The sequence below is a fragment of the Archocentrus centrarchus genome, chromosome 16 (assembly GCF_007364275.1).
Source record: "Archocentrus centrarchus isolate MPI-CPG fArcCen1 chromosome 16, fArcCen1, whole genome shotgun sequence".
In the NCBI taxonomy this organism is placed as follows: domain Eukaryota; kingdom Metazoa; phylum Chordata; class Actinopteri; order Cichliformes; family Cichlidae; genus Archocentrus; species Archocentrus centrarchus.
In genome coordinates, this window is record NC_044361.1 from 28598187 (window position 1) to 28729597 (window position 131411).

General features: G+C 39.0%; 11 protein-coding genes across 24 annotated transcripts; 8 read left to right on the forward strand and 3 right to left on the reverse strand.

Annotated features, from left to right (window-relative positions):
* The first annotated feature begins 5771 nt into the window (after window positions 1-5771).
* LOC115794207 (trypsin-like) lies at window positions 5772-14872 on the forward strand. Its single transcript, XM_030749584.1, has 12 exons — window positions 5772-5930; window positions 6249-6399; window positions 6500-6750; window positions 6860-6996; window positions 7160-7261; window positions 7394-7439; window positions 13368-13412; window positions 13535-13691; window positions 13922-14020; window positions 14154-14317; window positions 14412-14548; window positions 14631-14872. Exons 1-12 carry the CDS (start codon window positions 5891-5893, stop codon window positions 14781-14783), a joined length of 1482 nt encoding a protein of 493 aa, XP_030605444.1. The 5' UTR covers window positions 5772-5890; the 3' UTR covers window positions 14784-14872.
* On the reverse strand, window positions 10556-12200 carry LOC115794103 (trypsin-2-like). Its single transcript, XM_030749384.1, has 5 exons — window positions 12073-12200; window positions 11828-11981; window positions 11483-11742; window positions 10992-11128; window positions 10556-10892 (listed from the first exon to the last, which is right to left on the reverse strand). Exons 1-5 carry the CDS (start codon window positions 12110-12112, stop codon window positions 10740-10742), a joined length of 744 nt encoding a protein of 247 aa, XP_030605244.1. The 5' UTR covers window positions 12113-12200; the 3' UTR covers window positions 10556-10739.
* Window positions 14550-31080, reverse strand: cblc (Cbl proto-oncogene C, E3 ubiquitin protein ligase). 2 transcript variants are annotated; one of them, XM_030749381.1, is made up of 13 exons: window positions 29851-31080; window positions 23076-23222; window positions 22813-22969; window positions 22332-22453; window positions 21803-21940; window positions 21629-21716; window positions 21353-21484; window positions 18488-18670; window positions 17706-17858; window positions 17467-17513; window positions 16735-16809; window positions 16514-16569; window positions 14550-16149 (listed from the first exon to the last, which is right to left on the reverse strand). In XM_030749381.1, exons 1-13 carry the CDS (start codon window positions 30222-30224, stop codon window positions 16043-16045), a joined length of 1779 nt encoding a protein of 592 aa, XP_030605241.1. In that variant the 5' UTR covers window positions 30225-31080; the 3' UTR covers window positions 14550-16042. The 2 variants fall into 2 exon arrangements, with proteins under 2 accessions (XP_030605241.1, XP_030605240.1); XM_030749380.1 differs by having other exon boundaries at window positions 18488-18673.
* Window positions 31081-38350: 7270 nt separating this feature from the next.
* bcl3 (BCL3 transcription coactivator) lies at window positions 38351-56092 on the forward strand. Its single transcript, XM_030749382.1, has 9 exons — window positions 38351-38891; window positions 39685-39805; window positions 48916-49024; window positions 52924-53125; window positions 53879-53967; window positions 54094-54171; window positions 54488-54655; window positions 55123-55222; window positions 55311-56092. The coding sequence occupies exons 1-9, from the start codon at window positions 38438-38440 to the stop codon at window positions 55541-55543; spliced, it is 1554 nt and encodes a 517-aa protein (XP_030605242.1). The 5' UTR covers window positions 38351-38437; the 3' UTR covers window positions 55544-56092.
* Window positions 56093-57793: 1701 nt separating this feature from the next.
* Window positions 57794-73893, forward strand: tomm40 (translocase of outer mitochondrial membrane 40 homolog (yeast)). 12 transcript variants are annotated; one of them, XM_030750743.1, is made up of 13 exons: window positions 57794-57920; window positions 61494-61578; window positions 61697-61792; window positions 62248-62418; window positions 62732-62875; window positions 65959-66197; window positions 66334-66494; window positions 68377-68478; window positions 68598-68703; window positions 70997-71119; window positions 71267-71343; window positions 73169-73271; window positions 73393-73893. In XM_030750743.1, the coding sequence occupies exons 5-13, from the start codon at window positions 62865-62867 to the stop codon at window positions 73530-73532; spliced, it is 1062 nt and encodes a 353-aa protein (XP_030606603.1). In that variant the 5' UTR covers window positions 57794-57920; window positions 61494-61578; window positions 61697-61792; window positions 62248-62418; window positions 62732-62864; the 3' UTR covers window positions 73533-73893. The 12 variants fall into 12 exon arrangements, with proteins under 12 accessions (XP_030606603.1, XP_030606608.1, XP_030606604.1 ...); XM_030750748.1 differs by having other exon boundaries at window positions 65962-66197; XM_030750744.1 differs by lacking the exon at window positions 57794-57920 and adding an exon at window positions 57997-58174.
* Window positions 73894-82013: 8120 nt separating this feature from the next.
* LOC115794333 (apolipoprotein A-IV-like) lies at window positions 82014-83424 on the reverse strand. 2 transcript variants are annotated; one of them, XM_030749774.1, is made up of 5 exons: window positions 83367-83424; window positions 83230-83280; window positions 82972-83122; window positions 82266-82874; window positions 82014-82139 (listed from the first exon to the last, which is right to left on the reverse strand). In XM_030749774.1, the coding sequence occupies exons 2-4, from the start codon at window positions 83267-83269 to the stop codon at window positions 82298-82300; spliced, it is 768 nt and encodes a 255-aa protein (XP_030605634.1). In that variant the 5' UTR covers window positions 83270-83280; window positions 83367-83424; the 3' UTR covers window positions 82014-82139; window positions 82266-82297. The 2 variants fall into 2 exon arrangements, with proteins under 2 accessions (XP_030605634.1, XP_030605633.1); XM_030749773.1 differs by lacking the exon at window positions 82014-82139 and having other exon boundaries at window positions 82164-82874.
* Window positions 83425-85630: 2206 nt separating this feature from the next.
* LOC115794332 (apolipoprotein A-I-like) lies at window positions 85631-87061 on the forward strand. The gene is made up of 4 exons (XM_030749772.1): window positions 85631-85720; window positions 85806-85857; window positions 86052-86202; window positions 86350-87061. Exons 2-4 carry the CDS (start codon window positions 85818-85820, stop codon window positions 86924-86926), a joined length of 768 nt encoding a protein of 255 aa, XP_030605632.1. The 5' UTR covers window positions 85631-85720; window positions 85806-85817; the 3' UTR covers window positions 86927-87061.
* Window positions 87062-91974: 4913 nt separating this feature from the next.
* On the forward strand, window positions 91975-93824 carry apoeb (apolipoprotein Eb). Its single transcript, XM_030749497.1, has 5 exons — window positions 91975-92062; window positions 92320-92385; window positions 92479-92632; window positions 92755-93042; window positions 93125-93824. Exons 2-5 carry the CDS (start codon window positions 92343-92345, stop codon window positions 93468-93470), a joined length of 831 nt encoding a protein of 276 aa, XP_030605357.1. The 5' UTR covers window positions 91975-92062; window positions 92320-92342; the 3' UTR covers window positions 93471-93824.
* Window positions 93825-98436: 4612 nt separating this feature from the next.
* Window positions 98437-99649, forward strand: apoc1 (apolipoprotein C-I). Its single transcript, XM_030750185.1, has 4 exons — window positions 98437-98527; window positions 98985-99054; window positions 99156-99291; window positions 99383-99649. Exons 2-4 carry the CDS (start codon window positions 99000-99002, stop codon window positions 99441-99443), a joined length of 252 nt encoding a protein of 83 aa, XP_030606045.1. The 5' UTR covers window positions 98437-98527; window positions 98985-98999; the 3' UTR covers window positions 99444-99649.
* Window positions 99650-107956: 8307 nt separating this feature from the next.
* apoc2 (apolipoprotein C-II) lies at window positions 107957-109525 on the forward strand. Its single transcript, XM_030750479.1, has 4 exons — window positions 107957-108057; window positions 108413-108473; window positions 108722-108881; window positions 108980-109525. The coding sequence occupies exons 2-4, from the start codon at window positions 108425-108427 to the stop codon at window positions 109062-109064; spliced, it is 294 nt and encodes a 97-aa protein (XP_030606339.1). The 5' UTR covers window positions 107957-108057; window positions 108413-108424; the 3' UTR covers window positions 109065-109525.
* A 1725-nt stretch (window positions 109526-111250) lies between these two features.
* LOC115794208 (trypsinogen-like protein 3) lies at window positions 111251-113872 on the forward strand. The gene is given in 4 exon segments (XM_030749585.1): window positions 111251-111372; window positions 111802-112022; window positions 113337-113476; window positions 113681-113872. Coding segments are annotated over 4 exon segments (675 nt in total).
* Window positions 113873-131411: the final 17539 nt, after the last annotated feature.

The following is a 131411-nucleotide window of genomic DNA, read 5'->3' on the forward strand; positions in this document are numbered from 1 at the left end:
TCAACCCACAGTCGCGCACAGCAGGCATTGCAACCACATATTTGTGTGCAGGAGCATTGTCCTGGTGAAACAGGACCCCTTTTGTCAGTTTTCTGGGCTGTTTTGATTTGATTGCCTTTTGCAGCTGCCTCATCAAGTTGGCATAGTATTCTCCATTGATAGTATGGCCTTTTTGAAGGTAGTCAATAAACACAATGCCCTTTGCATCCTGGAAGACAGAGACCATCACCTTCCCTGCCGATGCCACCAGCTTGGCCTTCTTTGGTGGGGGAGAAGACGGGTGTTTCCACTTCACAAACTGCTGTTTGGTCTCTGGCTCAAAGTGATGAATCCAACATTCATCTTGGGTGAGGAAACATTCAATAAAACCATCTGGATTCACAAAGTGCCAGGTTCACCTGCGCTTTTGATCAGGCGTCAAAAGTCGTGGCACCCACCGAGTGGAAACCTTTGACATGCCAAGTTTGTTATGCAGAATGTTCTCAAATCGTTCAGGGGAGATGCCTACAGCATTAGCTATCTGATTAACAGTTAAACGTCTGTCATCCATCACCATGTGGTGAACACGGTCAGTGTTTTCTTGGGTGGTGGCTGTGGCAGGATGTCCGGAATTTGGGTCATCTTCAAGGCTCTCCCTACTTATCTTTAATTCTGCTGCCCACTTTTGCACAGTTGATAAAACTGGAGCATCATCCCCTAATGTAGCAACCACGTCAGCATGAATGTCCTCGGGGGCTGATCCCTTTTTCTGCAGATATCTGATAACACCACGGTGCCAAATTTTATCCATTTTCACAAAATGTATCTATTAGTACTGTTCCAAGTCCTCAATTCTGTATCCACTGTGGGTTTATCTGGAAATAAAAGATGCAGTTGGCACCAGTAAAAGTTGAATATAAGGCATGCCAAATTTAATTACTGTATGATAACTCCTTCAGACCACCCTCATAGCATAAGCATAATCACAATATCTGAGGAACCAAAATCTGGATATCATGACAAGATGACACAACTGTCCTTGAAACCCACAAAGAAAAAACCCACGAATGTTTTTTTTTTGTTTTGTTTTATTTGGGTGGGGGGTAATACATAAAAGTAATTAAACATACATGTACTGACGTGTAATAAAATGACTTGGTGTAAAAGGTAACTTCAAACTGAATGAGAATCAACAAGAATAAAAATGACAAAAATTTATTGACTCACATTATTTAATCAAACAGTAACTTTCAGTTGTAGCTTGAAAGTTGCTCTTCCTGTTGCAATTTTTTCTCTACTGGGTCACCTGTTGCAGAATATTTTTTTTAGAATTGTGATATTGCTATCATCACACCTTTATACATTTTATACACTTTATACATTCATATTTATTGTAAGAAACCGTACCTTATTTTAATTTGCTGCTCAGTGCAGCTTCAGTGTTTATATTTGAATAGTTTTCAGGTAACAGGTACTGTGAAACGCACAGGTGTGTGATAGTGTGTTCACAAATATCTAAATATAGAAGTATTATTTACATTTGTAGTCTGACCAAAGAGACACACACTAATTTCAGGAAATAGGGGCTGAGTTATTATTTAATTGTTTGACCAAAATATAAGTCTGTAAGTGTATTTTTGCACAGTGGTTACGCATGAAAATGACCTTGTATACAAAGTGATCATTTAATGTAGTTTTTGTTAGAGAAATTAAATGTTAAAACCACTTATTGTGATTATTATAACAAATCCCATTGCTGGTACATAATAACCCTTAGAAAACTGGCCCTAACCTCTATGTTGATGAAATGATAGCTTGTATTGATATCACAGAAAACAGCAGCATAGATTTTACTGGTAACCAAAATATAAAAAGACAATTTAGGAAACAAATGTATCTTTTTCAAAATGTTCCTTCAAGATTTTCCTTACTTGCTAAAAAAGAAATACATCACTCCTGACGTAAAAGAGTAGAAGTGAACAGTTTGATAACACTTATGTTTTCAGTTGCTCTGAATGACAACAGTATCGTCAGAGGGTTTGAGTGCACACCTCACGCTGAGCCCCATCACGTGTCTCTGAACGCTGGCTACCACTTCTGTGGTGGCTCCCTGGTCAATGAGAACTGGGTTGTGCCTGCTGCTCACTGATACCAGTTGTAAGTATATTTCTGCAATGTTTTAAGTCTGATTTACATACCAGAGTGATACTTAAATTAAATTAAATTCAATCAAATTAAATATTTGTTGGTACATCTGTGTGTTTCATACCGTCTCCTGTTTTTTAAAAAGTAAGACAAAGACTTTAGAACCATATAATGCAATTTAGGAAGTAGGAGAAAGGCAGTCACTTAGTACATAAATCATCCAAACTGCTGAACTCTTAAAATTTATTTCTCTGCTTTAATTTGCAGCTGCTGCTGCTGCTGCATGTGAAACTTTAGAAAGACATTAATATATGCCCAGTAACTTGGAACTGGCAAGAAGAGAAATCTATTTGTTTTTCTAACCAATTATACAACAATTTATGTGTTCTTAAATATCATTTTGATCCCTCTAATAAATCAAGGACTGTCTCTGTGTGTGTGTTTTTTTTATTTGGTAACTTTTTATCTAATCTGCTTGAAACTTTACACAAGTACTGCTGGGGACCTAAGTAAGTACAACTGAATCTGAGGTCATCTGGATATGGGGTGGGATCATTTGGGGTCTTTTCACTCTGGTAATAGCTGGGCAGAGCTTGTCACCACTGTTGTGAGGCATCATCGTCAGTGGCTCTGTTGCTGGGGCTTTACAGGTGCTGGTCATAAAATTAGAATATCATAAAAAAGTTGATTTATTTCAGTAATTCCATTCAAAAAGTGAAACTTGTATATTATATTCATTCATTACACACAGACTGATATATTTCAAATGTTTGCTTCTTTTAATTTTGAATGGAATTACTGAAAAAAATCAACTTTTGTAAACCATAATCCCGAACCCTATACTATCAGGATGCTGCTTCTTTTTTTTGGCTTTTAAAAGAGTGTTTTTTGGAATAGGAAAAAAACTGACACACATGTTTTGATCCTTTGCATTATAATGATTTATTTTATTAATATTTTTTTTAATAAGAACTGCCTAAAGACATAAAACTATGTTTGAAAGCAGTCCATTAACTTGTAGAAGAACCTCAGTTTATTTATGGAGCAAATAACATGTTCCCGGAGAAGTCACAAAGATAAAATGTGTAGAGAAAGCATTCATGGTGTTGATAATTCAAAGAAAAAGGGGGGAGACAAAAAAAGTAATTGAAGTCATCTAAAGCTTGAGACAGGCCTGATAAATATACCAACAAAGTCACCAAAATCTGGATGCTAACATAAGATCACACCATCTGTCCTATAAAGAATGAGGTGTTCTTTCTTTTAAAACTAAGCAATTTATTGATTATAATGAATAACAAAGAAACATATGAATTTAATCTGGTAACATGCACTATACTGCCAAAAGTATTCACTCATCTGCCTTCACATGCATTTGAGCTTGAGTGACATCCCATTCCAACCATAGTGTTTAATATGATGTCGGCCCACCCTTTGCAGTTACAGCAGCTTCAGCTCTTCTGGGAAGGCTTTCCACAATGTTTAGGAGTGTTTATGGGAATTTTTGACCATTCTTCCAGAAGCGCATTTGTGAGGTCAGACACTGATGTTGGATGAGAAGGCCTGGCTCACAGTCTCTGCTCTAATTCATCCCAAAGGTGTTCCACTGAGTTGCGGTCAGGACTCTGTGCAGGCCAGTCAAGTTCTTTCACACCAAACTTGCTCATCCATGCCTTTATGGACCTGCTTTGTGCACTGGTGTGCAGCCATGTTGGAACAGGAAGTGGCCATCCCCAAACTGTGCAAAATGCCTTGGTGTGCTTAAGCATTAAGAGTTCCTTTCACTGGATCTAAGAGGCCAAGTCCTGAAAAACAACCCCCACACCATAATCCCCCCTCCACCAAACTTTACACTTGGCACAATGCAGTCAGACAAGTACCAGCAACCACCAAACCCAGACTTGTCCATCAGATTGCCAAACAGAGAAGGGTGATATTTCACTCCAGAGAACATGTCTCCACTGCTTTAGAGTCCAGTGGTGGCATGTTTTACACATGCATTGTGCTTGGTGATGTAAGGCTTGGATGCAGCTGCTTGGCCATGGAAACCCATCCAATGAAGCTCTCTGTGCACAGTTCTTCAGCTAATCTGAAGGCCACATGAAGTTTGGAGGTCTGTAGGGAGTGACTGTAGAAAGTTGGTGGCTACTGCGCACTATGCACCTCAGCATCTGCAGACCCAGCTCTGTCATTTTACTTGGCCTACCACTTTGTGGCTTACTTGCTGTCATTCCCAATTTCTTCCACTTTGTTATAATACCACTAACAGTCGGCTGAAATATTTAGTAGTGAGGACATTTCACAACTGGACTTGTTGCACAGATGGCATCTTATCATGTGCCATGCTGGAATTCACTGAGCTCCTGAGGACGACCCATTCTTTCACAAATGTTTGTAGAAGCGGTCTGCGTGTCTAGGTGCATAGTTACCTGCCTAGGCACCTGTGGCAACGGAAATGATTCAAACACCTGAATTCAATGATTTGGTTGCGTGAGTATTTAGTGCACTTTCTGTCTTGGTGTAAAAAAAATCTTCAAAGTGAGCGAGAAGGTCACCCTCTAAAATTGGCAGATATTATTGACTTGCTGTGGTTTTCATAATCCACTCTAAATTGCTCTTGTTATTTTTTTTTTTATCTGGTCACCATCCAAATACATTTACACATATATATTTTTTAAATTGCAGCATTGCTATTTTTCTTAAATAATCTATGTAAATGATTCATCACTTATTTACACCTACTATAGAGCAAGTCACTACTTCTGTAATTTTTTTTTTCATTATCAGGTCACCTGCATCTTAATGTTTTGATATTATTCAAACTGCAGTGTTCCTTCATTTACTTTATGGTGAAGTGTCTCACAACTACAAAGATTACTTTATATGTATAATATTCACTGGAAGAAGCTTTACACAAATTATTTTGTGCTCTAGGCAGCCTCATCTTTCATATCAGTTCCTTTTCCAGGTCATAGGTGCTGAGAAACACACAGCTGTGAGATACCATGTTCCAGCCATCCATTTTCTTTTGCTTATCCAAACTCAAATATCTAAATATAGAAGAGATTATTTATTTATTTATTATTATTATTTTACCTCTGTAGACTTAACACAGAGACACGCAGTAATTTCAGAAAATACAGACTGAATTTTTTATTATTTTTTTTTAAACAAATGATAGGTTTATAAATGTGTTTTAGTACAGTACTTGCTCATCAAAAAGTCAGACAATTACAATATCTACATTCTTAGTTTTTTATTTTTTTTAATGTTAAAGTCCAAATAGTTCTTCCAATTATTTGTCAAATTTACTATTCACATATCATTATTATATATTCACTAGATTGGAACAAGTTACAGAAATAAAAAGTTACAGAAGTGTATTAATGTATGAAAATTAATCATTATCCTTTAATAGATATAAAATAAAAGCTTGTTCTGATATTACAGAAAAAAACCACAGGATAGTTTCCCATTAATTAAAACTTGAATTAATATAACCACACAAAACACACATGTATCTATATTTATTACAAGATAATCCATACCCCCCCCCCCCCCCACCCCCACCCACCCCCCGCCAAAAAGAAAAAAAAGAAACAAAAAACCCATCTCTATGCAAATAAACCGCCAACCCAACAACCTACCCGAGAGATTGGCTCCTCGTTGACCTATAGGAGTACTCAGAGAGCTGGGCAGCTATCACTGTGGATATAAATCTGAGCTCCAGGTGAAGTCCTCTCATCAACAGGATCACTCAGCAACCATGAGGTCTCTGGTCTTCGTTCTGCTCATTGGGGCTGCTTGTGAGTGTGAAGTTTTATCATGTTTTGACATAAAAGTAGTTTAACTTACTAAAGTATAACACTACTAATACTATGACTATCTTGGTGTGAAATATAACTTCAAACTCAATCATTTTGAAGATACATCAGGCAGATGCTTTTCTTATTAGATTCTAACTTCATCCAGCATAACTTCAGCATCTTGTGGTTGCAGCTTCATAGTGATATTAATCAAAAAAATTCTACTTTGGTATTTGGCTTTAAATCAAACTGCAAAGATGTTTCATTCTTAATGCAAAAGAGCAGAAGTAAACAGTTTGATAACACTTCTGTTTTTAGTCGCCCTGGATGACGACAAGATTGTCGGAGGGTTTGAGTGCACACCTCACTCTGAGCCCCATCAGGTGTCTCTGAACGCTGGCTACCACTTCTGTGGTGGCTCCCTGGTCAATGAGAACTGGGTTGTGTCTGCTGCTCACTGCTACCAGTCGTACGTATAGTTCTGTGAAATTGCAGGTCTGATTTACATACGTGAGTGGTGCAAAATTTATTGTGAGATTATATATTTAATCTTTTTCACATTTTTTTAGTCGTCTGCAGGTGCGCCTGGGAGAGCACAACATCGTGGTCAACGAGGGAACTGAGCAGTTCATCGACTCCTCCCGTGTCATCCCAAATCCTGGGTACGACTCCTGGACCATTGACAATGACATCATGCTGATCAAGCTGAGCCAGCCTGCCACCCTCAACAGTTATGTGCAGCCTGTGCCTCTGCCCAGGAGCTGTGCTCCCGCTGGCACCATGTGCACGGTCTCTGGATGGGGCAACACCATGAGCTCCAGTGAGTAACTTCTGCATCTTAGCAGTTTAAAGTTACAGAATACTTCACAGACATTTGGTTCCTCTTGCATTAATCCTTTTTTCTCCATACTTTGTTTTACACATTATAGCTGCTGATAGGAACAAGCTGCAGTGCCTGAACATCCCCATCCTGTCTGACAGTGACTGTAGGAACGCCTATCCTGGCATGATCACTGACTCCATGTTCTGTGCTGGATACCTGGAGGGAGGCAAGGACTCTTGCCAGGTATGTAGTAAGTCAAATCTGCAGAGGTCCCTGTCTCAACCAGTACACCTCAAGTGTAAATCCTGAATATTGGAAATATTGCCACAACATACAGTAATACAGTAATATTACAATTGAAAAGTTCTTGATATTTATCTTTGTTCTTCTATCTACTTTTTTTCAGGGTGACTCTGGTGGCCCTGTTGTGTGCAATAATGAGCTGCAGGGTATTGTGTCCTGGGGCTATGGCTGTGCTGAGAAGGACCACCCTGGTGTCTACACCAAGGTAAAACTAGATAATTTCTCTAATGTAAACAGCTATTGGAAATTGAATTTTCACATTGTGCCTCTTTAGTTAAATGTCACCATCCTACTTACTTGCCTATAATAACAAACCTTGTTCTGTCTCCATTCACAGGTCTGCATCTTCATTGACTGGCTGGAGCAAACTATGGCCAGCAATTAAGCCTGATCCTTCAATAAAAATCCCTTCTCTGCCACAATTCTTCTATCATTCTTACTCCACTGTTGTCAGAGAGTTCTGAACAATGTGCAGTCAGTTTTCATCTAAACCAATAAAGCAAAAGACTGAGTTCTTTTTTTTGTCCTTTTTGTAATTATTTATTGATGCTTTATGATGTTTGGAGATTTGGACTCAAATGCAGCAGTCAAGGTAGAATAAACAAAAATCCATAACAAATCCACAATAAGCACAAAATGGAAATCCAAAAGCTTGCAGGTAAATCAAGGGAAACCAGAGAGCACACTGGGGAAAATACGCAGATGTTTCAAAGGAGGATAAAGGGAAAACATGGCTATACAATAAACATCAACTGGAGGTCAAGTGGAGAAATGAAGACAGACAAACAGGAAATCAAAGTCAAAACAATACATCACAGACAATTAACTATGGAAAACAACCCAAAAAACACTTACAAAACACAGAAAGCTCACTCGAACAGACGACCACTGGGGAGGCAAGAATAATAATGTAACGATGTCACACAACTGAAATCAGTCATAAGAAATATTAAATGCAAGGAAGGAACTCAAAACTAAATAACAGCAAAAAATTCAAACTTGTACAGGAAACCTAAGCAGATGTGGTGAAGATCAGAATGGGGAAGAAAGGTGGTTAAGTTACATGTATGTGAACATTTGAACGTGGAATGGTTGTTGGTGCCAGGTGGGCTGGTATGAATTCCTCAGAAACTGCTGATATATTGGGATTTTCCCACAAAAATCATCTCTCGTGTTTACAGAGGATGCCCTGGAAAAGAGAAAATATCTAGTGAGCAGCAGTTCTCTGGATGAAAATGCCTTGTTGATGGCGGAGGTCAGAGGAGAATCAGCAGACTACTTTCAGCTGATAGGAGGGCAACAGAAACTCAAATAACCATCCATTACAACCAAGGTATGCAGAAGAGCATCTGTGCAAGTTGAAGTAAATGGGCTACAGCTGCAGAAAATCACACTGGGTGCCACACCAGTTAGCTAAAAACAGGAAATTGAGGCTAAATTTGCACAGGCTCACCAAAACTGGACACTAGATGATTGGGAAAATGTCGCCTGGGTTGATGAATCTAGAGTTCTGTGGCAACATTCAGAAGGTAGGGTCAGAATTTGGGATGAACAACATGAAAGCATGGATCCGTCCTGCACTGTATCAGAAGTTCAACTTGGTGGTGACACACACACAGTCTCATAAACTTTATGTTTGTATGCAGTTAAAAGGTTTCTTGCTTTTCTTCTCTAATGCACATTGTCCTCGACTGTTGTTGACAGCAACAACAGCATTTAAACACTGATTCCACACTTTCCTCAGCTCTTGTTTTTTCCCAAAACCCACTTTGGCCAGTAATTTAATAAATTTGCCAAGACCGACATCTGCATTATAGAGTAAAAGCCTCACACATAATTAAAACATGGATGTTTGCTTTGGTTGTTGCAAATTAATAATTCCATTTCATTTTCTTGCATTTTAAACATGAATAAATTAATTATGAATGAATATTCAAAATGATTTTTTTAAAAGTACTTTGAATTTTACATTCTGCCATTAATTTACAAATCAGTCTTCCTCTCATATTCCATTTAATCATCTCATCTCTTTCTGTGATGATTCACAATCCTGAAAAGAGCAGTAGTTTCTGTGAGCACATCAGAACTATTTCTATACAACTGTCAGCTGATTCAGGAAGTGATGATGTGTCAGAGCAGACACATCATCACTTCAGCAGGAGTGAATAATGGCAGACAAAAACATAGAGGAATGATGGCAAACAAAACCATTTAACAAGCAGAGGTAAATTTCTGAATGTTTTTAAATGATTAATCAAAATCAAAACTTAATCAAAACAAATCAAGACAGTATAGTTCCTTATAAATTTTAAAAAATTTAAAAAAAAGAAAAAAAAAAAACATAAAACACCTTTCTCACACACTAAATTTTAGAGCCATCATAGCTATCAAATCCATCTGTTTGATTTCTTCTGAATGCAAAAAAGTCAGGAATGGCCTGCTTTGACTAAATAGTGACTGAGAGAGAATCTGTTGATGTGGTCAACCCCCCCCCCCCCCCCCCCAAAAAAAAAAAAAAAAAAAAAAACTATACAAGCAGTCCAAAATCCCCATTTTATGCCTTTACCTCCTGAGACCCCGTGTCCTCATATGGGAACGTGACATTTGGACTTTTCTGCACCTTACACCTCGTTCTGCTCATTGGTTGTTAAGCTTTGTTGACTTTATTGTGTTGTGTTGTAAAATAAACCCACTGCCCTGCATGTACATGTGAACATGCTTTAAAAAAATAGTATATAACAACCATGTGATGATATTTATCAGGTCCAACTGATCACAAATAACTAGGAGAAATTTAAAATACGTTTCCAAAATAAGAGCTCTGGTCCCAGGAGGTTAAGGTTGTCCAGGTGTCTGCACACTTTGACATTAGCTATTACTTTTAAAGAGATGAAAGATCCGCGTTTTTGCAAAAAAGAAGAACGTCTTTTATCCTCAACTACAGGACTTTTGATTCCCAAAATCTGTGTCAGATTACAAAGGATGCTCTTTTATGGAGTCTCCTTGAGTATCTCTGCCACCAGGTGTTCTGCTGAAGAAAGTACTTTCATCCAAGATTACTAAAAATAAAAATTCTTATAAAATTTTTAACTCCTGACTCCTTTTTGGATATTTGTAGTGTACTCATACTGACAAATGAGGTGTTGCAACATCTGTGAAACACCTTTTCCATGTGCCTTATCACACTGAAGACAGAAAATCAAACCTCAAGATGCTGCAATAAATGTAAAATGTCTGAAAAACTATATCAAAACCATACATGAATTAGTTTAGTATTAAAAATGGAAACCTCATTTACACACAGTAATTTGTTGTAAAGCTGACACGTGTTGTGGATTTTTACTGCTCACCCAGTTGTGATCATCTGACTGTGGGTTATGTTTGCTTTGATGAAAATCCCTGATCCTGATTTTGAGCTGAACATGAGATTTAGAAATATCTTATATTAACATGACTGCCAAAGTGGCAGGAACAGTAAGAAGAAATATAAACACATTGATGCATCACAAAAAAGTCGATTTTATTCCCCTCGCATCAGTTTCTCCTTGTGACTCTCTTTTGGCCACCCTCCTGCTGCTCTTCTTTCTGACACTACACACAACCACCTCCGGTCTCTGTCTCCTTCAATTTCAGTCTCTCTGGTTCCCCCTCTCTCATGTAGTTCTGTGATGGGAGATCACAGTCTAGCTGTATCTGGAAAGAATGTCATTGATCCAGGACATCAGAGAACAGACTTTGGTGTAAACACCTGGACGGTCAGGCTCAGCACAGCCCCAGCCCCAAGAGACAATTCCCTGCAGCTCCGCATTACACACCAGTGGGCCACCAGAGTCACCCTGAGCAGGGGAGAGGAAGAGTAAGAATAGAGGAAGGTTTATTCATCATCTCGTCCCATTAAAGTTTCACAGAGCATTCAAGTAACTGAGTCAGAATACCTGACAAGCATCCTTGCCCCCCTCCAGGTATCCGGCACACACCATGCGGTCAGTAATCCTGCCAGGGTAGGAGTTTTCACAGTCCTTATCAGACAGAATGGGGACTTCTACGCACTGTAGCTGAAATGGGTTGAACACTGCAGTTGAGGGCAAAAAGGATAAAAGAGCTGAAAAGTGGAGTCATTATTTTTATCTTTACTAAACTATTCAGAGCATCTCTGTGCATCACAACCACATCATGTTCGCATGGCAGCAAAAACTGGCTTCTGAAACTGGTGTAAAATAGATGCTCTGGATGATCTAAGAGGGGTTTAGATTAATCAAACATAAGCTGTAGACAATCTTTCTGCACAGACAAAATAGTGTTGATATCCATGAAAGGCCATGAGTGTGTTTTTATGTGCCAAGGTTTGTGACAAAATGTTTAATATGTTGTCAAAATCAAAGTTGATTTTTCAAGACTTCTGCGGTCAACATTAGGTGCTCCTCACCTTCATCAGAGTAGATGTTCCCCCATCCAGACACTGTGCACATATCCCCAGCTGTGGGACAGGCTTTGGGCAGAGCAATAGGCTTGACATACTGGTTCACAGTGACAGGGTGTGCCAGTTTCATCAGCATGATGTCATAGTCTAGGGTCTGGTAATCATAACTCTCATGCCAGTAGATGGCGTCAACTGACATGAACTGCTCTGTGCCCTCATGATTCCAGATGTGATGGTCACCCAAAATGACAATCTGAGAATAGGGGCTGAAAAACAGGCAACAGGGAAATTACTTTGGCTCTCTCAACCACACATTACAAGAAATTTTAGACACAAGAAATCAGTACAAACTTTTGCCAGCAGTGGGCAGCAGAAACGATCCACTGGTCGTTAATAAGGGAGCCGCCACAAAAGTGGTAGCCGATATTGAGGGAAGCTTGCCAGGGTTGAGAGTGAGCTGGACACTCGTAGCCTCCCACAATCTTATCATCCATAGGGGCTGCAGCTGTGACACAAAGGAACGCAAAGTTCTACTCATCAAAGTTAAAATTCTGTGTTCTCCCAAAATCTTTGAGCATGGTGAAAATGGTTTTTACCTGCAGCGCCCAGGATCATGAAAACAATCAGGCCAATCATCTTTTGGCTGGCTCAGGCCTTCCTAGGACCAGACTGGATGTGAGTGACCTGTTATTCACTGCATTTATATCTTACCTTCTATGTGACCTTCCTAGCACCCCTCCCCCTGGACACCTTCACACTTCCACCCACCTAAAAAAACTTGCCCACTCCAGCCCCAACACCTCCCTTGAAAAATAATTGTGTCTTGTTTTTGACATTGTTATTTGCATACCCTGTATTTGCTTTGGTGATAGGTGCAGAAACGCCCTGTCAAATATGACAGCCCATTTCACAGCAGCGCCCTGCCTCTTTTTTTTTCTATTTTTTTTTTTTTAGCAGCAACCAAAATGACTTGAAAAGCAAGTCTATGCTATCACATATTGGCATAATACCATAAGAGAGAATGATTTTACTTGCACTTATTGGAGGTCAAAGCCTTCTTAATGCTGTCTGGCACAAAAATGAAAAAACAGCACAGGATATGTACTTTTATTTTTCTGCTCCTGAGACTACAGATGGTTTCTTTCTCACCTCATTTACCTTTTATACAAGACTGACCAAAAGCAGACCCATACACTGACACATTTATGCATTTTCGATGTCTTCTAATTCTGTTTTGTCTAACAAAACTACGATTCATGGTTTGACAGCAATCATTTTTGGAATTTATATTTTTTATTCTTACACATTAAAAGCCACGTAAGTTGGATTTGTGCACAAAAGATTGAAAAAAGCTTTTATTTGTACAGCACTTCCCCCATCCCCTATTTGGGGTCTTGGGTTTTAAGAGTTGTTTTATTGAATATTGCTCATTATTATTGTCAGTAAGAAATTACAGAAAGCTTGCCTAAGAGCGTTCAGGCTAAAGAATGAAGGTGGTCATACCAAATACTCACTTTTAATCTCAAGAAGTCTAAAAGAAGTTTGCTTGACTGCAATCACTGTTTCTATACTGTAGCTTTGCCAACAATGAGTGACCTATGAGAGAACCTTAAACAGGTGTTAAATGTGGGGAGACCTTGACGAGGAGAACAGATGATAAACGGCAGGTGGTGTACTAGGATTGAGCAGAAGTGGACAAATAAGAAAATGGGAGCACGATAAGAGATTGGGCTTAACATTTAGCTCCAAGAAGTAATAATAGTGTGAAGACACAGATGGGGCCAACGAAAACAGGCAAGATAGGAGGGGCGGGAATAGGCAGAGCACAGCAGGCTGGTGGGATATAAATATGAGGCAGAGTGTCCGTAGGTGTCTTCTGAGCATTCACCAGACACCATGAGACTGCTGGCTCTGCTGCTGATGGTTGGAGCTGCTGGTAAAGACACAGAAATACATACATATGATACATATACATATGAAATATGACTGAAGGTTGGGATGAAATACAAATCAGCTGTAGCCATGTCATCTGTCTCTTCCAATGTCTCTGTGTGACAGTGGCAGTTCCTCGGGAAGATGGCAGGATCATCGGTGGGCACGAGTGTGAACCTCACTCTCGGCCATACATGGCCTCCCTGAACTATGGCTACCACTTCTGTGGTGGTGTGCTCATCAACAAGCAGTGGGTTCTTTCTGTTGCCCACTGTTGGTACAAGTAAGTATCCAATGATGGATATTTGATTATGTGCATTACTTACTTTGAGAAAAAATAAATAAGTAAATTTAAAAAAATCTGTTAGTGTATGACAAATGTTTTAATCTAGGATAATCTGGAACTGATACCTGTTCAATCTAAGAAAACACGGAGACGTTAAAACCGACTGATTACGTTTTGCTGTTTTGTTTTTTTTATCTGCTTGTACCAAATTTCACCTCTTCTCTCAGTCCCTATGCCATGCAGATCATGCTGGGAGAGCATGATGTGCGAGTGTTTGAGGGTACAGAGCAGCTCATGAAGACCGACACCATCATCTGGCACCCTCAGTGAGTGAGAGAAAGGATCCGTGCCGTCTGTGATTGACTTTTACTTTACACAGTTTAATATTTCAGTGCACTGACATACTTCAGTTAGTGCAGAGAAACAGCCAAAGCTTATTTTACATTTCTGTGTATGCAGGTATGACTACCAGACTCTAGATTACGACATCATGCTGATCAAACTCTTTCACCCTGTAGAGGTGACTGAGGCAGTTGCACCAATCCCACTGCCCACAGGGTGCCCAATAGGAGGGCTCCGTTGCTCTGTGTCTGGATGGGGAAACACAGCTATGGAAGGCGAACGTGGGTTGATAACAGCGATTGAAATGAAAATGCAAAATATCAGGATATGCAAACTTTGCTTTATTTAAGTATCCCTATTTTCTGCTTGTTACAGCAAACATGCCCACCCGTCTGCAGTGTTTGGATGTGCCCATAATTGATGACCAGGACTGTGAGAATGCTTATCCTGGCATGATAACTCGCAGGATGGTGTGTGCTGGATACATGGAAGGAGGCAAAGATGCATGCAATGTAAGTTTTACCTGCAAATTCTGTAAGTGCGGAGGGATTAACTGTTGTGCACGTGCTCATGCACTCACTCTGTGTTTGTCAGGGTGACTCTGGCAGCCCTCTGGTATGTGTTGGAGAAGTCCACGGCCTGGTGTCATGGGGTCAGGGGTGTGCTCTGCCCTACTACCCCGGTGTTTATGTCAAAGTGTGTGAGTTCCTCTACTGGATTGAAGACACTCTAGCAGCCTACTCCTGATAAAACTGTTCATTTTTACTCTCTCTATATTCTCTACTTCCTCCCCACCCTTCTCTTTTACACACTGTCTTCACACGTTTTCTTCTTCATGTGAGTGTGAGTCAACACGTGTCAGAAGTTAAAAAAAAAAAGAATAAAAGAAACCTCTTGGTATACACTCATATCTGACTTGTTTGTCCATATTTTATGGTAGAAAAAAAAACAACACATAGAACTTGAAGATCAAGAATGCATCAGTTACAGGTGAATGCAATTACAATCACTTTCAGATGTATATAAACCCCCCGTTAGACATGCACTCCTTCACATTAATCAGACAGCGTTTTAATGTATCAGTTCATGTCTGACTAAGAACTCTGGTCAGGTTTCCTTTTCAGTTTTTGTGGCAATCTTACTAACTCAGACATAGTAACACTTTCCACTTGGCTCAAGTCTCAACTGCCTGCAGTCACACTAACTGCCTCTTTGTGAGTTGCTCAGCACACTAGAGAATGCCCTAAAACATTCTCTCTCATATCAAGATTAAAACATTCCACTTCTACTGACGGGGTGGACAGAAATAAATCTTCAAAACGTCTGGTTAAAGTGCACATGCAACAGTTCTTTTGCACGTAGGTCAAATATCATGTCTGAAGAAGCTGTGAGGCACTTTAATGTGAAACTGACCAATTTCTGATTGCCATCAATGCCATCATTTTAAAAGACTGCTGAAACCTGTAATGTTACTTGTCAAAGAGCTTAAGACTGCTTTATCAATACAGAGGCCTTTATGTACTCACATAACATTTATAACAAACTTTTGTTATGGATTAACTAACGAGGTAGCTTTTTTCTATTATTTCATACATCTTTTCATATATTTCATAGATTCGTGTGTGTCTGCTCCTTTCACTTGTGCACAAAAATCACATTTTCAGTTATTAAGGCTCTCCTTAATTTCTGTTTCAGAGTCTCAGTAAATGCTTTCATTCCAAAGAAGACCAAATGTGAGACTATATTTAGCAATTAGTACTGAAACTACCCTGCTGCTAATGGCAGTGCAATTACTGAACAGTAGGAGGCCACAGTGGGCAATTTTTCTGTTAGTCCCAAACACTCCACTCATTTTTAGCAGTGCAGCATGCTCATGGTAGTTTGCAGCATTAGACCCAAAAAGCATTTTTTACATTCAATAAAGGCTGATTTCTTGGATGGAAGTATTTTAGTCCACAGCTATTTCTCGCTTAAAACGTCTGTAGACTCCACATGCTGTTTGCCACTCAGGATGACATTGTTCTCTTCATCTCTCCCTGAGCATACTTGTCTTTTCTGAGCCCTGGTCTGCTTGTCTCCTTCTCCTTACGTCTTCTCTCCATTACTGCTTCACCTACACACAATCACACAAAGACGTCATATAAAATGAACTCTTCACAAGTAGTATAAAGGCTAAGATGATGCACTGTATCTACATAAGCCTGTCGGCTCTTGTCTCCAACTTCTGTTAAAAATACTGAAACTCTCCAGACTTTTGTCATGGTAGAAAAATGCCTGTAATTTAACTTAAATCTTTAGAAACTAATGAGAAACACCCATAAAAAGAAACATGGAATTCACAGCCTTGAGATCCAGAGAGATTTTTTTTTAGTGAGCTTTACGATGGAACACTAGTTTACATCCTCTGCATGAACGTTTTCATTACTGTACAATATGTGCAAAGATCATGATAGGAGGTTGTAACGGCTAAGACTTACTGTCAGCAGCTTTCTGAGAAGAGGAAGGAAACTTTGCTTCTCTGAGGTAATCCACACTGTTTAAATGAAATGGAAATACCAATAAATTAGCTGCTTTGCATGAAAAAACAAATAACCGTCCCAAAGGCATCCTTTCCTGGTGATTATTAACTGACTATAGTCATACACACAGACAAAAAATACTTATTGTTGTGATACTAAGTGGAGAAGGTATCAATCACCTGTGAGAGAAGAGGCGTGATCTCAGCTCACCAGAGTGCTCCTCTTCCCTGCAGGTTAAACCCTCCGTCCAGCAACTAAATAAAGACAGAAAAGTATTTTTTATATCAACGGTGTTGTTTTTTTTCCGTTTAATATCTCATAATTTAAAACAATTTGTCATCAACTTAAACTAATGATATTCTTCAAATGAAAAAAAAAAAAAATACATAGAATAACCATCAGGAAGCACCTAAGAAGAAAAAACAGCAACTCTTGGATTTTTTTTACCTCTCTGCTTTATCTTGCAGTTTGAAAAAACACAGAAAAATTTTTTTTAGTTATTACAATAATCTCAATATTTGTATCCAAATTCAGTAGCTGTTGAGATTAATATGAATCTTAAGTTTTGCAGATTGCCTAATAATAAAAATCATTCCTTTAATTACAAGGTTGTTAAATATTCCTGCTAATTAATAAGTAAATATTCCTTCCCAATATAAAGAGAGAGAGAAAAACAAACAAACAAACAAACAACCCCTGCAAAATCTGTAATTTGTAAAATTAGTTTGTCAAAGACGTCAGTGGTCTTGGTAATTTTTACTTCACTTAAAGAAAACTGCCAGGTGATTGTAAATAAAGGTAAAATATCAAGAGTCATACAGCAATAGCACAAAATCACTCTTTCTAGTCTACAAGTAGACAACAATGGATAATTTTACCCCTTTATTACTTCGAATTAAGCAGCGTCCCACCTGTTTGTCTGGCTTTGGTGCCGGTGTGTTTCTGCACTTCTTTGAGCCTGCAGAAGAGAGGAAACGCATCACAGTGATTGTACAGGCATCAACTACTACAAATACGCACACAACAGTTGGTGAATCTTTTCAATACATTTATCAGAGTGTAGTCTCTTTGAGGACTGCAAAAAAGTCAGTATCTCACATTTTCAAGCAACAAGAATATGCAACTAACCCGAGTGCCTGCAGGAACTTACCAAATGAGAGTTGGAGTGTTTGGACAGTGTCTTCATTTCAGATGTCTGTGAGTGGACTGAGGGAGAGGGACAGCGTGGGATTGTGCTGGTTTTAGGGGGTAGGGGTGGAGCGCTATTGTGAGAACTGGGAATCTGGTAATCCAAACTGGAGAACTGTAAAAATAAAAAAAAAAAAAAAAAAAAGCCAGTAGAAAGCATTTCTTTTAAAGTGGCATTTGGGGGACTAGAGGGAGAAATGAAGATATATGTTGCCTGGTTTTTATTGTCTAATTTATTGTCTAATTTCTTTGTAAATGCAGAAATACATGCATATTTTTGTAGAGTCAGTAAGCTGCAGATGCATGCAAACCTATGAAGCATCTACTGCTATGAAAGTGGTTTTGTGACACTATATTTAGCACCAGGCTGCTTTCAAGTAAATGCCAATGTGACCATAGGTACTGCTGAAGCACCCTACAACCAGTATTGGCATTAAACAGAGGGTATATTGCAGGCTAATGAATTTGCAGATATTTTTTTTATTAACCAAAGATTAATGATAAATTCAATTTTGACCAAATAAGTGTTAGATGAAAACTACACAACAAGCTTCACCTTCTAGAGGGGCTAAATGCAACATCAGGAGATCAACAAGGTCATTAAATAAAGCCACTAGAAACAATTATTTTCTCTGAGAGTCACAGCACTCCATACTGTGGCTGCTGAGCTGCCTGGACCAACATTTCTATTTGCTAGTGCAGCGAAAATTAAACAACAGGGAACACAGAAAAGTATTTACACACCTTCCTCAGGGCAGCTATTTCCTTTACCACCTCTTCAATATCCTCATGATCCTCTTCGTCGCCGTCATCGTCTACCTCCTCCAGGACTGCCTGACTGCTGGCTGGGACGTACGGCTCCAGGAGGATGGACTCTGTTCCTCTGATATCGCAGCGGCAGTATGGGCAGGTCTGGCCAGCTGACTTCTGCTAGATAATTATCCATAACCCATCACGGGCAGAATAATAGAAAGATCATGTAAATGTCAAGAAGCACCCATTATGTTGACAGCTTCATATCTTGAAAACTGTACATGTACTTCTACTGTACATATGTAGTGGAATCTGCTGAACTTGTCTTCAAAGGCAAAGCCCTCTAGCTTTTAGAAAGATAAAGAAGGTGGAAAATACCATCTTCAACAGACACTGTAGACTGTGGTTTTCCACCTCAAGATAAAAAGGAATCGTTGTAACATTGTGCTTTTGCTTCAGCTGCTGTAGCACATCGGCATTTGTCTTTTTCCAGGTTTTCATGTGAACTCGATCTTGTTGATACGATTATTCAGATTGCTCCCCATCCTAAATTATGTAATTTTCCAGGCTGGTACATCTCTCGTTTTAACAATGATTATTGTTTATTGTGCATCCATATTAGCTGTAACACAAAGTACAGCATTTTGTTGGTGTCCATAATAAAAATATACTTCAGCACATTTCACAACAACGTTAGCATTAACTAAAATCAATAAACACAGAAATAAAACAGTGCAAAAACAATAATCTGACAATCATATTTAATTTTAAGTGGTGCTTTAGTGACTTCGTACATGAGCCCGTCTCTTTTAATGTTTGATATTATTTGGTAACCCGCTCCAGAGAGAGGTGCGTCATATTATTGTCACTAAAAGTAGTGCTAACACAAAAGTAGATTTCACAATAGTTACATGAATAACAGGAGACATGCCTTTAATTTATAATGAGCAGTAAATAAAGACATAAGATTTATGCACCTCGCGCACTTTAGTACAGAAGGAGCAATGCCGAAGCAGTCTGGTTGCTCTACTCTGCAGGACTTGAAGTTTTTTTTTTTAGATATTTTTCCGCCAAATTATTGGGCCATACTCCAGCTATGACAGAACGAGTGAGTGGGCAACATCTAAACCGAACAGAAGTGGGAACATATGTAAAGCATTTCCTCAAAACAGTGATGCTGCTTGCCATCTCAGATATGAGATACATAAGAGATATGATCAGACCAAGATAAAGAGATGTCTAAGTTAACATCTACTAACTTAATTTTACAAACAACAAATCAATTAAGATCCCTTCTACAGAAAGTTTTAGTGCCACTGTATTAACCAGAAGATTTCTGCTACCAAATGTGATGCACGTATACGATTTAGTTCCGGCAATCTTTAATACCAGTTTATTTATAAATGGCCTATTTCAAACTCTTATATAATTTCAAGAGTATGCAAAAAGCTCCTGTTCCATATGACATTCTGCTATTTGGTATGCAGCTGCAGCTATGTGCCGATACCTTTAAAATGGTGATTTTGTTTTTGGGTTATTTTCTTTACACTTCAGAAGTCTGTGCAAAGTAAACTTTCTGCTGATGAGAAAGTTTGTTTAACCACCTTCTCATCTAACTTACTACTTTTCCACTGTGGCGTGACATCCATGAAGCTTATAGAATTTTCTTTTCATGTTACTCTCTCTTTCTTTCTCTCTCTTTCTCTGCCTTTCTCCTCACATTACACGCGCACACTTTTTCTCAAAGTGAATGTAACCGATACAGTTTGAGGAGGATGTGAGGCTGCGCTCACACAGGAAGTCCTGAGCCAAATGTCAGGACATGCTGCTCTGCACCTTTGCAAGAAAACATTAAACACCTACTGAGTAGATGGACGGCTACTGGCTGGTTGTCTGAATAAAAGAAATAGCCAGAGGACTAAGAAGCTATCGTTTGACAGCTGCAGCTTTAATTCTGATTGGACGTCTTCGTCATCACTCTGTAAGTTAAAAGAGGAAACAGAAAGTTGGGGAAGCCCCACTGGATGAGCAAAAATGAAGTGTATACATGACATGCTGTACACATGATGACTGGATTTTCTTTTGCACACAGACATTATGGATTTCTGTCCTCTAAAAGGTCAAATGCAATAATTTTATTGAAAGATTGCCATCATATAATATTCTGTACATTTTTCTCACATCTTCACATTTATATTACTGTGAACAGGCGCTGAGCTACTTTGTATGATCTCTATTTTATCCAATTAAATACTGGTGGCATCTTAAGGGGATAATTCCTTCATATTCCTGGGATATGAAGCTATAAGATCTGATATGCGATCCAAAAATAGCTTAACAGACGGCAGACGTGGATGATAAAAATCAGTGCCTTGCAATAGAAGTGTAATGATCCACATTATTTTTGAAATATATGGATATTGAAAAAAAAAAATCATATGAAAAATTTTTCATTGTGCTTGCTTTAATGCTTAGTTCAATTTTTTTTTTAATTTAAGGGAATTTTTGCAGAGCTAAAATAACTTCCTGTCATCTTCTTACATTTTAATAAAAATGTTTGCATGAGAAACCTTTTTTTTTTTGACACCAACCCCAAACCACTTTCAAATAACCAACATTGTTACAGTATAGTGGGACTGCAACCAACCAACCCATGGTCTAAAAAAATACACGTAGTTAGCCAACCCAGACCGTTGCGCTCCAGTGAATACATAACACTGGTTACAGTAAAAGTCTGTCTCACTTTAATATTCATGAGCACTCATGTGTGAGCATGATGTATTTGAACATTGGTTTGAATAGACATAAACAAGCCATAGATTTGGAACGTTTGAGTCAGTGGATGAGGATTCATACCTGCCATCCTGTGAGACAGATTTGGCACAGGAGATGGCCACAGGGCTGAATTCTGGTGTCTTTGTCCCTCTCTGCACAGATCTTGCACAGCTGGTAGGTGCTGCCGATCTCACAGTAAAGCTCATACTGCTCCTGTTCAGTGGTTGCATTTAGTCAGAGAGAGAAGAGAACATCTCAGGATATTATCTGTTTTGTCTTGGCAAAGGTTCAAAATGCTGCTGGCAGTACACTTTAAATAGATAAAGTTGTGTGCATCCACTAAATGCATCCACTTACTTCAGTAACTTTAACCTTGCCCCTGGTGGTTGGTTCACACAAACTTGCCAGGTCAGGGTTCACATCCCGGCCATCTGGGTGCAGGTAGCTGCAGGCACAGAAAAGCACCGTGTTTAGAGAAAACACTTAAGCAAAAGGAAAGTGAATCAGAGAAGTGTGTGCGCTTGTCCTAACCAGCCGTGATTGAAGCCCTGAATCAGTGCCTGGTAGAGAGGTATATCCTCTGGGATGGTCTGGATGATGGTACCGTCAAATGCCACGTGGCCAATTGCCCATTCGCCCATTTTTGTGCAGCTCAGACGAAAGATGTAGCTGCGAGGAAAAGACAAATACATAGCTCACACAAAAAAATCAACAATGAAGAGATATAGAGACATTTGGACATCAAGGTTTGCAGAGATATCAGCTAAAAATTTTAAGTGATTTTTCAAATTTTTTTATTTTTTAATTGTACACAAATATAAATAAATACATCTCATATTTAGCTATAGAAAAGATAAATTATTTGCACTGGATGATACTATAGGCCATGGCTCATGTTTGTCTACAACATGTAGAAAATGTCTTGAATAAAAACCTGGAAATAAAAGCTCTTTCCACAATTAAATTTTAAACTTTGTTTATAATTTATTTAAAATAGTGAGAAAATTTTCCTGTTTTCTATATCAGTTTAGCATTTTCTGAAAGGTGCACAAGTACTCACCTCCCAGGTTTGTGCAGATAGTGTTCCAGACGAGCTACAACCTGGTCATAGGTGAGGAAGGCCATGTAGCCTGGATGAGTCACAGCGAGCTGGTTCCAGTTCATTAAAAGTGTCCTCCATGGCTAAAAGAGAAGAGAGAAGGGGATCTGATCTTGGATACTGTCATTCCTTAACCAGAGGCCTTGTTAGTGACACTGGCAGGTGAGCAGTGCAGAATTTGGGGACTTGCTGGTCATAGACAAGAAGCAGCATGTTCCTTAATCTGTCCTAAAAGGGCAACTGATCTTTTTATTGTTTGGTTTTGTTTGAATTAAGATATCGTGTGCGTTTTAGAGGTTCTGTCGTGTGGATGTGTTACCTTTAGAATGGTGCTAAGGTAACTAGTTACTGGTAATAAGCCTTCCTTGAACAAAGAATGCAAATAGGCATATTTCCTACATCTGTTTTTTTACGTAATCGAACAACAAAGCTTTCACCTTACCTGAAACAGTCGTGTGAAAACATCAAACTCAAACACAGAGATGTGGTCGTTGCAGGTGAGATCAATGGTTGACTTCAGAGCCATGGACTCCATCCCTTCCTCAAATGCATGTACATTTCTCAGCTGTTCCTTAAAGGTGTTCCACTGCACTATACACCTGTCAGAACACATGCTTAACATTTGGAAGATTTGTGCATGCACAAAACAAAACAATAACAACAGCAAAAAAATGCACACATCTTATGAAATATTTCCACACTCACTTGCTGCCAAATGATTGCCTCCAAAAGTCCTCAGCTGCAATCAATGCCAGCTTGTAGTTGTCACCCTGAAAACATCCCCTTGTAAAAAAGGCCTTCAGCTCCCACAGCATGTGACTGAACAACAAGGTCAGTTTGGTCAAATTCCTCCTGAGAATGAAAGAATTGCAGTCTTTTAGCTGTGCCTACAGAAGCTGAATGATGTGGGCATACTTTGCTCAGAAATGTCAATGATATAGTTTGTGCTGTCATGCAACACAGTGTTCTTGTGGGCAGAAAACCTTGTTTGTATTAATCTCAAGTTTCTCAGTGGCATGCTTGCATAGTGTTGCTGTTTAAAATTTGTTTTCCTAATTCTTCCTGCAATTGCATTACCTTTGTGTCACAAGATATTTGAACTTTTAGGACGGGTGTACCAATATAGGCATGGTTAGATAGTACCCTTCTGTTTCAGATGAAAGAAATGCTGATACTTTCCATAGATACAAAGACACAAACACAATCAAACACGCTCAACAGGTAGTCCACCTTGCAAACAGGATGCTGCCTGCTGCATGCTTGTCTGTAAATACCACAAAATGTTCCAGTGGCCAGTGTGTCACTTCAGGCCAGTCTCGGTAGGCTTCCCAGACTTCAAAGGCCTTCTATAAGCGTAATTTTTTTTTTAAGATTTATTTTTATGTCTTGCACATTTTGAACCTTTGGTTTAGTAATAAAAACAAGAAAACAAAAAACTATTAAAACATCTTTTGCCATGCAACTCGGTGCAACGGGTTTTGTAACTCAAATTGGAGTAAAACTATGAAGAAAAAAAACCCAACAACACCTCTCCACCACACACACGCACACACACGCAAACGCACGCGCACACACATGTACATACACACACAAACACACACACGCACACAGGCTACATTCAAGTACACCATAGCAAAGATTAACAAGTAAAGGTCCCTCCATCATATGGTATATGCAATATGATGTACAACTGCTGAATGTTGGAAAATACAGAATATACAGATATTCAAATATGCTTTAAATTTCTTCCAGTGGACATTTTCAATTCTAGTGATGTTACAATAAATGCAGTACGTATATAGAGGAGGGCTTTAATTTATTTTACAATTTTAACTGAATTAAAAAATACTTCCATATTCATTACAGTCTCCTTCAGTACTCTATGTACTAATCTCAGTCAATAATTAAACTTAATTAAGTAAACTTAATACCAATACTGATAGTGTATTAGTATAGACAAGAATGCCTATTGTGTTCAGCCTTTTCTGTAACACACCATACATCCTCCTTTCTAACACATTTATGATACAGCTGTGGAGTTATTCCTACCTGTAAATACATTTAAAATTCTTTAGAAATATACTATTGTGGAAAGTGGTTATAGACTCTCTACCTCAATGAGAAAAAGAAAACCCTCTATGGTGTTAAGGAGAGTAGTCTAGAGTAATAGTAGAGGAGGAGGCGGGAGGAAATGTGTAAGCCACATCTCTCGCTCTGGCTGGGCCTTTGTACTTAAAAATATCATTCAAAAGACAAAAATGCTATATTGACCCTGAACACACCAGCTAAAGTGTGGAGGCTTTAATTCCTTTTCGTATGAGACAGTTTTTTTGCATTACAGTAATTTAGTGTCATTTGTAGCTGTGACATTGTTGGCATGAAGAAGAACACAATTACTTGCGGTCCGCCACGTTTAACCTCTGCCAGCAAGCAAAATTGTGTTCAGTTGTGCAAGATTTTCAAATTTACTTGGTATGTAAGCACTCACCTCTGGTGCCGCTTGCATTGAACCCTACAGAAATATTTCTCATATAGTTGCTCTCAGTGTTTTCTAAAAGAATGCAGATTATTATTCATTAAAGATGATGTTTCTGTAGAATATTACACACAAACCAGGAGGATACCACCAGTTGTTTTAATACTAAAAACTGTAGTGAAATCGAACCAAAAGGAGAGTACTAGACTTCTATTTTATGCCATTTTATAGCTATATCCCGCCATAATTCAAAGGAAGGCTACTGTAAACCTACTCTACTTAAATATTTCAACAGTTGTATGCAGTTTTACAAAAGACTTGGTGAAATATGAGCCACTAATCAATTAAAAAGAAAGTATAGAAATAGTTTAAAAAAAATATAGTAAATAACACAAGCAAATCTAGCATAAGTAAGCTACTAGAAGCTCCTTTTGCATCAAGCAGGCTTGTTGTATAAGGTGCTGATAATAGATTTTCCTAAGTCAGTGCAGTGTGGTATTGCAAATTTGACTTGTTTGAACACTTCCTAAATGCATGGCGAAATAATAATAATAATATTTGTTTAAGAGTGTTAAAAAGGGCCTTAATAATGTGTAACAGACTAATAAAGAACTTACTTATGCTGGTATACTAATGGTTGCAGTTGCATGTGCACTTCTTAAACTTCTCTCAGAGGTTTTCAGAGCTGTCAGTGTCTCACATACAATAATCTTCCAACCGCTAAATCTTCCACTGTTTGTTTCTGCCATCTCAACCAATAAGCAGATCTCAGTTCTGCTTTTAACTTTAGACACAGTCTTAAAATTTGCTTACTTGTATGACCTGTACCAACAGCGCAATCTAAAAACAGATGAGAATATTAAAACTTGTTCTGATGTCTAAACCACGGTATATGTAACACTTTGTAAACTTGTCACATGATTGACCATGCAGGATTTGTGGTAAGAAGCCCATCTGTTGTGCATGAGATACTTGAAGATGATGCAATAAAATTTTAAATATGGCCTAAGTCCTTTTCACATCCTACAGAAAGATCATCTTTAATAACAGCTGTTGGCTGTAAATCTTTACAAACACTATACACAAATCAAATGAGAAAGTCATTGTTAAAAGCGCTCTTAAATCTTTAACCTCAGTCCCTTTTAGCCGAAATCTGTAAGAGTGCTGATGATTTGGAGTAGGGCTGGGCTATACTAAATTAGTCTTTCAGTATTAATAAAGATTTTTTATTTCCCCTGACATATAATATAGCAGCATTACTTCACTTAATAGATCACTGTCACCTCAGAGCAAGATGTTTTGTGGTTTGAACTTTACGGTCAGCTGGGACCTTTCTGTGTCTATTTGCCTCAGTTACCTTTCACACCCTTGCAAGGAAGGGTGATGCTAAATTGGCTGTAGGTGTAGGTGGTTGTTTGTCTCTCTGCCCTGTGATAGGCTAGTGACCTGTCCAGGCCTTTCACCCTATGACAACTGGGTCATAGAGTTTGAGCCACGACCCCAAGTTGGATAAGCAGTTAAGAAAATGGATGGGTAGTTATCTGAATGCCAGAATTGTTTATCATCCTATTGTTATAACACAATTTAACTTAAACATTGCAGAATGATTATGCAAGTAGGAATTCTATTTTCAGTACAGTGTAGCAACTACTTACACCAATTATAACAGCAAAGAATAGAAACTCTGAAATGCGCTTTGCAAAGCTTTACTCGCTTTCGTTCGCCACAGTAAAAAATCTTTATCTCGATACAGATGTTTGTTTAGATGTATTTCTAGTAAGTGCAGCAGATGGTGTTGATAATTATTGGAAATGTTAGATTCGATAGCAAAATTAAAATAGCAGTTTAAAAAATAAAGAACAAAGTAATTAAAGGTCACTAATCAAAATGCTGGTAATTAAAGAAAAAAAAAAAGGTTTAACATCTCCATATATTATTTCCACTAAAAGCTTACACTCTGCTGTTTTCTGTCTTTTTGCCAAACAGGAATACTTTACTTTGGCAGGTCAGAAAAGTCAATGAGAGAATTTTTAGCGCAAAATCATAAAGGGCAGGACTGCTTACAAGAGGCTGTCTCTACATGTAGAAAAGGTTCCACTTATTTCGCAGTTAGCGCTCAAGTTTTGAACGCCGCGTTTCAATGAGTAAAATTTGTTTACCAGCGATGAAAATGATGTTAACACTAAAATGCACAATGTCAAAGATCAGGAAAATTAATGCGTCTGCAAAGTATATCCCACCTCACCAGGTTATTTATGAAATATTAGACTGTATTTTACTTGGTGCTCCCCCATTGTGCTGCATATTAATCGGCGTTCATTTGACAGCCTGACAAACTTGTGGCAACAGATTAGCTTTTTGCTCATTCAGTCCTCAACTGACACCAAATGGAAGTTAGCATATTTGGTAAAATAAAATTAGAGCTACACAGACAAAACAATTCTGTTCAAGTTTAGACAGTCTCTCTTCCACCCAAGCTGCTCAAATTCCAAGGATGTTGTTGCTTTTTCTAGTTCCTCCATATTAGCATCACAAAAGTGCAGGGTTGGCCCTCTTCCACCTTAATTATTAGCATTCCCAACAGCAACAGGGAAATGCATCCCAAACGCCATATAAAAGTAACTCTGTTTAGCTGCTCCAAAATGTCCACTTTAACCAAACAGCAACCTTATTGAAAGCGTTAGTGCAAGCGCACAAAATAACGTCTTATTTTATTTTACCCCACCTTATGTAGATCTTCAGTTCATTTAATTTGGTTTTCAAGAATGGGTTGAATCATTAGTGTCCGGTACGAGTGACTTTAAATCAGCCAATTATAATGGACTTTTTTTTTTTATTAAAACTTGTGCTTAAATACATATAAGTGGTATAAAAAGCGGATACTGAGGATACTGGAAGGAGAGTGGAGACATGTTTCTCTCACAGTCTGTTTATTTTCCCTATAGAATGTGAGACAAAAGCTCTTTTCAAACATAGGATACAGAAAATTGCTTGCCTTACCAATTTGTTAAAGTGACAGCTTTCTTTTTTTCAGACATGGGTTACATGAATGCTCCTCATGGCTTCATTCAAACACTACTATAAGACCTGCTTGATATCAGTACCTGATATCGAGCGGGTTTTATGCTTGCATTTTAGAAAATGCAAGAATAGTCTAACCTGGCAAAAATAATGTAAGATGGGTGGTTTACTCAGTTTTTATCTAGTTTCTTGGGGTGGTATCTGGTCATAAACATATTGTATTTGTTCGGGTTGGGAGAGCTCAGATATTTGTGTTATCTGGATCAGCATGGACGGAATTTCATCAATAGCATCAAAAGAAATGAAAAACCAAAACATTTCAAATGTAAGACCTTTTTTTCACAAAAGTCTAACAATGACATGAAAGAAAAATTGTGCTTTAAAGCAGAGATTTCATTTCATGGTCAGTGGCCCAAACAGTCTGATTTTACTTCATTTGGACCCGAACAAGTTAATACACTTTTCAATAAAACCTCAGATTATTTGCCCTTCTTTTAGTGTAAAAACCAGAAGTAAATTTTGATAGTTTTTAACGCTCAAACAAACAAGTGTTTTTAGCAACTAAAGTGACAGCGGGGTAATTTATAACTCTGCTATATTTTATACAAGACTACTCCATCGTGCGTCCTAATCAGACAGAGATTCTAAAATGTTCTTACATAATGAATTAATAGTGAGTTTCAATCAATTTTATGCAAAAAGGATTTAACTCAACATGTCTCCATCAATTGAGCTGTTTTCATCATCACTTTGGGCATTAATTATCTGGCTAAAAGCTGCTGCTGCAGTAAATCTTGCTACTCCAGGTCTGCTAGCCATGGTTCACTGCAAAACATTACAAAGCCTTGATTAGAAGTGGGAAATTGCAATAACATGAAAGCCTATTATGATAAGACATCCATATATTTGCGGAGTCGTAAATGACATAGCAGAACTTTCTGTTGTCCCTGCCACGTTAAGGAGCCAGTCCCTGCAAGAAACTATGAAAAGTAGCAGAAGAAGTAGACAAACAGTGGGGAACATTTTTACAATTAAAAACATCTCAGCGGCACATATAAATATACGGCTGGGATCATAAATGATCGCCCTTTGAAGGTTAATGAGACATCCAAGAATGAAACAGATGTCTGATGTCGAGATGTGTGTTATGAAAAATAAGTGCAGTTTAAACAATGCTTGTCAGTTTTTCCATATTCAGTCAGTCTGCTGTCATTACAGTTAGAAATGCAGAGGGACGGCTCCCTGGCTTAACCATCCATGTCTTTGGGGTGCCATGGCAGGCTGTAACAGTAAGAAGCCTGTAAACTGAGAATGATTCAGACCTCTTGTTCAGATAGAATTAATATTTCAGACAATCACTCTCATACCGCGATCTATTCTTAATGACTTTATACACAAAGCTTTGTAGTGAGAATTAAAGTTAAAAGTCAAACACTGATTTCCTTCTTCTGTACATATGTGGACTCCCCTGCTGTTAAGAAAATCAAAAAATATATATATTTTTGGTCCACAAAAAAAACATAGTTTGTTTAATTTGGCAGATTTACCCTTTAATCTAAGAGCGTCCAAAACAATAATAAAAAAAAATAAATCCTGATGTCTTCATGTGTCTTGTTTTGTCTGAACAGTTGAAAAACAAAAGCACTGCATTTATAATGACAAAAAAAAAATGCAGAAAAATTTCATATTAAAAAAGCTGGAAATACCACAAGTTAGTATTTTTAGTGAAACTGACTGAAAACATTGTTATCAAATCAGTTGTTTGTTTTACAAAAGCCACAATATTCTGTTATAGTCAAAATGTAATAATGAGTAAACGAACCTTAAAAAAAGTATTTACTTTTTTAAAATTCAGTTGTACTGCATTTTGTAAACAATCATGTTATTGTTTTGAAATCTTTTAGTGTTTCAAGACCAAACTGTCCCTCTTACACGTGCTCATTTGTGTATGTGTATGCTGATGCCAGCCAGGGGCCCGCTTACCTGCAACTTGAAGTCTCCTCAAATATCTTCCTCCGTCCCTCTTTAAACAGCAGCACAGCCCGCTCTGCCTTATCAAAGAGGTTTTTGATATGGACCCTCAGGTACTCTGCCTCATCTTCACTGGGTACTTGGCTACCTGCTTCCCTGGAGGCTTGGTAAGGCTCCCAGACCTGTATTAGCAATGCTGTGGTCTCTGACACCAACTGTGGCAGGTATGGTGGACTATTCCTCAACCCTAACCGAGGGTTACCGCACAGCTGTTGGAGTTTATCCAATCTTCTGAGGGTCTTGTCCACCAGCCGAAGATCTCCACGGGTGGGGGCCTGGGAGCTTAATTTCGGGCTCCTGGACGTGCCCAAATCTGCTGCCGCCATTGTTACTCTGATGTATGTTTGCAGGTGAAGTCAACCAAAAACTCAGTCTGTGAATATGTGTGGGGGTGTGCCCATAAATATATAGGACAGATCTCTATCTATCAGTCCTGCTGAGTCAAGAGATATGTAAACACAGTTTTTGAATGTGTGTGAATATTCATAAGCAATGAGTAAGAACAGCTGGTTGTTCAAGTTTTTGAGCGTTCACGCTGATACTTGTCCTTCGAATGATTGTTGTGAGTCATCATCTTAGTCTCTGAATCGTGCATCTTATCCTCCTTAAACTGCACCCATTGTTGATCCATAACAATCCAGTAGCATTACATTATCCAGCACTGGACAACAGGAGTTACAATTACATTTCAATAAGAAAGAAAAAAAAAAAAAGCGCGCTTCCAGCCAGTACAGCCACTGCTGCCAGTTTCTAGCTCACTCCTCTGTCTGTCTTTCGGAAATCCAAAAATTCAAGCACTACAAAGCAAAATCTACATTTTCAGTTTTCCTTAATATGAACAATACAATGCTAGAGGCCGAGAAAGACACTAAAAAAACCCCAGAAAACAAAGAGGGATTGAGACTGACACCGAGTTCTCAAAACAATTTAAACTTTTGTCATCATGCTCCCTTCTCTCCTCTCTCTCTCTCTCCACCCCTACACATTTATGCCAGTTTTTTTGCCCCAAGTTAAGCACTGTGCTCTTGCTTACCAACATCTCAGCAGCACGGCAGTCCTAGCGCTAGCACATCTACTATCAGCGCAGTGGAAACATGTTTTCTGTCATGGCCTGAAACATTATTGTTTCTTCTTTGTCTTGCTTGATGTCACACTGTCTCTCGCCTTGATTGTCTTGCTGCAACCAGGAAACCAAATAGGTTTGTTTCTTTGCTCTATTGCTCAGGCAGACAAGCAGAGAGAGAGAGAGAGGTGGGTGGTAGGGAGGGAGGAAGACAGAGGTGTGGACTCAAAACAACCATTTACTAAGAATGAAAGCAGCATTTAGCTGTGTAATACTTACTTTGCAGACAGTTTACTAATGGACTGGACACCTGTGAAATGAATACAAAGGTCAAAGGACTGTCACTTTCACCTCACTGTTTGCTCGATAAACTTTAAAATTAAATGATTTCACACTGCATTTTATTGGATTTTCACGCGAACAGTTGCAGGATTTTTTGCAGGTCTGTCAGCACATCTAACACTGAAAATGTTAAAAAACAAAACAAAACAAAACTATTGTATTGATTGGCATGACTTGGAGTGAAATGTGTGCCTTAGACTTCCTCAACTGACTTCCTCTAGCACCACCATGAGGTTGGTGTTTATTACTTTCAGGAAAATGCTTCAGAAACTATTGAATGGGTGACTTTTAACATTTGTCACTCATGTACAGAGCGCCCTCATGTAGGATTTTAGCTTCTCTTTAGGGCTATAGATTTTTTTTTTTAATTTGTCCATTATTTTATTTTAAGTAACATTTTAGTAAGTAAAAGTAAGTACTTACTTACTTACTTACTATTTTATTTTATGATTTAATACCAGCAAAAATCAAAACCTCTCCTCAGCATTTAGTAAAACTCAACATGTACATGATTTAAACAAAATACTATCCACCTGTCCACTCCATCCCTGCTCTCTGGGTAACAGTAAAGATGGCTGGTCTGACAGTATGAATTAAAACCATGCCACGTGGGGTGGGTTGGATCGCGTCGGGATGTCTGGCCGGCATTCTGGGATGCTGGGGTGCCCGCATGTCCTCTGGGGGGGTGGGGCACTCAGTTGTGGGAGCAGCGGTTCCCACGGGGGACTGGCTGGTCCTGGACTCGGGACCACTGTGTTTGTGTATGTAGGTGTGGGTAGGATGTTTGCTGTTGTCTTTTGTGTGTGGGTGTGGGTGTGATGTTTGTTGTCGTCTTTCTGTGTGTGTGTGTGTGTGTGTGTGTGTGTGTGTGTGTGTGTGTGTGTGTGTGTGTGTGTGTGTGCGTATGTTTATAATACCTTGTGGGGACAATTTTCCTGACATATACTACGTTGTGGGGACCAATTGCTCCTTGTGGGGACTGGAACCTTGTCCCCACAAGGGGAAACCCTGTTTTTGGGTCAGGGGTCAGAGTTAGGGCTAAGGTATGAATTGAGTTTAGGTTAGGGTTAGGGTTAGGTATGTGATGGTTAGGGTTAGGAAAAGGGTAAAGGTAAGGTTTAGGCTGTAGAAATGAATGGAAGTCAATGGAAATTCCCCACAAAGATAGCAAAACACACTTGTGTGTGTGTGTGTGTGTGTGTGTGTGTTGTGTGTGTGTGTGTGTGTGTGTGTGTGTGTGTGTAGGTGTGCCTGTTTGTGTTTGTCTGTGGTGTGGGTAGTGGGTGCTGGCCTTGGGCATGGCGGTGCCCTGGGGGTGTGGCCACTTCAGGCCCTGGACCTGCCTTAGCTGGCTCTCTTCCTCCGGGGGTTAGTCTTCTACTTCCCAGTCATATGTATCCTGACCCTTCCCCTCCTCCCACTCAATCAAACAACACATCACACACACGTAGGGTCTTTTGGAGGGGGGGGCACAGGCGCCGCAGTGAGTAGGGCCACTCCTTTGACTCTGCTCGCTGCGGTGCGTGATGTCCCACCCCTCCTTTTTAATTACATCATACAGCTCAGAACACGTCATAGTAGACATAGGGCCTTGGGGGGGGCAGGTGTGTCACGCGGTGGTTAGTGGGTGGAGCTGCTGAGGTGGCCCCACTTATTTGTTCACTGCTGCCTGCTCCTCAATTTTATTTACATCTTAGACATTGAGGGCCTTGGGGAGGGGTGGTGCATGTTACATCTGTCCCCCCAATTTTAATAGCACTGTAGCTTTCACACAGTCATACACATTCCTCCCACTACATACACCCACATACACCTAACACATCACCCCAACCATTTTGAGTGGGAGGAGGGTGTGGGCGGGTCTTCCCACACCAAGGTTTCGTGCACCCTGCCAGGTGTAGGGACTGGCTAGTAGTTTGGGGTTGAGTTGGCTGCATCTCTGGGGCACCCACTTGCCCACACTTAATGTCCATGTATGGTCCGTGTGTATGTGCATGGGTGTGTGACTGGCATGTATGTGTGTATGAGTATATGATGTGTGTGTGTGTGTGTGTGTGTGTGTGTGTGTGTGTGTGTGTGTGTGTGTGTGTGTGTGAGTGTGTGTGTGTGTGCGCGTGTATGTGCGTGCATGTGTATGCATGCATGTGCATGTGTGGACAGCTGGGCCTGGGTCTGTGGCTTGCCTTGGCCTCTGTGGGACACGGTTGCAGAGGGCAGGAGTTACCCCCGCCTACCGCTCCCCACTGTTCCCCACTGATTGTCACTGCTGCCCCTGGGATGTGGGTGCCTGGAGGTCCTGGGGTGTGTGAGCGGATGTCTCGGCGTGGTTTCTGGCCCGCTCCATTGGCGGCTGCGTGCTGTGGGGGGCCAGCCTGCCAGTGGGGTGGGCTGCTCATTGCCTCTGGCTCTCTGGGCTCTTGCCCGTTGACCGTGGGGGCTCCGTCTGGGGTCTTCCTCCTCTGGGGTATGCGCACAGCTGCCATCGTGATGTGCGTCTACTGAGCTCCTTGTGGGCCGTGGATGGACCAGGTCCCCTGGGTCTTTCTCTGCTTGCATCTGGATCCCGAGGGGGGTGGTTGCGGCTTCTTGCCCTCATTATTGAGTACATTCCATGACAGAGGAACACACATACATTACTACAAACTACAGCAAGACTGTATGTATGTGTGTATATGTATATGCATGTATATATATGTGAATGTGTATGTATGTGTAGCTTTTATCTTCTATTTTTTTTTCTGCCCCCCCCCCCCCCTTTTTTTTCTCTTTCTCTTTTTTCTTTCCACTTTCTATCTCTCTTCTTCTTTCCCTGCCTGTCAGATCTGGCAAGCATAAATAAAATAAAAATAAAAATACAATTAACAAGAATAGCCTATAGAAAACTTAAAGAGCACTTCTTGTAAAAGCAAATATGTTTGGTACAATAGTGCATTTGGATCATCATTCTGATTGCAAAAACTGCCAGACATGACAGTTTTCGCACATATTTTCCATTACATCTGTACATGCATACAGTCTGCACCATCCAAATGAAGCCTCACTTTTTGTATCCACAAGAGGGAGACACTAACTCAGACTATTAGGCTAGGCAAGGCCAGTTTACAGCTGCCACTGCAGTCTTTTCATTTTACTCATTTAGATTTCATTTTCCAGCTACATTTACTTTAAATGAAAAGCGTGCATATCTCATCTCAAAAAACACTTAAGTCTTTTGACTCAGCCAAAGTTCTTGCCACAATTTCAGTAGCTGTAGATGCTGCAGGAGCCTAGCAGTCCTCAGTGCTACTCCCTCTGCTGCTAATGACAGCTATCAAACCCACTTAGCAGAGGAACAGATCAAAGGTTTGTTTAAGGCCAAACAGTTTCTTTAATGTTTTGAGAGTTCAATTCAAGTTTGCATTTAAAAAAAAAAAATCTAGATGCACCTTTGCTCTCACAGCACGAGGGGGCCCCATTTCTGCGTCTTGCACTGTGTGTTCACATATGTTACCTTTATAGCCATTATTTCTCCTTCAGTACATACTAAGCTCCTAAAATGTTAAATGAGTATTAGAAGATTTTCTGTTTACATATGTTTGCATATTCTTAAATATCACCAAACCTCAGTCAGTGTTTCATTCTGCTGCAATCTCTATGAAGTGTGTTTTCAGAATCAGGCCGGCTCTAAAAGAAGAACAAATATAATTTTCATAAAGGCTGATACTTAATTCCAGCCCACAATGGTTGAATAACCCAACAGCTGCAGATCGTGTTTGTATCGTGTCAGGGTTTTTTAGGGACTTTAGACACTAAACTCAACTTTCCGTTGCCCATTCCACACTTCAGTGGCAAGAGGAAAGTCCCAAATTGACCCAGGTAATCTGAACCTGTTGGAGAGTGGGGTGGGATAAGAATAACAATAAGAAGAGGAGATGTGATTTATGCATGGGTTTGCATTGGCAGGATTGCACACAGAGTTTATTAACAGGTAAAGTGGGTACGTGTAAGCGCTGCAGTAACACACATTAACTGATGAGTCAGTCTTTTTAAATAAATCATCTTCTGTTTGAAGTCCTCCTGTATCCTTCCTTTGGGGATTGCTTGACTTTAGCTCTGAGTCTGCAGCCCGCTGATATCACCAACTCTAGGCAACTAATCAGGTTACTGAGACTGACACTGAGTGACAGTCTAAAATTAAGCCTTGCTTGGACTTTTAATTTCAGTTTATTTATCATTATGCATTTACATATGAATTTACATACTTGAACTAAAAAAAGTCATTGTGAATTTGAGAGTCCAACATGATGTTATGGGAAGCTGTCCTTTACAGAGCTGTCATACTAAGTTGAAATCCATCCATCCATCCATCCATCCACCCATCCATATTCATCCGCTTATCTAAATCAGGGTCTCGGGGGGCTGGAACCCATTCCAGCTGACATAGAGTTGAGAGGCAGGGTACACTCTGGATAGGTCGCCAGTCTGTCAGAGAACCAACACAGAGAGACAGACAACCATTTGCTCTCACATTCACACTTATGGGCAATTTAGAATCACCAGTTAACCTAACCCCACTAACTGCATGTCTTTGGACTGTGAGAGGAAGCTGGAGTACGCACGACACACAAAATGACATACAAATTATGTCCATGACATCATTAAAGGGTCCCAGAAAATTTCAAAAGGCAATTTTATACTTCAAAGCCTTTTGGTTTTAGTGAGCCCTTTTTTGGGACCTGTTTTCACCTGTTGTATAACAGAAACTGATTAAAATGGCTCTAAATACAAAATAGAAGCCATAGTTCACGCATGTAATTCTACACCTGCCTTATCATCCATGAAGTAGGATATTTACAGTAGGAAAAAGACAAACATTTAATATGTTATTGAAGTAGCTTGTTTCAGTAACTTGTTGGTAGCTGAATAACATATTTCTTTACACAGTGATTCCAGTAGTTCAACTATTCTTTTGCCATTTTCTTTACAGAAAACACAGAGAAATTTGGGGCATAAAACAAGAAAAATTGTTATTTTTTGCACAGGTGAGATGTTCCGGGCATGTCCTACTGGGAAGAGGCCCTGGAGTAGACTGAGGACATGTTGGAGAGATTTTATGCCTTGGCTGACCTGGGAATGCCTCAATGTTCCCCTTGATAAGTTGGAAGAGGTGGTTGAAGAAGGTCTGGGTTTCTCAGCTTAGGCTGCTGCACCCATGGCCTGGCTAGCTTGCTTGAGAAGCAGAAGAAAATACCTTTTCAAGTATTTATTTTGCTTTGACTTCTCTGCTGAATTCAAACTCTCTTTAACAAGCCCCACTTTTTCTTGACCTATCAAAGCACCCAGTGCATTTGTCAGGCAAGGCACCACCACAGACTGCATACAACCTGATGTCACTCATTGGTTTGTAGTCAGCTTTACGGCTGTCACCATCCTGTTGTTTCAGAGCCAGAAGTGACAGTATTTAGATGAGAAGAAGCTTGCAAGATTGATTATGAAACTATATGGATGCCATGGCACAGACACAAAGACACGCTAATCAGTGCTAAGAAGAGGATGGATGGCTGGATTGAATTGTACTCAAGCAAACTCGAGCAGAGACTTCTTACACAGCTTGTTAACTAGATAACTGCCTCAAAAATGTTCCAAAGGCTATTAGCATCACAGACACGGACGACACCTAGCAGACAGTTTTTGCCAACATCTCCCTCTGTTGGCACCACCTGCCAGTCAAATTAATTTGGCTGCTTGGCTCAAGCCTTAAAGTAAAAAAAAATTCATCCCCTACACTTATTATAAAGGGGTAATTTAGCTAGAGACCAATTTCTTTTTCTTTTTTTTATGACAGAGTGTAAGCATGCTCTGTTTTGCTTGAGGGACTGCGCTTCCATTATGGCTTGATTTTTTTTTTCAGTCCTAGAGGATCTCATTTGGCCGCCACCGCATGGTAAAGCATGAGCAGAAGAGCATATACAGAAACTCAGCATCACGTTATCAGACATAGATCCCTGAAATACACTGGCAAGTAACAGATGCTTAGGGAAGTTGGTGCATGCTTTTAATAGAAGTTAACTGCGTGACTGGATGATCCTGCTTGGAGCAAAAGCCCCATCTGAAAGGCTGGTGTGTGGCTGATGGCCATGGTATACTTAAAGTATAAAGCACTTTGAGGCAATTATCATTGTGATTTGTTGATATATAAGTAAACCTGAACCAAATGATCAAAAAGTAATGATATTTATACACTTCTCAGTGGATAGTGTGATTATTTATTTATTTGTGTATTTATTCGTGTCCAGTAAGAAGTGGGAACATTTTTAGGTGACATTTGATTTAAAAAAAAAAAAATGTTGTTTTGCATCACATTGTGCTTACATGTTTTAACCTCTTGTAACCTTTTGTAACAGAAATGGTTCGATAGTCTTCTCAAGATAGTTTAATAAATACTTTGATTACTTACCTAAACTGGAAGTTGCTCACAAATTAAAGTTTGCACTGAATCCAAATTTCTTTTTGAAATGAACAATGACAGTTAAAAAAAAAAAAAAAAAAAAAACCTCTAATGATCATAGTCTGAGCAGTAGACAGGAGGTTGTACACAGATATGAGCAGAGAACCCGAACAAGCAACGAGCCATGAACTTCTTGCGAAATTCAGTGTTAAATGTTTTGAACTTGCATGCAAAACAGACAGATGTCAGAGAAGTCGGAAATGCAATAATGCTATGAATTCGTCGCTCTTTTCTCTTTTCCTGCCTTTCTTAGTATATAGTTAAGTGGTAGAATCGCTTTGTTTCGGTTTAAAGGGAAAGCACCGTCAAGTGTCGCTCTGACACTTCATTAAAAGCAGATGAGGCTGGCGCAGCTGCACTCTACCTGCAGTTGTTGCCATAGGTGCACTAGGACACACATAAGTAGCGTGTCGCTTGGTTTGTCTTCATATATAGTCTTTTTTTTTTTTTTTTTTTTTGCTTTTTTTACAAGTCACTGAATTTGAACGCTTATCTGAATCCCACCAGTGACACAAAAGGAAACAGGGTGATGATCTGATCGCTGTCCATTTCAATTCATGGACATGGGAAATGCGCACAGTTGGTTCACGTAGGTTTGACTGATCCCAATAAACTTTTTCAGATCGCGATCGACTCTCCCCCAGTTGATGCCGGGGATCATGACCATGAACGGTCACTACCAGTCGGCAGCCACAACGCCGCTGGATTTGAGCACCACTAACCGAGTGCGTAGGAACACCAGGGACGCTGGCGTGACAGGCGGCTCACCTGCACCCCCGGCATGTACAGGGACGGACAGTTTAGAAAAGTGTCCAGCTGTCAGAAGCGTACCGGTCTCAGCACCCAGTGTTTCTCGCAAGCGTCCAGCGGATAGATCTGCCTCAGAGCTTCCTTTTAGGAAACGCCGGTTTCTAGTCGAACCGGAGACCCAGAGACCGTCACCGTCTCCACCAGAAAGAGAAGACCGATTTTCTCCTGCGGAAGACAAGACTTTACCTGCTCTTGCGGAAAGAGTCGTTATAGCACCAGTGACTCCAAGGAGGGTGGAAGGACAGGGTCCAGATGGATACTCCATATGCTTTTTGCACCCACTGAGTTACGGTAAGCATTGGTGGCCAACATCAGGTCTAATACCGCAGTGTAATATGGTCCAGTTTTATTGTTCTGCTTTTCTTCTGTTCTTTTTAAATATTGTAAGAAGAATTAGACCATTGGGCTATTGATCCAAGTTTTTGAAAACATTTCTGTAAACGTTATCATCTGAGCTTTTGATTTTCCTGTTCTCCAAAGAAAAACGTATTGGATACACTTTGGGTTTTCTTAGCCCATGATCTATGAGATAGCACCCTGTGGGTAAAATAATCAGACTGTTGACAAAATTTAGGTTTCGAGGACATGGCAGTGTCTGTTGGGGCACATCATTTTTTGTGGTATTACAAGGTATTACCTGCTAATGCTGTTTTGATTTTTTTAAAACTGTGGTAACACACAGACCCCCCCCCCCCCCCCCCCCCCCCCCCATGCCCTCTCTTCCGTGGTTTTCTTCACCAGGGTGACAGAAAAAAACAGTGAAGTCAGAGGTGATGCAGAAACTACTCACTAAGAAAATGCCCACTAAGCTATTTTACACCTATTCCTCATTAGTGAGTTCAATGCAGGAGCAAAAGTAGCTCACTGGGTCAACTCACAACTGAATACAACACACTCATAAGTACAATGTATGACTTGTAACCTACTTCCTTATTACAGAAATCACTTGCTTTTCGGGAGCTTTTATAAGTATTCATTTATATCTTCATCATTTCTCTTTTTCGTCCTCCTCTCTCCCTCCCAACTTCTTTGTATTTCTCTTTTTCAATGTTTCTGATTCTCGTTCCACGTCATTTCTGCTTAGGTCAATACCCAGTGTGCTTCTTGCCTTCTATACCAGAGGCAAATCCCCCTCTGGCCCACCAAACTGAAAGCCTGCTGTCTGGAATCGCTCTGGCAACACGACAAGATGAAGATGGAGACACGTACGTTGATTAATTTTCTTTTCGTATGGCTTCATTTGGAAGTTTGGGTGTCACTTTGTGGTATATAATCCATCGATCCATACGTCCTTCCATCCATCCATATCCAAGTAATTAATGTATACAGTAAGCTTTAAAGATGATTCATCCACCTTGTGCATGATCATGTTGTTCAGTCATTTTGAAAGTCAAAACCTGGCACATGTTGCAGATTTGAAAACTCATCACAATCATAAATAGTCAAGACATTTTCATCAGTTATGACTGACTTGTAGCAGATAATAGTTTAAAAATTGTGGCCTACTGTGCACAGTGAGTCTGAGATTCATCTTTTAGGTAATGCAAGCCAATCCCAACTTCTCAGAAGTGGTGACTCATCAATTGCCAAATATGAAAGTCACAAGTAACAAATTTATTGTTACAAATAAACTAAATAAGTAAATGAAAGTCCAAAATTTACTCATATTGTGATGTTTAAGTAGTATAAAATGGCTGGTGACAGTGAATAGAAGGACATAAGGAACAAGTTCAGACACATCTTCAACACCAGTAACATTAAAGCCACAGACTGTATATAAAACATGAATGTAGCTTAATAATTTCAGTGATAGAGTTGTCAGTGTCAATGTCAATTTTATTTCGATAGCACATTTAGAAACAACATTGTTGACCAAAGTGCTTTACAAGATTAACTACAAAAGTAAGCAAGATAATTCCACAGGTCAATAACATAGAATAAAGCATAGAACATAAAAACATAAAGATTTGTGATGGTCATTAGTTAACTTTGAAGCAACAGGTAAATAGCTTGCTTAGGAAACTGCACGAGTACATCACATGGACATTAGAGTCTGAGTGAACTGACTCATTTTTGGGGCCAGCTGAAAGCAGCTACATAAAAAGCTTTAGTTTTTGGTTCAGGCACATTGGCTTCATTTTTCAGCTCCTAACATTGCCTCTTGATTCAAACATGCAAATGATATGAAATTATTATATTTAAGCTTTAGGGTTCATATATGGCTCTCATTATCTATATGTGCTTTCCAATGTGTGGGTCAGGTATGTGTGTCACTTGGTCTGCACGCACAAGTTTGTCTTTGCACAAACTCTTCAGCCAATTTCACAACAGACATTTGTTTAAAGATATTTTTTGGCCTTTTGGCCCTTACAGGATAGTGAACAAGACACACAGCAAAAGGCTGCAGAGCAGACGTGAGCCCGGGCCACCTGCACCACAGCCATGCAGAGGACATGGTTGCCTGCTCACCCACTTAGCCACCCTAATGCCCCGCTACAGACATTTTGACTTTCAACTTAGGGAAACTATAAGCGATTAATGATGCCTTTGTTTGATTCAAGTGTCCCAGTAACCTATGACAATGTGAAAATGACCCTGAAACTAAAGCTGCTATATGGAATTGTGCAGTCATATTTTTCCTGTAATATGTCAAAATGTCTTTTGCTACAAAGCTCTCCAACATTAATCATATATAAAAGCTCCCTACCAAACACAGAAAGCCCCTAGTGATGGAAACATGCAGTCAGCTCATTATCATTGCTTTCACATTTCTAAGTCTAAACTAAGTGCTCAAGGGTAACCGGCCACTCCGGTAAGAAGTCAGTTCAAGAGATTTACCGAAATAGTAGTCTCAATGTCCTGAGACCGTCTGCTGTTGCACAACGTGGACATGAGAGTTTTGTAGTATGTTTGTTTATTTGAGCTCTATGACTCACCTGGCTATGCATACTGAACAGGTATAGTCAGTACCACCTCCCACCCCAGTCCATCCAAATGCATTTTCATTTCCTGTAACGAAAACAGGCTGATAAGGAGTCATTGAGACTTACGCACCTAAAACACTGACCTGGTAACTGTACTGTGGATCTAAGCTGGCAGATTGATTTGTTGGTATGCACGTGTTGAGAAATCTATAGTCAGTTGACTAGTCCCTTGGGGTGTGAGGTGGTGGTAATGAGAATACACAGCCCACTGGAGGACTTCTCAAGACCACATGAATGCAAATATTAAACTTTAACGCATGGTTACTTTACTTTGTCTAAAGCAACCACCCACACACTAACTAAAACTACAGAAATCCATACAAGATTCACTCACCCAGACTCATGTGACTGAAAACATAGCATGTCCAAGAATTTATTGCCACTTTGATCTTGCAGTTTCATAAGGTATCAGCATCATTTGCATTCACTCAAAGCAAACTCATGATGACCAATATTTAGCCGAGCCACAGGTCCCATGGCACCTTACAGCTGCTAATTGTCTCATATTTTCTTTGTAACTGCAATGTCATCAGCGCCTTTAACAGATGGTACCAAGGAAGTAAGACAAATGCAATGTCTTGGCTCAAAAAAAAAAAGCATTAAAAGAGCAATTTTTATTTTTAAGTTTGCAAAAGACAGTTTATTTTTTGACAGCCTTTTAACATTTTTGCTCTGCTCTGATTTTACTGTTCATCTCCACTTGCTGTTTCATCCTCTCTGGTGCAACTCACAGTTATGTCATCTAAACTTGCCGGTTAGATATAACAAGAACCAAAAGTCTCTCTCATTAGCATAAAGTCAATGCACGAAAGATTCAGTGCAGAAATTTTACAGAACATCTAGCCCCTTTGTTTTTGCAGGCATCGGTTAAGTTCTAGAGTACCTTCTTGTTGCTTTGTGGTTGTTTTAAATTTTGTGTGAATTCTTCAGAAAGAAACGCTTACAGCACCCTGTCGTTTTTCACACTGTATGTATATGAGTGTGTGTGTATGTGCGTGTATACATAATATGTTTGATGGTGTCTCTTACGTCAATGGGCTCTGTTCTCAGCGCCTCTGAGCCCCTTAGTTTCGGGAAAACCAGTGAGTGCTCAGTTTTAAAAAAATGATTGTGGTTTTTCTCAGGTGTCTCTGTCTCTCTCTTTTCTTCTCTGTGTTTTTTAAATGAATGAGCTCAAAAAACCCAAACATCCGCTCTTGACTTCCTCATTTACCGCTTTCTTTCTATCAGCTTCATCTCCCTCCCTCCCTCCCTCTCTCTCCCTCCCTCTCTCTCTCGCTCCCTCCCTCTCTCTCTCTCGTTTGCTCGCTTTCTCTCTCACTGTCCTTTTCTGTTCTGTGTCACACTGTCATTTCAGTGTAAGCTCTGCAGAAGTGTTGATTTACTTACAGATTCAACAAATTCCAACATGCTTCCAGTCAGTCAGTGGATTTATCTACACAATAATACTATTATATACTTAGCTTAGCAATGCTCTTATTATTGAAACTACCTTTACCTCCTGCTGGTGCAAGCTCCCACTGGGAGCATGGATATTTGAGTTCTGTTCAAGTCTAAATTCATCAGTTCAAAAAGCTGGAATTTTTGTTTTCTTTCTTTATTGTTGTAATGTTGACATGGTTGAAAGGAGTCCACAAAAGAAATAAAACTGAGTTACTCACTTATAACCAAATTACTGATGTAGATAAAGACCATTTTTGCATATAACCCCATCCATCCATCCATGGATGAGGCAGGGTACATCCTGGACAGGTCATGAGTCCATCACAGAGAGGCAACTATTTACGCTCACATTCACACCTAACACAACTGCCTTTTTTTTTTTTTTTTTAATGCCAGCTTGAAAAGGCTGGGACAGAAATAGATCATCCCTTGTTTTAGCAACATTGTGCAGGTGTTGGTGAACTCGGGAAATCAATTTCTGTCGTTTTGAAAGTAAAATATTTTTTTTATCCTTGCTTTGTGTAGGAGTTCAGATTTGTATAGCCAGCACACCAATAGGCACTCAGACTCTTATTGAGGAGCCATTGTATTATAATAGGCGTAGAATGTGGTTTGGCACTGTGTTATTGAAATAAGCAAGGCCTCTTCTAAAAAAAAAATAGCTGTTTGAGAGCATACAGTACTGAACAAAAGACTTGAGCCATGCGTCATTTCTTTATAATTTGCTAGGAAAATGGGAAGTATATGCAGCAAATTACTGAAGCATGTACAAAGATACATGAAATACAGTGTATAAGGTAAAAACAGAGGCTGTGCAATTCTAACAAGCCAGTATTTGGTATGATCAACTTCATTCTTCAACACAGCCTAGACTTTCTTAGGCAGCTGTTTTGTAATTTCTGTAATAAGTCTTCAGGAATAGTTCTCCAGGCTTTTTGAAGGACATTCAAAGCTCTTCTGTGGATGTTGGCTGACTGTTGTTCAAGATGATCCCACACTTCTTCATTAATGTTGAGGTCTGGGCTCTTGGGACTCCAGTCCATGAATAATAGTGTTTCATTGTATGATTTTCTGTCCAGGGATGTTTCTACTGCATCAACAGTGTGTTTGGGACTATTGTCATGTTGACAAATGAAGATATTGCCAATCAGATGGGTTCGAGGTGATACAAGATGCAATTTAAAATTGGTTCTTTGCTAAATTGTCTGCTATATGTAGGCAAAACACTGGTGTATCCCTTTTTTAGGTGCCCTTTTCATGCTTGAATGATTTCATGGATCAAAGTTAAGTGACTTAACAAACATAAGAAAATATTCCTCTAAAAATAGTCCGGTACAAGCCTGGAAGGAAAATAAGTGAAAAAAGCAGCAGAATGTCCAAAGAAGAACTTTGAAAGACCTTCAGAAAACCTGGAGAATGAATGCTCAAGACTACTTTAAACGTTCCAAGAAAGTTTAGCTGCTTGGAAGTAAAATATGAAGAAATGAGGGGTGGCACAAGAGTTTTGCACAGATGGAATCTGACAGCACTGCATCTCAGATTCTACAGGCCTCAGTTTGCATGTTAAATGTTCAAGTTCATGACAGTACAATGAGAAAAAGACCGAATTATTATGGCTTGTTTGAAAGTCTGTTCTCTCTAAAAAGAACATGGCAGTATGACTTAGGTTTGCATAGATGCATCTGGACAAAACACCAGACTTCTTTGGACAGAGGTGGAGATATTTGGTGTAAACCAAACATAGCATATCGTGCCAACTGTCAACTTGGTGGTGGAGGGATTTTGATTTGGACTTATTTTGCAGCTAGAAGACCTTGGCACCTTGGCAACTCAAAGTACTATACAGATGTACAACTTCAAGTTCCTGGTCCCACCATTACAGATGCTGACTTTTGAACTTGTGCTCTCAGATCTTCTCTTTAACTTGCATGCATTCATAATTACTTAATTTAAAATGTGAGTCAGACCAGACCCAGACAGCCTTCTACATTTTCACTTAGAGGAGCTTATACTCAGAAAAGGGAAGCATATCTCTGGATCTTGTTTTTTTGTTTTGTTTTGTTTTGTCTTTCATAGTAAAATGTTTAACTTGCACCAGTAGATGCAATGACACACTGTGTTCACTGCCAATGGTTTCAGAAGTGAGCCCATTTACTCTACATAATTTTATGTTTTTAACGTGGCACCATCTTATTAAAAAATTCAAAGGAAACCCGTATCCCACAAAACAATAAACTGTTTACTCATCAAGGTTCCCATGTGAATACCTTTGCGCCATATACTGAACAGAAAGCTACGAAGTAAGCTGTCATTTCTTGTTAACTGGACTGTGGTGTGACTCTGCGTCTCTTTTGTTTACTACTCCCTCAAACTGACACATCACCTCATTGCTCAGCTGGTCCACAGACCACAGGAAATGTTAGGCTTCAGTCTGATCATTCAGTCTGGCTGCACTCTCACCCTTCATACCAAACAGGATACCACATGCCTTCTCTCTCTCTCTGTCTCTGTCTCTCTGTCTCTCTCTCTCTCCCTCTCTCTCTCACACACACACACACACACACACACACACACACACACATGCGCGCGCGCGCGCACACACACACAGAGCTACCATCTGTGTTAAGCTCGGGACTCCTGTCTGCGTCAGGACTGCTGTGCCTGGGGTTATCTGGGGCTGTGGTCTGCCCCACTTCCAGGAACAAGAAACAGTACAGTTTCATCTTAAGAGAAGAGAGGCAGATAGATACTGATATAAAAGGGCATAGCAAGATAGACAAAGTGGTTTTAGGCATTAATGGAGGCAAATCATTTCAATGAGCTCAATGTTAAGAGGCCTGAGCCAAGTTTGTTGATGGTTTTTCATAAATAATATGACAAAAAAAAATTCCTGGTAAAGTCATGCAGGAATAGCTGGTCATTATTTTTTGACAGTAGATATACCGTGCCATGACTGGCCATCCCATCTGCTGTAGTGTTTGTTGAGACACTGCAAGGGCTTTTTAAGGCCAATTATGGGTAGGTGATAGAATGTACAGTAAATATAACCAAATCTTTGTTGATGCAGATTTCTTCACTTTGGTGAGCTTAGTTACAGGAACAGGGATCTGTGAGCGAAGAACCGCCCTGCTCATTTGACATACAAGTGAGAATGATGCATGCATGTACATATGCACAAATAGTTTCCTGCAACTACAGAGTGAATGTTGAGACTTACTCTTCAGTTACAGACCACAGTTTGAAAGACTAATTAGAATAACATGATACTATAATAATATAGAAAAATTAGATAGATTTAATATATTTTTTGTTCAGGCAGGACACATTACTGAGAGGAAGTGTTGCAAGTGCTTTTGCCATTGTGTGAACTTATTTTTTGACATCATATTGCGTTCATGGGTACTTTTAACTTATTCTAAAGAACTGGCCCTATTTCCTGTTGCATAATTGCACTGTATGTCTGATTATGACTTATCTACTGAAGCTGACTGTGCAAACATAAAGAAAGCCCCTGTCAGAAACCATACAGCTTAATAACTAGATTTCACACACATAGACCAAGATACAGGAGAGAGAATGCTGTCTTTGTTAGTGACAACAGGAAGTGACATAAAACTTGTCTGGGTCTTACTGGAAGTTGCTTCTTCTGGTAGAGTAAAAAAAAAAGAAAAAATGTGAAAACTGATATATTATTTTCTATAGCATGCCTCCCCTCATCAGTTTCCTGGCCTTCCTTGTTCTAAAATCACTGAGAATGGTTTCCACTTTAGTTTGATATGGTTGCATGATAAAGGCACTGTGAGTCAGGGCTGTACATCTACTCAGCTAGTCAGCACAACTGTCAGTGGGATAACTAAGATGAAGTGATCAAGTAGAATTGGCTGATTTTGACCTTCTTCTTAAATTAATGGCTATAGGGGTTAGCCTAGTTTAGCATAATTACTAAAAAACATTGGGAAAATTATCTTTGAGCACCTCAAAAGTACAATACTAAATATGCTATATCTCAGTTCTTTCATCTATATGCAAGCTGTATACATGTTAAAATAAAACAAACAAAAAGTTTGTTGCCACAGTAAAGCTGCCAGGCAACCAGCTGAGACTGCAAGCTCCTCCAGGCACTGACGTAGCCTGGCACATACCCTCAGCAAAACCAGCCGTCGTATTTTAGTTTTTACATGCTACGTGTTAATTAAGGTGTTTTCACACTTGCACAGCAGCTATGAACTTTTACCTGAGAACGATGCATGTGAGACCTCAATTGTCATACACAAGTTGATTGGGCTTTAAAAGGTCTTTAACCTGCCAGCTTCCAGTGTAAAGTTCATGTGATATCCAGTCGTGCCAGTGTGAGAACAGCATAAGTAATAGTCTGGTGAACCTTACCTGGCTCTCCTACTTCTTCTGAAGGTCATGTATAAGCAAAGCTTCAGTGTGCGTCGGTGTGGATCTGCTGCTAGGTGACCTCTGCTATCTTAAGATTGACCCATGTTCACTATTGGCCCATTCCCAGTCTTTGTGCTGAGTTAATTTATGATGGGGAATTGATTTGTAGTGCAGTTAGTTCATTCTACACAGGATGTAAAGAACTGCAGTTACTTGTGCAGCACATCATCGTGCAGTAGTAACAGGTTTTTCATCTTGTTAGCACGTCTGTTGCTTTTACATACTAGGGGACATACAGTATCATGAGTGAAGCAAGCATTCAGTATCATGCCTGAGCATTTTTTCTTTGGAGCTGCAGCATATAAATGAGAATGAGAAATAAATAAATAAATGAGAGCCCAGGTAAAGGTATAGGTATAGGTTAAAAAAAAAAAAAAAAAAAAAAAAGCAAGCAATTCTGTCTGCTTGCAGGGCAAGACTAACTTGTTAGACCTGGCAATTTGGAACCCGTCTTATTTAAATTTAGCAACAGATTATTAGTTTCTTGATAACACAGTGAAGTCAAAGTTCAGTGTTGTGCTTTCCTCTGCTCTCAGTTGTAGGTGTGTGTTTTTGTGTCTCCTCTGCTCCATAAGTCTGTTCAATCTGTGGGAGACAAAATTGGACAGACTAATGTTGAGCAGAGTGGAAGAGAGAGAGGCAGGTGAAGTGAAGGAAATGCTACTGGAGCTGATTATAACTCATTACTTTACTTGGATAATATGCAATAAAAGCATAATTTAACCCAAGTAAATCTTTTGGTTCATGAGAACACTTTTATTGGGTCTAACAGCTACAGCTAGTTATACATTATCCAATACACGTCACGCACTTTTTAAAAATTTGGATTTAAAAAAAAAATTCAGTCCAAGAATTTTTTTTTTTAACCTCTCCTGACCTGCTAGAACAGACACCCCCACCCCACCCACCCACCCACACACACCTTTTTTTTTGGACACCTGGTTTTCTTCTCCTGATTAACAAAATGCACACTTTGTGCATTATAAGCATGTGCTGCCTTCTTTTATTTAGCACGATAATTTGTGAGTGAGTGAGGCTCACAGATAGAGAGGGAGAGTGGGTGCAGTTTTCAGGCAAGAGGTCGGGGGATGAGGCACACACTAATTTCCATATATGTACATAGATTGATGCGTACTGGGGGCAATAGTGAAGAGTTAAATGCAACGCATTTCAGACATGAAGGGATATTTTTCATGGAAAAAAATAAAATGCAATTTTGATGAATAGAGATAAGCTTTTAGGGGGTTAATTAATGATTATCAATAATAAACAAAAGTGTAAGAAAAACTAGCTTTAATATTAATCATTTTCTACTTGACTCTACACCTAAGAGCCTGATTCCACACACAAGTTATGTTGTGTTCAAGTTAAATACCCTTTAAAATGAAACATTTGTTGACTGTGTGATTTTTTTTGTGTGTGTGTGCATGTTTCTTTTACAGAGCACTCCATATAGCCGTGGTGCAGGGAGAATTGGCCATAGTCTACAAACTCATCCAATTCTTGATGTGCGCTCGCAGAGATGTTGATATCTACAACAATCTCCGTCAGGTAAAACACATGCATTGATGAAGCCACTTACAAATACACACATGCACAGAGTTCTGATGATTAAATGCCAGGTCGCAGCATTTCTATAGACAGGGCATTTTGCAAAAAAAAAAAAAAAATTAAATAAATCAAAGCAAAAAAAAAACAACAACTTGTCAATATTACAGCAGTAGGTATGCATGCATGTGTGCACACTTGCACAAAACAACTCAGCATGTTAAACAACCTCAGTATGTACAATACATTTCCCTTCTTCACCCTGCTGATAACACTTACATGGAAAAGAATGAAAGAGGAAGTGCCTTGGTTTCCTCCTTGCCCTGCAGTGCATTATCACACACTCTTACGGTCATGGCAGCCGAGGGTTATGCAGTGGAATTCACCCTTCCTGGTTTCTCCACCTGTACTTGCCACAAGCCAAAGCCATGCACATTCTGGGAAGGGCTATGTGTGATTTCCAATGTTCTGTATTTTGTGCATGGCTTTCTAGTGGTCACTTTCTGTATATGTAGCAAGGGATTTTTCAGTGTTCGCATGTTGGATTTACCGTGTTGTGAAATTCAGAAAGAAGACTGCCAATATGATTAATTGGCATAATAAATGACTCACACTAACTCTCAGAAACCTTACACTGATACCTAATGTGTTGGCCTTAAGTGAAAAAAATATGTTCACATGGAAAATTACATGGTAAAGTTTGCAAACACGGCTTTTTAACTTGCATTTCTATGTATATATTTTAGTTTAATTTTGACTATTTGCTGTGAAAAATTGGCAAATACAGTTTCACTAGGGTGATTTTGCCTATGAAAAATGGTGGTGACCCGCAGCTCCTTATTTACTATCTCAACATGAGGCATGAGCTTTGGTGTTTTACTGGGAAGGTGTACATGGAGTTGCTTTTGAGTGTTTCCCAATCCAGGGTTGTCCCAACCACTGGTGCCAAGCCAACACTTCAACATTCTCTTCTCTGTTGTTGTCTCCTGATTTCTGCCAGCTTTCTCTTTTCCATACTTCAACAGAAAAGCACCCGAGCTTTTTCAGAGCTTTAGTTCTCAAGTCTGGGGTTTCACACCACATACAACACCACAGACATCCTTACCAGAAATAATGCTTGTGCTATCATCAGTTGTTGTCTTTCCTCATCGCTGAGACTTGACAGCATAGGTTTTATGATATCCTGTGTCTGCCCTATGTATGAAAATGCATGCACGCGATGCACACACACACACACACACACACACACACACACATGCACACTGTATTTTCACACACACTCACATTAGAGGTCATATGCAGTTATAACCAAAAAGGGAGATTTACAGGCACAGGTCCCGTCACAGTCATTTGCCTACCAGATTGTGTGGTTTTGACCCAAAACCCAGGCATAATGAACAATCTTATCAAAATGAAGGTAGGGAACTTTTGTATTTTTCAAAATGTAGAGTTCTGAAGACATTTTCTGGCACTGGCTATTTCCTAAGACAAACAAAAACAGACAAGACAGTCAATTTAAATGACAAATCCTGAGTTTCTGTGGTTTTGCACATGGAACTTTTTGACAGAGTGTTACTATCAGTACTGAGCAGTGCAAGTGTCAATACATGATTTGCCTTCCCCTCCCAAAACTGCAATGATACTATAGAGACAGCTGTTTGATACTCCCACATGCTACCAGCGTAGCTACAAAAACGCATACTACACTAGTAAACTTTTGCTTCTCTAATGACAGCAGATAATGTGGCGTGATGCTGACACTATGGGGTTTGGGGACTTAATCCTTTGGGGCCACCCACACTAAAACATGCACTGACTGTCGTGTGGATTAGAACAGAGACAATCATGTGGATGTGTTACTGTTACAGTGCAGCATGTGGTTGGTAATTTAACAATTAAAAAATTGTTTTCATTTTGTTTATGGCACATCGGTGGCATGGCATTTTTATTTTTTTAGTGTGAGTGTGCGTGCATGTGTGTGCACAAACAAGGCATCCGTGTGCATTTGTGTGTACTTTAGTATCCTCGTTCCGAGAAGTCACATGACCCCTCCCTCCCCCCTCCCTCTTGCTCTGGGCTGTTTCTCAACATACCTTACAGTGAGGTTCAGAGGGTAGTTTACAGGGACTTTCCCTTCATGCGCGTGCCTCTCTCTCTCTGTCTCTCCTATGCTGTTTCTCTATCTCCCTCAGTCTCTCTCTCTCTTTTTTTTAAATATCTCACTGCATATAATCTTAAGAGAATTTTTGTTTTCTAACCATAACTGGTGAACTGACTGATCCTATCAGTATAACTGTCAACAACACTGACGTAAGAGCGTGTGATGTTTATTTGTGCAATAGGCCTGGCTTTACCCTCTAGTGCTCACGTCAGAAGACAAGTCTTTGTCGCTTTGCTTTCCACCTTGTTTGGAACTGCCTGGGGCTGTTTTTCATGCCTCTAAACCTCGTCTGCTCTCATCTTTTTACCTCGTCCATGCTAATCCACTCATTTTTCAGGAATGCAAACTTATGAGGACAGACCCAAGGGAAAGCGAAGGGATTTTCCCTTGTTATTCTGTCTTCCCCTTGGACTCCCCGCTGCCACTTCCATTTTTTCCTTGTTCCTCTGTCTCCCCACCCTAACTCCCCCTTCACTCCCTTCCCACCTTTCCTCTTATCTCGGCTGAATTTTAGTTTAGTCACTCTAAAATCCTTTTAAATCCTGCCAACTCCAAGGGGTCTATATTAAAGGCCATAAAAGGCCTTATTGGCAAAGTAATATCTAGGACAGGGAATTTTATTAATGCTGTTTGGGGGAAGTTAGTAGCATGGCAGCTTTTCACAATACTGTTTGACAGTAAATGTTAATTGTAGAAGGTTCAAATGCTGGAGATTTTACAGGGAATATTGTTGTATACGTGACTGTGCAGTTATGTGTCTTTGTGTGTATGTGAGTCATAGGATTCAGGGAAGTTGCATTCATTGACACATTGGAGGAATTCCACAAAGATGCTCTCCCACTGCTACCTACTTTAATAGTCTTTACTGGAATAAACTGTCACTGCAGACACACACACACACACACACACACACACACACACACACACACACACACACACACACACACACACACACACACACACACACACACACACACACACACACAGCAGTAGAAATACAGCAAAAGTGAAACTTGGAGCAGCAGTATGTTCCTATTTGTTGCATTTATTGTGTAACTAGAATAGCAGCTAAAAATTCCAAGTTTAAATACTTCCCTTTTATGACTGAACTATGAACTGAGGATTGCTTAATAAACAGCAGGTTGTCTGTGCCCTCCCTGGCGATAGTTGACTTAATATAAACAGGATGATACATGCTGACCTCACCCACAGGAACATCCTAGATTGCTAAAGGGATTTCATTTAGCATTTATAGAATATTCATCCATTCAAGCACCTTTTCCTGATATTGCAGACTGGGACTCAGAACAGGTTCTTCCTCATTTTAAGTCAATCACAAAGTCTTACGCTTGGGCTGTTGTTGATGGTAGTTGGTCTGTAAGATATAGTGCAAGTCTTTAATTTCAGTGCTGGCAACTTTGAACTATATGTATTTCTTGAGTGTAATTGTGTAAATGTAGGAACACACATGCATAGTAATACAGGTGAAGGCAGTTCATAGTCATTGTTTGCTTCTGCTAGGTGTTGGTGTGTTCTTACATGCACTGTTTTTGGTTTCACTGACCTTTAACCTGTAGAACAGGTTATAGATAAAGGGAGGCCTTTACAAGAAAACACCTAATATTTCCTGAACTTCAGTGGCAAAATACAGTTACCTAACACTGTGCAGCATTTTTATGGTTATCAGCCTTAATATATCAGGTTTGACTAAACTATAATTTTTCATTTTATTCCCCCTCAGACTCCCCTTCATCTGGCAGTGATAACGAAGCAGGCAGACATGGTGGAAGCTTTGTTGAAGGCAGGGGCCGACCCCGCAGCCTTGGACCGTAATGGGCAAACAGCGCTCCACCTCTGCTGTGAATATGACCAGCACAATTGCTTGTCTGTAGTCCTTTCTATGCCCTCATCTGCTACGTGCCTGGAGATCAGAAATTATGAGGGTGAGTTACTGAAGATGCCTCTCTGTATGTGTTACACTAAAGGTGTTGCTGCCAGAGAAAAATAAAGGCTTACTCTTTAGCCCTCGTTAAGTCAGATAAAACCTGAAACTACTTGTAAGTATTTTATCCCTAATGATTTTTTAATTTACGTTAATTCCTTCATAAAATCAAATTTGTGACATCAGCAGTTGTTTTTTTCCACATGCACCCTGCAATTGTGACCCTGTTTACATTTACATCTATCAGCTGCAGCATGTGCACAACCAATTGAAATATAATCTCTTTAACTGCCTTAACTAGTGCACAGCAGTTTGTTGGTGGGTATGAAAAATGCAAACCCATTCTCAGGTATGGGTTGGGTTGGTTGTTTTAGGTGTGTGGGTGGGAAGAGGACATTTCCTTCCTTTGTGGTCTGGTGTCAGTGTAGTGTCGCATTGCCAAATCTCCAAGCAGCTGAGAAGACATTAGTGTGAAAGCAACAAGTTGGTACAGAATAACAAAACTCTCCACCAGCTACAAAGAAAGTTATCTTAATATAACAGCAAAATCTACTTACTATGATCTCAATGAGGAAAACACTAAATAATAGGATTGTCTGTAATTTTTTATCATTTTAATAACTCACAGTCTTAATAACTGCATCTTATCGTTTAACTTTATTTATTTATAGCTCTTTAACTGATTGCTTTTTCTATGTGTAGCAGATCTGAAAATAAATATAAAACATAGGCTTTTCCTTTTTATTGTTCTCAGGTTTGAGCCCTCTGCATCTGGCTGTGCTGCAGGGACATAAGCATTTGGCAAGAATGTTACTGGATGCAGGCGCTGACATCAATGCTATGGTCAGTCCCTCTTGTACTGACTCAGCACTGCGGGATTTACAGCATCACAGTTTCTTTTTTTTACATTTCCTCTCTGCATTCTCTTGACTTTTCCCATGGTGCTTTTTTTTTTTCTCCTCTAATCAGGACATCAAAAGTGGCCAGAGTCCTCTCATGCACGCTGTGGAGAGCAATAACATAGACATGGTCCACTTCCTCATTGAGGTAATGAAGCTGTATGGGCAGCAGAGGGGAGAGAAGGGTTGTGACTCAGCTCTGTTAAATTATTCTGGTTTTCTCTTTCCAACTCATCATCTCTACACAGTTTTGCATTCCTTTTTTAGGAATTTTTTCAAAGTATTGCAAAATAGTTGAAGTTTTTCTTTATTATCAGAGTTTAGCAGCAAGTGTCTTTTCTTCTTTCTTCATTAATGCCTGCACTCACCCTCTTAGGGACATTATCGTTTGTTTCACTTTCTAAGTTATCTACATCTACTTTGACTTTCTTTATGAATCATTTTCTACTGATTTTCTGTTGCAGAATAGATGTGATGTCAACAGCCAGTCATATAGTGGGAACACAGCCCTACACAGCGCTTGTGGCCGAGGTCAAGTGGAGACAGTGCGGCTGCTGCTGAAGAGCGGAGCTGACAGTAGCCTCAAGAACTACCATAATGACACCCCCGTGATGGTGGCCAAGAACAAAAAAGTGAGTGAGGAGATGAAAAAGAGGGGGAAAAAATATCATGGACATTGCTGAAATCCCATTGTTACAGTGTTGTTCCTTTTTATTTTGTTTTATGGTTGTATGTTCCTGCTTCTGGTGCTGGAAAACAATAAACCCCCAAAAGGTTAATGATTTTACAGTAAATCACTTCCTTATGAATGTTCAAAATTTCAGTCTCTTTCTATGATTTTATTATGGGAATTCACACCTATTTGTTTCATAATTTACACCAAAACAAATACAAAAAGTTACAAAACCTACTTGATTTAACTCTGGTTAGTAGAAAGAAAGGGTTGAAGCCAAAATGGGAAGTAATTGTGTGTATCGTTCCCTCTACAGGCCAGATCTGAATAGTGCACCAGTTCCCTTGAGTCATTTTAATAAATCACCATGACACTCATTTTAGGTCATGCACAAAGTTTTTTAATGCACTACAAATTGTTTTACAGATAGCAGATGTGTTACGAGGGAGAGGCTCCAAGCAGACAAGAGTTCAAGATCAGCCCTGCATGTCAGTTTCACCAAATGACAGCAACCTAACAGAAAATGGTGAGGAAACATTCAAACAATATTTGCCTCTCGCACACAAAGAAACAAAAATCACAATATTTAATTTCAGCTTCCATGTTTCTTTTAGGGTCCCCATCTCCCAGCCAGAGTCGTGGATGCTCGCCTTCGACTACACCACACACCATTCATCAGAACGCTTCCCACTCTCCAGACGCTTCCATTTTGCGATCTCAGACTTACCAGCCAGTGGGGCTTTCCTCTATGTCCACGCAGACAAACATCAAAGAAACAATCAGACAACAGTATCCTGGAGAGGGGTTCAACCAGTGGGATGGTGGGCCAAGAATGGGCTGCACCTGAAATTAGACTAAAGCTGCCATTTTTTTTCTGGACTCCATGAAAAAAAAAAAGGCAGTCATAGGTGTCCTTCTTTGGGCTTTCATGCCTTGACAGACTGCCTGCAACCTCCCTGCTTCACTTGTTGCTTCTAGGGAGTCCTGTCCTATACTGAGTCTTTGAAAACTGGGGAGCAAAACACTGCTGTGATCAGCTGGATTTTTCAACATAAAGCTATGCATCGGTAGAAATATTGCACTGCATGCATTCAAGACTGAACATGAAGACTAGTTTTATGTACAGACATCAGTAAATGACGGCTATGGACCAAAGCTCAATGAACTCCCAGTCCTTTTGTCTTGATTTGGGAATGATGCTATGGAACAAATGTACCTGGCCTTACTTGAACTGTGTATATTGCATGTACATTATGCTTGGCTTTATTATTATGGCACCAAGACTTTTTACGTTTGCAGTCTGCTTAAAAGACCTGGCATACATTGCACAGTCAAATACCTTGTTTCCCTCCTTCTCGTAATCTAAGTATGCCCATTGTACCTTTCATGTCTGTTAACGTGCTGATGTGTTGTTGTTTTTTATTGTCAAATGTAGATATTTTTATATAAAATTTGTATAGAAGATTATGCTATGTCTTGCTTTAGCTTTATTATTCAGCTTAAACCTTTTTATGATCAATTATTCATTATTTGTGTAACAAGAGAAAACATAAAAAAGGGAGTATGATGATAGTCACACAGGTGACAGAACAGGATGTGAGACAAAACATTTTCCATCCCCTCTTCTCTTCTCTTCTCTTTCCTTTTTTTTTTTTTAACCAACCCGCTCTACATCCACCCACAACCCCCTAACACAATGAGCAAAGGTAGTATAAGGAAAATCCAACACCACACTGCAGCCAAGGCATCATCTGAACATTGCAGACCCAAATCAAAAATGTTTAAATGCAAAATGAAATAGGTGATTATACAATTTTCTTAAAGATAGTAGAACATAAACAAACAAACAAAAACCCAATTTGCTAACAGTATTTGTGAGAAAACACAAATTTCCTCTGTCAGCTTTGACAAAAACATGATCTCTTATGTTTGGGCATAATATAACTGTGGTGCAGAAAGGTCCACTTGTAATAAGAGAGACATTCCCATACTGGCAGTGTTTGTGGTGTTTTTCAATGACAAGCTATCCTATCTGCACTCATAAGACCAGCTAACAACAGGTGCCTGTTATTTATAGTTACCTCCAAAGAGAAGATGATATTGACTAATAGTGAACATTGTATTCTCCGGTTTAAAACCACAGTAAGAATTTATGCTGGTATTTTTTGTGTGAAATATGACTTCTGTATAAATTTAAGAGTCAGCTGATGTTTTGGATTTCTGGATGACATTATTAGTCATCCATATAGTGCGCCACTATAGTATTAATCTGAAGAATTAACAAACAAACTTTATCTTCTTTCAGATGCTCCGTTTAGGAGTCACCACATCCTTAGCATCTTCTTCTGTCACACCAACCATGTGCATATTCTCCTTCACTACATCCATGAATCTTCTCTTTGTTCTTCCTTTTTTCCTCCTGGGTGGCAGCTCAATATTTAGCATCCTTTGTTCACCATATCCACTCCTGTGCACATGTACACACCATCCCGCCCTTGCCTCTATTACTTTCTCTCCAAACCGCTCAGCCTGAGCTGTCCCTCTGATAAACTTGCTTCTAATCCTGTCCATCCCCGTCACTCCCAATGAAAGCCTTAGCATCTTCAACTCTGCCACCTCCAGCTGCACCTCCTGTCTTTTTGGCAGACCCATATTCTCCAAACCATACATCATAGCAGGTCTCACTACAATCTTGCAAACTTCACTCTTGCTACTATCCTGTCACAAATCACCCCTGACACTCATCTCCACCCACTCCTCCTTGCCTGCCCTCCTTTCTTCATCTTCATCACTCTGGTGCATTGGATGTATTTAAACTCCTCCACCTTCACAACCTGAATAGGCAACATTTATATGAAGCCTTAATTATCAATTTATTGATGTTAATGCCAGTGTCATTATGTTTACCTGGCGCAAAGTGACACAGGTTATCTTCAAAATCAGCGCAACTGTGATGCTCTGAGCTGTTTGAGAATTTTGAAAGCAGGCCTGCGATTGGTCAGTTGGTGGTTTCTTAGGCGCAAACAGCCAATCCCAAAACGAGCACGGCCATGTTGAATTGTCAAAGAAGATTGAAAAAAAAAAAAAAAAGAAAGAAAAAAAAGAAAAAGAAAAAAAGAGTAAAAAGTTCTGTTTATTTGTTATAGAAGTAGTGCCTACCCAACTTAACTGAAAATCCAGTATATGGCTAAATCACGACACAGGCGGTAGTTAGTAAAGCAAAGGTAGGATCTTTCTCTGACTGGTAGAGACAGTGTATTGATGACTATTACCGGTATTGTCAGCGTGTCCAGATCAGCGTGCTCAGACGGTTGAATCAAAGTGTTGAAGGGTGAGACGTGAACGGATACAGATGCGGTTGGTTTGTACACGGCGTTTCTCGACAGATATTTTGAAACAGTTTCTCCCACAAACTGGAATAAGACTTAACCTTATGTCACCTTAGCCCACAGTGCTGTCACGGTGCTCGCACGCGCGTGTAAGTTAAACTTTTCTAGCTAACTTTGTTATCGATAGCGATAACAGGCTTATGGAAAAAATAGACCCATTTCGCTCAGTGTTGGCTTTACTTTCCTATATAACATGGCTAGAAATTTTACTGGCTGAGCAAGTGAACATAATTGTGGCTGCTAAAGTCAAAAGGAGGTTGCTTTGGGTTGCAACTGCTGGTACTGAAGTTTGCATTGGTTGCTATGCTAGCATCGGCATCAAAACAAAGACAAAGTTGCCAGCATTAAGGCTACGTCCGCCCTCTTAATTTTGATTAGATTTCCCGAAATACTTGGCTGACCTTTTGTCTTTCGTTGTGAGTCTTATGGTCTACTTTATGCAGTGGCATTGTTTGTATCACAATTAAGCAAAGATGGGATTTGCTTTTGTACACATCTGAAATGGATTTCGTTGATCTGATCTGGTGGTTTTGAGTAATGACACTTTGGAGTGCTTTTCTGGCTTGCCTGTTGATGCTTTAAAAAAAAAAAAAAACAACCGCTATGGTTTATTTCTTGCAGGTAACCAGGACTTATTTTTGTTGTGTAATGTTCATCACTTCCTGAAACATTTTGCAGACTCCCATCTCAGCTTTTGCTGTAGGAGTACTGGAAACCAAAAAAAAAGATAACCCCAAACCATTGAATGTAGACTGCCAGTGCTTCAAAACAAAAAAAGTTGTTGGGTTGTTATTTTTCAGACCAATGTTAAGTGCAAATCAGTATTAAGCCCCAGCAACTCCAGTTTGTATATATGATCTGAAGGCAACAAAGTATGAGGGTCAGATATGTGATCAAGTTGTCCATATTTTGATACTGGCCTTTTTCAGTCTTCGTAATACTCAATCTCAAACAGGGATAAGTCCAAACATGCAGTGAATTAATTGGTAAATTAATTGCCCAGAGGTGTGAATGTGAGTGTGAACGGTTGTCTGTCTCTTGGTGTTAGTCCTGCAACAAGCTGGTGACCTGTACAGAGTTTACCCTGCTTCTTGCCCTATGACAGCTGTGTTAGACACCAGACCCTGAAAAGGATAAGTGGAAGAGAATAGATATATGGATGCATGGAAGTGCACACTGAGGAAAAACACTGGAAAAAAACACTGGAAGTGATGCATGGATGAGGATCTTTGAATTATTCTGGATGAAGAGAGGGAAGGCTCTTTCGGTAAAAGAAAACACCTATATTTCAAATGATTATAAAACAAAGAAGGAGATGAGAAAACAAGTAGAACTTTTGAGGAAATGTAGTTAAGATATGTAAAATGTGGCATTACCGTGGGCAATTGCCCAGGTGCCCAACTGGACAGGCAAAAAAGTCATTTTTTTTCACCCGGAACCCTTTTGAGTCCCTTAATTCCAATTTTATGCTTCCTACAGAGCTAAACTTCCCCAAACACACACACACCTGTCCTGAAATAATAGGAATATGGCATTAAGCGGTCTCTGAGAGATGTTGGTATCATGGAGGACTTTGAAATCTGAATTTTGTATTTTCGCCTGTAAAAATATTGTTTTTTAAGGGGTTAATAACTTGAGAGAGAGAGAGAGATGATACAACATTTATGATGCCAGTTTCTGAAAGTCTGGGTCATAATTACCCAGGACACCAATTTTCAGGCTAAGCATATAATTCATGTGGGAGATATTGCCTGTTGAAATATTAGAAAATTGAAAATCATGATTCACAAGGTCAAATATAGGGCACGGCACCCAATGTTTGGAGGGCCATATCTCAGAAACCCTTTGGAGCTGAGGCCTATAATTTTGCATGTGTTCATTATACACATAGAGGTGCTTTCATAATAATTTTCACTCAAATCTGAGATGGTCACCTATTGGTTGAGTTCATATGGTTTGACCCAGATATGAGAAAAGGGTTTTATTTTTCTCAGATTTTAGTTTTGAATAGATGTGTGCATTAAGAGAGTGCAGTGGAAAGGAATAATTACATACTGTGAGGAATTGCCAGTTAAGGTGTTAGACCCATGGCTACAGCAAGAATAGCAAACCCAGCATCAATGGCTGGATTGAACAAACCAGCAAATGGGTGGCTCAGGGGACAGATCAAGACAGCTGGACAACAGTCTGGGCTCCTGTCAAATGTCCACCATCCCGGTGCAAAAAGAACCAGCATACCTCAGAGCAGTGAAAGCATCAAGTAAGGTTTTAGTAATGCTTCACTTCTACTTTGGAGACAAAAAAAAAAGATTTACTTTTTCCTCACATAAAAACTTTTGCAGTTTGGTCTTAAGATCAAAATCTGCATGAGTATCCCATGGGAAAGTTTAAGATTTATCAGCAAATGTTCTGATCAAATATTGCAAAGCAAATATTTTTTCATCCCCCAATTCATGTTTGTTCACCATTAGACATGACTTAATAATTTCAGGTTTGCTAGTTATATTATTTTGCTGTTTTGAGCACATTAGCATGTTTTTGGAAGTTCATAAATGACAGAATTATTGTCAATTTTGTGCAGATCATACACTTCACATTCGGATTGTGTGGATGTGACAATTTTAGAACCTCAGCAGTGTTCACGCCAGGGCTGGGTGCATGTTACGAGGATGAATCAACATTAAAGCAATAATTAATCAACAAAAATAGATCTGGATCTAACTAGATGACACAAAAACATAAACCAAGTATTTCTCACTGATTAAAAATAGTTTACCCAAGCATATAGGTACAAGCATATAGGTAGGGCCAAAAAAAATTGAACTTTTTAATAATGCCTTTTTAAAAAAATTTATTTTAGTTTTATATAATTAAATCACTGGACATCAGAAATGACACTGCTTTCCAATGGGCCACTTTAAATGGATGAGTGGGCTTTCTCAGTGCTTTTCATATTATGGCCAACAACAATACTTCTTTTTTACATGCAGTACAGACATGGCCAAGTGAAAGCTATTTTTTTGTAGCCAGCTGTTCTTTGTAGTCTGTTTAAAACAGCAACGAGTTCTGATTCTTGTTCACTCCTTTGTCTGGTTCTTATAATATTAGTCATACATACAGTAGTTTCACTGTTGGATTTGTATAGTTTGCAAGCTGAGTTTCTTTGAAGTTACTTTCACCCAGGTTTCCCCATAGAAAGTACTGCACTGAGCTGTTGTGTATTAGCTTGACCAATCTGTCCTAGTTCATCCTCATCACACTGCTTATAGCCTTTTTTCCCCCCTAAGCATCATGAAAATCTAAATTTACAGTGGTTGTTTTAAATTTGTGTTCTCTTTTTCTCTTGATAATGGTCTGGGACTTCCCCACAAAAATGCTTACTGTAATTGTACTGCTGACTACTGTTAGGTTTGGTGATGACTGGAAGTAGTGCCTGGAGCTTCCTCCACAAGACAACAGGGTGAAAACTTTGGTAACGTAACTGTTGTTAGAAGTGAGTATAATTACACAGATTAACTTAGACTCAGTGCATGCTGCCATCTAGTGCTATAATCCTCAACCTCTGGATCTTACTAAACAGTAAACTAATATGGTTTGGTTATGTTTCCCAGGATGTGCCATCCACTAAGGGAAAAGAAGACTACCCCTAAAGCGAGAACTTCTTATGGGAATCTGGCATGGGATAGGAGAAATCCTCCCCTATCCAGGTAATTAAAGCAGTCAGAACTTAGGTTCTTCTTCGTAGTGTAAGTTTAAGTATTTTATCCAAGTTACCTTTATCAGAGAATACTTTAAAGTGTATTCTTGGACCAATATAATGATTCTGTATCATAAAACTAGCTTGAAAATGTTGCTCAGTAAAACTCTGAATGTTGTAACTTGACCCAGTTCCAAATATCAGCCACCAAGCTGATCATTCCTTTTAATGTAGATTCACATCTTTGCATTGCGCTGTATGCGCAGTATGTATGAAGTCCACATCTTTGCTAGATAAGTGAAAAGACTTGAATATTTATTTCAATATAAAATTTCATCTTAAAATGAAATGAAAATACAACACGATGTAAAAGAAACACTGTTTATGCAAACAAAGTGCTGCTTCCAGCAAAACAGTTCATATTTAGAGAAATAACAAACCCTTTTCCTGTATATTCTATTACAGATCAGTCTATCATCTTCTGTAACTCCACTCAGAGAGTTGAGCTTCTTGCAAAGAAAATCACCCAGCTTGGTTATTGGTGTTTTTACATTCATACAAAGATGATGCAGGAGTGCACAAATTGTGTGTTCCATGACTTCAGAAATGGATTGTGCAGAAACCTGGTCTGCACGGGTAGGTGAAGAGTTTTGCATTTTAAAATGTAAAGTGGAAATACTAATGTTCACTAGGTTGAATAAAGCATATATTTTCTTGTAGAATTCTTGACTCAGGGAACTGACATCCAGGCAGTAAATGTGGTTATTCAATTTGACTTCCTCAAAGGTGCAGAGACCTACCTTGGTAGATCATGTAAAGATTAACCTGTTGTGCGGTCAACAAGAATTTAAGATTACAGCTACCGTTATTCAAAATCTGTCACACCCAAGGTCAGTCACTTCATGATGCTACCACTAACACAATATTTACACTATGTCATCTGTCACAGGGTGTTTTGGTCACTTGGGTCTGGCCAGCAATCTGAAGCAGCATTGACAGGAACCTATATGTGGCAGTTTCACTCTGTTGTCTCAGATGATGACAGTGAAGGGGAAGTGGAAAAGCCATGAACTTGGAGCTGCATGAATGAATGGTCAGTTCATCAAATAGCTAAATCTAAGCATAATTGAAAAAGAGTTTCTAGGATAAATTGTTTTATAAATTATGCAAGATGTGCTGTTTGCTGCCCTTTGGCTGCTTTATATACATTAAATGGTATTGAGGGTTCATGCTCAGCTTTGTTGTAACCGTAAAGCTGTTTAATCTGTGGCCAGTGAGTCTTCACTGCCCTATTTTATGTTGCCAGTCTTATGATTGTGAGGTGACTTCATGAGTAAGGAATATAATTTATACTAAATTGGTAAATTATCACAAAGGTAAAACAGGAGAGACCATTCTGATTCAGTGCGTTCTGTGTGTATGAGTAAGAGAATTTCAGTTTTAGGACATAGTGTATCTGAACGCTCCTCCTGAAGCAACCTTTCTAGTTGATTATATCCTCTTTCATCAAGATTAACTAAAGCTTTACAAGATTTAAAGGTGAAGGGTTGCAGAACAGTCAACATACATTTGGACAGAGCTGATCAGCACACACTGCCAGCTGTCTGCTTTGCAGGTTTACTACAGCAGTGACTAATTGACACGGTTGGAACTGGAGATTGTATTTTAATTTGGCCTTACTGTTTTTCATGACAAACACTGTGCCTGGCATTTGTCACACAATACTGGCTACACATCACACATGACTCAAAGTGTAGATTTGTAGATGTTTCTACTCTTTTCATTTCTAGTTTAAGATTGCTGGTACCCCACTGAAAATTGACGGTTGAACTTGGACAGTGATCTTTAGCTGTAAGGCTGACAACACTGCTAGGGATCACTGCCCATGTGATTGGAGCTGTGGTTGAAGGCTCTCATAGAATTCAGACAGTTGGAAAAAGATGGAAATGATCAACATAAAACTGTAACCAAAGGTGAACTTGCAGGATTGTGCCAACTGTGAACTACTATGGCGATGTTCATATCCTGCTGAAATGCATTTTAGCCAAAGGCATAAAGGAAAACTGCATCTTAGTTCATGGATGGTTGGTCTTTTCTTATTCTTATTATGATATTTATAATGACTTGTTCAATATCATGTGTTATATTAGTTTAAAAAAAAGGTCATTTGAAGATCACTAACCACAAATCGATGTGATACATGAGCTGCAGTAATGCATCAAGTAATCTGACATGTTATTACACTGCTATTACAGTGCAGTTTCTAATGGATTCATGGGGTTGCATGAACTCCCTAATATGGATGCTCCCTAATATGTGGATGACATAACTGAAATTAAGATTTAAACGACCAAACTTTATCAAATTTGTTGTTCCTGTATCTAGTATAGCCACAGTTTTTACACACATCTGCTACAGCACGACACCTTGCATTTTTTTTCTCCACTTCCAGCCTCCTGTCAGCTAGCACCAAGTTAGCCATTCTTATCTGGTCTCTGTCATCAGTACTTTTACCCTCACAGCTCTCAGACTTAGGGTTTGTTTTTGTAACATTGTCTGTGACAAACTGCTGTGTGAAAATGCCAAGAGATGAGCAACAGTCTTTCCATCCTTATCACATTTCATTAACATTTAGATGATTGTCAGAAAAACTGAATGTTGTCATCAGCTTTTCTTGCTTTTGTGGATAAAGTTGCTGATACTTAATGCAAATATCTTCAGTAAATTAAGTGTGAGACAAGCCTCGTATTTTGGAATACAGAATTATTTAAGATAATGTTTTTAAAACCAAAGTTGAGTAGACAAAAAAGAGCACAAATTATAATAAAGAACATTTCATGAACCAAAATGGCCACTTTGCTGTGAAAAAAACTTTAAAAGGTGGCTGCTGTTATGCTCCGCTGCTGAAAACCTGTTACCCATTTCTTATGATAAACTTGACACATTTTCCATATACTCAAGTACTTATTACAAAAATAAGCTATTTAAAGAATAATGACAACACTGTTGTCATTTCAATAAAGCTTAGACCAAAAGACAGGAAACCAGTAAATGTCTCAGGTCTAGAGGTTGCTAGCAGTAAACTAGACAACATAATGGGTTTTAGTGCTTCAGTCCAATGGCTGATCTCTATTTTGCTGTGACCTTGTCCTAATTTTGGGGGCATTCTCACCAACAGTACAAACACTTAATAGCAAAGATTCAGTAAAGTTGCACGCGTATGATTGTGTGAATACATCCATTCGCTCCATACCCTTGGAATGTCATTCAGGGAAAGCCCGAATTAAGCAAATGTATAGCGAATGAACCTAAATTATGCGTCACTAGAAGTGGGCTGTTCCAGCTGTAACTTCAGCCAATTGCAGCTGATATGAGATACACATTAGCCAATCCACTGATGAGTTAGCGGTAATGGGTGGAGCTTTAACTACGGTCACTGACGTGAACTTTACCGGTGTTGAACTACCCCTGGACCCAAACGGTCACCGTAAGTAGGTAAACAGAACTGAAGGGGGTTCTTATTTATGTTAAGGGGGTATGTGATGGTGTTACTGTGCTTTGTATCGTATTTCTAGTTACCGATATATTCACATATAGGCGAATAGATCTCGTGGTCGACTCCACATGGCTACCTAGCCAGCCAGTTAGCTAACCAACCTCTGCTAGCCCGCTTTAGCCTTCATAGGTTAAATGCTACTAGCGAATACTTTTGCCAGCTGGTGGCTTAAATGCATATATGGCTTCTCTAACAAACAGCAAGATTGGGGTTCGACAGGTCTTGCTATCGGGTCATGCAGATTTTATCATATTTAAGGTGCCGAGAGTCTAACTAGATTGGGCCTTGGCTGAAACCAACATGCTGCACCGTTGCTGCCAATAGAATAAAGAGCATTCAGTCAAGCGAGCCGTGCAGATGGTAGCTGAGTGCATACAAGTGAGCTAATGCTTTTCATAAATGTCCGTCGGATATACTATATAAAGCATGGGTAACAGTTCGCAGAATACACGTATGTGTTTGTATATTTACCTGGCAGGGTGTGCAGGTCATATGTTAGAATATACTTTTTCATCATTTTTACAAGATCAATTTAACATCCAGTATCCTGCATGAAACTGTTAAGCTTTCATTACTATAATGAAATTATAACTTATTTATACACTGTTTGTTTCTCTCAGTAGGCTGCTACCATCTCAGACTATGGGCAGTGTGTTGGCTGCCGCCTCCCCCAGTCCAGCCCCAGCTGCAGCTGGAAGTGGTCAAGGGGTACCAGGCTTGGTCTCAGTCCCTCCTGGGTTCACTATGCCCTCAGTGTCTTCCGTCCCTCCAGCATCTGGATCTGACCAGCAGACGGCAGATGCGCAGTCCTCACTCTCAAACCCAGGAACATATGAGGAATGCCACCGCAAATGTAAAGGTTAGAAAAGCAGCTGATTTCTGTGTATTTCATCGTATATTTTTCAACTTTTTCATCATAATTATGCTACTGTAAAAGTGCAGTTGCTGTGCTTTCAAATAAATCTGACGTTGTTGTTCTCCCTTCTTTGCTTCAGAGGTGTTTCCTCTGCAGATGGAAGGGGTGCGGTTATTGGTCAACAAAGGCTTGAGTAACCACTTCCAGGTCAGCCATACTGTTACCCTCAGCACCCTGGGTGATTCCGGATATCGATTTGGTGCTACCTATGTAGGCAGTAAACAGACTGGGCCAGCAGAGGTAATGATCTCTTTGTTTTCACGAGATTGAAAGTAAATGCCAAAATGGTAACACAATCAAATCAACAAGCCACTGCTTTCACTTTTACATTGTGCTGCATTGCTGTTAATTAAAACTTCTTTAGTTAAATAAGGTGTTTATTCGCCTGACCAAAGTGCATTTCACACAAGCAAAATACTAAATGACTAAAAAATTAAATTGGTCATCCCAGAATGCAACCAAATGACGAATACAAGGCAGGATTATGCAGAAGAGGCTTACTGCCTCTTTACAGGTTTGTAAAAATCACTGCATGAGGGAATAACACATCTTTTGTCCAGTATGTTGACCATTTTCCTGAAGCCTTCATTACTCACCATGTTTATTAGACAGACATCTTTGGTCAAATGAAATGCAATTGTGTTGTCGGTTTCAGTGCGTCTTTGTAAGCTGGATGGACATGCTGACGGGCTGCACAGGGTCACTTTTATGAGCATCTGACCCGCTGTTGGAGGATTTTCCTTAGCAACATTTGCATTGTTTACTTTGCCGTAGTGCATTTATGTTACTGCAGTTTGTGATGTATTTTCAGGTGGTTAAACAAGTTAGCTATGTTACTTTGCCATGCAGGCATGAGTCTGCAGCACTCTTTGCATATTGTTTCTTCTTCAAAGAACAAGCTGCTCACCCTTTGCTGTGCCAGACATTTCATTTTCAATATCTGCCTTTTAATGAAGCAGTACGTGTCCAGACTACATCCAGGAAACGTCATGCTGCTTGATGCAGGGATGTCATCAAGTGGTGATTTTAGGGAGTACTGCATTTGTGTTTGCTTTGTGTTCTATTGGCGGAGCACACATTTTCAATATCACTTGATCATGTTTGTTTAATTGTGGGAAGCCAAAATTTTGATTGCAATTAATTGTACAGCTCTACTTGAATGTGAGTTTTCGCATAAACATCTTCTGTATGTTTATGCGAAAACATGAAGAAAGCCTAGTATTTTTTTTTTCTTTGATTGATGGCTACAAAAGTACAGTATATTTATATGGCAAATATATGTGAAAGCTAACTGTTGAACATGGTGTGAGCAATAGCAATGTTATATGCATCTGAAATTCACTTAAGGTATCAAAATGGGGCCACCTAACCTAAAAAATAATTTGGTTTATGGAGCCAAAGTAATATCACATTGAATGCCTGTCTCAAAAAATAGTGTCTGTGGACGTGACGTCATGACAGCTCACTAGTTTAGTGGAATTCTGAGACATACTTCCATCTCTACTTGGACTGAAATTCATAAATATCTTGTTGAGTGTAGTTGATGTTGATAGTCGAATGTTGCCAGACCTTTAGGAAATGTTGGTCTAAGGAGGTGACAGGTCTGTTATGGAATTTGGGGTCCTGGGCAATGGTAAAGCAAGAAATAAACAAAGGACAAAGCAAAATTGAAAAACATAATTTCAGAACATAATGGGAGCTGTTTCAACATGAGGTGTACTCCAGACCAATAAAGTGTGACGTGTGGTGAATTAAAACAATTAAATATAGTTATGACAGAAATCCTTACTCATGATTTTTTTTTTTTTTGGTGCTGTATTATCTGCAATAACCTATGCCACCACTGAAACAAAGTGCTTAAATCCATTATAACTAGACTTCATAATGGTGTTAATTGTGTGCTGGTGTGTTTTCCCGTATGGCCAGGTGTTTATTTCTAAATGATTGTCTGTCTCAATATTTCAATTCTTCAGAGTAAACTTGATACATTTTATATTACCTGACTTAGGATAATTATAAAAATGTTAGTTTTCTATGTTCTGTGTCATTGATGTTGACTGCTGTTTAATACAGCCATTGACACTTATTAAAAACTAACAGTGGGGTGGTATATTCTCCTTAGTCATTCCCAGTGTTGGTTGGAGATATGGACAACACCGGCAGCCTGAATGCCCAGGTCATCCACCAGCTTACAACTGCTGTGCGCTCCAAAATAGCCATACAGGTATTTAAACATGTAATAGCATTCAGATGTGGTCCTTTAGAATTTATGTTCAGCATTTCAGTGCACATTTTACATTGTCCTTACAGCTTTTTATTTTTATTTTTTTTATTCTTTGCTAGACTCAGCAGCATAAGTTCGTGAACTGGCAGTGTGACGTGGAGTATCGAGGAGAAAACTTCACATCTGCTGTGACGTTCGGAAATCCAGATATACTTGTTGGATCTGGTATGATAAAGATTAGTCTGGTTACTGCAATTTGTCATTCTGTTTTAGTGGTAATTTATGAAAGTAATACCAGTAAAGGTGCTAAATAGTGAGGGGGAAAATAACAGAACATAACCACTAGGTTACAAATAGGGCTGGGCGATATGGGCCAAAAATGATATCACGATATACGATATATATCTCAATATTTTTTTCTTCCCAAAAGGTATAAACAAAAAGGTGCTTCTGAGTCAAAGCTACATGTGCCAAATATTACACAGGCACCTTTACTAACATTCAGCTGTAGATGTACATGAGAAATTGCTCAAAACTATTGGAATATTTAAATGATAATGCTCCTCAAATAAATTGATTTTTTTTTCCTCCATAACAAAAGCTGTGCTATTACAATGTAAACAGAAAAGATACAGAAGAAAAAAATAGCAAAAGGCTGACTTATTCTTTAAAAAGCCAGTCTCCAGTGAAATAGACTTCACCAAAGTGCTTCCCCTTGTGTGTACTCTTGTACCTCTAGTACTCTGCCCAAATAACAAAACATGTAAACAGACTTAACAAAATTCCATCCTTCAGTCAGCAGGACTCTAGCTAGCTGCAGCTGGCTGATGTGCCGTCACACTGGCTGTTATCGTAACAGTTAGCTAGCGACACGGCCATTAGCATTAGCATCGGTATGCATATTGGAAAAGATGAGTGCTCGGATCTTTTGCCGGGACTTGTTTGCAGCATTCTCTACAGAATTCATTATTCTGCTGCTCATCTGACGCTTTGAATCCGAACGATCTCCAAATAATTGAGCATCGTTTTTCTTTTTACTAACAGCTCCTCTTTAATAGCTTCATGTCAGTTTACTTCTCCATGCTGTCGCTTCCTGTATGATTTACAGGTGAAGCGGTGAGGGAGAGAGGAGGGGCAGTGTGAAGTTGTGCAGAGACAAATTGGGAGAAGAGAAAGGTGAACTGGTGGATCTACAAGTATGATTGTAACGTGACATAGATTACATCGACATAAACGATATTGTCTCATATCGCGTATGAATATCAGTATTTCTTAAAAACACAGTAAACCGCCCAGCCCTAATTAGAAACATTATCAAGTGGGGTTTTGTTTGTTTGTTTTGCTGTATCTTAATGAGAAAAGTGTGCTACAAAACAAATACAAATGTATTTCTAATAATGAATTTGTTTAGGCTGAAGCAGTTAGTTTGATAATCTGTAAACAAATAGGAGGTTCTTTGTCAGAGAAAATAAACTGTCATTGGATTTTTGAGTAAGGACTTTGATAGTCACAATAGGAAGAGTGTGCAATGTATGGTGAGTCAGTAAAACACTACATCCATTTTCCAGATGTTCTGTCGAAATCACAGCTGACGTTATTGGATTTCAGCTTGCTTATGAATGCGTAAGTGCTTAGGGTGGGATTGAATTGTGTGGTGTCTAAGAAACAAAGGAATAACCTAATAATTTAATAAACTCAGGTTTGAGCGATACTAAAAATGGAAGCCAGGGGGTGCCTGCGGCGCATGAATGAATGGTACCTCACCTCAATAAATTGCCAGTACAGCCTGTGTGCCTAAAGGACTTTCTAGGAAATTACCTCTTTTCTCATAATACTAAACTGGAAAAAAAGTCCTATATCCACATATTCATAGGGATTGATAATAAAACCCAGATATATAGCAAGTGAAACTTAATATAATTACTACAATACATATTATCTCTGGTAAACTTAATATAATTACTACAATACATATTATCTCTGGTAAACTTAATATAATTACTACGATACATATTATCTCTGGTAAACTGCACAGCTGCGATATCATGCCTATTATTGGAAAGCTAGGAGCTCTTATTCATTTTTAAAGACCCTCTGTAAAAGTGTTAACAGAAGCATTGTGTTCAGTTCATGCATTTTTGGATAAATTAGGACTGGAACAACTGCAGATAGTGAGGAACCAGTAGGACTAAACTCCTGTAGGACATAAAATGCAGAAACATGGATTGATAATGACAAACCAGACAGGCACTTCTGCTTTTTTTCCATTTAGTACAGTAATTGGTTCTGCCAGTACATTTCCATCTGTATCAAATTATTTACAGTAAATATTTGATGAAGAATGCACTCCATCTTCAACATGAAGAAAAATGAATATCAAAATAGCCTTTAGACTGAAGGAGGAATTAGAAAATATGAAAAAGGGGTACAAGACCTGAGAGAGAATAATTTCCATACTTTCTCAAAATAAAATAAAAAATCAGTTTTCGTAATGTTTTTTTTTTTTTGGCTATTTCAGGGATTTTGGTGGCCCACTATCTTCAGTCTATTACACCAGCGCTGACTCTCGGTGGAGAGCTGGTGTATCACAGGAGACCAGGGGAGGAAGGAACGGTTACTTCTCTCTTGGGCAGGTACACAGGTAAAAGGCCTCTTAAAGATTTACATTGTGCACTGCAACACTACGTTGTGCTAAAATTTATATATTTTAGAATCTTGTTTTGTGGTCATTATTTCATGTGAGCTATCTATAGACACTGCAGTAATTTTTTTTTTTTTTTGTACTCAGGTGAAAATTATGTTGCTACGTTGACTTTGGGAGGAGCAGGAGCTCATGCTACATACTATCACAAAGCCAATGATCAGGTACTTAACCTCAGTTAAATTGTGTTGCTATACTTCTAAATCCTAAGTGATAATCCGTGTCAGGGTTGTAGGAATAATAGAACCTTTCCCAGGTGTAATAGGGTGAAAGTTGTAAATTACTGTCAGCCAAAAGGCTGACAGTAATTTACACTCAGATTTACACCTCTGGCCAATTTAGAACCACCAATTACCCTAAAATTCCTGTCTTGGGGCTTTGGGAGGAAGACAGTTCCTGGAGAGAACTTATGTAGGCACAGGGAGAACGTGCAAACTCCACCCAGAAAGGGCCCAGCCACCCAGGACCTTTCTGTGTGCAAACTCAGGTCTTTCTATGTGAAGTTTGCAGCACTGCATGGTGGTGCAGTGGTTAGTGGCTCTTGCCTCACAGCAAGAAGGTCCTGTATTCTGTGTACTGTTAAATATAGACTGCTGCTTTAAAAAAAAAAAAAGTACATTTTTAATATAAGGGAACACTTAAATCATGCCTCTGATCTTGATGAACAAAGCACTCAGTTTGAAATCTTTACTGACATACATACAAAGTCAAAAATTAAAGTTAAAAATTAAAATCACTGGCTGATCCAACCTGCTTTATAATGTGGCTCACTCATTTGAATGGTCCCCACATGACTGTATGCACTCCCAGTGTCTGGGCATGCTCCTGATCAGGTGGTGGATGGTGTTTTGGGGATCTCGGCCCAGACCTGGTTCAGTTTATTCAGTGAGCACCTGGACAGTCTGTGGGACTGTTTGGTGGCACTGTTATACTGATGCATAATGTCCCAGAAATCTTATTTGGATTCACGTCTGGGGAATATGAGGGTTAGTCAGCGGCATCAATGTCTTCGTCATCCAGGAACTACTAACACACTCTGGCCACGTCAAGCCATGTATTGGGAGAAACAAGGTCCCACTGCACTGGCATAAGGTCTGACAATCTCCATAAGTAGGCTAGCATGTGGATGTTTGGCCTCCCCAGGCCATCATTGACCCACTGCCAAGCCCTTGCTGCTGGATGATGTTGCAAGAAACATAACCACCTGAAACTAACCATGAGCTTTTAGTAGTAATAAACTACCAAACATTTGATTTAAAAAAAATAAATAAATAAAAAAAAAATCATTTTTTCTTTTCATCCATTAAACAGTTTAAATGAGCAATGGTTTGTTTCTCCTGAGTGCATTATTCTTAGCTTAACAAACAGTAATAATAATAATAATAGGCAAAAACAAATGCAGTCAGAGAGACTGAGCAGTACACAAGAATCCATCAACATCAAAGACTGTTTGCTTCCACAGAGGTCTAATCCTTATTTTGGTGCACTAATATTGATTTAACTTGCCAATGAGTGTCACATATTGTGGCAAAATGTGAGAATTTGTAAAGACAGTTGTGGTTTTGACTGCTGCACATTGGAGTCTGGCTAAAGGAACAAATAAACTGTGGGTTTGTTTGCAAAAATCACAGGCAAAGTGAATGCCAATTTGTTCTTTGTCATCCTCAAAATGACACATTTGGTGTGAACGGTTTTGGAGTGTTGAAATCACAATGAAACAGTGTTGTTTTTGTAGCATGCACTCAGTGGAAACAAATCTTACCTCAGACTGCTGATCAGAGTAGCTCCAGCTAATACATTTTTTGCAGCAAGCAAGTCTGCAGATTTGTGCACTACACTGGAAAGTCCTTTGAGTTTTTTTCTTTCAATACACAGGAATATAAACTGAAAATACCTTTGGTTACGTGCAATGTGCATATGAGTGCTTAAATATTTAATTAACATAATTATTTTTACTTTTTTTTTTTTTTTAAATTTGTGGTTTTACAGTTGCAGGTAGGAGTTGAATTTGAAGCCAGCACAAGGATGCAAGACACCACAACATCCTTTGGTTACCAGTTGGACCTTCCCAAAGCAAACTTGCTCTTTAAAGGTAAATCCTGTACATGCAAGATGAATATCACTTTTGCAACACAAGTTGCTAGACTATCAGTATGATGTTTAAAAAATGTTTTCTTAACAAATTTCTTCAATTTCCTTCTTCCCCCCTGCAGGAACAGTTGACAGTAATTGGGTGGTTGGTGCAACCCTTGAGAAAAAGTTGGTGCCGCTGCCTCTCACACTGGCCCTTGGGGCTTTCCTCAATCACCGTAAGAACAAGTTCCAGTGTGGCTTTGGTGTCACTATTGGCTAGAGGTTCCGGGGCTGCTTGTAACCAGCCCGCAGGCCAAAGCTTGGACCGGCACAGAGACACACAGGAAACCCGGACTAAGTTTTAAAAAATTGGATTCAGAGACTCTCTAATAACTGTGATTTCTGGGGCAGACAGAGAGACAAAAATGACTATCGAGGAGCCAGGATTGGCCAAGCCATGCCTACATACTGTAGCACAAATGTCTTTCCTTTATGGTGTGTTGGATGTACCCAGAGTCTAGAGAGATGTATATCAGAGGGCATCATGTGATGCATGAGAACATGTGAAAATCAAAGTAAGTGGTGAGACATAATATATGGTGGTTATGTATAAATTGAAATAAATGTGATTACTTTTTGTACATTTGGGCTCTGTCATATGTTTGTAAAATCTTCTATCGATCGATAGATAGATAAAAATTACTTTGATATGTTTTGTTTTTTTTGTTTTTGGCTCAAAGTCACTCAAAAACTTTCCGCCATCTTGGGCTGCAGAATCTCATTATCTCCTCATTTGTCCTTGCTCGGGGAAATAACCTCAATCGATCTGCCAACCAAACATGCTAAACCCACACCCGCAGCTTTAGCCATCACCAAGAAAACAATATTTGTTAACTGGAAATATAAACAATCGCTTAGCATTGGCTGAATCTCCTGATTGAGCACATATCAGTAGAATATCTGCCTGCTTAAAAAACAAAACAAATGACACACTTTATTGAAACATGGTTTCCATTCATTATCTGAATAAATATAACTCCAGAATTCTGATTTTGAAATAGTTATTAAATTGAATAGTGGAGCTTTTGTACTACAACAAATGTTTGAAATATAAAGTTTGAAACAGCATTTTTTCTACCCCAAGTGGGAAACACCCAGAGGTGATGGAGGATGAGACAGTAGAGGGAAAAGTGCAAGAAGCAATAAAACTAAACTAAACTAAAATAAATGAGAACGAAAACCTGGGACTTTCTGAGAGGAAGAAACAAGATATTTAAGAAATTAGGTTGACTAATTGCTGACTGCATTTTTGCTATAGTACATGACTGACAAGTAGCTATCTTAAGATAAATATCAAGGTAAAGAATACAGAAGCAGAAAAAGACTATAATTAATAATGAAGTTATTGATTAAACCTTCCAAGATGTTTCTGAACACAATTGTCACATAATCATCTCTATCATATCTGGACTGTTCAAGGTTGAAGCCAAGAGCATGAAGGAATTCATGTGCAATAATGGCAATGTGATCACAGGGCACTTCTTATTTTTGTGCAGAAAGAGAAATGATTTCACCCTAGGTTCACATATAAAGATTTATTAGCCTTTTAATTAGTCTTCCCACACAAATGTTCTCAAAGATAAATGGATAAATATAGAAAACAAATCCCTTTACAAATACGTATCAGAGGTGACTTTATGATATGCCTGGCGCATATAATTTTCATATAATTCTTTAATTTCCCTGACGGAACCCCCCCAAAGGGATTAAAAAAGTTTAATCTAATCTAATCTATAAACTATTTGGGTCAAGGAAAAAAAGTCAAGATAAAAACTTCCTTATTTCATCATAAAAGCCAAATGGCAGTTATTGCTAGAGTTGATAAAATTTCTCATCTGGAAAAAAAAAATTTTTGTTCCTTTTGAGCAGCATATTTTCTTGCACATAATTTACAAACAGCATGTGACGCTTCTCAGACTTGATCCTCAGGTTGTGCTGCTACTGTTGCTTTCTGTGATTTCAGTGTGTATATATATATATATATATATATATAGCTCTGCATCTAAATTTGCCTGCTTTTTAAGCTATTCAGCTTGTTGTTCCAAGATGTTAGCTTCCTGTTTGGCAAATGAGAGCTGGACATGGGTAGCTTCTGCTTTTGCTTGTGCTCTGGCAGCAGCAGTAGATGACGATGTAAGCAGGCTGATGCTTAAAGAACTAAACACTTCTTATCTTGTTTCCAGCGTATCGTCCATCCTTTCTTTTCCAGAACTCACTATGCTTAATGAGAATGATGCCTTTTTTCCTATTCTGCCCTCACTATACGTTGATCCCCAGTTTGACAGATAGAAAAACAGTTCTTCAAAATGAGAGACAAAAACTTTCAGCCATCATTGTGGGGAACCTAAAACTACAAAACAACAACAAAACATAATACAATATAAATTGTGATGTAATATATTTCTTATTATTTTGCTGAAGCCTTACTAGCTGAAATTGTAGCTGGTCTAGCCACCAGAAAAAGTAAAAAACAGTTTTTTTATCCCGCCAGCTGGATGCTAATGAATAATGGATATTCCTATAGATGCGCTAAAGCAATTAGCACTGACGGCACAACTGCATGATTGCATCAAAACAAGAGTCTACAAAACTACTTTACATAATTTATTAAACTCAGAATATAATACTAGTAATTTGTGCACTGCTACCAGTCTAGTCAGACTCCATTAACTTTTTCTATTTTTGCTACAAAAAGCTTGGGTTAAGAAGCCCACCTCGTCCCTTGTGGAGCTACAGCACTCCAGCAGAGGCGGCACAAATTGTTTATATCAGCAATATGTTCATTTGTTTCATGTTTATCTCTTTCTGAAGAAATGATCAAAAGCATCAGATATATGTTAAACATGAGTGATTGAATTTGATTTGTTTTTCATAGTATTTAGTTATTCTTGTTTAACATAGAAAGAACTTATATATATATAATTATTATATATACATATAATTATGCACTGTCCTGTGAATATACAGTAATAATAAAAATATATGACATGCTAATAACAAAAGTAATTTCATAGCAAATTTTGGCATTTTTTTTTTTCAAGTAAGTGCAGCCAGACAACACTATACCACGGTTCAGCTGTGTGGAGAGCAAAACAGGACCCAGATACAGGGAAATAACTCAAAACTCAGCTTTGTTTGCTGGAATACCCAGGCAAAACACAGAGACCAAGGCTAAGACAGGAAAACCAGACAACCAAGGGAACAAGACAAAAACAGACACAGGAACACAGAGAAGACATGGAGAACTTAGGAAACCAGTGAATAGATAGAAATAAATCACAACCAAGAGTATAACTCTTGGTGGACAAGACATAACTTTCAGTATCTTCCATACATGATATGGGCTCCATGAAAACTTTAAAAACGTGACAGGAATAAAGGTCGGCTCAGCTTTATCCAGCAGTCCATCTGACTGCTGGATAAAGGAAGACTCATCCTGTCTGCTGTATGATATGTTAGTGTTAAACAGGTCAGAAAAACGAGTTGTGTATTTCACTAATACCTACAAGCATGATAATCTAATAATAAATGATCTGCGTTTGTGTTCTCTGTAGCACACACAGTCACACGTGCATTTTCACTTGTTGAAAATTACACCAACAGATCAAAAAATGTTAGTACTGCTGTTTTGAACAATGTAAAACAGCTGTGGCCTTTGGAACTTCAACAGGTAGATTCATAACTATGCAGCTGACAACGCATTTAAAAAACTTGTAGACTAAGATTTTGTTAATTGTTGGCATTTTATTTTCGTACAGATACTCAGTTCCAACACTGTCTACCTACATTCACCCATAAATGAATTACAGTATACAAGAAGAAGCTCTTATGTGCAGAATTAGGAGAGGTAAGAAAACAGAAATCTGTAATCTACTGACATTGAGCGCTTTCTCTGACCAGGTGTTAACAGTTTTCTCCTAAGATGGGTGTTAATCAGGATTGAGGAGCAGAGAGAGGTGGTCTGACTGACTCAAGTGGGGGATGGCTATGACTTTGTGTGTGTTTGATATCGGAATAAACATAAAGTATATTTTCTCCCATCATCAGGAACTTCACATGTTGAAAGAATTCAGGAAGTACAGACTTCAGATTGGCCTGATTTAAAATTTCCCACTACGAAGTGAGAGAGGATGAGCCTGGTGATGTTTTTGTTGTTGTTGTTTGTTTTGTTTTTATGGTCTTTAGCTGGAGATCAAGAGCTGTGCTAACGATATCATTGGACGCAATGTAAACAGGAGTGATGATCACTACTGTTGGCTTTCTGGTCCTCAAGAGGGGAAAATGTTGGAACTTGATCTGACAGAGAACAAGAGCAGCATGCACTGCTTATGAACTTAAGAAGGATGGGAGATAATGAGACAGCAGTGTAACACATTAGGGCAGTGTAACTCATCATAGGAAACACGGAGCATGGATCAGTTTATCTCAACATCTCAACTTTTTCTCCCATGCTTGCTCTCTCTGTCACATATACACATGTGCTTGAAAATGCTCCTGCAGAACACAGTGGGGTTCATGAATTTGTTGTGTGGCTTACACACTGTTTTCTCACATATTTGTTAATTACCTAAAGTGATTTTCAGGGAGGCTGTCCAAATACTGTAGTTGGGGAAGGATTGGATTTCTGACTCATTCTATGCATGCGGGAAAATGAGTGTGTTTCCTGTCACCACTATACTTTAAAAGGAATCTTTCCTTGATCGTATTTGATTAAAATTACTGTGCCATTGCAACCTGAGAGCAGAGAAGTTGAGTTCTTCTATTGCAGTTTAGTGTATGTGTGTGTGTCTTCCGCCTAAACACAGAATGTATAATGAAAGCTTGAATTAAAGCCATACTTTATCTTGTTAACTGTTGTATCTTTAGACATAAACACTGATAAATAGCCATGATATTTTTTCCATAATTAATAAATAGTTGTGCAAATTTAGTTCTTTTTTGTCAGTTACTTAACTCGAGTGTTTTTTGTTTTTTTTTAACTTTTGCCCTTGGATCATGAAATTAAAACTTTGGACAACAGGGGAATATATAATTTTCTCTTTAGTTAGTGCCATGTAGGAGACATTTTATGGACTGTTTTATCAAGGTAAAAAAAAAACCCTTCCATTTCATAACTACTAAAAGATACTACTTAAAGATAAAAATTTTATTTTCAATTGGGGAATCTGCTGTAAATTTCTTAGGTCCCCTTCTACTGGCCATTTTATGTCCAGTAGTCTCACATTTTATACTAAGGATTTTTACTGCGAAAGAAAGGAACAGGGAAAAGAGAAAAACTGTCTTTGCCTACAAGACCAAACACAGTCCCGGCTAAGTTTTAACAGAGGAGTTTGCTTTTATATCAAAAGCATATCTGTTCTCCTTCAGCTGCCTCTCTGAATGGTCGTGCTGGTTCCAGAGAGAAATGCATCTGTAAAGCCTCCTCCTTGTGTGTCTTTGCTTAGATATTAGCAGCACTGTTAGTGGAGCACCCACAGAGCTTTCCACTCTTATCAGTGCTTTTTTGTGATTGTGGCATCAAGTTAACATGCCCCATTGAGGAAAAACCAAGGACCAGATTTACTAAGCTGAGTCTGGTTCATTAGTCTTTCTAGTGCATTTAGTTTCCTCATTGTTTCCTTTCCACTCCTTCCTCACTCTCTCATCTTTTTCTCATCCATTTCCCCTTGCCTCTGTCTTTTTATTCACTGTAGGTCATCCCTGTTTGCCTTTTATTACCTGCTCCATTTTGAAGGTTAAGTGTTCCCGGTTTTGTACCTTGCATTACTTGTACTTCCTTTTGCTCCAATCTTCCTCTTGCTTCATTCATATTTAGTATGTCTTTCATGTGTCAGTGTCTCTGTGTTGTTTACTGTAAAGGCCACTTTTCTGTGGTGTCTCATTCTAGTTTTACTTCTTTAATGTTCCTTCCTTTGTGATTGTCTTCAATTCCTTGATTGTTTAACCGGTCAGTCATTAATTGTTTACTCCTGTGTTCTGCCTTCACCTCCTGTTTCCCACTTAGTCTCCTCTGTGTCTACAGTCCTGTCTCCCTTTTTGTCCTTTGTAATTCTTTGTTCTGTGGTGTCTAAATTGTGTGCTCTTGTGTTGTTGGAATTTATGGATTTTGTCATTATTTAGAGCTTTTAAATTAGTTATTTTCATATTTTTATCATTATTGCTCAGTTGAGTTTTGTTTCCTGTATATTTTCATTTGTATTCCAGGTGCGGTTTATCAAGTACAGTTCCTTGTGTTATTTTCCTAGTGTTTCACCCAAATGTTTCCAGTTCCTGTGATTAACACTTAGTCTGACTGTGTGTATAAATAGCTTCAGTTTTGCTTTGTTGTGCTGTCTGTGTTTGTTCTCTGCTCCTGTTCCAGTCTAGTTTCTCTCCTAGTGTACCTCCATTAAAGGTTTGTTTTGTGTTACGCCCGCTTCTATCTTTGAGTCTTGCTTTTGGGTCCTGAATACAATAAATATGACTCTGGGATCGCCTGCACTCCCTCACTCCAATTTCTCTTATTATTTGAGAAGACTGTACCTGTACCTGTCAGCTGTTGTACTTGGAGCTGGAGTTAAAATATTAAACTCATCTTCATAGTCTTTGCCAGAAATAGTTTAAGCCACTAATTGTCATGGAAACCTTTTGCTTTTTTCTTATTATCATGGTTGATAATAATTAAACTCCTCCTACAAACAGGCTGGGCTTTATTACTGATATATATTTACATTTTTACACAATATTTTTTAAAAGGTTGGCCAGCTCAATTAACATATTTAAATGCAAATTAGTTTTACTCGCATTACAAATTGATATAAAGCTTTTTGACAGCTACAGTGGTTTGTATCAGTTTCACCACTGGATGGCAGTGTGACCTTTAGTACCGAAAACACGTTTACGGGTTGCATAGGCCATTGCAGTTGCTGAAAAATACTGTGAGTCGATAATGATTTCCCTTGATCTAGTTTTAGCAGTTGTGAAAAAAAAAAATAGAAAAGAAAAAAGTATGTTTATATTTTAGGACATACTTGTGCAGGACTAAAAAAATTCCAGAGATCTAAAAATTTTTCCTGCAAATGTACAGCTGGAGGTTGAAAAACCATGGGATGGAAAAACTCACATAAAACTAATAAAGTTGTGGTTATTCACAGGTATAGACTAATTTTCTTGAGCCAATTTCAACAGATTTTAAATAGCTTAAGCTGGGATAGGCTGCAACCCCCCCCCCCCCCCCCCCCCCCCCCCCTTCCTTCCCCTTTCTTGTCAAGAACATCTCTTCATAACAATCGTGCTCTAAAGCAAGACCATATTCAGATGGGGGGGAGGAAACAAGCAACATGGCCTGAGAGGATTTATAATGATCCAGTGACATGCCCTACCTATCTTATCACTGGTGGCACTGATCTGCTTGTCAAACCAGAAGAAAAGGTCTAGTAACAACCTGTTATCTACATCAAAACAAGACCTGATTTCTGTTTGCTTTGTGGTGTAAAACGCAAGATGCGTCTTGTTAAAAAAAAAAAAAAAATCCTTGTTTCTGTCAAACAATGTGTACCCCTCCCCTCAGTGGTCTGTGTTGTAGAGTTTGAATGGAGCAGACGTTAAGCCTAGGCTCTTTAACAATACCTTTTGGCCATTTTGACTGATAAGAGAGTAATCTATAGTGCTCTTTGCTGCTCACACAAGTGCTAATCAGGTCTAAAACAGGCTGAAACATGAACATTTGTGATCAGATTTGCCTTTTAAAAGCCTTACAGTGCTTTTACAGCAATTTGAAGAGTTTGTGTCTCATGGAATGTAATGCTTTAAAATAACTGCATTAAGGAAAGAGTGAATGCTAGGGACAAGGACATTACCCACTGAATCAGTCAAAAACAATAGCAATTGTGTATTATTAATTTTTTATTTTTATTTTTTTAAGTAACTAGGAAACAGGTATGGTTAATGTGTGCTGTGTGTGTATGTACTATTGTTATTGGACTCTGACCCTCCACGTTGGATGCTGGCACTGTCAGTAGGGGCAAGATAAGAGGGATAAGGTCATACGTTATATATTTACAACAACAGGATGATGCACAGTTTCAGGGGACTTTATAACAGAGGAAATGTTATGTGTATAAGCAGAATAAACACAGGTTTTCAATAAATGCAAAATATATCAAATTTGATGACAATATAAATCCTAAATCCAGCAGATTAGCTTCTTAGATTATTACATCACATTGGTCAGCAATGGTTTCTTCGGTTTCGCTGTTGACACATATAATGTGTTGTTTTAATGGCAAGCATTGACAAGAAGTCTACCTCTGGGAAAACCAGGAGACGAAAAGCTGACAGAAGCCAGGACATGTTAAGGCATGAGAGTCAAAATACTTTTTGCCTCCTGGAACAAAAAGCAAAAGAAACACACTCTCTCTCTCTCTCTCTCTCTCTCTCACACACACACACACACACACACACACACACACACACACACACACACACACACACACACACACACACACACACACACACACACACACGCACACACACAATGTGGTCCCTGCATGTGTTTGTGCATCACTCAAACACAGGGACTCACTGCTGTCTGCTGTCAGAACAAGTTTTCAATATACTTTTCTAAACAGATGAGTTCGTGTTGGAACAACATGTTTTGTGACTTTCTTTATAAGAGAAAAGATGATACAAAATAAGTTAAATTGCTTCCAGATTTATGCATTTATTTCAGAAATTACAAAAAAGTCACATTTTTAAACTTCACAACATAATAAAAACTAAATATTTACATTTTTGGTAAGTTCAGGGGTTTGCTTTGGAATGTTTGCACTTATCAATAAATAACATGCTTAGCAAACCCTAAGCATGTTATTTATCAATAAATAACATGCTTAGGGTTTGCTAGCAGTAAAAGTCAGATATTCATTTATTACATTTCATGCTTTAAACAGAGGTAGACCAGCGAGTCTGGGATCTTAGCAAATGATGAAGCAGGTGGAGGTTGATTTAATTTGTGTTGACAAAAGACTGGTAGAAGGACATGAGCTGAGCCTGGAGGTCTTGGGCATAAGGGTCCAGTTTTTCTTTAAGGTCTTCTGCATAGGGAGCCACCATTTGTTTCACTAGATGGGCTCTTTGACTCAGTGCCACGTGGACTTGCTCGGTGATGGGGGCAACACGTTTTTGGAAGTCCTGCAGATGCTGGTCCACCTTCTGCTTCAGGTCATCTGTGTACGGACCCAGCTGGGACTGCAGATCCTTTACACTCTGCTCCAGGCTGGTTTTTAGCTCCTCGCTCTTCTGCATCAGGGTGGTCCTCAGGGCCTCAGAATCCAGGGAGTCTGCATAGGTGGCCACCTCCTGTTTGAGCTGCTCCACTCTCTGCTGGACCTGGGCCTTCATGTTCTCAGTGTAGGGCTGGAGCTTCTCCTTGATTGTGTTTAGCTCCTGCGTGACACGCTCTCTCAACACATCAGCCTCTGTGGTGACTTTGGTGATCAGGTCCTGGGCTGCAGGCCGAAACTGTTCCTGGAGAGTGACTGCATACTTGCTGGCTATGTCAGCGCTTTCTTTCAGACGGGCACTAGAGGACAGACAAAATGATTGCTAGGTAATCAGCAGTTTGTATGACCCCGTAACATAGGGCCAGTCATTTTAGTACAGTGTGTCAAAGAACTTACTTGACTTCTTGTCCAATTGGAGATTTCCTTATCATCTGGAGTGTATCATCAGCCGTCTGTGTGGCCTTAGCAATGTAATCCCAGAAAACATCAGTCAGCACTTCCAGCTGTGGCTTGGGCGCATCAGCATAGAAGAGGTTGGCATGGCAGCCTGGTGGATGGAGACAGATATGGTGTGAAATCAGTGCAGGTTTTCAGTTAATTATGGTTCGTCATTGTCTTTAGCTTTAAGCTATAATCAAAAAGCTTGCAACTTACCAGAGAGCACTGCAACAGCTAGTACCATAAAAACCTTCATGACTGCAACAGCTGAAAAACATCACAGTCTGATGAACTTTTCAGTTTGCAGTATTAATAAGGTCAGAACATTTAGATTTGACTAGTGAGGTTCTCACCTGCTTTGGGCCCGTGTATCTCTTAAGGGTTAGTGTATTTGTGAGAGTGTCAGAGCGGTGTTTCCGTGTATATATACTGATGTCAGATGACAATTATAGTCAAGAGCACAAAGTCCAGGAGTCCTTGCCATGTTGTCACAGCAGCCTCCCCCCACTCCCGCTTCTACTGTTTCTTGTGGATACTAATGTGAAAGCACTTCTGGTTTTTAGGACTCTCCTAATATGAATACATTTCTCACTCCACACAAAAACACTTGTATTAATTCTTCTTTCACCCTTCTCTATAATCTTTAGGGTATCATGAGCTAATTAATTCTCCACGTAGTTCAGCACTACCAGTCTCTAGATAACTTCAGATAACTTTGGTATGCTAAGATTAGTGGACTTTTTATTAGGGTCAATATGAATTAAGACTTCATAAGTATATTATTTTTAAGCTACTGTCAGATTAGCACTTAGATTTTGGGGCATGTTGCATTATAAAGAGACTCTGCTAGGAGAGTTAACAAAAGCTATTTTCAGCTCTCTTAAATGGCCTAAATTGTCGTCATGAGAATAAGTGAGCATTATTACCAGGAGTTGAAACATATCTGACATATTTACACTAAACAGTGACTAAACACAGCATACAAAAAGTAATTTTCTGTGAATCAGTCCTGTCTATTAGATATGTACGCAATGTTGTGCATAATAAACTGTTCCATAGGACTACTGAAAATCTACAAGCTTTAAAAAGAGAAGTGTGTTGCTTTCAGTTTCAAAAACAGTGGTTGATATTTAATTTCCTGAATGAAAATAATCTGGTAAGGGCTAATAATCTATGTTTAATGCCAAATAATATTTTACCTTCAGACCTGCCTTAATTCTTCATGGCGTAGGTTCAGCAAAGTGCTGGATTCCTCAGACATGTCAATGTATCCTCAGATACACTGACATGATAACATCACACAGTTGGTGCAGATTTGTTGGCTGCACATCCATGATGCAAATCTCCCATTCCACCACATCCGAAAGGCGCTCAATTGAATTGAGATTTGATGACAATGGAGGACATTTCAGTGAACTGAATTCACTGTCACGTTCAGGGAATTAGTTTGAGATGATTTGAGCTTTGTGACATGGCATGTTATCCTGCTGGAAGCAGCCATCCGAAGATGGGTACATGGGAAAGGTATGGACAAGGTCAGCAACAATACTCAGGTAGGCTGTGGCACTTAAATGATGCCCAGTTTACACTAAGGGGCCCAAAGTGTGCCTAGAAAATATTCTCCACACCATTACAGCAGCAGCAGCAGCCTGAACAGTTGATACAAGACAGGAGGGACCCAGGTTTTCATGTTGTTTGCAAGGGACATGTTAAAGGTCATTTATGCATTCAAATGTGTAAAATGGCAGGGAAGTGGTGTAATAATGAAAATAATATGTAGGATTTTTTTTCATTTATGATTTTTTTCATCTTTTTATATAAAAAGATGAAAAAAGTACTATATATATAAATATATATATATATATATATATATATATATATATATATATATATATATATATATATATATATAAACAGCACTCAGAGTGATTATTGAGGCTACTTTGACTTGAGCTTCAAGTCTCATACACAGCATTGGATCTTTCCTTGAGAAAGACAAAATAAACCAAAATAAAACAAAGAAAAGGGAATAAGTAAAAGTTCAGGACTTAAAACGTGGTTTCTAAGAATTGGACTATGACACGTCTGGTGTGAAACAGCAGCCACTTTGTCCTTCAGAAGCTGACAGTGCTTGAGTCTGCCAACCTTTGGTCAGACTTACACACAGGACCGGTGAACGCTGGCCTGACACAGAAGCTGTGTTGCTGGCAAAATGTAAAACTCAAAGAGACAATAAAATACCTACTGTACACGCAACCAAGAAGGACAACAAAGAGAGTTATCAGTGACTGAGAAAAAAAACCTATCAGCTAAGTGATTTCAGACTGACCTGGGAGGGTCACTGGAGGTTAGATTTGGCACCTCTCTAACAGTGGTAAATTATGCACATATAGTATTTAGATATTTTATTAAGTTGCAAAATAACTTGCTTTTTGTTTTTGGTTTTTTGGTTTTTTTTAATGGAGACTTGGCAGATGATCACACCTGGCTATATGGTCAGTGTCTATTCGTGTAAAAGTAGGCGTGCTGAATGGATTATCAGGCACAAGATGTCAGCAGAGATAGCTGGGTGAGGCAAGGTGACAGCAAGGCACTAATGCTTGGACTTTGGGATCTCTGCTGTCTGCCTTGCTATATAAGCCTCAGAGCCTCACCGGCTGAGTACAAGCACTACCAAGTGGACTTACAGATACACTAACAAACTCCGGTAAGGTGGCGAGCTAAGAGAAACTTTCTTTGTTGACTGTTTTGTTAACATGCTGCGTTAACTAACCGGTCTTTTCTTGTTACAGTGTCTAAGAGCCATGAAGGTCCTTGCTGTGCTCGTCCTAGCTGTTTTCACTGGTGAGTATGATTTTTTTTTTTTTTAAAACATCAGTATTCTACTGTAAATTTTGAATCATGAGAAAATATATTTACATAATAGAAATTACTCTGCTCAAGATAAAAACTATACATTCTGGTAAGCAATGTGCAAAACCTGTGTAATGCTGAAATATTTGCACTACTCTGAATCCATTCTTGTCTCCATTCAACAGGCTGCAATGCCAACCTTTTTTATGCTGATGCACCCAAGCCACAGCTGGAAGTGGTGACTGATGCCTTCTGGGATTATGTTGGCAAAGCCACCCAGACAGCTGAAGAAACCATAAAGATGATCAGAACGTCTCAGTTTGGACAGGATGTCAGGTAGGTCATACAAAACTTGGTAATTATGCTATCAGAAAAAAAATGATTAGCTGATTAGTATTAGCTGTTATATTCAAAAATAAACTTGAAATGTCACTGCCCTGCCCTTTCTTCACTGTCAACTTTTAAAAAAATTTTTTAATCTAGTGCCCGTCTGACAGAAAGTGTTGACATGGCTAACAAATATGCAGTCACCCTTCAAGAGCAGCTTCCACCTACAGCCCAGGACCTGATCACCAAAGTCACCACAGAGGCTGATGTGTTGAGAGATCGTGTGATCCAAGAGCTGGGCACAGTCAGGGAGAGGCTTGAGCCCTACACTGAGAACATTCAGACCCAGGTCCAGCAGAGAGTGGAGCAGCTCAAACAGGAGGTGGCCACCTATGCAGACTCCCTGGACACTGAGGCCCTGAGGACCACCCTGATGCAGAAGAGCGAGGAGCTAAAAACCAGCCTGGAGGAGAGTGTAAAGAATCTGCAGTCTCAGCTGGGTCCCTACACTGATGACCTGAAGCAGAAGGTGGACCAGCATCTGCAGGACTTCAAGGAGAAAGTGACCCCCTTGACTGAGCGGGTGCAGAGTCACATTGCACAGAGAGCCCAGCAGGTGAAAGACATGGCCACCCCCTACGTTGATGAGCTGAGGGAAAGGCTGGACCCCTACGCTCAGGACCTCCAGGCTCGTCTCATTTCCCTTTATCAGTCTTTTGTTAAAGCAAACTAAGTCAACATCTACCTCACATGTAACAAAAAATGATGTGCTTGTGAAGAATTTCTCTAATGAGAAAAAAACAAAACAAAACAAGAAAATAACAAAACTGCAGATGTTGTTTGATATATTTACATTGTTAAAAAAAAAGTTGAAACTTTCAAAAAAATATGTGTTGGTCTGTGACCACAAACTGTTTTCTCTTCCTATGTTATGGAAAATAAAGTGAAAGCAAAACTTGAGTTTCTGAGCCTATTTTCTTTATGTCAAGGTGATATTTGATAACTGGGGATAAGGCTGAACTGCAGACCTAGACAACTGAAAAATATCAATATTTCTTTCAAATTAACATGAGAAATAAAAAGATGAAATATTTGAAAAATGGCTAGACCTCAGTGATAGATCTCTGGTTCATAAAAGTTAGCTTTCAAACAGCTATGTTCATCAGCTGTGACCGGATGGAACACCTACCATTAACAGCTATTACAGAAATATCTACATATTCTTAAGTTGTGTTTGTAGATATGGGCTGCATTACATGGAGAGCTGGAAGGAACCTTTTACATTATAATTTAGGAAAAAAAATATCAGTGGGTGAGCTTCCTTGTTTGTTCACTGGCTGCTTGCAAAAGCTGGTCCTCCCCCCGGGCGCACCCCTGTGAGGTACAGTTGTGGGTATTGGACAGGGCATGTTCAGGTTTGTCTCTGCAAGTCTGGAAGTTGATAAACACATCCCAGCTCCTGCTTTGTTTTCCCTTTTGTGCCTCCATCCCTGCTGCCAGACTGCTCCCACGCTGCCTTATCCAGTGGCAAACAACATTCCTCTCTTCTACCCCAGCTGCCAAAGGCTTTGCACACCGTTAACTCTCCAAGAACAGACATTTCAAAGTTTTCATTATGACTGATAGTACATCAATTTAAAGTTTAACGTATTATTCTCACAGACATTAAAACATTTGTATTGTGTTAAGAAAAAAATATGAAAATGAAGAAAAAGGCAAAACTTTAAGAATATTTAACTGAGACAACATGAGAGAAAACAAAGAAATGTTTTGACCTCTTGGCTCACTTTAAGTTTTGTTCACTTTAAATCAGATGACAGCAACCCACAAAAAAAAAAAAAAGTTAGGACACAGACAACAAAAAACATGGAAAGTTGTGTAATTCTAAAAAGTACATGCTTGCACATGACTGCAGCTTAGACAGCATCCTCCTCTCTGACGCTGCCATCAGCGAGTCCAGCTCCACTCCCCCAACATCACTGGCTTTGTGGATCAGCTTGTTGAGTCTGTTGGTATCTGCCACCCATAGCCTGCTGCCCTAGCATGCAACAGCATAGCACAGAGTATAGCACTGACCACCACAGACTTGTAGAAGATCCTGAGCATAGCCCTGAAGGACCTCATGTGCCTCAAAAAATAGATACAACTTTGGCCCTTCCTGAATAGAGCATCAGTGTTTTTAGTTCAGTCCAGTTTATTGTCAATGTGCACTCCCAGATATTTGTAGTCCTCTAAAGTGTCCACCCCTCATCATCCCTGTTGATACAGCCAACTATTGCGGTCATCATAAAACTTCTGAAGATAGCAGGTCTCTGAGCAGTAGTTAAAGTCTGTGGTGTAGAGGGTGAAGAGGAAGGGAGACAGGACAGTTCCCTGTGGGGCTCCAATGTTGCAAAGTACTCTGTCAGACACACAGTGCTGCAGGCGTACAGGTAGTTGACAGTGTAGGACACAAGGGGGGCATATACTTGAATCACTGTCAACTTATTACCCAGAAGAGCAGGCTGAATAATGTTGAATGCACTCGAGAAGTCAAAAAACTTGACCCTCACAGTGCTGGATGGCTTATCCAGGTGAGTGAAGACTTGGTTTCGCAGGTAGATGATGGTGTCCTTAACTCCCAGGCGGAGCTGATAGGCGAACTGGAGGGGGTCCATGGTCTTCAGTACATCAGTGCCACTGGCCTCTAGTCCTTGACGTCACTGGATCATGGCGTCTTCGGAAAAGGAACAATGCAAGATGTCTTCCACATCACAGGGACTCAGGCTCATGTTGAAGACATTTCACATTTGAACAGGCACAAGCTAGAGTCCTGCTTTCTGATGCGGGTGTGAAAATTGAATTCTCTGGCCAGTAATGTAAATGAGCCTATTTCCAAATAATATCAGACTCCTCTGTAGGAGACCAAAGAAAAACATGTTGCTGTCCAATCAGCTGTAAATACAGCTGGATCCACATATAAGGCTTTATGTGTTTAGCCTGAAATGATACACTGCTGGCTTACCCTCTCTGAGCAGTCTGTGATGTGACTTCTGGTTAGTTTTGGTTACAGAAAATTTGCTGTTGCATGCATCAATCATGTTCTGTGCAGAGAAATCTACGTACAGAGTCAGCAGAACTCCCACATATTTTCCAATCAGTTGATACCGCTCAGTCTTAGATCCTTTATATATATTTTTTCTTTTCTTTTTTTTCATTATTTGACAGTCTAGAGAATAACAGGGAACAAGGGCAGAGAGAGAAGGTTATGACTTGCCACAAAGTGACCCCATCTGGGATTCAAGTCATGGATGTTGAGGTTGGGTGGCTTTACAGGGAAACGGACCTAAACTGCAGTAACCTCACTGATTCATCTAACCAGATGACTGCCTGTTTAGTGAGATCATCCCAACCAAGAGTCAGATTCCTTAAACTATATTCAAGAGAACAACAGGGTTACTTTAGTTCAAATCATCTGTTGTTGTGAAGCAAAAGGAGAAGCAGTTACAGTCAGCATGGTTGTGCCAGATGTTTTATTGTATTACCTCATAGTTCCTCTTGTTTCTCTCTGTTTCACTTCTCTGTCTGTCTTGCTGATCTCTGTCCTGATGGCACAGCAAAGATATGTTAGACTGGGTTCCTTCAGTCTGGCTGCTTGTTGTTACACATGTGGTCAAGATTTTCTGCAAAAATATAAGATTTGTAATCAACATGATGAAAATACATCTTAGTAGCTAATGCTGACAAGTGTTTCACACAACATATTGAGCATGTTTCTAAAAATGGAAATAAGATCCCAAATGGAAGGGCATTGCCTGACAGTATTGCAGGCAGAATGGTGGAATTGAATTAATCATCATTATCATTTGCGTTGAACTTGTGATATATAGTTGAACATGCAGTATTTTGGACTTTGGCACACCTCATGCAGTAGCACATACTACGCACTTTTTTTGTGGAATAACTATCAAAGGTTTTTTTGTTTTAACACAGTTCTATCTAAACACACTGAGTTCAACAACAGCAACAAAAGAGTCCTAGTTTCATAACTGTTTTCCTTTCATTGTTCTTACCTTTTAAAGGGAACAAAGGATGTTTCAAATACCTCCACAGAGACTGACCTCTGGGTTATCATTGCTGTAATGTTATCACGTACACAAAATAATTACCTGACCACGCCAACCCATTTGAACTTTGGCCCTGTGTAAGGTTGTGCTACAAAGAATCACAATAGAGAAAAACACGTTGGATTGACAACAAAGAGGACAAGTCCTAAAGGGCAAAGGTCATTATACATGGGCAAGAATGGACTCAGACTGTAACTTGTTACTCAAAAGTATTTGAATTTTATCAGACGGTAACAATAATTCAGGGTCAAAACAACAAAAAACTTCTAAAGCTTTAATCATAACAGTAAAAAAATAACAGGTCTGCCTCATGGGGATGCAAGAATAATATGCACCATGTCTCTTGACAGTTCTGTCCTGCTACTAAACAAATATTTGCTGTTTAACGAGCAGGGGTAATAACTTCTTTCAACATCCAACTTCCTCTGATTTACACCAGTTTCAGAATACTGGAAATTTTCAGGACCCAATTGGGTGTGAAAACCTTCAACATAAAACCGAGGTGTTTTATTATCTCTGCATCCTGTATAATTGACAACTTTTGCTTAATGTCCTCACTTTGTTCCTTGGATTTATTACCTGTAATCCTTCTTTTGTACAGTGGGCTTGTTGAAGGCTACCTGAGTGCCCCTGAGTCTGAACATGCCCATCTTGTGGAAACGCCTTCTGGCACTTACTGGATTTTTACTTTATTTTGTGCATCTGCAGAGTTTTTTTTTTTTTTCGTTATATAAAAAATACAATTTGGTACATATAATATGCACATGGTAAAATCACACATACTGTGCTCACTGGAACAAGAGTGAGATTGTTATGCAGATGTGCCATGTGTGTTTTGGGGGTTGCATGTCTATCAGGGGTGAAAAGGTGAGGTGTCAATGCTGGCAGTGTATTTAGATTGAAATGCATGTGTGAAAGACTGCTTTACATCCTGGAGCCAAGAGAAGAGGATTTGTATTCAGGGAGCAATTGGTGATAACGATCAGAGAAAACATGCAAAGTTGTGAACAGCCTGCTAAGTAATTCAGGCATCTGTAACTGACACAAACCTACCATGAGAAGCAGTGGTAATAAACTATTTTTAAACAATTCCTTGAGTAAAGATGGCAATAGTATCATAAAAATTGAAGGCAAATTACAGTAAAAACACATTTCTTTGTGAAATAAGCACCACCAGATAACTTTTATTTTTTATGCATGCTCACAGCCTGTTTAGTTATTCAGGCATCTGTTTAAAAAAGTAATTTTACATTTAGTATTTTTTATAGCACATTTTAAGGTGCATTATGTAGATTATAATTTTATTTGTGTTCAACTTCACACTGATAATCCATCGCATCACTGCCCGTAATGACATTAAAACACCGAGGGAGAAACTTTTACTTAAAATCACGCTATTCTTTGTTCGTCTGGATGTTAGACCGTAACGCATGAATGATATATTCTTGTTAAAGTCTCGTCACTTCACGTATCGTTACATTGAACATGGAACTTTCACCCTGTTGTTCTTGTGACAACCGGATTGCTCAATCTCTCCCCCCCAAACGAAGGACACCGTTGAGAACGGTCGCGGTTTCGGTGGCACGTTGCACTGAAGAAAACATTCTCGGCAGACAAATCATCATCATCGTCATCATCATCGCGTGAGCGCGCCCTGGCTAGAGCATTTGCTGTCTGCGCAACACGCGCGGAGCCAGCCTCCCCAGGACTATAAAAACCCTCAGTCACCATCCAAGGGACACGGAGGAAGCTCAACCTCTCAGGTGAGTGAAACAAAGAGCAAAGAGCGGGGAGACGTGTTGACTACTCTTTCGGTACTCTTAGAAATTAGAAGTCTCACTTTGGTTATTAGCTGTGAGTTTATTTATTTATTTTTTTTGCACGTGTGTGTAAAATGTAAAAAATCGCGTTTTTTCTTTGCCAGCTCATGTCTTAATTTGTAATATTCAGGTGTGGAAAATGCAAATTAGAATTTTTATTGTATTGCTGATTTTCTGACTTTTTCTTATGTATTTCATAGGTGTATCTGTCTGTCTAACAACCATGAAGGCTGTAGCACTCATCCTTGCTCTGGCAGTCATCACTGGTAAGTGTACTGCTGGTTTAGTATAACAGTATTATGCTTTATTAGATATGAGTTACTCTATTTATCCATGCTTCCTGTGTGTGCCCATTACAGGCTGCAATGCCCGTGCTATTCGCCAAGCTGAAGCAACCAAAAACCCCTGGGAGGAAACTGTGGACCGCTTCTGGCAGTACATCGCAGAGCTGGGCCAAAATGCTGATGGAGTTGTGCAGAACCTCAAGGACTCTCAGCTCAGCAGGGAGTTAGAGTGAGTGAAGTTGAGCAGTTTATCAATACTTTCCTTTGTTTCAGCATTTTATTTGTTTATAAATTTCTCATTCGTGCACTGTTCTCATGTCCTGCCATCCTTTTTTGTTCTTCTGCTTCTAGCACTCTGATCACCGCCACCATGGCAGAGCTGGAAACATACAAAGATAACATCCAGACCAAGCTGGTCCCCTACACTGAGACCTCCACTGCCCAGCTGTCTCAAGACATTCAGCTTCTGATCAACAGACTGCAGAAGGACATGCTGGATGCCAAAGAGCGTGGTACTGAGTATCACCGTGAGCTCCAGGCAATGGTGGACCATAACACTGGTGATATCCACGGCCGCCTCAATACCTTCATCCATAAGCTGCAGAAGCGCCTGAATAAGGACACTGAGGAGATTCGCAAGTAAGTTGGATGGATGCTTTCAGAATTTTCTCTTGATTTTGTAAATGTGAATGTTGATGTATCCATTCCCTTCTTGTTCAAGCACTGTGACCACCTACATGAGTGAGATCCAGTCCCGTGCTGCTCAGAACCTGGATACAGTGAAGGAGCATGTTGAGCCCTATGTCCAGCAGGCCAGTGACAATACCAATAAGAAGCTGAGTGACATCTCTGCTGTCCTGAAGAGTCAGGCAGAGGGCTTGGGTCAGCAGCTGGAGACCCAGGCTGAGGGCATCAAGACTCAGCTGGAGGCCACTGCCCAGGAACTGCGCACCTCCCTTGAGGGGAAGATTGAAGAGCTGACAGAATTGCTCTCCCCCTACGCCACCAAGATCCGTGAGCAGTTTGAGGAGATTGCAGACAGGGTGAAGGAGTCTACCACTGCATAAAGAGAGACTCTAAAGGTGGTAGATGGTTGGTGGAATGGCTACACTGCTGATTTATTTACACCCAGGTAAAATGAGAAAAGGGGAAAGTCAGGAGTTGCTGATCTCTACACTAAGTGTTCTAGTGTTCAGGATATGGGGGTTGACTAGAGAAACAAGGGAGGATAAGGTGCAGAACAGTCAGCAGGTGTGTTCTTTCTTCTGCACAGTCACCCTTTCTTATTCTCTTATTGGCTCCCTTGATCAGTGAACACAAGCACCACAGTCGATAACAACCTTTATTATGCAAACAGAAGACAATTATTTGAAATAGCCTTTGCCTTTCTACTTTGAATTCACTGATTTATCAGTCTATCCCACAAGTTTTGTATTCATTTTCTACATTTTGTTTGGTCATAATTGCTGAGTTTGAGCTTAAGCTTGAGATTTCACCCCGTTATCCTTAAATGCTTGTAACACCATTGTCTTTCATTTCAACAAATGCCGTAAATGATGATGATTAAATGGCCAGCTCACATAGAGCAATAAAGAAAACACAGCTACCTAGTTTCCTGTAGAAGTGATACGGAACCAGCAAAAACACAAAAGTGCCCATTTATTGTTTGTTCTGTTGTACTTTGCAGAGAAATTGATGTGTGACAATCAGTGAGCAAAATGTAACAACTGTCTGTTCCTCACAAGTGTCCATTGTGTTTCACGTGTTGTATGCCCACCATGCTGCTCTCTGTAAGTGCACTTCCTTTAACTGCAGTGTGCTGATCAGTGCTGAGTAAATAAAGAACCTAAAAAAAAAAATTATTTTCACTGCTTGTTTTTCTTATCAAACATTAAAGAGCAATCTATTATTTAACTTTAGGTTCAGTTACACCTAATACGTGAAGTCTCCACACGGCTGAAGCTGTTGGTGAGCCACTATTTTACATAATCACACTACGGTGTTAGAATGTATAAAATGTCTGAAGTCCTCCCAAAGAGATGCAATTAATGCTTGGAAGCTTGATTACATAATTACACAATGGTGTTATAAAGTAGAATGTGTCTAAAATAACCCAAGAATAGAAGTCTATTAGGTTTTCACTGGTAAGATTATCAACCCAAGCACCTTTTAAAAAAATGTAAAGCTCCCCTGTGCTGCTGTCACATTCTTACATTTGGCAGTGTTACATAAGACCATGGGGGGTATTTATATAATGGCTTATATAAAGCAGTGGTGCCAAGGTTAGCACTGTTGCCTCACACTAAAAAGGTTCTGGGTTCAAAAGACCAGCCGGGGTCTTTCTAGCCTTTTCCCCATGGTTAAATTTCCTCTGAGTGCTCCAGTTTCCTCCCACAGAGCAAAGACATGCTGATTAGGTTACTTGACTACTCTAAATTGCCCATTGGTGGAAAGCATGAAGCACAACAACTTGTATGTTTCTACTTGTCCACTTTGTGATCGATGGCCGACTTCTCCTCGGTGTATTTGCCTCTCACCTAGCATCAAAAGGGATAGGGTCCAGATCTCCCTACCTACATCTTCCAAAGCAATCATGAAGGATAAGTGCAATAAAAAGATACATTTTAAATGAAAGCCATGATCCCTTTCTGTACCTGTACTCCACCCCAAACTTCTGTACTATTCAGTTTGCTTTCCTTGTGCAGCCACCCCCTACATCGCTCAGCCTACCCTTTTCTTGTCCAAACTTGTTAACATCTCCTTTGAGATTCCTTTCTCTTGATCCCAGCAGGCATTTGGGAACATTCTGTGCCACAAATTAAAGTATCTTTGTGGTGATAACTGACAAACATGGGTTTATCTTGACTTAGATCCTTTGATAAGCAATGCATTTGTATACTCTTGCTTGACTATATAATACAGTATTTCAATATATATACAGAAACCTGCTTTTTTTCCTTGACATGAGGTGATCTGTTCCCACCTTTCCCATTATTTTGTCTCCAAACAGAAACTTTATTCAGCAGGAAATTTTAGTGGTGAAAAAGAATTTTAAGCATAGAATTATTGTTTTTAAACTTCTCACACATTGCACCATTCAAAGGAGAAAAGGTAGCCCCAGCTGTCATAAAGTGAAAACTGTCTTTTAATTGAAAAAGGTTAAAAATGGCTGTTAAAACACAGCATGATTTTCTCTTTGAAGTTCAGAGTGGAGGCCAGTAGGGGACACCATTTGTCCCCTGTTCATCTTTTCTTCTCCACTTGAATCCAGGCAGCACAAAGATGCAGCTGTGTTTTCTTTATTAGGAGAATAAGTAAACCATATGTGCTCCATAAAGAAACATAAACAATGCTTCAAGAGCACACATTTTTAGGCTTAACTTTGATTCCAGCGCTCCCAACTTAATTTTATGTGCTGTTGAGATACAAGAAATCTCACATTATTTGACAAAAATTTGATTATTATGCATGCAACCTGGAATTAAAAGCAATACCGGAATAATGAAACACAATAAACATTGCACAAAAACATCTATCATATGACTGATGATTGCAAAACCGATTTTAAAGGGTGACAAGGAGTACAAGACTTGTCCACATTCCCACCACACCAAAGGTTGGAATCTAATGGGAGACATTTGAGAACACTGGTCCTTTCTTTCTGACTAGCTCTCTACTGTATACCATCAGGAAAATTTTGAATTTTTTTTTTTTTCAAAATAGTCCCCACTTTTATACCGAGAGTAGTATGCGGTCTGGATTTGATTAGATTTATAAGTATGTATTCATTTAGTCTGTTACGCTGTTTCTTTTCTCTACAAAACATGTTTACCATTTCTATCTGTGCTGAAGGGCATTGCATGTAAAGTAAAAGAGTGACTAATGATATGACTAAGTGTTTATCCCCTGTGAAATCACTTCTTTCAGGAACTGGAGTTTATTTTGAAACAGACAAGTGAAACTCCTGCAATGTTAACTGTGTTAAAGGATCAGTCATGGATGGTAAAAACAGGAAAACTGCATGCATCCCGCTACTTCAGCATTTCTGCTCTGTCTGCCACTGCAGGGTGTCTGCACTTTGAGCACTGCCCAGGAACAAAGAAAAAAAGAAAAAAAATCCCCAACTATAAACAGGTGCTATCGAGCCCATGTCTGCTAGTAACCCCTGAAACACCCCCGCAGAGATTTTGCCTCCTTTTAAAACCCCCACTTTTCTCATCATCCTTTCCACCCTCTTCAGAACTGGCACACAACATCAGTCCCCACAGGGGCCTTGGCCAAACACAAAAACAGTCCTCCTGTAAGCTTGTTATTGCAAATTGAGAGCACACAAGACATGCGCTTTCACGCCCTATGCCTCCTACAATTATTCAAGAGGAATTTCTATGCACGCAAGCTCAAGTTCATAAATAAGCCCACCAGCCACTTCATTACAAAAGCGATGGCAGTGCTGAGGCATGTTAATTCTCACTGAAGTCAATTAGGCCATTCATCATAGCAGTAACACCTTAAGGGCCAGGTCATCAGCAACAAATGGACATTGGCCTTTTGCATCAGACTGCTTGTTGTGAAAACAAAAATGTTAAGCAATGAGGTCTTTGAATTGTTAGATGCAGACTTCCTGGCTCTAACTTAGGTCTCAGTTGCAATAGAAATTACTGTAGTTCTTTTAGCTGTAGTGCTTTTCCATTGAAAACTCACTGACAATCTAGACCACATATACTTTTGTCCACTTACTCCTCTTTTAGGCAAAGGAAGGTCTGCATAAGACAGATATCAAAAGTAGCAGCAACAGTCTGAAGAAAGGAGTAGCTGAAAAAACCCAATTAAACACACACACAAAAGAAAAAAGTTGCAGCTGCAGAAAAAAGTTTGCCTCAACATGAGAGCTGCCTTGTACACATTATACAATAGAAACAGACGAGAGTGGTTGAGAAAAAATTTAACTTTTTGCTCATCACTCATTTCAAATTAGTATGAATGACTTTTGTAATATGTACATAAAAACTGTCATTATCTTTATTCACTGTGGTAATCTTTTCAGCAGTACATAAAGCAGTTAAGGTTAGCTCCATTCTCTAAAATATTATTTAATATATCAGTAATAGCAATTGCATAATTCAGCATAATGTATAATACCAATTTTATTGAAGTTATAATGTTCCTAAAACATATAAAACAAAACAAAACAAAACAAAACAAAAAAACAAAGTTAATGCTATTAAGTATGCATGAGATACAGTGAAACTTTTATAAAAATATTTTCCTGTGCTGCAAATATTTATATGCAGTCAAACTGCTAAATTCCTGCATCAACATATAATAGAAGTTTCAAAAGGCAAACAACCAAAAAGAAGAGACAGTGTGTCCAATGGTAAAAATGTGCATCATGTTTACAAAGCAAACAAATTTCAGTTCAATATTCATTGCAGTCTAGTCACCTTACATTAAAATCAAAATAAATAAAATAAATGCAGTTATTTTTTGACACATTTTTAAACCTTGGCCAGAACTTCAAGTCCAAAGGAGCTTCCAAATAGGGGTCAATTACTAATAATTATATAACTGATGAACTATGTTCTTCTACATCATATCTCACCTTATCTACTGAACTGCTGTTGAGGGATAAACACAGATCCCTTAGGCAACCACGTACATTAATATCCTCATGATTTGTTTTGTTAAAAAAAACAAAACAAAACAACCCCCCCCCCCCCGCCCCCCTTCAGATATTTATATTGCACGTGTTTTCCCCCCATGTCTCCTTGCGCTTTGGTCTTTCGAGATCCTATTTGTGTTTGCGAATATTGCATATAAATGATGATTAAACATTATACTACTCAGTTGCGGTTAATGACTGTAAACTAGAGTTATTTTTTATCATCGTGCTGGAGCACAATGATAAAAAGCATAATGAAACTGAGCATGTCTCTATAATAATCAGCATCTCTTCGTGTGACAACATCGCTGCTGGTCAATAAAGGGGACAGACACAGCTCAAGGTCACCATTTGTACGTGTTGTCTGCTGTTTGCGTCACTCTCCTAAAACCGAGCGCGCTTATAAAGCGGGACGCACATACGCTTTGAAAGGCACTTTTTTTTCTCCTCTGAGACGGAAAACAGGTATGTTTTTCATTTTTATTACTATTAAGACTGGAAAAGAATCTTTTGAAAGTTTATTAAACATTCGCTAAACTTGTAGGTTAATGACAAAGAGCATAAACTACTCTCAGGAAGCCAGTTTATCCAAAACATCAACCTTTGGTTTGTTTGTTTGTTTGTTTTTTAAATAACAGTTGATAATAAGTATCATGACCGAATGTGCTTTAACGATAAGATGGTAAAGTTTGTCAAATCAAAACTGAGAAATCGAGAGCAAAGCTTTTGATGGGCAACCAAACTGTAAATTAATCACGACGTGGGTTTAACACAGGAGACTTAGAGGGAGCTGTCCAGTCACGTTGGTGCTGACGTATGGAGGCGCTATTTTTAAAGAAACACGAACATTTTCAGCGTTGATCATCAGCAACTGTGAGAGAAAACATACTAAGCATTTGACTTTTTTTTTTTTCTTTGTCAGTGATTTACAGCCAAGATGAGACTGTACCTTGCAGTTGCTGTGCTGATGCTGGCTTTTGTGGCATACACAGGTGGGGTACTGTTTGCCTTTAACATATCCGATTCCAGCCGTGCCTTTCTTGTTTCAGGCCATGTAAATGCCTCCCTCTTTGATTTTCACTTCCATCTGCAGAGGCTCAGGAGGAGACCGTGGACCAGAGGCTTTCCGCGTTTGGTGACAAGCTAACTGAATTTGGCCGGTCCATTGCTGATAAAGCTAAGACTACCTTCCAGGATATACATAACAGCGAATTTGGAACCAACGCTAGGTAGGGGCACGCACAGGAAATAAGCAGATTTATGCTACATATATCCATATGCATACTTCGAGTCTGTGTAACACCTGATTATTTTACCCAGGAACTGGTTCAAGGACGCCTTTGAGAAGATGAAAGCCAAGGTCGGGGAGCTTAGTCAGTAAAAAAGTGGACAGGAACCTGTCGCTAGCCTGCAACCAGCCCTCCAGCAAGATGCTCACTCTGACCGGGGGAGGCAAATTTTTCACATATCACGTTGCTCTGCACAGGCTAAATAATTGTTACCTCTCTGTAAAGAGTGTAATCTTTTATGAGATTTTTTTTTTCAAAAAGTGCAATAAATAAATCATAAATATTTTTAGATATGAAATGTTGGTTATCCTTGATTTGTGTCCAAAGAAAAGAAAATAGGAAATTCTGTAATGAATGTAATCTATTTAATATGAAATAAACATCTAGAAATAAAAAAAGTTCTTGTCTACAACAGTACAGCGTCCATGTGCCACGGACATGATTGGATCCTGACTGCCTTTAAGTTTTTAAACTCTTACTCCATGGAAAAACAACAACAACAACCTGAAAGATTTGATTCATCTTAACAAATGAAATTATTTAATGTTAATGAAGTTCAGAGGATTTTTCTTTGCACATTCTCGCACATTTTATACTAGGGGTGGGACTCGATTAAAAAAATTAATCGAATTTGTAGTTAATTAATCGAAATTAATCACATTTTAATCACATTTCAATATTTGACATGAGAAATATTTAAGTTTGGTTGATGAATGAATCAATATACATAAGCTTAAACTTCAAACACAGACCAACGAAGGGCAGAAGTGCTCCTGTGATAAGCAAACACCTGAAATTAAAGTTAAGCATCATAACTGGATAGTTTTATTCAACATTAATGTCTCACTTAATAGTTGGAAATTAATCATTCGCTCAGCTGTATTCCTTGATGTTGAAATGTGTTATGCCTGTTTTAACAGCTTATTTTCAAAAAAAGAATTAAAATTAAACCACAAAAAGGAGCAAAATAACCGATTGGCTCAACTTTGACGTATATCATTTCAATGTGTTTGCTCAGATTAGTTTTGTATATTATATAGCATTACATAAATGTGCTTTATTTGACACTGAAACCCCTGTGATAACATGTAAATATTCATTATGTGGCCATTCTAATATCAAGAAACAAATCTGTGAACCACCTGACACCAGGCCTTTACAACTGTCATATGTACTTCTGCAAAAACCTATCATTAGTAGGTATAGAAGGTCTAGGCACACTGTGTAAGTAATCTCTTTATGTCAGGGTGACCCTTTTATGAATGGACACCAAAAATCGGACTAGTTTTGTCAAAGACTATCAAGCAGCATCTAATGGATAATAGTTCATTTGTGTCAATAATTTTCACCAAAGGTCAAGTGCCAGCATGGCTGCTCTTCCTGCATTTCACAACCCCTGCGATAAAGCCACTGTTTATAATGAGTTAATAATTCACCAATTGCTCCAGTTCACTCATTTCCATTTCTTGTGAAGAGAACAGCATGACAGAGGTCAGCTGCTGGTGCAGACAGGGCATGCAATTAATATCACCTGTTTGAAATTATTATGAAATCTGTTTCACTTTAAGATTATGTCAAGTAAAGCTGCTTCTTTACCAGCTATCTGACAAGTCCTTTCATCTACTGACACAGAGAGCCACTATACTTTTAAAGAGGAAAAGATGGTGCACTGATTGAAAGTGGCCAAATATGAAATCACTGAAACTGCTGGGTTTTGTGTAGTTTCCTGAGTTTTAAGTCATCGCAAAAAAAGCTAGAGCAATGCTGAATAATAACAACAATCTGGCTGTACCCAATAAACTGGCAGTTTTTGCATTGTAATAGATATGTTTTGTTTTTTTTAAAGTTGCAGCCTCTTTGAGGGACACACGTGTACTTTGTTTACTTTGCAGCCCAGTCCAGATGTTTAACACAGAGCAATTTAAAGACAAGGGCAACAGAATCTGGATCCAGCATATTTAGACAGCTGTGAGATCCGGTTTGTGAGTACAGTGTGGTTATGAAACATAATCTGAACATTAGTGTTGAGCTGTTTCTATACAGAGCAAGCTGCAAGAGCATACTCTGTACTGGCCAAACAAAATTGATTTTATGGTGGACTCTGCCCACAGAAATGCTTTGCTTGGCTGAAAATGTGAATCTATCTGAACGTCCTGCTCCCAGTTTACACTAAAAATGTGCAGTGCTGGAAGAGAGACTTTGACTTATCTGTAAACACAACACACATCAGCATCTGCCAAGAATGGGGTGAGATATCTAAACCAAAGTGCGTTCGCTCAGTTCTTGAACTCAGTTGATTGTGAAAAAATATCAAAGAGTTCAGGAGCTGAAGATTTAAAAAAAAAAAAAAGATTTTTACCAACATTTACATTATAATCCACTGAAATACAGTGATTATTTAACAGGGGAAAGAAATCACATCACATTGTAAATCTGCATCTTCAAAAGCTTAAAAAACCCCCAAAACAAAGTAAAAAAGCATCTAATATCAAATATCTTTGAATGCCCTGTCAGGTATGAGTGGTTTTCTTACATAAGACAACAAAACACTCCAAAGACAGTATAGGAGAAAATACAACGATGCTGCATTTGGTTGTTTTCGTCAGGCCTTGTTTCGTTGCTGCCGGTGAATCAAAGAAAAAACAATTCGATGAATGATCATCCGATCAGGACCAATGTTCACATTTATCAAGGTTACCAAATACAAATAAAGCGGCTAGATAACATTTGGTTCATTTAACTCCTGTTGATCAGAGACCGAGGAAATGGTAAAATTTACTCTTTTGGTTGTTTCAGTAGTAATGCCAAAGTTTATTTTTGAAATTTGTAATTTTATTAACTGTGTTTATTGTTAAAAGTTGGAGGAAAGAAAACAAACAATATGCTTTAACATAGTGTGATGAGAAGTTTGTTGCTTGAAATGCATATGGACTGTGCTGACAGTCCATATGCATTTTTAATGTGTTTAACATTAAAATAATAATATTATGACAAACTGTTATGTTTTGTTTCCTTCTCTGTGGCAGGCACATATGAAAACACTCATTTTCATTCTTATTTTACTACTGCAAGGTAGGACTTTACAGAAAAAAAAAAGAAAGACTACCTACATGTTCAATACTGATTCCCTTATTTCTGAGCTCTTTTGATTGTTCTAATTGACTGACAGGCCTCCTTCTTTGCAGCATGTGGGCCAATTCTGGGCCAAACAGAGCAACCAAAAGAACCTGATGCACCAGGAATATTGCAGAGGCTGGTGGAGAGGGTCAGGTATTTCTGGAAAAAAAAACAAAAATGCTGACTATCTGAACGCAGTTCATTCATAAGTCTAGACTGGAACTCTTTGTAAATGATCAGTCAGTTATCAGCATTGTTAAAATATTTAGTTTGAGTTCACTGTGGCAAACGGTTTGCCCATTAACATACTTGTGTGTGCATTTAATGTACTTTGTTACGTTTATCTCACAGGGCAGCCAAAGGTAAAATCCAGGAACTTGGGGAACTAGCACGAGGCATAGCTGGTGGTTATTATGAAGACCACATTCAACCGGTGAAAGACAGCTATACTGAATGGGCCTCTGGTGTCAAAAGCTCAGTATGGGAGAAGATTCAGACTGCCATTGACAGCTACACCCCATTTAACACAACTCAACTTTATTAGCCCACTCAAGACTAAAGAAAAGCTGACAGCAAATCAGTTTTCTTATCATGGCTTCAAATCTCACCCCTCCCTGCAGAAGTTATCATATTTTAATGTTTGTCACTGGGCTTTGCTGGTAATGTACAATGCATAAAGAACCAAGTGATTACTTAATAAATGTCCTATCTGCTTGCCTCTGCTGTTGATTTTACATCTTTTCTTGAAACAAAGAGTACACAGACTGAACACAGTTAATATGTGATCAAACTTTCAGGACTTTGATAAAAAAAAAAAAAAAAACTTAAATCTGAACTGAAAAGTCTCTGGAGCTTGAAAAAAAGGGCGACTGGACTTCTTTTTGTTTCTTGAAGACGTTTCACCTCTCGTCCGAAAGGCTTCTTCAGTTCTCAAACCAAATGGTGGAGAGACCATTCAGTGAGCACTGAAGAAGCCTTTTGGATGAGAGGTGAAACATCTTCAACAAACAAAAAGAAGTCCAGTCGCCCTTTTTTCAAGCTCCAGAGACAACTATAACCAGGATGACTGAGAATCTACACAGACAAAACTGAAAAGCCCATTTTACTGATTCTTATGTGAACTACAAATCACATTCTGTTGCACAAATGGAGAAATAAAACATTGCTTTTTAAATCACTACTTGGTCGGTCTTTCCCAAAAATCAAGCATTAAATAGATGGATGTGGAAATGAGAGAAATAAGGCAGAAAAAACACAGATACAGAGGAGAAAACTTTTAAAGCGTTACGAAAAAGAGAACTGATCACATTGTATGCTGAGTATCGGGGTGAAAGGTGAGAGCAAAATTCTTAGCACAGACATTCTGTACATGTCCAGACAGGTTCTCCATGACTGACCTGCTGACCATTTGACACCTGTAAGAGCAGATATTATAAGGTTTGCTGTTAAGAAAGACTGAATAGCAAGAGCTAATCTAATCAGCAGTATCTTTTATTATATCAGGTACGGCCACATGAGCTGCTTGAAAAGTTTTTCTGTTACATGAGTTGTAACTGCTGTGACATTCTGCAAACACCCGACTTCCACAGTGTCACAGTGCATCCTGCAAAATGGATACGGATAAATTTACATTTCTGAAACATTACATAACATATTTCCACACTCAGTATTTAAAGAATGTCATGTACATTGGACTTTGTGTAGGAGAATCTGTGTGTGTGTGTGCGTTTGTGTGCATGTGCATGCAAGTATGTGTGTGTATGCTCATCAGATGACGTTTGTTTGCGGTCCCCCCCTATATCATCCTGTCCAGATGTGCGCTCTGAGTTACAGACAACTCGGTTTCAGAGAAGACTGTCACATCTCGGATCTGTGCATCCAACGGAACAGCAGGTAATCCCTCTTCTTGCTGCAGCCGCCCTTGCAGCTGCTCTTCTAATACCACTCCTGAAGAGATTTAACTAAAACAACTTGGTCATGAAATAGTGAGCTAATGCAGTTTTACTTTCATTGAGCTTGTTCATCATCTCCAAATGTTCAAAGGTTTTAATAATTCAACAAGTGGAAATGTGAATTTAAGTTCTTTTTTCTTTGTGTGTGTTTCAGAGATGAATGCAAAATACATTTTCGCTCTGATCTTCGCGCTGCAGGGTAAGGCAGCATGCAAACCTTAAATGCTCTGTGACTGTTAGGATCAGGGAGGCTTTGAAGGCAACTGACTCTGATGTGCATGTTTTGAATCATGCTAAAATGATTTAGCATGCTTTTACTGCACTCAGTGATTTAATGGACACTTTCATGGATGACTACAACACTTATTTATATAAAGTTGATATGCAAGATAAGTGCTTATTTTTATACTGCACTGAGCTACTGTAGCAAAAACATTTTAAACATTAAATACTGATAAAAAAAAAAAAAAAAATGATTCCAAGAGTTAGAAACCACTCAGTTTTTCTTTGGCTTTAAAGCAACATTTACACAGTTTTCCCAGTGCAAGAATTTACTTTTAATTTTTACATGAACATGCATCATTGTTTGTTTGTTTTAAATGGTACTCATTCTAAAACCTCTCTCTAAAAATCTCAACTTTATTGCCTTCCAGTCTCTATGAGCCTGTGTGAACTTCCTGAACCATCGCCAGAAATGGTTGACTTATATAACAATCACAAAGCCACGTTCATGAAGAGACTGATGAATTTTTACAACAAGGTGCATGCTGCTGCTACTCCTGTTTTGGAGAGTGCAGGTAACAGTGATATTGGACAGAATGCCAGGGAATTTGCTGAGAATCTGCAGGTCAAGCCTGAGTTCCAAGCCTTCGTGAAGGTTGCCAGGTGAGTTTTCAAGTGCCCAACGTTTCGCTGTCACCTCAAAGGGAAAACCTTTCTGAGCTGCTAATTTTGTATCAACTTGAAACATAACTTGCTATAACATGCAACTAAATTTATTTTTATATTCACACTTTCTTCACAAAAACACATGCACACACATTTTTTTTTTAGGGTCTTTGTGATACTTTAAGCATGGAGATTTTTTAAATTATCTGTCTTCCTTTCTTTGTTCAGTGGCATTGGTCAGGAAGCAGGTCCCATAGTGGACAGGGCCCGTAATGCAGCACTGGGTGTGTATGAACACTACCTGCGCCCTCACATTGGCAACACCTTGAGCAAGGGCATTGACCACGCCAAAATCTTCCTGAACGAAATCCTGCCTGCTGAGTGAAGAAGACCAACTGGACCAAACTGCCTCTCAGCAGGCCGTGTTAGACGATAGCTCATAGAAACTACACCAGAGAGGAGCAAAGAACAGTGCAAATACAATTCTTTGCCTCTTTTAAATCAAAAATATTTTTCAAATCATGCAGAGTTAAAACCATGACAAACATGTCAACACCACATATGCAAATTGTGCATGTACAGTATTTTGTGTTTGAAACACTAACCAAAGTTTGTGTGTGACTGTGTATGTAATGGGTGTGTGTTCAATAAAATGAAGTGAAAACTATTTGAAACACGTTTCTTCGTCAAGAGATTGAATTATTACTTCCACAGATCCTCCATGTAGATTAATTGTGTTGTATAAATGATCCTGTCATTTAGTGATATGAGGAAAAGTTGCAAGACTTCACTGATTGCTCTGTTATATCAGAGTCATACATTTTAATTATGAAGAAAATACATCCTTTGATACCACATAAATTAAGATAATTCAATTAAACATCATGAGTTTGTTTTTTTATGCACAATGGTTTATGCAGTGACCAACCCTTTGGTAAAAGTGGAATTATCATTAAAAGGTGGTGCTTTCAGCACATACTACAAGCTTATTATGTTATTATTACTCTGAAATGAACTTTGGGCTCAGTTTGGGCCAGATAAGTTAAACTCCGTCCCCCGTGCAGTTATAACTTGTATATTCCTAAATAAAAAGTTGGATTATTAATGTAAATTACTCAGACAAATTCACAGTGATTATAGACTTCTTTACTTTAATTAAATCCAACAGGATTCCATTAACTTAGTGTTTACAAAGTTTTCCAGTTGAATGGTACTTTGCAAGAGCATGTGGAAAGTATCTGAATTTTACAGTGCCTCATTTTACACATATGAATAACAAGCAAATACTCCTGTTGTGTCCGAGACATGACACACAAGACACATGGCAATAGAAATCTCAGCGTATCGTGTCACTGCTGCTGCCATTGATGGTGCAGTTGTGCAGCAATGTTGTTTTCAGCTACAGTGCTAACCATGCAAAGTGGAGTCATCACAGCGTTTATTCAGTTGGATTGAATCAAAAGAGCAAATTCTCTAACAGTTTGAACCCTACTGCTGCCCACAGCTGTACTCAAACTGACCTGAGTTCTTGGGTCACACGCAACATGACATGTGAGACTGGAACACATGATTGGCTTGAATGTTTACTTAGGCCTCCATCAACGTGCAGCCATTACAGGGGAAGAAAAAAATGAACTCAAACAAATGAGAGAAAAATTGGACTTTGCAGTTTTATTTACACTTTACAATTATGCCCAATGCAAAAGGGAAAGTTTTGTTTTGTGATTTTTTTTTCTTCATAAAAATGTTTTACTTGGGAAAAAAAAAAAAAAAAACCCAAACAAACAAATGTGATTGTTGTTGACAAAACTGTGTGGACTCTGAATTCTGTTCACAAAATGTTTAGTCAAAGCAAGCAAGAAACATTTTCACTTATTAACCAGAGCCACAATATTTGCTCTTAATATATAACAGCCTCAAGGCTAAAAAGACACAAGATTTTGTCTCAAGAACAAAATATTTTATATATAAAACAAAACAATCAACACAACATGAACAAGCATGAAACTCTACACGTGCATTTTCATTCAAAACCAAACCGCGTAAAGGAGGGGACACAATATTTTTCAAATATAATTTTTCCATTTCTGAATGGAAACTTACTGATGTATCAAAGGTTTTTGAGGAGACAGAAAGTTAAATGATATGTAAATAATAATGATATGTATAAGATCTTTTAATGCAGCACCATTAATGTGACTGGCCTAACTGTTTCATAACCAGAATCAGTGTGGGTGACGTGTTCAGCACACTCTAGACTTTGGACCATTTTAAGAGGACTTAGGACTTGCAGTGTGTCATGACTGCATGAGCCTTATTATACACGTAGCAAGTACCTCCTTATGTAGGCTGGGATCAGGGCAAGGGGCAAGGGTGGGCTGATACTGAACTAATCAATGGAAAATAATTGATTGGGCCACATTTAAGACAAAGACATTTGTCCATTTTCTTCACTTTATACCTATTTAGTCAATTCTAACCACAGCTTGCCTGTGGTAACCACTGAAGCCCTTTTTAATGCTTTATTCACCATCCTTGTGTTTCCATTGTCCCAATATCTGCTTTATCAAGACACAATGATTAACTACTCCAAAAACATACAGCTAACAGCAGCCTGGGTTTATCTCCTACAGAGTGCACTTTGGCTCTGAGAGCAACAAGTCAACACTTTTACACTTCTATATAAACAGGGTGAGCCAGCACTGCCTTTTACTCATTTTTTTCACAGTCACTTCTGGAGAGGAATACAGTGAGTACCAACAATTTTGATTGATTTACTGAACAGATTTAAAATTGATGCATGCTGTTTTAATTGTACGTGAGATTGGCTGAAAGATGAAACCTTTTGGGAGATAGAGGATGTCGGTTTAACAGAACTGCAAAAAGAAAATCTTCTGTTTGTTATGTTAGAAGTGCACTAAAAACATATATACATACAGTAGTGTCCAAACTTTTGACTGGTACTTACACAGTTAATATAACAAAAACGTCCGCTAGATGAGTGGGTAAATCTTGGACAATGTCTCACCCTAGTGGATAGAAAGAGATGAGCTTTAAATGTTTTTTTTTTCTCTCTCTCTCTCTCTCTCTCTCTATGTTCACAGATCCAAGAAAGCATGAATAAGCTGCTGGTCATTACTGTGCTTGTTGCAGTTTTTGCACTCAGTAAGTCTATTCTCAGAGAATAAAACCACCCACAGAAAATTAGTGGAATATACTAAGAGGTTGTTTAATGAATCAGTGATGATAAAACTGTAAGCTTTTAAACTGTAAAGTCTTTGCTAGTTAAGTCATATCTCTACAGACTGATCATGAACACATTATTCAGTTCAAGAAAATGCATGCAAATCAAATGACCAATCGATATGTGAGAAGTACTTGCCCTCTAATTCCTGTGGCCGGTTTTTGCACAGGCGCTGAAAGCTTCCGTGTGCCGAGGCAGGCTGATGAGGAGGAGCAGGGGACCATATCAAAAATCACAGACACTGTCAAGTCCTACTATGCAGGTGCAGTCAACACTGCCAGTGAATACCTGGAACACATCAAAGGCCTGAAGCTGGAGGAGAAGGCAAAGTAAGAGATTTTGAACGCAGAGTCATTATTGGAGAGTTAAAAAAATATATATGATTTTGTAATCTAAAACTTTTTTCTTTCTATGTTTTTAACCACAGGAATCTTTACACTGAAACTTCCAATATTATGAGCACCTACTTTGGCATCGCACAGGACCAGCTTTACCACATTTTTCACCACTAGAAGTGAAAAAAGTTATCCAATGACCCCAGCAACCTTTTCTGACAACGTAAGAACTTTCAAGCCCCACCAGAGAGGCCCAGACATCATTTTACATTCTGAACATGGCAATATCTCTCCATATACACAAGTCTCAAACCCTCAAACAGCATTTTCAAAATGAATGGACAAGGTGCTTTTTGGAGCACTTTCTCAATCCACTGCACTGGTGGTAAATAATGATAACCACCCAGTGGGGACTTTAGTCTTTTGAAAAACAACTAAGAGCTTGCAAAGAGGAAATGGACACAAGACTCTGGCAAGCAGAAGAAAAAGGAGCATATTGTCATGAAAATAATGCAAATGATTTTAAGATTTGCTACCACCTACTGATCTGTTTGTTTCCTCACAGCGCCATGGCATGTCTGAATAAATCTGAATATTTGTTGTATCTTGAAATAAAATATTTATAATAAAAACATAAACAGGTGTCTGTGGTTGATAAATGGTAATTTTTAAAAAAGTGTTTGATACAGTGAATTCTGTCCATTTCACCCTCGTCTGTTTGCATAAGATCAGTGTCATCTCTCAACTCAGTGATGCAGAGGATTGTGATTTTGTCTGAATGAATCTGCAATGAGGCACAAGACTTTTATTGGCTCGGGCAGCACCAGAACAGAGGCTTCTGTTGTAATTAATAATGGATGAAAAGAAACAACATGCAAAATGTGAGCTGTGGGAAATTGACAGAGATGAATAAACAACAAAGACTCTGAAGTTTGTTTTATGGATACTGACAATCAGTGATGCAAGAGCAAGTGATTTTTAATTAATGCACAAATCTACAACATGCGGCCTCCTCTGAAGCTACTACCAACACAAACAAACTAGATAAATTTGCTTTAAAGCACTGTCTTGTGTAGTTGTTGCAAAAGATAAAAACGGCATCAGAGAACCACGAAATAAACACATTCGTGTGCGTTTTAAGGACTACAGTGTTCTAACACTACAACTGCTGGTAGTTCTAGAATTAATGTTATTGCTGGAGACAAACAGACATATGTTACTTAGAAAATGTGGCAGTTTCAGATCCTTGACTTTTGTGGCTATGTCCAGAATGGATGAGTCTGAGAGGAACTGCTTTCTCCAGGGTTTTCTCCTCCCTTCATCCATTTTCTTAACTTTCTTGTCCAATTCAGGGTCACAGGAGGGCTGGAGTCCATCACAGCTGTCATAAGGCAAAGATAGGTTACAGCCTGGGTAGGTTGCCAGTCTCTTGCAGGGTTAACACATAGAGATAGACAACCATTCCTAGCTACAGCCAATTCAGAATCTCCAATTTATTTATTTTTAAAAGCCTGTCACGTCTGGTACCTTCTACAAGCAGAATCATGATCTGAATGCACTGTTGTTCCAAACATATTTGCTCTTACGAGAAGAGTTGTATAAATTCTCTATACGTTTGTTTTTCTTTTTATTTTCTTTATTTATTAATTTCTATTATTATGTACACAAGTGCATGTGTAATATGATATTGCCAGGTTGGACAGGCAGGAAGAAAGGAGTGAGAGATTTTTCTTTTTTTTACAAAGCTTTCCCCATTTATCTATGATTGCATTGTCTTTTACAGGGTGCACTTAACATGGTCTAACCTTAAAAAATGGCTTTAATATAACCCACTGAGCCAAAAGAGCTTGTGTGCTGCAGGTTTTGTACATTATGAAAAATATTAACTTGACCAAAAGACACAAAAACTGTAAGTAGAATCTGTTATGTCTGAATAAAATTTGTGATAAATAACAGATAAGAGTCCTTTTTTGTTCTCAGCAAAGCAACAAAGTGTCACAGGAAGCAGAGCTTGTCACCCTAAATGGACTGATAACATTATTACAAAGGCTATGGTTGAGCGGGAAGTGATGCTGGGTAGTAATAAAGCAGTGTGCTCCTTCCACTGACCTCTACAAAGCTTGCAGGTATAAAAAAACAAAGACTGATCAAAGTGACTCTCTATGCTATTGGAACTACAGAAGAACACTACAAAAAAACACATACAGCATGAATCTTTTCCTTGGGTTCATTATGTTTGGGCTCGCAGTTAGATATTTACAATACTGTTTCTCCAATAAAAGAAAAAATATTAGAAAGGATATTTGCAGTTTCTCTTTGATTTTTTCGGAGGGTTGCAGGAGCTTCTCCCCTGAGGGACGGAAATGCTGTGCCAGCCTAACTCTGGACCCTGGCACGTCTGTCTGCAGGGTGGAAGAATATCCTGCAGTGGAGCTCTCATTGATGAATGGTGGATAGTAACCTCGTTGAGTGTGTACCCAAGTATGTATTAGTGAATGATTGTGCCAATTAAAACCTTAGTGCAGATATTGAATTAAAAGCATAATTTTAGGTTTACTGGTCTGATGTGTTAAAAAATTGATGGCACTAATCACTAATGTGGAAATGGCATTGAATTCATTTAGTAGCATTCTCCAAAATATCAGCAATAAAATTGCATTTGATGACTTAGGAAAATAATTTTAAGGGCACGTGCAATCTGTCTGTGTCACATGAGTCAATGAGTCATTGTATTTAGCTTTGTCATTTCGCTGTTGGGCAGTCAGTGTGAGAAAGACTCAATAATGCTGACAGAACTGCTGCAAATCCCGGTTGGGGTTTTGCTTAATTAAATCACATTCATCAGCCTGCTGTTCATGTCTGATTAGACCTTGCTGTTCTTCAGTCATGGGCCTATTTCTTCTGTCCTTTGCAGCTCTTACCAGACCAGTGCATCTCTTGGAGAACACGATATAAGTGTGGAGGAAGGCACGGAGCAGCACATTTATGTTGCTGATGCGATCATCAGCATTCACCTCTCCACAGCTTCACTATGGTGTGTCTAGCACAATAATGAGGCTGTCTGGCCCAGCCGCTGCCCACTGCCTGGGGAGACTTGTTATGTCAGTGGCTGGGACTCCACCATCCCAAATCAGTGTAAGTGGATTTTAAGGCAATACTGTCACTTTTACCCCTCATTAACTTTTCACCACACAAGAATTTCGTATACCTGCAGATAAGCCACCGTTTTGTAATCTGGTCCTCAAATATGCTTTTTAGCTAATTGTCCCGCGAGTTTCATTTTTTAAACAATTTGGGGGATAAGCTTTTATATATTTTTTTGCTGAGTGTGAGATAAGAACTCTTGATTAGATAAATAAGACATAATAATAAAATCTGTGATCATGTTACCTTGTATGCCCAGAATCTAAATCTTTTTTTTTTATGACTCTGTCACTTGCAAAAAAAAAAAAAGGTGCACACTGGAGAGCTCTCAGCTGCTGATGTCTTTAATTTCAAAGGAAAAGTCCAATATTTTTTTACCTGCTTGGCAGGTAAAAAATAATAGGTTAATAGAAAAACATTGATATCACTCTCAAGTGTCTGCACTCAGTGTAACATCTCAGCCAGCAGTCTTAGTTTAGCTCACGTTAGCTTAGCATAAAATAAGGAATCGGTGTGGCTGTCTCTGTCTGGAGGACACAAAAAAAGCTAGCACACTTAAATGTGTTATTTCTTATCTGTCTAATTCATACAAAAAGCTAAATTTAAAAACAATGATTTATGGTTTTACAAGGGCTAGAGTGAGACTTTTTCATAAGCAAAGTGATGTCACTGTAACTCAATGGGACTCTATAATTTCTCTTCTACTTATGTTTTCTAGCTCTATCTTTAAGTCAAGAGAACAAGTAGCACCAGTCTCTTCATAGCAGAAAGCACATAGCAGAAATGTAGGCTTCATCTGGAGAGATACAGAATTCAGCAGGGATATTTTTGGGGACATTTTGTATTCATCAGCAGGTGGAAATGTATGTGTTATGAAGCTTATTAATATTCTGGTCACTGCTGCTTTAACAAGGCATGAACATTCTATTTTAATCATGGCTTTCTTTAATCAGGAGAGTTTATAATTGCCTGCCAAAATGCCCAGTCAGTGATCAGGACTAATTAAAAGAGGTAGACCTTGAAAATAGTATTTACTCAAGGTTTAGGCCCTCTGCTCCTGTGCGAGAAGTGGCAATGCATAAAAATAGGAAGCAATCCACAGACTTTCTAAATAGAATGAAGGAAGATTTTGCCAAAAAAAAAAAAAAGAGTAACAATTTGACAAGTGATGGTATAGATCCACAAGTACTATATTGCTAATTGTTCACCCTCTTTGAAATCCAGATGGGATAAAGAACCTGCATGATTTGATGCACTGAGTCTGAATGACTCATTAATAGCCTTCATCCTTTCTCTCTGAAACAGATCAGCCTACTCACCACCTGAAGCGCGTAACTGTACCTGTTCTGGATGATCAGACTTGCACAAACTCCACTTTGCCTGAGTTTGTGTACTGGAGCCCATTCATGGCCTGTGCTGGACAAGCAAACACAAACAACTGCTTGGTGAGCACTAGCAAGAACCAAGAACCTGCCAATCAAACTACTGCGCTCATTCCGTCTGTTGTGCCACTCACTCTAATTTGTCATTTGCATCTCTTTCCTGTTCCCTTTCAGCATCATAGCATTTTAGTTTCATTATTTCATTATCACTTATTTGCATGAATTTCCTGTAAAAAGCTACAGCAGATCCCTGTGACTTCTCCCCAGAAGGGCATGGGCAGTGTGATGGTGTATGACCACCAGCTGCAGGGTGTGCAAGGGTACAACCAAGGCTGCAGCAACCCAGCTGACCCCACCGTCTACACCAAGCTGTGCGTGTACACTGATTGGATCAAGCATGTGATGGATGGCTACACACCAACTCTGCCAACTGAAACCACTCTGGGGATGATGGCATGAACGGGGAATCAGAGCAACACATTTATCTGCAGATAAAAGCACAATTATAAATACTGCTTCTGCTCTCTAGGGTTGGATCAGTGACTCGACTAGTCCAAAGGCTGCCCTTTTCCCACAGCTAGCTGTTACTAAGTAGCTAAGATTTGGTTCACTAAAGCATAAATCTACACATCATCATGTAATAGCAACAGTAAACTGGTCCTGTGATTTGTACAAATGATAGTGACTATTTGTTTTGTTCCATGACCGTAACATCAACCCATAAAGGAAGTCATGTTGAGGTTGTGAAAAACAAGAAACAACATCATCAACATCATAAATTTAAAGCTTAAAGCTGTGCTATTCAATGCTTATATCAATAATAGATCTAGGCAAATGACAAATATAATTCTGTGACGTATAATATGAAAGAGACTGCCCATAGTGTGGAACTTAAAGAGAACCATAACCCAGTTCTACTTCCCCAGATCAAATGAACATTTTATCTTCTTTGAACTCTATTTTTATTTATGTGCTTTTACAGTTCATAACACTCGAGTCACTTTCCCATTAGTACATTTTTAAACTGCAGCACACAGTATTTTTTGATCTGATAAACTCACAGTGCGCTACCTGGCTTGTACTAAACTGCAGGCAGACAAACCGACTGGTGATTATAGGTGGAACATTTAGCAGCTAAAGAGCCATATATATTTCCTCCAGAGCTAAAAGAGGAGGAAATGTTAAAATTACATTTGTCAGGTGGTTGGGGATGTGATTATACATGCGTTGTAATGTTCTTCCATTTGCTGGCTGTTTAACTGTCCGTATTACACAGTTAGTCATAATAATAATAATAATAAAAATACTGCATGTCACTGTTATATCTCTGGATCTGCAGTTTCAACTGACCAAAAAAGATGATTTTATGCAAGTTTATTGACTTAAAATTCATTCATTAGTAATTGTTAAGTGATTGGTCCAAGAAGATAAGGTCATTTAGTTGTCATTGGTGTTTTTTAAAACTGAAATGTTATTTTGAAATGAAACTGTAATTTTGGGTTTAATAACCTTTGTTATCATATTTATTGCAATGAAATGAAATGAAGTCATCTTTATTGTGGATGGAAATGAAGGGTTCATCACATCATGTAACTGCTGGTAGAAGATAGGCAATAATAACAAGAAGCACCACTAGATGGGGGTGAAACACAGTAAAAAAAAAAAAAAAGCACAGAGAGAGAGAGAGAGAGAGAGAGAGAGAGAGAGAGAGAGAGAGAGAGAGAGAGAGAGAGAGAGAGAGAGAGAGAGAGAGAGAGAGAGAGAGAGAGAGAGAGAGAGAGAGATTGCATGTCAAAGTGTGGACAGTTGACCTGAATCTTACATTCTTTGCAAGGTTTTGCTTGAACTCTGATCTGACATTTGAGCTCTGTCAAGACACCAATATCTCAGAAATATGTACAGCCATAAACACATGGCTGCAATGTAAAATTACCAAGACACACGGAGAACAAAAGAACTGGAGAACACATGAGGGAGTTACAGGCACACTTACACACACACACATACAAATACACAAGGACACAAGTGCTTACACAAAATCAAACCCACACATGCACGTACACTTACATGTGAAGTGACTGACAGCTGTGTCCATAATCACCCAGGCAGTTGAACATAGGGGCCACTCTGCCATCTGTTCTTAGTATTTCTCTCCCGTTGCTCACCCCCTCCTTCCTTCTCTTTTCCCACCTCAGTGGGGGACAGAAGGCAAACTGGGGGGCTGACTTTGGTAGCTGAGATGTCACTTTAGAAAGCAGTGTGATATTAATTGCTGTGGGGAATTGAAGCTACTGTTTGTGTTTGCTTTTTTCTTTCAATTTGGATAGCTATTATTCATAATGGTGGGGGATTTGACTGAAACCAAATTTATGTAATAGCCGCTATGTTGCTAATTGTTGGCTTTTGTAATAGATACAATAGAAACTTCACTTATTCCCTCAGGCTGTATATGCAATATAATGAGCCTCAAGTCTTGTGGGATTTTACCCCAACTAAGGTGGCTTTCTATACAGAATCCCAAATAATCTGCAGTGTGCAGACTTGCAGTCTACCTTCCTCCAACGAGGGCGTGGTTTCTGGTCTTTTTTGGAGATCTGAAGCACCTCTGTAATAATTTCCACCTGAACTCTCTGTCAACTGAAACTGATTATCATATGTGCTTTTGCAAACACCCCGCTCCTTCTTTGCAAACTCCAGTTTCGCCCTTCCATTTTGTGTTCAAATAAAGTGAACCAAGGTCTTTCAGAAAGATTTAATAGGGATATACACGGAGAGTTTACGTCATTAACAACAAACATTAGGAATTTACCTTAGTGAGCTCGCTCTGCAAGAGGGAAAATAATACAAGGTTTTACACAAGCAATTACTAATGAAACCTTCTGCATAAAAATATTTTAAAGTCACAAGGTGGTTAACATAAAGATAAGCTTAAAACAGTTTACCCTAAAAGTGGCAGGTTAAACACCTAACATTTTTTTTTTTTTTAATGCTTTAGTGTTACAAGGACAACCAGATAAAATAAAATTTTGCTTAAAGTGATAGAGATTTACTGTTAGTGGGTCAAATAGCCTCAGGAAATATACTTCTTTAAATCTCTGGTAGAGCAGGAAGGAAATGCCTGAAATATTATGCTAGATAAGAGTTAAATGCATCTTTTAAGGTACAAATGTCCATATTTTATCCAGAATTTAACAGTGCCAAGAATCTACAGCCATGCTAGTAACTCTGGGAGGATGTACTCAGGGACTATGGTAATTTATGCTAACTGCTAATGCCATTATGCTAACATGTTCGACATTTTGATGCTAACATCCATCCATTTTCTTTCGCTTATCCAATTCATGGACCATATTCACCATCTATGTTTAGCATCAAAATGATTTTCATTAGCAAGTTGATGAGAATTTCTTTGCAGTTACCTGGTCAGAAACTAAAGGACAAATTAAAATTTGAATCCAGTGAGGCAAGATAAAAAGTTAATGGATCCCTGTAATTATCACCTCATTTCATTCCAGAGAGAATGCCTGGAAACTAGAGAGTGGCTTGTCAGCTACATAGCCCTCAATTTAGTCTGTGTCTCTGTAGAGTCTCAGAAGGATTTTACAATCACCAGGATTTGTGTATATATCAATAACCAGTTCTAACCACGGCATACTGCAACTAACTGTAACAGTAACAAAGTTGCTTGTTGTACAGAAACACAGCTTAAGTCTTTTGGCCTGCAGAGGTCAAATGCACCTTCTTGAACTCCCACTTAGAATTTAATAGGCCAATACAATCAGAAGTTGTACACATAGATACATATCTCTGACTGATTAACAGAATGTGAAACTGTTTCTCTAAACGCAGTTAGCTCTAATATACTTCCCTTATTAATAGTAGTTCCTATTGCACTCTCTGCAACATACTATAAATTATTTCCCAAATTCAAACAGTCCTCCCTACCTCCTCCTCTCTCTCAGGGCTTTCATAACTCATGCATGCAAGCCTGGCCCACACTGAAAACAAATATCATCCTCAACTGCCCAAACAGAGTTGCAAAAACTGATTAATGAGGGAATTAAAATGAACAATGATCTAAATGGGAGAATCTTTTTCCTGGGGTGTGACAGAGTGCATCAGTGGTGGGTACAATATCTGTGGAGTAAAGGGAAGGCTTCTCCCTCCCTTACTGTTTCTCTGGCAAACTGTCACCATCACTCATTGCCAGCTTACATTCTCCGCATTCCCCTGTGGCACCTGGCTCTTGAGAAGCAAAAAGTGGCAAACATCTACTGAACTGCACATTCACAAACTGAGAGAAAGTACACACTACACGCACACCTTCACACTCACGTCTCTCCATCATATAATTATTCTTCCTTACAACTGACAGGTCTTTTTCACAGAGATGTAAATGAATATGGTAAGCTGACATGGAGTGCATTAGCACAAGCCTGTGTGTGTATGTGTGTGCTTCTTTGCACTAGGCTAATGGCTCATTGAGAAAAGCATAGGCCAAGTCAATCATGCTGGATCTCTCCCTGTCGTCCCATTGAGACCTTCGGCTCATCGGGGGAGATAATTAGTCTGAAGAGCTTTAATGATGCTAGCCTAATAGCTACAACAGCACACAGAGAGGCAGTAATGTGTATGTGTGTACACATCCATGTGCGGGATGTGGTGTGGGCAAAGGTGTAGGACGTGCCTCCAAGAGTGGATGAGTAAGCGAATAAGTGATTAAAATCATGTTTTGTTAATGCATATGTTTGTGTGTGTGTGTGTGTGTGTGTGCATGTGTGGATGGTGCTAATATGGGAGCTGATGGGATAATGAATGTTGTGGCTATCAGTCTCCACCTCCATGCACACACACACACACACACACACACACACACACACACACACACACACACACACACACACACACACACACACACACACACACACACACAACATCCCTCCCTCAGCTTTTCTCCCACTCCTTGCATTGTTAGCATGACAGTGAAGCAGTGAGTTTGCTCATACCCTCTGAACAACACAGCCCTGACACACAAAACCACCAAACTGGTGTGTGTATGTGCGTGCGTGCGTGTTTGTGTGTGTGTGTGTGTGTGTGAGAGAGAGAGCGAGAGAGAGAGAGAGAGAGAGAGGCAGACAGAAAGATATATCATTAATACTGGAATTTACTGTGAATTTAAACGAGCATGTGCACATGAGCAGTTTAGTAAATGCAGCTACAAAGTGCACTGCAATTCAATGAGTGAATATCTATGTAAGTATAGTCATAATATTCAGGCCTGTGTGCTATAACTATACTATTTAATACAACACATGGAAATCTGATTTTTCCTAATAATCTTTTTGTTGTTGTTGAATGTGTGTGGACTCTAATAACTTTAATCATTGTTTTTTCTTAAGTGCAAGGAGACCCAAAACACAGCAAATGCAAAAGTCCCACTAAACATTCCTCAGATTTGTTATAAGTATTAAATGTAAATAAAAAGCCACAACACAGACAAACAAACAAAAGAGTAAGATACAGTTCTATCTAAAAAGCCACACTATACTGTTTCTCTAAAATGATAGACAATGAGATTTATTATTCATGCTGTTATGGATTTTTTTTTTTCCTGGAAAAGCAATAAAGCGCGACCAAATCTTGCCTCAAATAATCCAATTTAAGCTGCAGGGAAAACCTGTTTAAAATTCTAAGATGGTGGGTATGACAAATCATTTAGCCAATGCTGCAGTGAAGAGGATTCAGATGATTTCAAATAATAAAGTTTCTTTGCAAGGCGATATAAAACAGTTTCTTAAGGAAAAACAATATCTCCATGTGCTGGATATGCTCAGCACGGGTTCAAGTTTCAATATTACATCACCGTTTTGGAAAGAAAAAAAAAAATCAAAACAATTCCTACAACAAAAATTTACGTTTTCTTTTCACATTTGTTGATTGGAGCACAAACAAAAGCCTGAGGGTGGCATTGTGCTTTAAAAAACAGCTTTTCTTCACATAGAGAGTGGGCAGAAAGAACAAAGTGTGCAATAAGAGAGCATATTAGTTTGTTTATGTGTATGTGGATGCAGTTGCACACATGCAGTAGTGGAACTGCACCGAGTGATCTCAAAATGCAATATGAAAGAAAAGAGATCACACAGTGATCACTCTGCCAATGCATTAGTACTCCCATATAGTCACACGCAGTCAGTGACGTGACACACATGCATTTCAGTAATTGCTTTTCTCAAAAACGAAGTGCCACCTACAAAAAAAGCAAACCCCACTGGGACTCCATTTGGCTTCACTTGTAATCATCACACACTTCTCTAAAAACACTATAGACTGGTGCTGTTACCATGGATACACACCAATTCACTCCTCCTTTTTATGATCTTATATTTCCAATGTAGCATTCTTTCACTGGAAGGTTTGTTAACAGCATACCAGAACACGCTGTTTCATGTTTGTAAGTGTGTACACTATTAAAAAAATCCTTTATTGTGTACATCAGTCCCACATAACTTGAATGTGGTGAACTACCATAACTTCTTTATAACTTTAACTAATTCTACATACAATAATCATCCTAAACATTTTTAAAAGCAATAAGGCAACAAACAAGACATACTTCATTAATCAAGCATCTGTTTTTCTCAACATTACACAATTACAAAACTGGAATTCCAGTCAACTCAATAAGCATGTAGCGCACAACGTAATATAACACAGCACTGGAAAAACATACTGCTGGAACTCTAATACAGTACCACAATCTTAAAGGCATCTTTATGTAAAAAAAACCAAACAAATATTTGTGTGCAATATCACATAGCAAAGTAGTAAACTCATACCTCTCAGTCTTTAGTGCTTTCTGTGAGTGGATGCTGCAAGACCAACAAGAAGGCAGACGTAGTCACCCTAGAGTACACTTAAACTCTGGAGTCGTGAGGTACAAAGAAAATGTTCAGTAGTCCCAATAGCATAGCAGCAGTAATTCCAGACATCACTGACTCCCGTCAGACTAAAGGACAGTCCTGATGGCCTCTGGTTTGTCGTCTTGGTTGGATCCTTGGATGTGAAATGTTTCAACTGTGTCTCAGCCGCTCTGCATCAAATCAAAACTGACTGAAAATGTAAGATGCTGGGCCAAAATGTCCTTTAGCTGGATGAGCTGAATATCTCAGAGTCCAGTGAAGTCAGTATGTCGGTACTGACGCAGCCACTGAACAGGAACATAGATTCATCCAGCATAAAACAGCAGCTGAAGTGGAAGTTACCTTAGCACACTGATGCATCCCAAGTAGATGTCCCTTTGTCCTGTACTCCAGTCAGTGAAGAGAGGCTCTTGGTTTCCAAACTGTGCATCCATAAACAGAAGCTTAAAGTTAATGTTAAGGCCGCAGTGTGGTTGTGCCTCACTGGTAGATTCTGTGACAGATCCACGAAGTCTGTGTCAACCTCTGACAGCTGATGTCTCCCAAGATCACTGCAGAAACATCACTGCATGTCTCAATCTGTCAAAAGATTGAAAAAGATTTGCCTTTTTTCCCCCCTAAATCATTATTACATATACTTCATAGTTTTAGGGGGGCAATTATTTTTCACTGTGTTTTCATCCAGAAATACTGTTGAGGGTGACAGAAAATGAAATAGATTTGCTTCATCATCATCAAACATAACATTTTTGAAAACAACAAAAATGTGATTTAAACAGCTAAAGTAAAGTAAACAGTAAAGCACCAAATACTGGGTTTTTTTTGCAGTCCCACAAAATGCAAGGAAGGCCAGGTTCATGCAGTTTTAACTACGGTGCCTTTCCTAATCACCGCAGCCCCCTCATAGGCTACAGTGGCTACATCACTGAGTCAGTATACGCTTTTACAGGAGCTGTGCTCGTAATGTTACTGCCCACATACTTCCAACAGAGCAGCCATATCAACAGTAAAGAGCTACAGCAAAGTCTGTAGCAGAAAAATATAAACTAAACCTACAAGAAGAAAAAAAACATCTCAAACACATCGATCTTAGATAAGTGTGACTCTGCCTGATTTTGTGGCAGCAGACATGTTTCAATAAGCCGCGATGAAATAAAAATACTAACAAAAAACCCTCATGTAGGATATACATGAAGTGAATGTGCAAATTCAACAACACCCCCAATTCCCCTTTTTTTCAGTGTACTGGAGGGCAAAAAATGTACGTGTGTCTCAGGAATGCAGGAAAAAAGGCTTTTCCTGAGGGCACACATTACATCAGGGAGACAGAACGAAAGCATCCATCAACAAATACAAAACATGCAATTATATCAGCAGCTGCTTACCACAGTGATCAGGTGATTTCATACATCATATAATATATATATACAGACACACAAATTCTCACAAATTGTCACATGCACAACCTCATGCAGATAGAGATGTCCCACAGCTAACACCAGGTAAGCCTGACAAACTCCCCTGAGCTATGCTGTGGCTCACTGATAGGTCTGTCACAAAGAAGCTGATTCATATATCACTGCAAACCTGGAAAGTCCCCACCTGCAGAAAAAAAAAAAAAAGGCATCCACAGAGTACTGGAACTGCTACAAATTGTGTTAATTTCTGAGAGTTAACAAAAGGCATGTTTGGCAAACAGTTGGTCACTCATAGTTTTAATGAGTCTTTTATAGCAGTGGTCCTGCTGTGTTCTACCTTCATGCCAAAGAATCACAAATACAATTAAGTCCATAATTTTCCTTTGGGAGAAAGACACAATTTTTGTAGTTTTGTTGCTATTCACCACAATTGATTTTAAATCAAACACTCAATATCAGATTGAAGTAAAGTCTTTGAGTTTAAAGTAAAGGGTCTTTACAAAAGGTTTGCATTAACTACAGTCATTTTTATACATAGTCCCCCATTGTCAGAGGCTCAGAATTAATTGGACAATTGGCCGCTAGGTTTTATGGCCAGGTGAGGCATGTCCCCTAGTAGTTTGTGCTAGACATAACTGTTATTTTAAATACCTTAATGCTCCATAATTCAGTCTGTAGCAATTGATTTATACAAATACCCCATAGCACATAAACCATTATAAGACATTTAAAACATGGCATTTCATCTACAGCATCTACATTTCTGTTATTTTCATTTCTGCCACAGCTAAAGCAGAAATGTGGATTGTTTTCACTCAAAATTTTAAGTGACATCAACTGACATACACTTTTTATTGTTAATGCAAGTTTAGCAACAGCAAAACATCTCACACAAAATTTGAAATACTATGTTCCACAATATTTCAACTGAACTATCTGATTTTGGATTCAGATTCAATTTTTGTTGTTCTGAGTTCTGGCAAAAACAAACATTTTGTGACTTCCAGATAAATAATAAACAAACGTGCTGAACAAGATTTTGTTGATTTGGGTTCTTTTTTGCTGTTAGAAAAACACATAAAGTTACTCAGTTGATGTGAAAAACATTCACATCAACATTATTTGTGTTTCACACATGTAATGCAGCATATTTACACTAGACTGCCTTTTCCTGTGATTTTATTATACAACTGCGCAGCCATATCACTGATAACACACAGCTTCTATTTATTTTAAATAAAAAACTGCTACTGCTGTTGCCACAACTGTGAATTGCAGCCTTTCCTGTGCAACAAGGGGTTTCCACTTGGAAAAGACTGAGCCCCCGAGTTCTAAAACAGCAAATATAAAATATTTCATGAACTGGGCATCCAGTGATATATACTGCAGCTGAGCAGCTAACTTGTACAATACCCACATAACCTTTGGTCTGAACGCATGGAGCAAAGGTGACATGCCTTGTTGCCAGTTTTCTAATTCAACTATTTTGCACAATGAAACACAAACACACACACACTGGGAGGAGGGTGGGATGTAGGCCAAAGACAATTAGCAAGGAATGCTAGCCACCACAACGGCAAGTGGCTCAAAAAATACAGTTTATAGTATTTAGGTAGAGGCATCTTCATGAAGTACAAAGGTAAATGCTAGATTATGACTAATATGTGTAGAAAGAAATATACACTGTGCAATTATATTGTGTGGTATGAGATATGAGACACAGCAGGGCAATGAAAGGGGGAGGTAGGAGAATCTGTGGGACATGGAATAAATAATTTACACTACCACAAATCTATAGTGATATAGATCTGCTGAATCTGCTGACCTCCACCCCCTCAAAAAAACCCCAAAACAAACTTACTTTGTCTTACACAGCTATATATTACTCCTTTTTCCTCTGTATATGTGAGGTTATGCAGAACTATGTCCTGTGATCCAGCATCAAATAAAATGGAAGGGTCTGGTGAGCTGATAAGGATGTAGCTGGGAGAAATACCATTGCCCTCAGAGGGCACTTACATACAAACTGGAGATGGAGGAAAAAGGAAACCTCGACACTGGTAACACATTGACACAGAAACCGTGAGCGATAAACACTCCTCTGTTTTCTATTGCTGCAGAGACCTTCTAGCTCTGTAATAATAAGGGCTCTCTCTTCACTAGAAAGTGAGTTTTTTTTTTTTTTTTTTAATTGCGGTAAAGGTAGTGGGAAGGGTCACTGCTGTGAAAGAACATATAAAATTGGCTGAGACTGAAAATGAAAAAGAGGGTATAAATGATTCTATCCTCCTCTAGCTAAACACCTTTACCCTTGTTTAACAAAAAAGTGACACATACGTGAAATTCTTTTTCATTCTGATCGCAAAACAGACAAGCGTGAATACATGAGCAAAAGAAAAGGAGGACAGGGTTGGATACAATAGCAAAGCTCCATTAGTAAGTCAGTGGAGCATATAGTAATTATAAGGTGTACTCATGGGATGCCCTAAGTTGCCCTGACTGTCACTGCTATTATTGTTCTACACACAAGGGAAACAAGCACTTTTCGCTGTGAGTGCGTGCATATACATGTGTAATGGAAATGGAAAGAGGAGATATCAGAGTGTGATGGAGCGATATAAGCCGGCATTCTGCGACTGGATGATGTGAAAGTAATCACTGTTTTTCCTGGCCCTATGTGCGTGTTTAGCCTCAGGAAGGTGTGTGTGTGTGTTCTAAGATATATTTTCTGCACTGAGAGCTGAGCAGTAAGGTCAAGTGCGAGTAGTTTATAATGCTTCAGAGGTCAACCTGCCTACAGGTATGTAAGCCATATCAGAATCCTTGGTTTATATGTACACAAATGCATATTATTACTTTCGTTTCTGTGCGTGCTGGTGCGCATTTAAGTGCAGATGATCACCGAAAACACAAGTGTGCCAGCGCTCGTGTGTGTGTGTGTGTGTGTGTGCGTGTGTTACTCTCCAGACAGCTGCTGTGCTGTAATGTTAGCCGATGGGAGGAGCCTGTAGAATGTAAAGAAGTTCTCCGAGGAGAAACTCTCAACAGCTGCTGCTCAGTTCCTTCGGGCCTTTCTCCCTCTTTTGAACAGCAACTTTCTTCTCTGATCCTCTCTCTCTCTCCCTCCCACTCTCTCTCTTTCTCTTCACTCTTTCCCAGGGGATCCTTTTTCTTTTTTTGCTCTTAGCTCTTTAAATCCAGCGAGCGTGTGAGAGAATGTGCGAACACAACTGCACTGCAAGTATTTTACAACATACCTTAGTGTTTCAGTGTGTTGGCAAAGTAGTCTTTACTGCAATTTATTCTGTTTTTACTCTAAAGTAGAATTAATTTTTATAGGTTTTTTAATGTAGTTTATTATTCAGTTACAGCATGCTAATTGTGGGTTACTGGTTTGATAATAAAGAGGTAATTATTAGGTTGGCTAGCACATACATATGTCAAAAAAAGTTATCAGGTATTAGCCTTGTTTTATTAAAAGTTACGTCTGGGTAATTCATCTATCCATTCATCTTCTGCTCATCCAAGTCCAAGCCAAATCACGGTGGCAGCTGGCTAAGTAGGGTACCCCAGATGTTCTTCTCTCCTGCAGCATTTTCAGTTCATCCTGGTGCATCCCGAGGTGCTGCCTGGCCAAATGAGACATATCATCTCTCCAGCTGGTCTACCCTCAGGTCACCTCCCAGTTGGGTGTGCCCAGATAACCTCTAAAGGGAGGACAATGCCCGAACCACCCCACCTAACTCCTTTTGACACAAAGGAGCGGTGACCCTATTATGAGCTAATTTTCAGATAACAAGAGTCTAAGGCTGAGCCCAGCCACCCTACAGAGGAAACTCATTTTGGCAGCTTGTTTTTGTGCCCTCATTCTTGCAGTCACTACCCAGATCTCATGACCACAGGTTAGAGTTGGAACTTAGAGCGACTGACAAATCGCCTTCTGACTCAGCTCTCTTTTAGCAAAAGGTCCAGTATGCCCACATTACTGTTGAGGCCGCACCACTCTGCCAGTCCAACTCACACTCCACCTTCCCATCAGATCCTGAGATATATGAACTACCTTGCCTGGGGCAGCCTCTCTCCTCCAGCCCAGAGGGAGCAATACACCGGGTTAATCATTCAGCTCAACAGCTGGGTAATACTAATTTGTTAAATTGAAATACTCTGAAAACTGTTAACTGGGGCTGCAAAATGCATCTACTAGAGGCTTCTTAGACTCTTACACTTTTAGATTCAAAATAGTTACATTTGATGGGGGAGAGTACATCACTATCCACCACTAGCAAACCACCATTAGTTATTTCACATGAGGGATTTGTGTTTTCTCACTGCTCTCCCCCGCTCTCCATTTTGGATGCATAGTTTCAGTGGTTCTGGTTAAAAATAGTCCTGACCTTCTGTTTGAATAGTTTCACTAAATCGTGAAGTTGACTTAGGCTGCCATGGAAAAATTTAAATGACCTTTGACCCTTGAGGATTGATTCAAAGAGCACAACATTCCATTAACTTAGATTAACACACAAAGAGAGAGAGAGAGAGAAGTACATACACACAGTTTTCAATCTCTAAATAGACATTTGTTTAAACACATCAATTCCACATATTTATTGTTTTTAGCTTATAAACTCTGCTGGAAATTCATCTGATTTTGTTGTACTTGTCCCTCATTCCCTTACACACTCAACACAAAATTGCCGAACTAATTAAAATTAAAACACAACCAGCTGTGCCTTAATAACCAAACATCCCACAGGTGGTCCGGCTCTGCTGAGTGACATGTACTCACACGCTTGCTGAAACTCAAGTGGCGGGGGATCGGCCGCTATTTGGCTTAATAGCATGCTCGCTGATACAATCAATGAAATGAGTCGTTCTCGCTGTGAGACAGATACCAGAAATACAACAAATAAATGCAGACTCACACAAGTACATGCACACACTTAATACACAGGTACCATCACTATGTTCTCTTACTCATTATCGCACCCGAACAGCAAACACAGTCAGGCCACACAGGATATTAAACCTTAGGTCTGAGAGAGATAAACATTTAACAAAAGCGCTTTCTTTTTTTTTTTACTCATGCTTTGCCTCCTGTCCTCCTATCTCTCTTATTTCTTTAGAGCCCATATTTGTTTAAAGCCTGGAGCCAATGCAGATTTATGACCTCTTTATAAGGCATCCTGTTTTGTCCTTCACCACCAATCACTACTTTCATTTCCTCTCATCCTAACAGTGACTGCCCACTACACCATCTCCTCCCTTCAGCTTGCTCCCACCCCGTCTTACCTTTAAATCTATTTTAGTTCACTACATCTACCTTTCCCCCCCTTTTTCTTCTCTACTTTTTGAAGTCTCTCTATCAATTATCTTCTTCCATTGGTGCACACAGTCCCCTATTAATCTCTACATACATGCTGATCTTTTTCTTGCCTCATTGCTCTGGGGTCATGTGTGCTGCTGATTATGCAGGATGATGGAGCACATATTGTCAGTGGGGTTGCCACTAGAGTCTTGTTCATCCTGGATTCATCTCAACAGTGCTGAATAAAGCAGTCTGTATCTGTTTATGTGTGTGTATACTGAACTGTGTGGAGGACCAACCCTGTCAAAATTTAAAAGAAAGAAAGAAAGAAAAGCTTCCATCTAGAGCTGTACATTCTTTGCACGCTGATGTCAATTAACCAATAGTTAACAAGCTGACCTATGACATACTTTGAATGGCCTTGTGGTCATTTAGAGTCTAAATGACCACATTGTCTAAATTTTAGACAATGAGGCAGAAAAATCTAATCTAACAAAAGCTAACAAATAAATAAAGAACTTTGTGGAAATAAATGGGGGGGTTGGAAAATAATGCAGAATTCTTGCATAAATAAATAAAAACAAAGGTAAATAAATAGGGGAATTAATACAAACTGTAATACAGTCATGGTAAAAAGAAAGTACAGCCCCTTCCAGTTTTAGGGTTTTACATATCAGGACCTAAAAATAATCTGGTCTTAAAATTAGGTAAATACATCGTGACATATTACACAATGTTATTATTTGTTTAACAAAAACTAAGCCAAAAAAAATCAGAAAAAAAGGTGGAAAACATTCAAGACGGCTGCAAATCTTTCCAGGAGTGGACGCCCCAGCAAATGCACCCCAAGGTCAGACCATGCACTGCTCAGAGAAACGGCAAAGCACCCAAGAGCTGCATCACAGACTCTACAGGCCTCAGTTAGCATGTTAAATGTTAAAGTTCAAGACAGCACAATTAGAAAAAGGATGAACAAGTATTCTCTGGAGCTTGAAAAAGGCGACTGGACTTCTTTTTTGTTTCTTGAAGACGTTTCACCTCTCATCCGAAAGGCTTCTTCAGTTCTCAACCAAATGGTGGAGAGACCCAGGTATTTAAACCCCTGTGGGCGTAGTCCCCTGGAGGTGGTTATGACCCTCTATTGATCATGTGCTTGAACACATGTGCCCAGGTGTGAAGGGGGCGTGGGTCATATTTAATCAGTGGTTTCAGTTGAAACCAACTTAGGACTCCGCTCCATTGTTTCCTGTGGCCTATTGAGGTCACTGGAACAAAGGTGTGAATGGGGGTTGAGAACTGAAGAAGCCTTTCGGATGAGAGGTGAAACGTCTTCAAGAAACAAAAAGAAGTCCAGTCGCCTTTTTCAAGCTCCAGAGACTACTATGACCTGGATAACTGAGAATCTACACAGACATACGATGAACAAGTATGTTCTTGTTTGGAAAGGTTGCCAGGAGAAAGCCTTTGGTCTCTAAAAACAACATGGAAGCACGGTTGGAGATGTTTGGCCATAATGCAACACCATATACCAACTCGATGTGGGCTTGTTTTGCAGCCACAGGGCCTGGGCACCTTGCAGTCAGTGAGTTGGCCATAAACTCCTCTGTATAAGAAAACATTCTACAGTCAAGTATGAGGCCATCTATCTGACAGATAAAGCATGGCCCAAACACAACAGCAGAAAGGCTGACAAAGAATCAAGGTGTTACAATAGCACAAAGTCCAGACCTCAACCTGACTGAAACACTGTGGTAGGACTTCAAGAGAGCTGTACATAAATTAATGGCTGCAAACCTCAATGAACTGAAGCAGTTCAGAAGAGTTGGCCAAAATTCCTTTCCAATGATGTAAGAGAGTGATAAAGCTATTCAGAAAATGATTACTTCAAATGATTGCTGCTAAAAGTGGTTCTATAAGCTACTGAATCATGGGGTTTTTCTACATTTTGGCTTTATTTTTGCTAAATAAATAATGAAAGATGTGTAATATGTCATGTTGTTGTTCATCTGAGGCTGTAATTACCTAATTTTAAGACCTGCTAAGGAACAGATAATTTTTGATGTAAAATCTTAGAACTGAAAGTGGGTATACTTTCTTTTTTAACACTGTAAATACAGAACCAACTTTTATAAATAAAATAGCAATTTATGTAAACCACAGTAATTTATTTATTTTTATTTTGACACGTTCAGTCCTCCAGAATGTTGAGACCAAGCCAAACACTACTGAGTGACCATCAGATCCAGGCTGAACAAGCAGAGGGGACAGACAGTGGCTGTTATCCCTCAATAGGCTGACATTAAATGGCTAAATCAGTTTAAAGCTAATGTAACTAAACCTAGTGAAAGTAGCAGGAAGATCCCAGCGGGTAGAGGGAGGGCTGAGGGAAGAAGCAAAGGACACCGGGCGGAGTGACAGTAATCCTCCCTCATTGTTAGCAAGACTGAAAAGCACTGATCCTCTTGTTCTTTGTCAAATAAAGCAAAAGAAGATCTCACACTGCACACGCAAACAGCAAGCTACACAAACGTACTAACTCAATATACCCTTGATCCATATCAGACCCTCCAAGCTTGGTTTTACCGTGTCTGTGATTACATTTCATACAACAGATTTATTATGTATTCAACAACATTACCAACATTGGAGAAAATTTGTCCTTGAAGACTTGGTAACTTTTAGAAGAGGAGCTGACTGCCAGCTTTCAAATGAAACACTACAAATGCAACAAATTATTTGTAAAATTATTGAGCGTCTCCCCTTGAGTTTTTCCTTTGTGCAAAATCATCAGAAACTCAAAATGGTTTAGTGTGAAGCCCCCTGTAGATGCTGACACATATCCTCAGTGCACAAACCGACGCAGACGCTTTGACTCGCATTTTAAAAGAATTCTTCATGTCGACCTGCGCTCTCGTCCTGCTTGTTTCCATCTTTGCTGCTTTGTAGTCAAAGCACAGATGGATTTCACTGGGTCACACTGATGGGAGACTTTTAATTTCCTAATGGAATACCAGCGCTGTAGTGGGTGTGTGTCAGAACAGTGGTGCTGATAGGCCCACAAGCACAAGCGCTGTGTAGGTGCATGGTGTTGGGCAAAACTGTCAAGCAGAAATACAAGGTTAGAGCACACAGTTATAAAAGCTAGGAGAGGAGATTTTTAATGAAGAGAATGAACCAGCATTGTTTTCCTTCTCTCTCTTGATTAATGATTGGTTTTGATATGTCATTATAGCCGCTATTGATAAGAATCATCCTGCTAAGTGCTACTGATCTATAAACAAAGCTGCACCACAATTTGTTGATGATTGATGGATTCATTTAAACTGGTTTCCAAATATAAAAGCGAGTCGACGGAATGCTGCATCATGAAGTTGGCCACAAGCTCATCCATAAAGCAGTTATTGATGCAAAACATGGGCTTCCTCGATTTGTCTGCTCTGTCACAACAAATCATGGAATCAATCAATGTGGGGGAAATTTACATAATGCCGGTTATATCAAAGAGATTAAAATTGGGTGCAAGCTAGGAATCAATTTAGATGTCATCTTCTAGGAAGTGCAAGAAAAAACACACGGATGAATTACATCAAGAACAATTTGATTTCTGACGTGTGAATATTTTAGAGATGTGTTCAATGCTGTGCGAGGATTTTAGCTGGCTTATTATATGGCCAGACACTGCTCCCTCGAAACTCCTTGTATTAGAAAATACATACAGTGATTTTTTTAAGCTAATTTAGCTACTTTTGTGATTATATATATATATATATATATATATATATATATATATATATATATATATATATATATATATATATATATATATATATATATATATATATATATATATGTATACATATATATGTATACATATATATGTATAAATATATATATATATTTTTTAAAAAGGCAATGAATCCAAATCCAAAAGACCCACTGGGCTTGGAAACACTGATGCTGCAAAGACAGGAATAAAAACACAGAGACTACTGTTTTTTTGTCTGTTTGTTTTTGTTTTTTCATTATAAATTCTACACAGCTGGAGCGAAACAAAAAGATACATCAACACACCACAGAGGTCACAACAATGTACGACAAAATATACAGTATACAGTGAAAAGAGAAGTAAAGCATTTAAAAGGAATAAATTTAAAAAAAAACAAAACTGTCTCTTAGCAAGTGGGAAAGCATTGGAAAAAATTGTCAGTAGTTCCAAAATTAAGAATCCCCTTTCTAAAAAAAACAAAACAACTTTTATACTGTACCACAATATTTTTATATAAAACAAGTGAAAAAACAACCACCTATTTATCTTCACCTGACCCCCACAGGTTTGCTAACAGTCAATGTGTTTA

Bases quoted from the DNA above. Each gene is read 5' to 3' on its own strand.
- cblc (XM_030749380.1), bottom strand. From the start codon at position 30,224: ATGGCGGCAGCAGATTTGGGCACGTCCAGGAGCCCGAAATTAAGCTCC. The intron at 23,223-29,850 runs GTAAGCGGGCCC...TTTCATTCTCAG, and splicing joins GAGGAGACTTCAAGTTGCAG to GAGGAATTTGACCAAACTGA. The intron at 21,941-22,331 runs GTGAGTACTTGT...TTTTCCTCGCAG, and splicing joins TATCTGCACAAACCTGGGAG to CTACATCTTTCGTCTGAGCT.
- apoeb (XM_030749497.1), top strand. From the start codon at position 92,343: ATGAAGGCTGTAGCACTCATCCTTGCTCTGGCAGTCATCACTG. The intron at 92,633-92,754 runs GTGAGTGAAGTT...TTCTGCTTCTAG, and splicing joins CAGCTCAGCAGGGAGTTAGA to CACTCTGATCACCGCCACCA. The intron at 93,043-93,124 runs GTAAGTTGGATG...TTCTTGTTCAAG, and splicing joins GACACTGAGGAGATTCGCAA to CACTGTGACCACCTACATGA.
- bcl3 (XM_030749382.1), top strand. From the start codon at position 38,438: ATGCCGGGGATCATGACCATGAACGGTCACTACCAGTCGGCAGCCACA. The intron at 53,126-53,878 runs GTGAGTTACTGA...TATTGTTCTCAG, and splicing joins GGAGATCAGAAATTATGAGG to GTTTGAGCCCTCTGCATCTG. The intron at 53,968-54,093 runs GTCAGTCCCTCT...TCCTCTAATCAG, and splicing joins GCGCTGACATCAATGCTATG to GACATCAAAAGTGGCCAGAG.
- apoc2 (XM_030750479.1), top strand. From the start codon at position 108,425: ATGAATAAGCTGCTGGTCATTACTGTGCTTGTTGCAGTTTTTGCACTC. The intron at 108,474-108,721 runs GTAAGTCTATTC...GTTTTTGCACAG, and splicing joins TGTTGCAGTTTTTGCACTCA to GCGCTGAAAGCTTCCGTGTG. The intron at 108,882-108,979 runs GTAAGAGATTTT...TTTTAACCACAG, and splicing joins AAGCTGGAGGAGAAGGCAAA to GAATCTTTACACTGAAACTT.
- tomm40 (XM_030750742.1), top strand. From the start codon at position 65,194: ATGGGTGGAGCTTTAACTACGGTCACTGACGTGAACTTTACCGGTGTT. The intron at 66,198-66,333 runs GTTAGAAAAGCA...TCTTTGCTTCAG, and splicing joins ATGCCACCGCAAATGTAAAG to AGGTGTTTCCTCTGCAGATG. The intron at 71,344-73,168 runs GTACTTAACCTC...GTGGTTTTACAG, and splicing joins ATCACAAAGCCAATGATCAG to TTGCAGGTAGGAGTTGAATT.
- LOC115794332 (XM_030749772.1), top strand. From the start codon at position 85,818: ATGAAGGTCCTTGCTGTGCTCGTCCTAGCTGTTTTCACTG. The intron at 85,858-86,051 runs GTGAGTATGATT...TCCATTCAACAG, and splicing joins CGTCCTAGCTGTTTTCACTG to GCTGCAATGCCAACCTTTTT. The intron at 86,203-86,349 runs GTAGGTCATACA...TTTTTAATCTAG, and splicing joins CAGTTTGGACAGGATGTCAG to TGCCCGTCTGACAGAAAGTG.
- LOC115794103 (XM_030749384.1), bottom strand. From the start codon at position 12,112: ATGATTGGCCTGATTGTTTTCATGATCCTGGGCGCTGCAG. The intron at 11,129-11,482 runs GTGAGGAGCACC...CCTCAACTGCAG, and splicing joins GAACATCTACTCTGATGAAG to TGTTCAACCCATTTCAGCTA. The intron at 10,893-10,991 runs GTATTCTGACTC...TCCCCTGCTCAG, and splicing joins GGGGCAAGGATGCTTGTCAG to GGTGACTCTGGTGGCCCACT.
- LOC115794333 (XM_030749774.1), bottom strand. From the start codon at position 83,269: ATGAAGGTTTTTATGGTACTAGCTGTTGCAGTGCTCTCTG. The intron at 83,123-83,229 runs GTAAGTTGCAAG...TCCATCCACCAG, and splicing joins AGCTGTTGCAGTGCTCTCTG to GCTGCCATGCCAACCTCTTC. The intron at 82,875-82,971 runs GTAAGTTCTTTG...TCTGTCCTCTAG, and splicing joins CCAATTGGACAAGAAGTCAA to TGCCCGTCTGAAAGAAAGCG.
- LOC115794207 (XM_030749584.1), top strand. From the start codon at position 5,891: ATGAGGTCTCTGGTCTTCGTTCTGCTCATTGGGGCTGCTT. The intron at 6,751-6,859 runs GTGAGTAACTTC...TACACATTATAG, and splicing joins GGGCAACACCATGAGCTCCA to CTGCTGATAGGAACAAGCTG. The intron at 13,692-13,921 runs GTAAGTATCCAA...CTCTTCTCTCAG, and splicing joins GTTGCCCACTGTTGGTACAA to TCCCTATGCCATGCAGATCA.
- apoc1 (XM_030750185.1), top strand. From the start codon at position 99,000: ATGAGACTGTACCTTGCAGTTGCTGTGCTGATGCTGGCTTTTGTGGCA. The intron at 99,055-99,155 runs GTGGGGTACTGT...TTCCATCTGCAG, and splicing joins GGCTTTTGTGGCATACACAG to AGGCTCAGGAGGAGACCGTG. The intron at 99,292-99,382 runs GTAGGGGCACGC...TATTTTACCCAG, and splicing joins GAATTTGGAACCAACGCTAG to GAACTGGTTCAAGGACGCCT.